Here is a 133,079-nt window from a genome sequence, read left to right as displayed (position 1 = left end):
AAGGTCACAGAGCTCACGAAAAAGACATAAAATGACATGTTTTCATTTCCTAAGTGTATAAAGTGTCCATTGTCTCTACTAGTAACATTTAATTCAGTGATGGAGTCATTTTTACTTAACCCTTTGAAACCTGAGCTGAGAAACGTGAAGCGGTTTCATTTCTCGCAAAAACACGAGAAGAATGAGCATCAAAAGAAGAAATGACCCAAAAATGAGCAAGAAATTAGTGAAAAAAAGTACAAGAAAATTACCTGAAGATTATTTAAAAGAAAACAAAAATAGCAACGCAACAAAATAAAATAAAATAAAATAAAATAAAATACAACTCAACAAAACTATAAACACCAAAAATAAATAAATACAGTTAATAACAAACAAAAAACAACAACAAACAAACAATGACCCTGAATTTCTTTTTGGATTCATTTCAATATTATTTTAAATATTAAATAATACATATTTTATAAAGTTTTTAAAAAATTATTTTCTAAATCTACCAATTTCTTGTAATTTGGGAACATTTCCAGACAAATCGCTCATTGCCTTTATGGGTTTCTAAAATGTAGTAGCATAAAATGGAAGTACAAAATACGTCAGTACTGCACTAACTGCACTTTAGTGCAGTATAATTGGGTTTATAGCTGAGGTTTAAGGCAAATATAAGATTCTAATATTTGTATTTACAACATTTCTACAAACATAAATGTGCCTATAAATTAAAAATGATTGTTTCAGTAATTTTCACAATATGAAGAATGTGTCTACGTATTTATTATGAGATATTTGAAGGAGACAGAAACGCTGCTTTGTGGTTTTGCCGACATGTAAACGATGTTTTCATTTTTAAAATTCAGACCTGGTCGGGGCGGAGAGTTAAAGGTTCCTCTCTCTCGTTAAAAGCTCACAGAGTGAGACGTCCGTCCTGACATCAAACCCGTCCCCTCCCTCTTTAAAAGACATTAAAGGATTTCTGAATGAAGCGTGACTTCTCTCTCCCTCTCTCCGCCTCTCTACACATCATCTCTATTGCGGTTGCCATGGCGACTGAGCGGCATCGATGACGCGTCGTCTCCCCCCTCTATATTTACTCTGTTGCTGTAGCGACGACCCAGACGTGCACTGAAGAAGAGGAAGATTAGAGAGGGAAGATGTCCTGCAGACGGACAGATGGACACCGTCGCGGTGTTTGTGTGTACCGATGTTATTGTTTTGTTTTTCAGCTCAGTGCACACCCTTCACCTCCTCTCTCCTCCGAATATTACGTGGCCAAAAGTATGTGGACATCTGATTATGACTGCTTTTCAAGAGTTTTCACCCTGTTGTTTGTTTTTTCCCTATTTTTCTGCATCACAACCTGTAATTCAAATTTATTTTTGGGTTGTTTCACAAAAGACCTTCACAAGGGATACTCAACTTAGGGCCACTTTTAACAGGAGGCTGGGGGCCCGTCGCAGCAGCCCTAATGAGGATGTTAGTACATTTCTAGGATTTTAAGGCATTTCTAGGACTTACGGACATTTATAGGATTTTAGGACATTCCTGGGATTTTTGGATGTTTCTAGGATTTTATGAAATTGATAGGATTTTGGGCATTTCTCAGCATGTTTCTAGGATTTAAGTAGGCCTGCGTTTCAAGGATTTTACATTTCTATGATTCTGGGACATTTCTTGGATTTTAGTACATTTCTAGGATTTTAAGGCATTTCTCAGACTTTTGGACATATCTAAGATTTTAGGACATTTCTAGGATTTTAGGACATCTATAGGATTTTTGGATGTTGCAAGGATTTTATGATATTGGTAGGATTTTTTCTCAGGATGTTTTAAGTGGGCCTGCGTTTCAAGGATTTTCATGCATTTCTATAATTCTAGTAAATTTCTAGGATTTTGGACATTTCAAGGATTTAAGGATCTTTCTATGACAGCTGTATTATGTATCCATGTGGTCATTTTTGTGTCTCATTGCTGTTATTTATGCGTCTTTATAGTCATTTTTCCCGTTTTTGTAGTCATGCTGTGTCTTTTTGCAGTTCTTTTGCATAGATGTGGTCCATGTGGTCATGTTGTCATTTTGCTGTGTCCATATATTTTTGTCCATGGTGGAGGTTTTGCAGAAGCTTAAACTGACCCCCCCACACACACGATTCTGCAGGATGTCAGCTGTGGTGTGTTCACCGTCAGCTGTTTATTAATGATGGTTTAAGACCTTCATTCACACACGCAGTGTCTTAATGGCGTGTTTGTGTCTCGCTGAATCTATTTCTGTTCAGCTCACGACTTCACGCAGCTGTGAAACAAAAACCAGCGAGTCTGAAACTCCTCTGACGCTCAACGGACAAAAATACAACAACATGTAATTCACCAGATCGCTGCTGCGCTGCCACTTTTATCTTTGCATGTTTTCGACGTTCAGATGTTTAACTTCTGATTCGACATAAAACGATGCAACCAGTTTAACGAGTTCAACATCATGCAGACGTGTTCTGTAACCAGTACGAATCAATGCATTACAAACATGGGATTTCCTTTTGCTATTTTTTACATACAGACAGCTACATACAGCTTCTTCTTTAGTGATCAGTATATACGTTAAAAATGGCTCTGTATTACAAAACTAAAACAGTGGTTGACTAGTATAATCAGAGTTTATACACATTGTTTTTCTACAAATACATTTCCATGACTTTGAGTTAAATTTTATAGACCATACACTCACTGAAATGACCATAGATAATCCTTACTGGTTCTTTTTCTTTATTAAATAAACAGCGTTTTAAAATACATATTTATATATATAAAAAAATCAGAACTGTTTTAGAAGTGAATGTTTGAATATAACGTAGGAGCTGCATTTTAATGATTTTACACACTGCGAAGTGTTTAAACTTTAATTATACATCATCATTCATTAGTTAATTTATAATTTTAAATAAATGAAACCTAAAAGGGATTAGTTTTGAAGTTTTTTAGTCACATTATGGGACTTTTGAGAATAAACAATCAATTTGTGCGATGTAGAGAAAAACTTGCTTGTCGATGTTGCAGTTTCCTACAGCGGCCACCAGGAGTTAAAGAGCCACTTTTTGCTGACATCACCTTTAAGTTTAACATGATGAAATAATAAAACAGTAAGTTTTTACCTTTGGGTTGAGGACCAGCTGCTGCTCGTCAAAGTGCAGCAGAGCCACCGAGTTGGACTCTGAGTTGTTGACGAAGATCTGCAGGCAGGGATAAAGAGACGTCCCCTTACAGTCCGCACCGCACGTAAACACACACTCGAACATCTCCTCCGGACGCAACACCGAGACCACCTGCAGCAACAGAGGAGGACATTTTTACTACAGTTAGTTTCTTTTCTATTATTTTAATACTGTTAAAAAAACACAGTGTCAATTTGTGCATTTATTTGGTAATCGATAAATTGCTTCAATATCAACGCAGCAACTGCTAACAAGACAAGTCAGTTACGAGAATGCTATTTGCCTTAAAAAATTAAAAACTTCACCTGTGAACCTATTTGTTTATCAGTGACTCAACCGGTTTTCAGTTGAATTCATGAGGAAAACTTTGTTTAACGAAGAATCAAAAACGGTGGAAATTCTTAATGAATAGAAGTAAACTGAGACATTTTAACAAACGCAAAACTATATAAACATTCTGTTTTCATTCAAACTTTTGAATTTTTTTTATTTATAACTTTTTGCCCTTAATTTTTTGCCCTGATTTTTTTTTTTAAAAAATGGCAATTTCCTTTTTCTTTAATGTTTTTGGGCCTTTTTTTTTTTTAATTGTTTGGAGATTTTTTAAATGTGGTTATTTCCTTTTTCATTAAAACTTTTTTTGTGTGATTTTTTTTTTGTTTTCTGTTAACATTTTGGTGATTTTTAAAGAAAACATGCCAAACTTTGAACCTGTAAAAAAAAACAAAAAACAGCCATATTACACGGTTTATCATAGAAAGAAACTCTAAAAACAGAAATTATTGTTGGATTGTCAAATTTACAAGGGCCCTTGAACACATCATATGGGACCAACACCTAATGATTTTGTGATATATGATAATACATCTGCCCTGTTATTGTTGTAAACTATAGTGAATAGTCAGTTTACTGGAAATGTTTGTTCATACATATAACTGTTATTAAAATGTTTATAGACACTGATGATCTTGGCTATTGGGTTGAATATGTGACTGATTGAGAATAAAATGAAGAGCGACGGCTGCTTCTCCTCTTCCTGCTCATTAAAGGACTGAAACAGCTGCAGGCAGGAAAATAAATATCGATACACAGTAAACAGACAATCAGTCTATGCAGATTTGATAAAAGTCAAAGTCTTTCTTCGTCACTTACGGGGTCAGAGGGCTGCAATAAAGTCCACAGTACGGTGATGTATGTTACATTAAGCTGTGGATTAGTGAATGACAGAGTGGACTCTCTCACCGCCTCATCATGAGTTTGTGATTTAAAGACGAAAAAAACAAAAGGCTTCCACTCTCTGTAATGCATGGACATTATTTCAGGACGATGCAATAAGCTAACAGCCAAATAAATCAAGCTGGCATGAATTCATCATCCGCGGTAAAAGAGCCAGGAGAGCTGGCAGTGGCTGTAATTCATGTCATGAAAACTCCCAACAGTTTTAAAACGCAGCACAAACAGATTTAATCATCCACAGTGGAAAGTGACGTAAGATGAATAAAAACAACCAAATGACCTGAAGGAGGACAAACCCACTTTATATCCACAATAAAAGAGATTACAATAATGAAAAAAGGCTTGAGCGATTTGACTTTTTGTCAAAACTATAGGTCATGTTTTTCTTCTGTTTTGTAGAAAAAGGACAAAACATGATTTCTAAAGTTAAAATGTTATTTCTTGAGCTGAACCTGGTTTAACTTAAAGTTGTGATATATTTCAAAACTACAAAATGTATTTACTTTAGTTTCAAAGATACAGAAACCTAATAATTAGCCTGAATTTGCATGTATTTTTGTTTAAAAATGCAGTTGGGATTGCATTTCTCATGCTGAAGTCCCAATTCTTCATACACCAATTTCATAAAGCTGTAGGTCAGTGTACAATGTTATATATTTGAATAGCTAAAAAAAAAAAAAGGATGTGGGCAACATTTCTTACACAAACCTTCTGTGAGCTTATGTGCAAGTAAAGAAACCCCCTGTGGGATTCTCAGATTTAGCGTCCTCCCAAAAATAGAACAAGGTGGTGAGGCTGCACTTTTACACTAATCAGATGTAAATACGACTTTGTAGTGTTGTTTTAACAAACAGGAATGTCAGCATGTTTTGGGCCGATGGATGAGAAGCAGAAACAGTCTGCAGCTGCATCACTACCTGAGCAGAAACTTTAACCTGCAGGTGGCATTAAATTAAAAATCGGGGTCACCGCACAGCCCCAACAGTCCCATAGAAAAGCTCAGTTAAGCTGACGCACTTTTGCCAAATAAACCAGTTCATCTTCATCCTTAAAGTCAATAACATGAACAACAGACCAAAAATATTCTGTCATATAAAACTGAGAAGAGCAGCAAATGCTACAGGGACCATTTGTGCCTGATAAATTAATTAATCATCAAAATAGTTTGTGATTAATAATCTGATGATTAATTGTTTCTGCTCTAATTAATACTTATTGCAATGCATCAAATAGGCCTAATAACCCTAATCAAAAAATAAAAATAAAAACACAATAGTAGGTCAGAACCTCTTAAACGTAATCCAACACTGATATTATTACTTAAAGGTGTATTACTGCTCTTACGATGTATACCGACAAAAACTAGTTGAATGGTAACAAAATTACCTCAACTTGTCTTCTCAAATTCAGTCAACTTCAAGTTTTAAAGTCAACTGAATTTGAGAAGACAAGTTGAATAATTGAAAAATCTCCTCGACATGTCTTCTTAAATTCAGTCAACTTAAATTTTTAAGGCATCCAGAAAACTAACTTTTTCGAGTTAAAACAAATAGTCTCTTTTTACAGTGTGTGTAACCCTTTCGTAAGTACCAACATTTTGAGTTGTTATTTTAGTTACTCTAACTGATTACAATTACATTTTTTGTCATTTAATTACTGTAGTTACTCCCCAACACTAAGTATATCAATATTAAAACACATTTAAAAAATAGCCTGCATGTATTAGTCCACAAGAACAAGTAACCCACTGTAAGAAGTTACTATGAAAAAGACGCTGAAAATAATAATAGTAAAAGTAATGAGCTCTTGTTTTAACTAATACTACCTCCACTAAACCTCCAACTACTATAACTACTAACGTTACTACTATAATCCTACTACACCGGCGGCTCCGGTGTGAGCGCATCAGCGGCGGCAGCTCGGAGCTCGTGGCCGGGCTCACCGTGCAGTTGGCCGGCTTGCTCTGCAGGCTCTGCAGGGTCGGGCTGAGCCAGCAGAAGCCCAGGATGAAGAGGCTGAGGATCCCGCAGGCGATCAGGAACAACCCCAGCCTGATGCTCTTGTCCTCGGCCTCGGAGTACTCGTACGACACCCGCATCTTCGCCATGGCAGCCACGCGGAGACCTCCGCCGGCATGGAGAGGAGGACCGGAGGAGGAGAGAGAGAGGAGGATGTATGGATGATGAAGGAGGAGGAGGAGGAGGAGGAGGCGGTGTTCGCCTGCTGCTGAGAAACTGTTGAGTTTAAACACCGTCTGCTTTCTGTCTCTGAATCTGTTTCACCTCCCTCCGGCTTCACGGATCCTCCTCCCTCCTTCTCTCTCTCTATTTTATTCTGTCTCTATTTATCATCTGTAGCTCCCTCCTTCTCGATTTGTCGTTTATCGTTTTGGTTATCCAATACCACCAATACAAGAAGTACCCTACTCTAAAAATAGATTTTACTTGAGTAAAAAGGGAATATAAAATACTCAGTATATATAAATATTTATCAATATTCCTGTGGTGAAAAGTAACTAAGAAGATTTACTCAAGTACTGTACTTAAGTAGCCTACAATTCTGAGGTACTCTTACTTAACTTGAATATTTCCATATATAGGTCCAGTGTTTGGATGTAGGGCAGTGATACTCAACTTATGGTCCACAGGCCAAATCTGGCACCCCAACCATTTTATAAGGTACCAGAGTGCAAAAAAGCATTCCCCCAACAGATGTCCTAGCTAAGACCCTAATGTCCCAAAATCCTAAAATCTTAAAAACGTCTCAAAATCTTAGAAAATCAGAGAAATTTGCTAAAATCCTAAAAATGTCCTAAAATCTTAGAAACGTCCAAAAACTCAAGAAACATCTTAAAATCCTTAAAATGTCATAAAATTCCAGAAATGTCCTCAAATCCTGGAAATGGCCTAAAATCCCAGAAATGTCCTAAAATCTTAGAAACGTCCTAAAATCCTAGAAATGTCCTAAAAATCTAGAAACATCTTAAAATGACCTAAAATCCCGGAAATGACCTCAAATCCTAGAAACGGCCTAAAAATGTCCTAAAATCTTAGCAACGTCCTAAGAGCTTAGAAACATCCTAAAATCATAGAAACGTCCTAAAATCTTAAAAACTTCTCAAATCTTAAGTGCTGACTTAATTTCAGGTTAAACACAGAAAGACAGAGTAGGGCTGAGTGGATCAATACGCTGCATACAGCTGTAGGCTATAATGAAATTAGTCAAATTTGCAGTAAAGTTGATGTGATTGGACAAATTTGTAAGGCCGTGCAGAATTCATGGGAGGATTTTTTAATATAAAAATTTTTTTTTTCTTTAGAAGTCAACTTTTTTTTTGAGATACTGGGTTTTCACGGGACAACAAAGTGCTGCTATTTATGAATGGGAGTAAATCTGTGCAGCCAGTGTTCAGGTGTCCACATATTTTTGGCCGTGCAGTGCTGCCTGCAGCTATCTACGATGTTTCTATGGTTTCATATTTCTCTTTCTGCAGGTTGAGTGATGCTCGGTCGCCTCGGTGGCCCGATGATTCAATCCAGATGTGTGTTTTATATTTCGCCGCTGGCTGCTTGTTCTGACTGTTACACGCTGGAAGAGATAAGCCTCTTAGCCGAGGGAGAGCACATCACTCTCTCTCAGGAACATCATCTGTTTCTCAGGGACAGAAAGATACTGGAGGTAATGAGATGAATGTCAAGGCTGTGATACAAATGTTTTGATTTTAAGGATTTAATTTCGTGAAATATGCGCACAGTTGCCAGAAGACAATGTTGGCATGGTACATTTCTGCAAACAAAGAATACGTCACATTTGTACATTTTGCACCATGATCAGGTTATCATTTTAATTTGTCCAATACTTTGGACAAATACTTTGGCTAAGCCCCTAATGTCCTAAAATCCTAGAAAAATTCCTAAATCCCTGAAGCATCCTAAAATCCTTGAAACTTCCCCAAAACCTATAAATGTCCTAAAATCTTAAAAATCTTAAAATCTGAGACATGTCGTAAAATTCTAGAAACACACTAAAACCTTAGATGTGCCCTAAAATCCCAGAAATGTCCTAAAATGTCCTAAAAATGTCCAATACTTAGGTTTATGACCAAAAACTATGGATGTATAAAGAGTGCTGGATTCCGTGTTGAAAGCGGGACTCTGTTTATTACTACGAAAGCTGCTCCATGGCTTATGAAGCCCAAAACAAAAACAAACAAACAACTTAAAACAAAAACAAAAAAACAGGTGTAAATTTACCCTTCTCTTGGTCATAAACGCATCAGACATTTCCGCCAGCTATCGGCTGACTTCTGGTTTAGCACTCTGCTAACTTGCGTAAAAATGACATGACTGTGTTGCTCCTCTAGACTTTCTACATTATATCGGATAGAATGAATTAACCCTTTGAAACTTGGGCAAATTGGCTCGATTTATTTTAAAACAGAGGGAGCGGGCAATGAACAAAAAAAGAAAAATGCTCAAGCCTAATCGTGTGTAACAAACTTTTTTTTCTGTTTATGTCCTTTTAAACATATTATCTATTTTATTTACTGTCTTAGAAACTTAATATGCTGTCGTCTTATCATCACCGTTCTCTCACATGGTCAGTTTTCTTTACTGTACTTCATTACTCACTGCTGTGATGACACCATTTCTCTTCACGGATCAATAAAGTTTCATTTTATCGCCTATGTGTGTGTGTGTGTGTGTGTGTGTGTGTGTGTGTGTGTGTGTGTGTGTGTGTGTGTGTGTGTGTGTGTGTGTGTGCTGGCAGACTCTGATCGCTCTTAAAGATCCAAAATGGCCTCGAAGGACTAAATGATCAATGAGCTGACTGAGACATATTGATTTGTCTAAACCTGCAGTGAGACACCTGTTGCAGATATTACTAAGTATATTTAATCAAGTACAAATTCAAGGCACATTTATTTCTTTCTGCTATTTTATACTTCTCCTCCAGTACATCTCAGAGGTATATATTGTACTTTTTACTACATAACAAACACTGGTTTGTTTGTTTTCGAGAAGATAATTTGGCTCCAGATTCAAACTTCCTAAACAATGAACACTGAAGTATTTCTGACAAAGTTTCAGCTGGCTGCAATCTGCAATCCTCACTGCTATATGCACCACTAAATCCCCTTAAATCTTACACACTGCTTCTTTAATCCTTTGAAACCTGAGCAAATTGGACTAATTTGGCAGAGAGTGTGGGAGATTACTCCAAAATTAGCAAGAAATTAGAAACACTACAAAAAAATTACCTGAAGATTAGCTAAATAAATAAATAAAATAAAATAAATAACCTAAAGAAATGTTCTTAAAAACAAGAATAATTCTGTAAAATAATTTCTGAATTTATAAAAATATAATTATAATAAATCTAGTTTCCTCAAAGTTTTCCCATCTGTTTAAAAATAATTTTCTAATAATATAATATAATGACTTTAATAAGGAAACCAGGTCCATGGTGTAAACATAAAAACACACACAAGTCTATCTACAAAACTGCAATATTTAATATAAAAAAATAAATAAATCTGCAACTCTGTATGAATAGAGAAACAAACAACAGACAAACTGGAGTGCCAGTGCCTCAAAAAATCCTATTTTTTTGTCAAGCCGGCTATTGCCTTTTACCATATTTCCAATGGAAATCCAACCAATTTTCTCAGATTTCAATAGTTTAAATGATTAGGAAGGGTGTCTGACCACAGCACAAGAACACTGATTTCGATCGAAGTTTCAAAGGGTTAAAAGAAAAACACTGGATTTTTGCTAGTGACAATTAGTCCATTAATTCACAAGATAATTGTCAGACTGATTGTTGAAAATAATCATTAATTGCAGCCCAACAGAGTACAATTTAAAGCAGAAAATATATTAAAAAAGTCCCCAAAGTACAAAGAAATTGCAAAAGGTTTGGTTCAAAATTGTGTAAGTGTTCAAAAAGCGTTTTTCACTCAGAAATTAAGTGAAAATAAACAATTAAATGGTCAAATAACGATATCTGAAGACATTAAATATCAGCAAAAGCATCACCTCCCAGAGTAAAAATGTTTAAATTACATCCTTTAACCTGCTGTAATAAATCTGCTCGTCTCGGCCCGTTGCATAAACATGAAGCCCCGAAAAGCTCCAGAATAAAGCCTCAGCATTACGCATTGGTAATCAGGGAGGCATGTGGCGGGATTATTATCATCTCTGCAGATCAAAAGATTACAAATGATAACGGACATCAGCATGGAGGAGCACGGGGGCCACGTGTCCCACACACACACACACACACACACACACACACACACACACCAGCATCACGACGAGAAAAACTGCGGAAATATCACAAGTCTGCTCACTGAGATTTAATTTTTCACTCCTGAGATTAAAACTCAGAGTGGGTGTTATAGAAATTTGAGATATTTCTAAATTAGAAAGACAAAATAATTTGGAGCGGCAGGCTGTGTTGACAGTTGGTATCCTCTGCGGGCCGGATTTGGGCTTTTCCGGAAGATAAAACAAATAAAACGGATAGAAAAGGGCATCGTCTGACTCAAACAAACATTCACATGATGCGATTAGGACGCACAATGTTTGCTCCCGCTGTCCTGAAAAAATAGTAGCTGCAGCAGAAGCAACATTTGGCTGAAAATCCCACCATCAGCAGTGAGCCTGGTAATGCCCCTCGTTATGGAGACGATTGCTGGTGGTGCTGAGAGCGCCGTGATGGAGAAATGCACCGCAGTGATACGGCAGCTCCGCTCTGATTTATCATTTTTAACTCTCCAAACAGTTTCACTGGTGCAAACACAACACGACAGGCTGCTCTCTTATTGTGAAAGTGCTGCTGGTAAAGTGTGACACATGCAGAGATTAAGACATATTTCTACTACATTTCAATATAAACATGATGTCTTTTACTCAGGTTTCTCTTAAAGTATGCTTTGTTGTTTTTTGTCTCCTAAATCAACTGTCAACTACAGTTTTCATGATTTATGTCCCTCTTTTTACTTCCTCTTCTCCCTCACCATTTGGAGAGCTGTAACTTTGTGTTACTGTTAAGTCCATAAAAATGTCATTAAAAAAATAATAATATTAAACAGAATAAAATAAGTAACAATTTTTTTTTTAAAGATTAACTTAAAAAAACATATTTTTTAAAGTTATTGGGTACATTTTTGTGAACACTATATCTATCATAATTATATATATTTATGTATTTCAAAATATGTTACAGATTTTGTCATAGTTTTTAAGAACTTTAACTTTCTTTTTTATTTTTGACTAATTTTTAGGTAATTTTCTTGTTTGTTTGTTTCTAATTTCTCACTACTTTTGGGGTAATCTTCCCCTTCTTGAAAGAAATTAAATCAGTGGCATCTAGAAGTGAAGACTGCAGATTGCAACCAGGTGAAACTCCTCCTGGCTAGAATTCCTTCATTATTTATTGTTATGGAAGTTTTTTTCGGGAGACGAATTATCGGCAGAGGTCTCTTCCTCTCCAAAACAAATGTACCAGGTGATTTAATCTGGTAAAAACACTGAACACAGCAGTTTCATGATAGAAATCGTTGTTTTTCCTATACAGTTTGGCATGTCACAGACGGGCTGCTCATCCCGCTCATGTATGCTCAACTTTTTCCCCCCGATAACTTCAGATCTTTGGTAGCAAAAAAACACAGTGATTCTTATTTTCAGGTGATTAAACACTGAAGAAAACATATTTATTATTCAGTATTTCATTTATGCCAAAATATCCCCCTAAATCCTACACAGTGGACCTTTATATAGCACAACTAATTCTGATAAGTTGTCCAGAAGTCCCAAAACCTTGACTGGATTTAATTCATATGACATTTTAAAACAAATATATAAAAGATCATACATACATTAAATATATAATAAATTAAAATGCAAAGTATAACACGATAAAGTTGAATGAATAAATTATATCCACTGTGGTCCTCAAACACCACAGGTTCACTATTCATTTATTTTAAGTTTTTATGCTTATATGATTACTTTGTCTAATTTATATTTTAATTAAGATGTGGAAATCCACATAAAATGTCAAAGGTATGAATCAATAACTGTTGTCTATATTATGCTCATGTTCCATGAAATAAAAAAGGAAGATATTAAAGATGTAAAACATCTGCATTAAAGGTCAAGGGAATTCAATTTTACAGTTAATTAATAAAAAAGGTTATTATTATTATTATTACTTCAGTTCAAATAATTACAGAAACTTAAACTTATCTTTTTTTACATGTTGACGCTTCCACTGAATACGTTTTAGTACATTGTGTTTAAAACACTGGACAAGAAAAAATAAATAAAAATAAAAAACTGTGTCTTCTTTTTTCTGCTTTAGAAAACATCACAACGAGCTAATTAATAAATGAAGTTTCAGTTTAATTTCGCACCTTCGCCCACTCGCTCTCACACTCTTTGTTACACTTTTCTTTGTAGATTAGTTCAGTCACTTATATAACTGTTGCTTAAACTTTATATTTAAAAAAAGCTAATTTAATTACAGGAGAGCTTCAACTAATGATGACTTTCATAATCAGTAAATGTGTTTATTATTTTCTCATTTAACTGTGAAGTCGATAAAATATCACAGAGTAGTTTAAAAAAGTCCCGTCCTGGTTTACAACAACACAAAGTAATTATTCAATTTCTCATTTTGTTCCATCAACAGTCCAAAATCTTAAGATATTAAATTTACCATCATATCTGACGAAAAAAATAAGCAAATCTCAACGTCTGAGAAGCTGGAAGTGAAAATATTTTGGCATTTTTTCTTGAAAAATGACTGAAAACTATTTAATTATTGAAAAAAGTCGCAGATTAATTGTTTCAACTATAGCCCCAAATATATAAACTCGTTGTATACTTTATGTAAAGGGGTCCAAAAAAGTTGCTCAAAACTACTTATAGGACATTTTGTTGTTAAAACTTCTGTACTTTTACTTCAGGAGGATGTTAAAATGCAGAATATTTACTTGTTCTTTTTCTTGTGTAAAGGATTTGAGTAGTTTTTCCACCACTGAGGAGAAAAATCAAACCCATCGACTTCTTATTATAACAAACGCTGTGCAAGTTAATGTTGGCATCTTTAAAGCTGTAACTGTCTGGACTCTATAAACGACTATAAATATGTTCAATTTATCCGTTTTCTCTCATCATGACTTGGACTAACTTCTTCAAATTTAATGCTCAAATTCATCCTCATAATAACAGACATGTGGACCACATTAATCTTCTTTTTACTAAAGGAAATGTGGCCGGTAGTCCCTCAGATATCAGTGTATATGCTCATTATCAAGAGCTCAGTATGTTTGAAAAACTATTAAAGGAAAACATTTAATTCATGATGTAATGCCTCCCTCCCTTTATATAAGCATTTTTGCTACTTTATTTACATGATTATTGTCTATTGATTTGATGAACTCTCTTGCTTCTTATTTATTATCTTTTTATTTAGCTAAATAACCAAATGTTTTACTTCCATTATCTGGTTTTATGCTGCTGTATATAAGAGCAAATACAACCAAACATTAAATTAATTATAATTTCTAACTCATATCATCGACTCTTTTTGTTTTTATCCCTGAACATGAGAATATAAATTCTTACTATAATTTTGGATGTTATTGTTTTGTCTTCTTCCACCTTTTTTTTATTGGTTGGTCACAGATTTAAAATCAAGACGAGTCACTTCCTCTCCTAAATTTAATAGACAGCTTCAGTCTCCACGGCGTCTCTTCTGCTGCAGTAAAATCTGCTCTGCTGCTGCTTTTATCACCACATTAAGTCTTTATTGCTCGCACCTTAATGGCACTCAGATAGACACTCTGAGTGTCTGTGTGTTGTCTTTTGTCTCCTTGTGTGTTTATAATACTGTGTGTGTGTGTGTGTTTACCTGCAGTCCTTGCTCTGCTGTCTCCATTAAACTTCATATTCTTTCATTTTATTCTTCTGTTGTCACTCAATCAGCAGCTGTGGTGTCGACGTGACTGTAATGAAAAATCAGCATGTGTTACTGGAGAAAAAAAAATCTGTTTCAGTTAAATATATATTTTTTCTGGCTGCAAAAATATTAAAATCATTGCTTCTTAATGTTCTTAATGTTTAACGTATATGGAGGATGAAAAATGGCATGTCAATAAAAAGTTAAATGTATAAATAAGTAAATAAATACAGGAAGATATAAATAAAAATGAAAAATATGAAGAATAGGATAGATAAATGCAAGAATAAATAAATATGTAAATAAATGCATAAATAAATATAGCATTAAATAAATAAATACAAAACAGTTTTAAAAATGTATAAATAAATATATTAATAAATATGGGAATATATAAATAACTGCAGGAATAAATAAATAAATAAATAAAATTAAAATACAGGGATCAATAAATATAGTAAAATCTATTTAAAAATGTGAGATACACACATAAATAAGTAAAAAGTAAATTGATGTTGAAAAAAATAGTAATGGATAGATTAATTTTTAAACAAATATCTTATATATATATTCACATTTTTAATGTATTTATACATTTTTAGGTATTATATTATTTTGTCATATTTATTTCAGCATTTATTTGTTATTTTCTTTATTTATTTCTGTATTTATTTATACATTTATTTTGACTCTGTCATAAACCTAAGTCATTTTAATAGCTTCAACTGTTAAAAAAAAGCAGATCTAGGAATGCACACTGTGGCTGGCATTATTGATAACTTATGGATTATGTGAGTGATGGTTTAATTTACCAATAATAACTTTATATACAAACTGACGACATGTCTTACATCAGTTTATCCTGTCGGTCTCTCTCTGACGTACGGCTCCCTCCTGTGGACAAAATACTGAAACACAGTTAACAAGTCAAACTCACCTGGAGGTCGATCCGGAGGTCGAGTTTGGCTCCTGAGCAGCTTCGAGATGAACTTTGTGGTGGAAAGATCGACCTTCAGTCTCGACCTTAAACCAATTATACCCAGATAGAAAAAAAAAATTGTATGGGAGAAAAAAAAAACAAAACAACAAAAAACCTACGAAGTTCTTTAAAAATGTTGAAAGGGTGTATAAGTTAAGCTTGACAGAGGTTTTGAAAGAAAAATTCAAAATAAATAAATAAGTTTGAACTCACCAGCATTTGAATTCATTGTCATTTCCTCTTGGCAAAGTCACTTAAAGGAGAATTTCAGTATTTTGTTGCAGAAAAAAATATTGTTGTGATGTTTTGGAACATAAAAAACCTGCAGACAAACATAAACTGAACCATTTAGTTAACACTTTTCCCGTGAAGAGGGAAGCAATTATACACCCAAGTACAAAGAAGTACAAATACAAATAAAAAACAAACACAACTTTATTGAACGTTTTAAAAAAAGATGTAGATCTTTTGCTAAAAACAAAGCTTTGAGACCGACTTGATATATCTATCTTCAATCAAAAAATACATTTAAAAAAACTACAGATGTGAGGATAAAATCCTGACCCTACATCAAATTTGTAACTTTTGCCTGTTATTGAAGACGCATTTGATTTTTCAAATATATATTAACTGTATTTTTGTCTTTTAGACATTTTAAAATGGTCTATTCAATGTGTCAACATCATGGGTTTTAAAGAAAAATTCATAATACAACAATCTGACAAAATATAAAAGCTAAATAGAACTATGGGAAATACTAAAAGAAAAAAAAACCACAAAAAATATACACAAGCTAGATCTGACATTGTGGGAAATCTTTAAAAAATAATCTGACTAAATATACGAACTGATTAAATAGTGGGAAATACTAAAAAAATCCACAAAATATACTAATACAAGCTAAACTGCAATATTAGATTGTGGGAAATATGAAAAAATTATAAAAGAAACCAACTAAATACACAAGATAAATCTGATTTTAAATTTTGGGAGGAAAAAAACAAAACAAAACAAAACAAAAAAACAAAACAGAAAATAATCTGACTAAATGTGCTAAAGCTTAATCCTAACCTTATATTAAGTTGTGGGAAATACTAAGAAAAAAAATAATTTGACTAAATATTCAAGCTAAACCTGATAGTAAATTGGGGGAAAATAATAATATTTAAAAAATCCATAATAATACACTGGATAAATCTGATATTGACAGGAAGTACTAAAATATCAGATTAAAGATGTGGGAAGAATTCAAAAATAAAAAATATAACACAAAAATAAACAAAAATAACTTTCCTCTATTTAAGAATACGGAGTTAAATGTGTGTTGTACCTTTGTTGAGGTGCAGTTGACGGGCGATCGTCTTCTTGAGGAGCGATGAGGACAAAACGAAGAAATCGGGAATCTTCAGTCCTGAAAAACAAAACTAGATTTCGCACAAAAACAAAAAAAAAATAACAACACCCGTGAGTCCTCCTTCAGTTTCATTACCAGAATATTTATTTTATTCTTTTTCCTATTAAAACACTAGCTGCCATATTTAATAAAACAGCCAAACTGGCCAAGTGCCTCAGTCCTCCAATCAAATCTTCTCCGAACAGGTCACATGGGTCTGTGGGCGTGTCCTTGGCTTTTTGCTGCTGCGGTGTGAACGAGCCGGGCCCTGGAGTCGTGATGATGTCACCGCGGTTACGTCATTGTTGCTAAAAGTTGGTTGGTGGTTGTCGGCGGAGTCGAGCGTGGTCCCCTGTAAAACCGTGGTAACGGAAAATGTCTAGTATTGCATCGTTTACTGGCGGCCAGCAGAAGGAGGGTCTCCTCGTTTCGAATTTTAATTTTCCCCCCTTTTTCTAAAAAATACTGCCTCGTCTGTATGTATATTTAATATATGTATATATAAATATACACAGACCTGTGCATTGGCGCCCCCTGGAGGAAAAGTAATAAAAAGCAAATAATCTGCGACAATTAGGCTAAAAATTCGTATTAATTTTTGGTTGATTTTGCCGTTTTGTTGAGTGACAATGGTATTTTAAAGGAAAAGTGCGGCATTTTGGGAAATATTACTTGCTTTCTTGCCGAAAAGTAGATGCTCAGACTGAAACCGCTCTCGTGTCTGTACGATAATTATAAAAGTCAGCAGCAGGCTAAGTTAGCTTAGCATAAAGACTTGAAACACAGGGAAACTGCTAGCGTAGTTCTGTCTTTAACCCTTTGAAACCTGGATCGTCATCAGTTTACTTGTGCTGCGTTCAGACGACTTTCACAAGCTTTTTGACACTTTGACATTAGTATGATGTTTTGGTTGTTTTTTTTAAACGCAGGGTAAGTAGGCAATACCCAACTTGGCAAGAAACACCCACAAACTGCAAGAAATCAGTAAAATGAGACAACGTAATTATCTAAAAAATGAGTTTTAAAAAAGAAGAGAGGATTTTTAGAAAATTATCCAAAGGAAAAAAGGGAAAATGTAATTTTATATTTAAAATTGTTTCCCCCCCAAAAATTTAAAATACATGAAATAAATAATTATTTTCATATTCAGCACTTTTTTTTAAGGTCATTTTCTGTTTCTTTTTATTTACTTTTACATTTTTTGTTTGTTTTTGCTAATTTTCAGTTATTTTTCTTGTAACTTTTTTTGGTTTTCTTTTATTGTTTTTACAAATTTCTTGCTAATTTTTGGGCCATGTCTTCAGTTGCTCATTGCCTACTTCCAATGGTTTTGCAAGAAATCAAACAAATTTGCTCCAGTTTCAAAATGATTTAAGGTCACAGAATCATCCAGCTTCTCTAAATTTAATTTACATGTTGCTGTTATTTGCTTAATTTGTATAAAAACTAAATTGTAAAATGTCTCCTCCTTGTTTAAAACATACACACGAGAGAGCGGCATCAACGTGAACATCGAACTTTGGAAATAAAATTAATTTTTCTAAAATGTGGAACTTTTCCGGTAATGATCCTGAGAGAGGTCGCTCCAGCCGTCTGATTGGTCTTAACTGTTGCCGGGCAGAATATAGACAATTAAAAACTGGAGGTGAGAGAAAAGTAGAAATTAAATATTAAAAGGTGAAGAAACGATGATCTCTGCTGGCAGAGGGAGGGAGCTGAAATGTTGGAATAAAAAAACACAAAACAAAAAGATGAAAAAGAATAAGGTGAAAACTGAGCTGCGTCAGTGTGAACGGGATGTGATGACATTTTTAAATTTTAGATTGCTACTTTAATAAAAAAAAGTGGCATAATGAGAAGATAATTAACGTGTTTCTTTCTGTTATCCTCATAATTTGTGGTTATCGTGTTTTGTTGCTGCGTTTAGTTTTTAGGAAAAAGTCATTCTGTTATTATTCTGTTTTGCTGTCGTTAAATCTCGTGCAGACTCAAACCAGCAGTGAATGTGTGTATCTGATTTATATAATTTATTTTAATCTCACATGCACCGTCCTGCTGACACAAATACTCACTAGAGCAGCAGTGTGTTTGTGTTTTCTTTAAAAAAAAAGTGAAAAATAACTTTTAAGTTAGAAAATACATTTACTTTTTCCCGATCTTCAATTATTTGTTTAAAATGATAATATTCAAAATTTGGTTTCATTCTTAATTCTAGAGCAGCCGTCTGAATATTTCTTGTTTTGAAACACAGACACTATTTTTTTCTCATGAAAAAAATAAAATAAAATAAAATAAATAAAAATATATCATACGGAAATTGTTAGATTTGAAATTTTGAGATCTGCACTTTGGATTTGATTTATTTAGGAAAATACAAAATAATGCTAAAACTTTCCTTTAAAAGGTGAATAAATAAGACATCCCCAAATAAACACTAACAAATAATTAAAAATGTCAAACACATCCCACTCAGTGACTTTTTTAGTGTTTCTGGCTGCTAATCTTCACCTCGTCAAATTAAAAACAGAAAAAAAGCTGCTGCTTCACGTCGCCACATAACATCAACAAACCAAAAAAAAAAAAGATATTTTTTCTTCTTTTATTATGAAATAGTGCTACAATGTACATTGCATTTCCTCTCCTGACTCTCCGCTGTCTGCTGATGTGTGTGTGTCGTTGCTGGAGAAACCTGGTAAAAATAAAGATAAATATTTTCCTGCCAAAGATCAGAGAGGTGTGACACCGTGCGAAATAATTATCCACCTGACGGGTGATTTTAATTCTGTGTTTAAAATCTGGTTCTTCTTAAAAGCTTCTCTAGACAAAAATAGTCGATTTTTTAAGACTGAATAGAAACATGGATCACTGGATCAGATGGACAGTTATTTACAGTGCGTGTGTCGCCGTGTGTGTGTGTGTGTGTGTGTGTGTGTGTGTGTGTGTGTGTGTGTGTTTTGTAACTGTGCTGTCTGTTGACTTTACGTCTGTGCTCCACATAACAGACCAACCAAATCAAACTCATGGAGGAAGGGTGGGAAATTAAAAAAAAAAAAAAAAAAAAATTAACAGAAAATGAGGTAAAGAACAAACAGAAATCAGAAGAGTTAAAATGAGAAAGTCTGTTCAGAGACGTGTTTTTTTGGGGGGGAGAGAGAGCAAGGACGTCCTCTCCCGTCCCGAGTCCTTATTGGCCAGATTCACTTTGAGTGTGTGGAGGTGGAAAAACCTAGAGGGGTGATGACTGACGAGCCAGGAGGGCCAATGGCAGGCAGGCAGGCAGGAGGAGGTAGAGCCAATCAGAAGGCCTGCTGGGCAGGATTGTAGTTGAATGTGGAGGGAACGTGAGGTCGCTCTTCTAGTTTGTCATACTCCAGATGAAACTCCTGAACACAAAAAAACACAGTCAGATTTACCTCTCTGTTTCATGAATATGAATAATAATAATAACAATAACAACAACAACAACAATGATAATAATATCACAACAACAATGACAATAATGACAATAATAATAATAAATAATAATAATAACGTTATTTTATATAGCACCTTTAAAAACAGTTTACAAAGTGCTTTGATGGGCAAGAACTCAGGGAATAATAAAAACAAAACCAAATCAATAAAATCCACAATCAAGCCAAATAGAGAAAGGTGTAGGAACGAAATACATATACAAAGGTCAACTAGTATTAAGCAAATTTTTAGAAAAAAAATGCAATAAAAGACAATAAAAATAATAATAGTTATATTATTCATTATTATTATTATTATTGCTGCTTGGTTTTTAGGGTTTTATTTAATGTTAGTTTATTTATAAGGTCTATTTTAGCTAATATTATTTATTCGGTACGCTGCTGAACCTGGGAAGCGAATTTTGTTCATGTTTTTAACACGTTCTGATGACAATAGATATATTGCAGCTGATGGGCTCAAAAATAGTTTTTTTTCAAGGATTAGAAAAAATATTGTGTTTTTAAATGGATCCAATGGAGGTTTCGTCACAAACTTTATTTAAAATACATTTAATTGGTTGAGAAAAGGTTAAACCCTGATAGACAGAGTGACTTCTTGTTTTTATGCTCTTATTTATGATTTTTAAATGTGCTTTTGTTTTGTTTGTTTTTTTAAGCTGATGATTTTATCTTGTAGCACTTTGAGATTTGTATCAAATCTAAAGTGTATTATAAATAAAATCTATTATTATTATTAGATGGGGACTTAACTTATGACACAAAACCCAACACAGAGGAAAAAAATCCTCTTTTTTTTATACTTTCCACTTTTTTTTTTTAATTATTTTTTTTAATATAAAAAACAAAATACACAACCAAATGATGACGGGACCTTTCACTTATGTTAAAAAGGAAAACAAATAAAAAAAATGACAGAATGAATAATTAAATAAATAAGTGAATTAACTGATGATTGTTTTTCATCATTTAGCAAAAAAAGTAAAACATAATGGTTGCAGCTTCAGAAATGTTAGATTTTGCTGCTTTTTCTTGTCTTGAAATGACAGTTCACAGAATATCTATGGATCTTTTTGACTGTTGGTCTGAAAAAAATAAAATATTAAAAGACATCTCCCACTGATTGTAGGACATTTTGACTGTTTTTAATGTTTTTTTAGTTGATGCAATTAAAGATTTAATTGCAATAATAGGCTGGAGATTAACCGACAATGAAAACATTTGTTATTTGCAGTTCTTCTAATAATCGCAGGAGTTTTGACGTCACATGATGTTAACAAAGGTGTATAAACAGGTATAAATAAAATCAGTGTTTACCTTTGCCACTTTCCTCCAGTTGAGGCAGTCGAAGAAGTAGTAGGTCCCTCTCTCGTAGGCGTTGGTCTTCAGCGTGGGCTCCATACCCGGAGCCCGGGTGATCCAAACCCGCTCCTCTTTATGATACCTCCAGTCCCTGTTAAACCTGGACACGCATGCACGCGCACGCGCACGCGCACGCACACGCACACACACACACACACACACACACAGTTAAAGGTCTGTGTCGGCAGTAACGGGAGGGCTGGGAGGTGACCTTATCGACCTCCTGCTGACATCAGGTGAAACTGAAATACCGAAGATGCTGCTTACGGTTTTGGCTTGATTGCAGCGATTTTTTTAACTGCAGTGCTGTACAAGAGATTTGAAAATGTGCAGTTGGTGTGCTTGCTTTATTATTATTAATTTAAAAAATATTTTAGCATGGCTTGTATTGTTTTTTTAATAACTATTTTAGGATGGTTTTTATTTTTATTTTTTAAAACTTTTTAATTGTTATTGGTGGATGCCTTTTATCATTTATTTTTTTTAGGATGCATTTTATTGTTTTTTATTATTATTTTAGGATGCTTTACATTGTATTTTATATATATATATATTTATATATACATATATATAAAGATGCCTTTTATTGTATTTCTTTATTATTTTAGAATGACTTTTAAATGCAGAAACCTTAGTTCTGCACACAATATGTTAAAAAATACAGTAAAAAATGTAATTATATTTTACATAACAGACCTCGGAGTCTTGCTCAGGTCATCATAGTTTGAGAATCTGGCTGAATCAAACTTTCAAATCAAAGCAGACACACATTTTTACACACAAAATGATTTTTTTGGAAAACTCACCTTTATATTGACATTATTAGTTGATAAGAATATATGTGATTATTTGTAATGTGAAAAAACACATTTGATGTGGAGCTCCTCTTTAAATGTCTTCTCTATTTATTTTACATGCAACTGTGTGTGTGTGTGTGTGTGTGTGTGTGTGTGTGTGTGTGTGTGTTCTTACAGTTCTACTGCAGCCAGGAGTTGTAGTAGGTCTCCTCCGTTCATATAGTAGAGATAAAACAGCAGATCTTCACCATATCGAGACAACTTGATAGCTGCTAACTGGAGTCATGAAAAAACGAAGGGAAACAGATCTGCACGTTATAAAGATTAGGGGTCGACCGTTATTTATATTTATTGGTTTTTCGGAGCTGATACGACACCAGTTATTAGTATTTAATGAGACCAATAACAGATATGCATTTACAAAAACAATGAAAATCTTTCTGTCAAAATTTTGAATTTGGGACGTCCAACATCATATACAGCAAGGTCCCAGCAACTTTTTAAAAAAAATAAAGTTCAGTGAAAATTTAAATAAAAGATGAATAAATAAAAATAGCTCCCTGAGGTTTTACAAAGTAAAAGCTCCTCCCATGCTGACACTTTGTTTGCATGTTTCGCAGACTGACTTCTCTGATGTTGGCTGAGTGTAATACGCACACTTTTTTATTTATTAATTTTATTGGTGATCATTTAAAAAGAAACACAGATATAAATAATTGGCAAAATGCTAAATACTGGCTCTGATAATTCCTAATGAAGATTTTACTGAAGTTTAAACATCCAACACTTGCTTAAAGACTCGTTAGAGTCGATCAAAGACAGAAGAGACGAAAAACAATGTGACTAATTAACTAAGATGCTCCGACATGAAACACGACAAAACTTTAACAAAAACACTCGGCTGTTTTTCGATTCTTTACCACTAAAATGATCCTTTTTTGAGGCACATACCTTGTCCCTTATGTGGATGTTGGTTAAATACTCTGAGGGGACGTGGAAGTCTGCAGGAAGAGGAGACAAAAACAGCTGAAAACACAATAAAACCTGCACATTTTCTTCTTCTACTGTCTTCTTTCTGTTGACCAGATGAATGTTTTTTAAAAAAAAAAACCTTTAAGACTTTAGAAAAAATGTTTACCTTTGCAAGAGATGTTCAATGTTCAATTGAAAATAAAATTTGTTTAATTCCCTGTCATATCCTGTGTTTATTTTCCAAAATATAGCTTTAACTGTTTTACTTTAAACAGTCAAAATAACGATTTAAAATATTTCTTGTAATATTCAAAAATAAATAACACCAATAAAGCTGAAGCTGTGTAAATTTTAATCACCAAATATTTCGAAAAATGATTAATTTGATTTTGAGTCACTTTCATATCAAAATGCCAAAAGGTGTGTATGAATCATAAAAATCTTCAATTGGATGATTTTATTAGACAAAATTGATTTTTATGAAATGGATTTACAAAACATTACATTCAAATTTGAAATTAATTATATTTTCTGTTAATATTTAGCAGGTGCCTGGAAAACGCCTCCCAAAAAACAAAAAAACCCACAAAAAGGCAAAACAAAATCCTCTGCATGAGCATCATAAAGATATTCGAGCAATATTTCCTCCATAATTATCTAGAAGAAGTTTAATATAAATCAAACGTTTGGCGTGCAGAGTTTAAACTCACCTATGTCCTGCGGTCGACACGGAGCCGACGCCCAGGGAGACGCAAACTTAGGATAAAGATTCCTGAGAGAGACAGAAAAGAGTGAGACGTCTGATTACAGGGGAAAAGGAGACAGTAATCATTAAAACTCAGCAGCTCATTGTTTCTGAAAGTTTCGGTCCATTTATTACAAATGCACATCTTTACACGACTGATGTTTGTAATTATGTTACTGTTTGTAATTAATAACAGAACTGAATCTAACACTTAATTCCTTTAAAATAATGTGAAAAACTTAATATTTATGAAGAATCAACTTAAAAATGTGTTCATAAATATGTAAATTAAATACTTAATTAACATAATTATGAACACAAATTTTTAAAATCTGATAAAAGTTAATTTGTTCCAACCAAGTTTTACACATTATCTAAAAGAAAAGTTTTCTGTTCTGAAATAACACATTTTTGAACACACATTTTAAGTTAATTACTAAAAACTAACTATAACTATAAAAATAAAGTTGTTCCAACATTTTGTTCACATTATTTTAAAGGAATTTTAAAGTATTAATATGCATTAGTGCTATTTCACAGCCTTTTGTTTAAAAATTATATTATTGCGTTTGTTTTGATTATATTAGCCTTTATAAAAGTGCAAGTCTTTGATTTAAGATTAAACTGAGACACAGAGATATTTGTATGACTGTAATCTTTTCAGCCAAATATTACTGACTTTGTGTTAAAATCAGTACTGCTAAATGTGTTTTGAAATATTAAACTGTGTGCTTTTATTTCACAAATGTGGTTCCTTATTGTGGATAACTGCCCTGCAGTGCCTTCAACTTCAGGAAATAAAGTGCAGATAAAATAAAAATGAGGAAAGAAAAGTGCGTAAAATGTGCCAAACAGACCCAAAGTGTTAAAAACTTTCACAAAATATCCTAAAATAAACAGCTTTTCTGTGCAATGTACTTTTTTATTGCTTTTCTACAAATACTATCATATACAGAAAAAATAACAACACCAAAAAAACATGCCAAGATCTCGTTGCTGTTCACTCTGTTGTTCCCAAAAAACTCTAGACTCTGTGTGTGTGTGTGTGTGTGCGCGCATACTCAGGTGAGTTGAGGTTGAGGCCGAGCGTAGTGAGGTCGGAGCCCAGCGCCAGGTGGACCATGCCGGGGTCCGTCTCTGCTGCCCGGATGAACGTCAGCAAGCCGATCATCCCAAACTGGTCCGTTACCATGCCGATTGGGATGTTGGTCACACGCCCTGAGACATAGAGGATGATTTAGACTGAAAACTGTTTTCCCCAAAACGTTTAATATTATTACTTCTGCGTGGATGTATCCTGAAATGAGGAGTCGTTTGTGTCTCACCGTCAGGAAGCACCTGGATCCCTTTCTTCTGCTGGTTGTTGTTGCTAGGCGCAGAGCTCTTGTCGCCGGGGAACTTTGGACCATCTGAGTTCGAGGTGGGCTTTCCTGATGTGTTCAGATTCTGATTGGACAAAAACGGAGGAAAAACAGTCTGAATAAACGGGACGAGTCTGGACGTGAGAGCGCACTGAACAACAGAACAAAAACATAAAATCAGGACAGTAAAAATTTAAAAAACAACAAAGAAACGGAGGTAAATCGACCGAGTGAGAAAGAAAGGAAGAAGAAACAGGAGGACAAGAAAATAAAGGGATCAAACCGTTTTGCTGTCTTCGTTGGTGCTGGTGGGGTCTTTTGTTTGGTAGTTAGGCCCTGGGAGAGCTGGGAAGTCTTCATTGTGGATGGAGAAGTCCTGCGACTGCTCACTGGACGGCTTGGTTACCATGCCAACTGGAAAAATGGAGGGGAGAGATGATTATAGCCCAAAAATGTGTGACAAAATCACATTAAAGGGGGACTTTGATGCTTTTTTTCTGTCCTAAATACAGCGACAGAGTGTCAAATGTTTATGTTGAATGCGGCCAAAAATTTAAATAAAAATAATAATAATATAAATAATACAATTTATTTAAAGAGCGCTTTTCAAGGAACTAAAAAAGAAATAACAATAAAAATACACACAACATGAATGTTTATATTAATGTTAAAGCCGTTTAAATGAGGTAATTGTTTTGTAAAAGTAAATAAAGTTGACGTCTGCTTGTAACAGCAGCAGACTGGGTATTTCCGCGAGCGGGTCTTAAAGAGACAGGTGCGTAAACGGAGCGTTTCAGACAGAGGATGAATACAGGTGTTCAGACAGACAGTATGAGGATGATTAAGCAGATTTTTATATGTTAAATCGTGTAAACGTGTTCAAGTAGAAACCCCAAATACAAGCATGAACCTGAAAATGAGCGTAATAGGTCCTCTTTAATATCAGTAAAACAAACCGGATTCATCGAGGTAAATTTTAGACCTTTAGGGCATAAAATGATTATTTTCACCATTCATTTTATTGCTTGGCTAATCATTTATCTTCAATCAACTGTTCTCAAACTAAAAACTGGCAGTTTTTTTTATCGCATAATAAAAGACAGGACTTCTCCATCCACAATGAAGACAATATTTTTCTCTTAAAAATGACAAGCAATTTGTCAATTATTAAAATGGTTGTTTAAATTTTTATCAACTAATAGATTAACTGATCGATAGTTTCAGTTCCAGTCATGCACTCTGCTTATTTACTCACAAAAAATATTGTGGCTATTACAAATTTTGCATTGATTGTAACTCGGACATCAAACAGCAACACTGACCGTAGAGCCACAAAACACATTATAAACACCAGTCACAATAACATCAATAAAACATCTAGAATTTAGTTTTTTGGGAGACAAAAATAAACTAAAACAAATAAATCATTAATAGAGATTGGTCGATATGATCTTTTTTGGTAGTTTAATAAACACCGTTTCTCTCACCGTAAGGAGCCCGACCGGCCAGCGGGTTGAGCAGTGGGGTTGGATTTGAACCTCCGTCTCTCCGACTCCTGTCTGCTAACGCCGGGAAGTCTGACAGATCCAACCCCGTCACATTCTCACTGCCGTCTGGAGGAAACACACACACACACACACACACACACACAAAAATTTATATATATATATATATATATATATATATATATATATATATATATATATATATATATATATATAACGTCCATGTTGCCCAGTCTTAATTTGAATAACGCCACACTTATTTATTTATTTTTTTTGTACCTGTGCCATTGAAGATGTTGTTGGATAGGGAGTTGTTCATGTTGTAGCCTGGATTCCTGTTCACACCAAACCCTGACATACTGACACACAAACAGAAACACATTGGCTGCATGAAATGCATACTATTTATAATAAGATATTCCAGCATATATTAACAATGAACACTTCTCCGGCACATATTTCCCACAATGCAATGTTGTAGTGATGACATCATTCGTAACAGCGGACTTTTGTTGTGAAATATAAGATGATTAACGATCTGTTTTTTGTGAGCGCTGCTTGTTAAAGATCACCTGTTGATAGTGAACGGCTGCCGTGCTTGCTGCTGTTTGGGCATGCCGATGATGCTTGGTGACGACCGGCTGGGACTCCCCATGCTGCTGCTCCGTCCTCCTCCCACGCCGCCACCTCCCCTCTCCACTCCCACTCCTCCCATCCCACCCGACTGCCCCGTCGGACCCCCCACCTGCTGGCTGTGGTTCAGCACGCTTCGGCTGCTCATTGGCAGGATCCCCCTGCAGAGACAGCGAGAAACAGAGAGGAAGACGGTGAAGGGTTAAAGACGGAGGAGGTGGTTTTGTGGTTCTGAGTTTGTAGAGAGAAAGAGGAACAGAGCAGCTGGATCTGAAACGGTGACGCTGAGGTTATGTGGTAAGAGTCTGTCTGAGCGTTCAGACTGAAAAAACACAAGAGGCTGCGTTAGCGGAGGCTTTAACTGGTGAGAGAACGAAATACTATCCAGGACGTCCAGTTTGAGTTAAATATCCACGAGTCAGGAGGCTCATCACAGGCCAAAACTCTGCATGGAGTTTTATATTACTCACAGCACAGACAGATTTTTTGTGTTTTGCATCTGTGGACAGCTGCAGACTTGTGATGGTCACACAAACGTGCAGGCAGATTCCCTCAGACTCAATAATCAAACATATTTATATCCAAGAAATTGGATATAAAAGTAAGACTATATAATTAATTAAAGCAATAAAATAAGAGTTTTCATTAAAACTGAGGAAACACTGCTATAAAGTGAGGAAACACCAGAGGCGGGCTAAAACCTACAGACAAAAACACTGAATTAAATAAATTAATTTAAAAAAAAAAAAAATAATAAAAATACTCTTAATAGCAGATAAAAAATAAAAGAAAGGTTAACAGCATAAAATATAATAATGGATGAAAATATTAAAAAAATGATATACCATCTAGTAAAGCAATAAAACAGACTCAAATGTATAAATTTGTGCACATTTTGCTGTGCCGACTTGGTGCCGATAATGCATGATGACATTGCCCCCCGCCATAAAATTAAAAAAGAAACACGTGTAATTAGGAAATAAAATGATGAAAGCGCCTGTGTTTTTTTTTTAATAACCAACAAGAAAAACACCAAGAGAGAAAATTTAATTTGCAGTGTCTTTAGTGAGAAAAGGACGGCAGACAAGGACGGGTGCGTGCAAAAGTTTGTGGGTAAATTTTGATCTGCACAGGGACCGATGAAAACATTTGTGTGTGTGTGTGTGTGTGTGTGTGTGTGTGTGTCGTACCTGCTCGGTGAGGGAGGCGTGTGCATCGTGCCAGTGTTTGGTGTACTGGCATGACTGGGGAGCTGGCTGCCAGACTGGTTCAACCCACTTCGACTTAACTGCGGCGCTGCGCTGCTGTTCATACCACGTATGGGAAACCCCAAAGCACCTGCAACCAGAGAGAGAGCAAAAACATGTTTACTCTCAAGAAACAGACACAACCAGAAGTGTGATTGTTAAGAGGAAAACAACATGAAGCAAGTTGAAAAATGACTCAGTTGTCTGCTGCATATTAGCAGCACAAATCTGAAAAGACATCACTGCAAACTGGGACTGACTCAAAATTATGTCAGTCGAATCAGATGCGGCAGTTCAATACAAATTTTCAACAATTTTTTTTTCCTATAAAGTTTTGAAGTTTGAGCGGGATGTTTAACTTGATGGCGGCATTAATGTAATATCGTAAACGAGTTAATGACACGAACAACAGATTGCAAATGTGCATCAACATCTTTACCAACACGAGATATCAAACTAAAGCCAGAGAATATAGTAATACGTTGCTGTGAGTTTACAGCAAGAGCACTCACTCCGCAGCAAAATCTGGGGAACCAAAACGTTCTTCAAAGTACACTGCACAGCACGAAAAACAAACAAAAATAACACTGCTACACTGCTATCGACTATCAATCGATTGAGGGGTCTCTGACTGATGATTTAAATCTCCGACTTTCAAGGGGCAGCCCGACTACAAACCTTCTGCTCCAAACCAGCCTCGCTCTCTATCACAGTGGATCATTTCTTCTACAACCATTATTTATTCAGGGAAAACTGACTGACCATTAAGCTCTTTTCCACCAAAACCCTGTATTCACACTCAGTGGGCTAAAAGGATATGTAACATATGATAGCCATAAATTCAATAAAAACAAATAACTAGCAGCGATAGCTGTCAAAGGTTATAAATAGCAATAAAATCAGTAAAAATTATGAAAAGGATTAAAAAGCAAACAATTCTGCAACTAGTGAAAAAATGCATAATAACACAACAGAAAATAAATAAAAATTTACGAAAACATAAAGATTCAGAAATGAAACAAAATGGACTGGTCCAGAGTTGCTTTACTTCTCAAAGTAAATAAAATAATGTAAACACAGTCACAGTGTGGAATACAATTAAAGAATAACACAACCTACACTTTATGATGCTTATAGCAAACAAGTGTGTGTGTGTGTGTGTGTGTGTGTGTGTGTGTGTGTGTGTGTGTGCTCTTACTCTGCGGGCCATATAAACTGGCCCCTAGCTGTGACAGTTGACCCGTTGAGGACGCAGAGGAAGACGCCAGCATCTGAAGAGAGAGGAAACACAAACACCTGCTTTAATTCTCCCGACAACATCATCTGTTATTAATCAAAAATAAAATGTAAAAAATAAACTTTAAAGACCCAATCTGCCAAAAATGATGAATCTCTGGAGAATCCTCTTGCTGTCATCACACCGAGATGGATATAATTTTAACATTTTCAATACCATTGTGAACAAATACCTTTGTTTCAGCACAAAAACTGTATTTCTATTCCTTACTTTACTGATTTCTTGCTCAATTTTTGGTCATTACTTCTGCCACTGTGCATTCTTCCCATGTTTTCGAAATAAGTCAAGCCAATATACTCTGTTAGGAAAGGCTTAAAGTGTGAAACTTAAATTACTATATTGAGCAGCAGGGGAACGTTTTAATAGACAACTTACGTCTTTGTCAGGGCGGTGTGGAGGGAACATGGACTGCTGGGTGTAGTAGAGGCTGGAGTCGTCCGCGTAGTCGCTCTCTACCCCTCCCTCCATAAACTTCTTCCGGTTAGCACCAAACATACCGCGTGTCACCTGTGAAACCAGACACAGGAAATGGTCAGATGGACATACAGACCCGGACTGCATTGGTGTGAATGTGCTCCTTCTAAACAACAAACAAGTCTAGAAAGTTTTCACCAGACTAATCAAAAATCATTAACCACCACAAAACTATACTGTTGATGATAACTGTCAAAGATTTTGTTTTTTTAACATATTCACAGATTATCTTTATGTGCAGCAGTGATACTCAACTTACAGCTAACAGGCCAAATCTGGCCCCTGTTCGAGTCAAATTAAGTGATTCACACTGGGAATTGATTCTGTAATTCTGGTCTACTTAAGGTTCCTAAATGCATAAAACAGCATCAACATGGAGCTTGTTTATTTAAAAAAAAAGGTGTAAATGGAGGATCCCCCACACCATCAACAGAGGTCCTAGCTAAGCCTTAATGTCCTAAAATCGTCTACATGTCCTAAAATCTTAGAAATGTCCTAACATTCTAGAAACATCCTAAAATCCTGAAAGTGTCCTAAAATCTTAAAAACATGCAAAAATCCTAAAAGCACGTTAAAATCCCAAATATGTCCAAAGATCCTAGATATATCCTTAAGTTCTCGTCATGTCATAAAATCTTAGAAACGTCCTAAAATCCCAAAACATCCAAAAATCCTATAAACGTCATAATGTCCTTAAAAAGTTCTAATATCCAAGGAATGTCCTAAAATCCTATAAGTATCCCAATATCCTCCTTATTTCCTAAAATCCTCGAAAAGTGCTAAAATCCTAAAAGTGTCTAAAGATCCTAGAAACGTGCTAAAATCCTAGAAACGTGCTAAAATCCTAGAAACATGCATGGTGCTGCTGCGACTGTCATTTTGCACAAGTGTCCCCCACGCAAAGCAAGTCGAGTATCCCTGATGTACAGATTGCTCATTTCAACATTTTAATGTGTGAACGAGCTTGCACATTGTAAACAACAGCACAAAAATATCATCTTACATCACAACACAAAGGACTAAGTTACCTGCTGGTGGTGTAAACATTAAGACCGACAGTGTGTGTTTGAACAGAGATCTCTGACTTACTTTTGTTTACTACAGCAGGTTAGCAGTAGCCCACGGTGTAGCATCGATACCTAATAAACAACGGCTACTTGTGCTTTTGCACGCTTTTATTGTAATGGAAATGTGCATTTATGTATGCAAACTGCATGTTTCAAGTTAGAAGCAATGTGCTACTGGCAGAGTACTCTACAAGCTTAGCTGTTCTTGATTCAAAGCGGCGTTAAATGTGCAGCACTGTCGCAAAAGGCTAGCTAATGTTAGCACTGCGAGCTAATGCTATCTGTCTGACTAATTCAACCATTAAAACAGCCAGCTGGGTTATTCACAGCACATATGAAAATGCTTATTCCGGTATGATTTATGTGTGTGGATCTTATGTAAATAATAGCTATAAGGTGGCGTTACCTTGTTAGCTGTAAAGTGTATCAGGAGCTACGTGCTAGCCCAATAGCACAGAAGCTAACAGCTAATTCAATAGGGATACAGTGGGACGCTAGCATGGGAGCTAATGTTAGCTACCAAGCGAGCTACTAGGCTAAAAACGCCACTGTAGGGACAATTGTAAGCGCTTATAACATCAACTAATGAACCGAAAACGTCGGTTTGAATACGTTTATGCGGACAGGGCACCACCAGAGAGGACACCGGCGGGCAGGTGTGTTTTTGTTCGGGTTTGGGCCTACTGTGCCTCCGTCCGTTAGTCCCCCAAACAACAACAAAAAGCAACGTAACCGGACTGCCGGGTTTAAAGTCGTATTTTCCACTTCCCTTCGCAACCTGGTTCACTGGCGACTCCCACCTGAGCGGCGTTTTTGTTTAAATGTGGTTCTGGGGAGTCCTGGCTGAGAAAATAAATTAAACGAATAAAAGAAGGAGCTTACCGCATCAATCTTTCTTCCCCGCTACAATCCAAGATGGCCGACATCTCTTCGCCAATCAGCGAGGATGCTGGGATGCCTTTCGCCTCTGACCTCTGAGCCTCCATCTCTCTACTTTACTCTACTCTACTTTACTCTACTCTACTTTATTCTACTCTGTTGCACGACAATGTACTCTACCACATTGTACTTTACTGTGATGTACTCTTGTTTACTCCACACTATACTCAGGTACTCAACTCTACTCCGACTTCTACTCTACTCTACTCTACTCTACTCTAACGTACCCTTATTCTCTCTACTCTGCAATTGTTCTCAACTTCAGTATACTGTGTTGTACTATACTCTATTTGGTAGTACACTATACTCTACTACATTGTCCTTTACTCATTATATTGTACTCAACTCTACTCTACTTTGTACCATGCGATGCTGGTTTCTACCGTACTGTACTTTACTCTACTCAGTTGTACTACACTGTACTTAAATACATTGTATTTTACTCTTTGTGCCAATACTGTACTCAGCACTTTACTATAATGTACCCTTCTTTATTCCTCTCTTTACTCTAGTACTCAACTCTGCTGTGCATTCTACTACACTGTACCCTGCTTTACTCCACTGTGTACTCACATACTCAATTCTACTCTACTCTTCTACACTCTACCGTCTTAATTCTGCAACCCGATTCCTCTACTTGACTCTACTATGTTGTACTTCACTCTAATGTACTTTACTGAACTGTACTATAACATGTCCTTCTCTACTCTTTTCTTTAAAATATTGTGCTCAAATCGAATGTACTATACTTTGTACTACGCTGTACTCATCCTTTCTGCATGTGTTTTGTTGAAAGGTGAAAGCTTGTGGCTGAGTCCTGTTGGAGGTACTGTGGGGATAAGGGGTACCAGGGTCCTTCAGAATCGGGTTTTATTGCCAAGCACATTTACATATGAGGAATTCAACTTGGTGTTTTAGTGCAAACAGTTAACATTAAGGAAAAATAAAAAAGTAAATCTAAATAGAATAAGACATATAAAAATATAGAAGCAATATAAAAATATAAAAAATGAAAAATAGATTAGAAAAGACACAAAATGTATATACAAAAGGTGCAATGCAAGGATTACACAGTTGTGCAGGCGTTGAAATTGCAGTGCAAGTATTTTTAGTCCACATAAATTAACCTACAGTATGCAGAGTAAAGAAATCCAGTCTAGTGGACATTAATGGTACACATAAAAACGGATTTAGTCTAAAATTGATATAATGTGTTCAGACTCTGAGTTACTGCACCACCCAAAGGATTTCATCTCAGGGTATCGCACACGAGTGAGGGTAAAATATAAGATGGACAGGCGGTGTTGTGCAGCGTCAGCAGTGATGTGAAATTCGAGTCCTGGGTGGATCGAGGACCTGCTGGAGGGATGATGCACCTCGTCTGCCCTGGAGACGCCTCTGGATCCCTCATGAGGGAAGAGGGATATCTGAAGTACCTTGCTCAGTCTGCTGCCTCTATTCTAGCTGTAAATTACAAAAATCTCACAGCTGCTGACACAAATCATTATTATATTATGTAGGATCAAATACCTCCATTATTATTGTATATAACTTTAATTAATAAATGTTTTCAAAAGAGATTAAGTTGATTTTAATTTCAAGAAAGATGGAAACATGTTTACTTATTTCTGTTAGCTGTATTTATTTCAGTCAATATTCTATTGTTTAGAAAGGTTTTATTGAGTCAGTTAAGGTTATTTACACAATAATGCTTCGGTAATCACTATGAGACATTTAGTCTCGCCACTTACAATCAACTGCCTTTATTAATCCTGTTAACATGAACAAGGATACAAGTTTGCACTTTATATTTTTTTATTAAGTTAATTTAGATAGAGGTCTGTTTATTTTTACTGTTGATGAGTGACAAATTACATTTGCTTTTCAACATCACATGAAACATAAAAATCAATAGGCTATAGTGGTGCAGTTTGTGTAGGAACAGTTCACCGTAGATTTAATTTGGAAAAAGAGATTTAAATTAATGATGATGAATATAAATCAAATGAACAGACAATAGTTGGACTGATATTCCCTTGAGTTTACAGCAATAATAATGAAAATAAAGGAAAATAAAAATAAAAAGTGCAGTTATTTATTTTTGCAAAAGAACTGATATAATGATGTCCTTACAAAAGAATAGATACCCAAGGAACATAAAATAACTACTTTTCAAAGTGACATTTATAATAAGAGAGGAGTTAATCTCTGAAAAGAAAACCACCTTTGTGTGACACATTTTAAATTGAAATATTATTAAGAATCATGGCACATCTCTGAGGTTAAAATCCACATAAAAACGCATCTTTTAAAACCTGACCATCTTCTTGAAGTTAATCTAAGCATGAAAAATAAAATCTTCAGAGTCGGCACGCACGTAAAAAAAATCTGACTATTTTCACTTTAGATTACTTTAATTGTTTGCTTTTCTTTATTTTGTAGGGTTTCGCGATGTCTTATTTTGGTAATCCTACAAAGACGAGGGCGGAAGCCGCGTGATCTCTACAGTAGCTTACACAGTCGTTTCTGATTGGACGATCACACTGACGCTCCATCTGACCAATGAACGACCAGCTCGATGCCGATAGTATCCATATACAGACAGACTCTGATGACTCACAGCATTCTGTTCTACCAAAACAGTTTATTATAACACTTAACATGTCAGGAAGAGGAAAATCTGGCGCCGGCAAAGTAAGGGCCAAGGCAAAGAGCCGCTCATCCCGCGCCGGACTTCAATTCCCAGTCGGGCGTGTTCACAGACTGTTGAGAAAAGGTAATTATGCTCAGCGTGTCGGTGCCGGAGCTCCGGTGTATCTGGCGGCGGTACTTGAGTATCTGACCGCTGAGATCTTGGAGCTGGCTGGAAACGCAGCCCGCGATAACAAAAAGACTAGAATTATCCCCCGTCACCTGCAGCTGGCTGTCCGTAACGACGAGGAGCTCAACAAACTGTTGGGCGGAGTGACCATCGCTCAGGGTGGTGTGCTGCCCAACATCCAGGCTGTCCTGCTGCCCAAGAAGACCGAGAAGGCCGGCAAGGCCAAGTAAATGTCCGCACTGCTACCGACAACTTAAAGGCTCTTTTAAGAGCCACCCACTTCTCCTGAAAGAGTAAATTCTTTGAACAAATAAGTAACGTATTTAAGATGCAGATTATAATTTTGACACTGAAGATTGCACTGCAAGAGACATTTCGTCACTTCTGTCTTCACCACGTGATTGGTACCAAACCCGGAGTCTCCATTAATAGATGAGACCATTAAAATGTTCTATAAAGTAATTATAGCATAGTATAAAACCAATGTCATTAGTTATAGTTAAACTAGGTAGCAATTTGATTTACATGACACACTGAGGTAGGCTTTTGGGCTGGGGAAAGGGAGTTTACAACAAAAACAATGGTATAGTAGATGCCAATCTTAAAGTTTTGATCATCTCTACTTTGGAATACTTCACATTACTATTGCAATGCGTGGTACCGAATAATGACTTATTCAATTCAACGTCGCACCCCAGTAAACACCATGGACATTTTTGCCAGATTACATCAAATAAAGTTAAACCACTACATCATGATATATATGTAGAAATCCCACTGCTGAGATTTTACCACTGTCATCTATACTATTTTTGTGAGGGAGTAATGAAGCTTCCTGAATCTTTTCATCACTGAGTTTCATCTCCGTTTTTGCAAAAAGACATTTTTGGGGCTCAACCCCAGTAAACAGTGACACCTGGTGGTGTGCATTGCTCAAGACAGCCCTTCCAGACTACAGCTGAAGCACCACAACGCCGTTTGACATAGTTGTGCAATAATAGTTAATAAAGTATTAAACAGTTAAAATTGTAAATATTAGAGAACGTTTATACAGAAGTGCTGCATAATATGTAGGAGGAATTGCAGAATCACCATAGCCGATGTTCCTGCTTTTATTTTGAAGGAATATATAGTTTTTTTCTTAAGCGGAAATACGGCGCTTACAATGTCAAAGAATAACAGGAAACTCGAGACGAGCAGAGCTGCCTTTCTTCAACGACGTCCGCAGAATGGATTTAAATACTGACGTTCTAACCATATGAGTCAACAGTTTTTCTTCGGAACAAACTTTAGCAAGCATGTCTGGTCGCGGTAAAGGAGGCAAGGGTCTCGGTAAAGGAGGCGCTAAGCGTCACCGTAAAGTACTCCGTGATAACATCCAGGGAATCACCAAACCGGCCATCCGTCGCCTGGCTCGTCGTGGCGGTGTGAAGCGTATCTCTGGACTCATCTATGAGGAGACACGCGGTGTGCTGAAGGTTTTCTTGGAGAACGTTATCCGTGATGCTGTCACCTACACCGAGCACGCTAAGAGGAAGACTGTGACCGCCATGGATGTGGTTTACGCTCTGAAGAGGCAGGGCCGCACTCTGTATGGCTTCGGAGGTTAAAAATCATCAGCCCATCTCATTAAAAAGTAACGGCTCTTTTAAGAGCCACCCAAATCATCAAAGAGAGCTAATTTTACCTGCTGTTATTGTCATACTTGGTTACATTCATAATAAAATAAGTGATCTGTTTCATGATGTGATATGTGCTATTGTGTAGGTAGTAGGTATTAAAGAAATGTTTAAACACTGCTCTGAAAAACAAATCTGGCTACAGGATAACTAAAAATAAGTAATAAAATAATAATAAAAAAAATAATAATAGTAATATGGTCGCTGTTATTCTAAACACTAGGTAACCAGCCAGTCAACCACCGTTAATCTTGCGTGCTGTGTAAAAATTAAACAATAAAAACGGAATTTTGCATATGTCACTTGATAATTAAAATATAAAGAATGAATAAGTTCTGAGTAGAAATTTAAATGTTATGTAACTAATATACATTGACACATGAACTCATGTTATTGTTACAATACTATTCGCGTAGATTAGTTTTTCCTCCTTCACGTGGTAACAGATAATTACACAAAAAGTAAATACTTAATTGGGACCATAACTCTTACAGAAAGTTATGTGGCTCTTAAAAGAGCCGTTGTGTTGTCTGTGGTCGGTGAGTTTAAGCTCTCTCTCCGCGGATCCTGCGGGCCAGCTGGATGTCTTTGGGCATGATGGTGACTCTCTTGGCGTGGATGGCGCACAGGTTGGTGTCCTCGAACAGACCCACCAGGTAAGCCTCACTGGCCTCCTGCAGAGCCATGACGGCGGAGCTCTGGAAGCGCAGGTCGGTCTTAAAGTCCTGAGCGATTTCCCTCACCAGGCGCTGGAAGGGCAGTTTGCGGATCAACAACTCGGTGGACTTTTGGTAGCGGCGAATCTCTCTCAGGGCCACGGTACCGGGCCTGTATCGGTGGGGTTTCTTCACTCCGCCGGTAGCCGGGGCGCTTTTACGGGCAGCCTTGGTGGCCAGCTGCTTTCTGGGGGCTTTGCCTCCAGTGGATTTACGGGCGGTCTGCTTGGTTCTTGCCATTTTTAGTTGGACTCTGCTTGCTTTCACTCAGGAAAAGTAGATGTTTCAGAGTGTCAGTGTCTGCTTTATAAAGCCACTGCCGTCGCACGAGCAAAACTTATTGGGCGAGTGTAAGCACGTGATCCACCGGCTCAGCCAATGGGACACAAGAAATCTGAAAATTCGAACCGACCCGCTCAATTTGCTATTTTTTTTTTTTTTTAAATTGTAGTTCTTTGAGGTACCATAAATAATAAATGGAATACCACAGAGAAACCAGCTTTATTAATAGTATACAACACATGACAAAAAAAGAAAAAAATCAAACTGTGGTACTTGATATTACTTAAGTAGTGGCGTAAAACACTATTAAATGTGTGTAAAAACTCACACTCTCACTGGCATCTCAAAGACAGAATTGAACAGGATACAGGAGTAAAAACTACAACAGGGGCTAGACTAAAGTTATGTTGCAGGGCTCTGTTTTAACTCACTTCATGAGTTGATGCTTCCATCTTTAAAATCGACATTTAATATTTATTTCAAAATGCACTAGAAAATTCATTAGGCTACATATGTCATTTGAGTGTTTCCTTAAATTAAGCTTTTTCTTCAATTTTCTGGCTCCATACTTCCATAAATTTACATGACACTGCAGAAGCCTTGATTTATTTAGATCTGGAAATGTGTTTGCCCACTGTGGATAGTCCTTTAACCTTTGCATACTGTTCTGGCTGATTTTACAAGCTTGTCTTTTTTCCCTTTTTTTGGCTTAATTTTGTCTGTGTTCATGCATATGGCATATATTTTGTTGTTTGCAAATAAACAAAACACAAAATAAAAAAACAAAACAAACAAAAATTGACACATGATTCATATTTCTTCCATCTTCCAAAATATTATTAATAATAATTATTATTAATAATTTGCTTTTTCAAGAAACTCAAAGATGTTGTACAATACATAAAATATTACAGAATACAATTACAAGAATAATAATCCATAGACATTCATCACATACATTAAGCATTAAAGGCAGTTTTGAACACAAAAAACTGAAAATAAACAAATAATTTATATCCATGATTGGGAATGATGCTGGTTAAAAAAAGAACTCAATGAAAGTACAAATAATATTTCAGTTCATGTCTGATAATTTTACAGTGCTGATATAATGCTCCAGGAATGAGTCAAAAAAACAGATAGGAGAGTTAAGTCCAGTGGTCCAGTATTTTTATTTTATTAACATAATACAGTCTTATTGTTTTAACAGAAGCTAAAGACATGTTCATATTTTTATTCTACAACATCAACTTTGTAACATTCTATTTGTATTTTTCATGACTGAAAAAGAGCAGGGAGAAGAAAAACATTTTACATACCCTTTTCATCATACATTATATATATGTATGTGTGAGTGTATGTAGAAATATATGATCTGTCAATTTTAACATGGCCTGTGTAAACCAGTACAGTATAAACCTGTACCAGTACAGATTTAAGTTCCCACTGTGCTTTATACTGACAAAATGATTTCCAGCTCATGAATGTAATGGTTGTTAACTCTAGTCACTATTAACTAGGCACTAGTTAATAATTTGCTGGATGAAACTACAAACCATCATCGTTTTGCTTTAGTCTTGTGATAACATGTCATGTGATCATAGTGCAGGCTGGTAGTTAAGCACAGGGGTAGGCAACATGCAGTTCTGGAGCCACACTTAGCTTTAGGCCCCTTTCCAGTGGCTTTTGTTTAACTGTTACAACAGCTACATTGCGTGACCAACGATCATAACAGAATATAATCTTTAGATGAAGTGGGTGGCTCTTAGAAGAGCCGTTGGTTTAGTTTTGAAAGTCAGCAGAACAGCTTACTTAGAGCTGGTGTACTTTGTGACGGCCTTGGTTCCCTCAGACACGGCGTGCTTGGCCAGCTCACCGGGTAGAAGCAGACGAACGGCGGTCTGGATCTCCCTGGAAGTGATGGTGGAGCGCTTATTATAGTGAGCCAGACGGGAGGCCTCGCCGGCGATGCGTTCAAAGATGTCGCTGACGAAGGAGTTCATGATGCCCATGGCCTTGGAGGAGATGCCGGTGTCGGGGTGGACTTGCTTCAGTACTTTGTACACATAGATGGCATAGCTCTCCTTCCTGGGCCTTTTCCTCCTCCTGTCCTTCTTGCCGGGGGTCTTGGTGATCGCCTTCTTGGATCCCTTCTTAGGGGCTTTCGGTGCTGCTGGTTCAGGCATGATTGTAATTCTGGTGTTAGCCGGAATTTGTGAAACATTGGAGACACTGTCTCTGAATATATACAGCATATGCAAATTCAGCTGTGCTGTCGCCACTCTGTCATTGGTTGAGTCTCAGCGTCATGCAGTAACTATGCGGAAATGACACTCTGCCTCATGCGCATGGTGATTGAACCAATTCAACACTGTGGTGACAAAAAACGTCCCAGAATCCAGAAAAGATAAATGAGCCTATTTTTGAGTGGCAGAGTGAAATTTTGTTTGATGAGGCAGTACAAAAAGGGCCATCTAGGAACGGGCACTGCAAATTAGCTTAGACTATAAATGCTGTAATAGTTCATGCTATAAACTTATCCCTATACAAATATACATGAAATAAATAAAGGAAAGAAATAATAATAATAATAATAATAATAATAATAATAATAATAATAATAATAATGTATAAACAGTAAGACAGCAAAGTGTAGTATAAGATACTACAAAAAGGACACCAGACTGTTAAAATAAGTAAGTTATAATATGTGTATTATGTGTTTGTCTATTGATATAGAATACTTAATTTTTTTATTCAGTAAATTTTATATTTTATTAATTCATTTCTTTTAACTTTTCAATTTCATGTACTTAGTCTTACAGTTGTCGAGAAATGTCCCTCAACAAAATAGAGCACACATAGTTTAAGCAATTTTAGAAACGACACTAACTGGTAAACATATCTTTGATTAACTGATGCTATGGGCTGGATTATCCCCTAATTCTGATAAAATATTAAATTACTAAAATAAATTGTATCATGCATTTCTAAACAACAAACTTCATTTTTTAAATGTCTCTTTTAGAGATCAGAAAACACTATTTTCTCCACACTTTATATCTGCTAGTGTACTATGAGAATTATTGTTTTTAGTTCATTGAGGTTTCAAGTTCATTTTACACACGCCACAGACTAAAACAACATCAACTTTTAAAAAATCTAAGCTCTATGATTTATGTTGGGGCAACACCATATACTTACAAGTAATAATATTCTGAGTATTATACATTAAAAAAGGAGCCTGCATGAGGTCATGACATGGCCTGGGTGATGTGGATAACATTTATAGTTGCAGCAGAATTATTCCATTCTACATAGCAGAAACAGCTCTCTGGATGATTTGGGTGGCTCTTAAAAGAGCCGTTATATTGCAGTGAGACAAGCCGGTGATTTAACCTCCGAAGCCGTACAGGGTGCGTCCCTGCCTCTTCAGAGCATAAACCACATCCATGGCGGTCACAGTCTTCCTCTTAGCGTGCTCGGTGTAGGTGACAGCATCACGGATAACGTTCTCCAAAAATACCTTCAGCACACCGCGGGTCTCTTCATAGATGAGACCAGAGATACGCTTGACTCCACCACGACGAGCCAGGCGGCGGATAGCGGGTTTGGTGATTCCCTGGATGTTATCACGGAGCACTTTACGGTGACGCTTAGCGCCTCCTTTGCCGAGTCCCTTTCCTCCTTTGCCACGTCCAGACATACTGTTTCGTCTAAGTAAGATAAAACTGATGCTCTAGCGATGAAAACGTCAGGATTTAAACTCATTCTGCGGACGTAGTTGAAGAAAAGCAGAACAACGGTCGAGTTTCCTTTTCCACTTTATGACTGTAACCCGCTGAATTTCCGGTTAAGAAAAAAAACGATCCTTCACAATAAAAGCGATAACATTTACTGTGGCATTTCTACTGCTCTCGGAATTCCTTTATTTATTATTATTTATTTCAAGAACTAAATGTAAGTCACGTCGAACGTTGGCTTAATTAATTAGAAAAAATAAGCTCCTATAATAATTATTACTACTACAGTTATATATTGCAAAACCCCATAGTATAATTAGTTGTAATAACCTTAGTACCATTTTATGATTCTGATTAACCAATGTTCATTGCAATATATGTGTATTGATCAAATTAAACAAAACAAAAGCAAAGTGCACAAACATCATCACACCACTGAAACATCAAAATGCCCCCCGTAGAGAATTAATGCTATCAGACACTTTGCAATGTAAGGACCCTCACAGTGACAGATGTGTATACATGCAACCAAACATATGTTATTGGGCATTTTATGATGGAAGAACAGTAAGCAGCTCCCTTAGAGCACGTGGACAATTTATAGATGTGTGGGGCTTGACAATGCATGTTACTTTTTAAGTGTATATACACTTGATAATGTGCTGTTGTTTATCAAGGACCAAAACAAGGTAATAATTACTGAATCAAATACATAACTTGTTTAACTAAAAGAATATTGTCTCTGGAAATAAGTGGGTGGCTCTTAAAAGAGCCTTTGGATCATTGAATGCTAAGCGGACGTTTATTTGCTCTTAGCGGGCTTATCGGTCTTCTTAGGCAGCAGGACAGCCTGGATGTTGGGCAGCACACCACCCTGAGCGATGGTCACTCCACCCAACAGTTTGTTGAGCTCCTCATCGTTGCGGACAGCCAGCTGCAGGTGTCGGGGGATGATCCTGGTCTTTTTGTTGTCGCGGGCTGCGTTTCCAGCCAACTCCAAGATCTCAGCTGTCAGGTACTCAAGCACGGCCGCCAAATAAACAGGAGCTCCAGCACCGACTCGCTCCGCGTAGTTTCCTTTACGGAGCAATCTATGAACACGGCCAACAGGAAACTGCAACCCAGCACGGGAAGAGCGAGTCTTGGCCTTCGCTCTAGTTTTTCCTGATTTACCTCTTCCAGACATTTTTAGTTGTGTATCTTGAAAGTACTAACTTCGAAATAACAATGCGTAATGGGCTTTTTGGCAGCCCACTATATATAGCTACCAAACTGGTGTCTCATTGGTCCGCTTCAGCAGAGTAGTAGCGTCCAATCAGAAAAGACTACAAACCCCGCGGTGAATACACGACTTCCGCTCTAAAGAACGTTGGACTTACAAAATAAGATATCACTGATAAAAAATAAAACACTGTGCCAATTCACCCATATTTCAGATTTTTGCAGATCCATTTGGGGAATAAAACAACGATAACAGCACTCCATTCTTTTTTAAAATGAAGAGTTGGCCTGATCTACTCAGTATAAAGGCCTGTCACCATATGTATAACTCATGTGCATCAGTGCTCAAGTCATTTTAAAAAATGGAGCCCCGATACCTCAATTCACAATGGCAACTGCTGAGATAAAGAAACCACACTACAGCAGCTGCAGAGAGAAAAATCGTAGCATACAGGTGAAAAAGTGGTGGATTGAATAAATGTTGATTTTCATTTAGGTGCAATCCCACATGGGGGAAGCAGCTAAAAATGAAATATAAAAACATCATTCATAAAGGTAAGGCATATTTTGCTCGACCATGATTGCAGGCCGACCTCACTTTGATTTTATTCATATTTGACGTTAAACAAAGTAAATATTCATTCAGTGGCTATTTCAACATGTAGTTATTTAAACCCCCAACGTGTTTTAACACACGTCCACTCGCCTAATATCCTGCTGAGTGAATTAACATTTGATATTGATATAAGGCTCACACCGTCAACACAAATATTAACTTGACTTATGGGACTGACTTACTATGATGATTGAATATTAGATTATGGTGCATACAAATATGGGGATGGTACTTTTATTTTGCTAACAGATATTTGATTATTGATTTTTTTTTAGTATACTGTCTTTTATTATATAGTGGTATTTTAACTTTTTGGATGCTTTTTGAATTAAAGTTATTATTGAAGTATTGCTTTATTTTATTGTTTTTAATATATTCATTTTATTCTGTTTTATCCATACTGGAGCCATTGATTTGTGGACTTAAATCTTGGTGTTGTGTATATGGTTAGGTTCACAGAGTCAGTTACCATGGTGATTGACTCAGCTTGACTTGACTCTCTTTCTGAAGCAGATAACAGTTTCCCTCATCTCAGGGTTAACATACTACATAGACTTGTCATATAACCTGCTTTCTGGAATACCCCTTTGCTAACTCTGACATATTTACAATTGTATTTGATTGTGAGATTCATCAATATGCTGTCCATCTACAATAATCAATAAACTTATTTTACCCTCTGAAACCTGCAGACACTCCTTTTCTTCTTTTACAAGCATTTAAACCTTTGAATCCTGAGCAAGTTGTTTTGATTTACCCTAAAAATGAAACACGCATCTTTGCAAGCAATGTCCCTCAGACTGCAAGAAATAAGAAAAAAACTGACAAGAAAATAAATTGAGAATAAGAGAAAAGTTTTGATAAAACAAACAGTTTTTAAAAATGGGGAAAAACAGGCAAAATATCCAGGAAACTAACTGGGTATAAATAAATATATAAAGTTTATTTCGTTTGTAATTTAGCATGTTTTCTTGGTAATTTCCTTTTTTGCAATAATTTGTGTTATTTTTTTATTTACCAATTACCTGTATTTGACAGCCAATTAATTCAGGTTTGAAGGTGTTAATTATAGCTGCTTTATCAATACATGTTTACTCAAAACACAAATATTCAACAGAAATATGCTCCTCTGAGGACTTGGATGGCTCTTACAAGAGCCTCTTAAATAGGTGAAGCAAAAATGATATATTCAATGGTATTATTGTTATTATTCAGCTCCACAGATTTCATGTGTTCCCACTAAGGCCTCCTCCTCTTCCTCTTCCTCTTTCTTTATAATCACTTCAATCATCTGGTCCCGTTTGTCCTCGGCTTTCTCAGACTCTTCCGTCTCACTGGACATTTCCGCTGAGGATTTACCCGTTTTGGCCTTTTCAACTTTCTTATTGACCTTATAAGACCCGGACGCTCCGGTTCCTCTCATCTGCACCAAAGACCCGTTTGCCAGCAACTGCTTCACGGACTTTTTGATGTACCGGACGTTGAGCTCCACGTCGTATCCCTGACCGGCTAATTCTTTTTTTAAGGGGACGAAAGACATACCTTTACGGTCTTTCGAGGCGCTCACCGCTCTGTAGACGAGGTCGGTGGCGCCCAGGACTCTGCATCTCGCCCGCTTTCTTTTCTTTTTAACGGGCTGCACCGTCATCCACTCACTGTGATCTGTCCACTGAGAGTCCCGGGGCAGCACAGCGAGACGGGTATTTATACAGCCGATGAGAACCGTGGAGACTCAGCCCAATCTCTCAGTCCTCTGCTGTGGCAGAAACACTGTGCAACTTGTGCTTTCTTCTCGCCAATAAACGTGTAAAATACTAATTTAGAGAACGCAATTAAGTCTATAATTAAATTGAACTGATGCAGAAGACGTTCCTCGTCATATATATGCCACATTAAGGCTTATACTCCATGAGAAGTCTTTAAACTTTGCTCATCTGCTGCTGAGTGAGATGCTGTTGCATGCATTTTCTGTAGAATTTCTATCCTAAATAATTAAAAACACATCAGAAGCTCCTTTAAAATATTTTGACAGTGAGGAGGGATGTTGTCTCAGCGACTCAATTTAAAAACAGTCAACTCTTGTGAATATTTTTCATTACATAGAAGTTGTTTCCGTGACTGCAAACACACTCAGATAGGGAGTGGCCACTGGCCGAAACACATCCTGAAACGTGTGTTATGACTATAAAACACAGTTTTTCATTTTTACTTGATCATGTAACCGTACTTAGGTCATAGTTTTTCAATCTGAAATATGCAAAACAACTCTGACACTGCAATGACACAAAGACAGGCAGATGAGGCAAAGCTCCAAAAAGCTGTCACCGCTTAACATCATGCATAAAGCTTTATTCTTTTTCACTTCCACTTTTTATTCATCTGAATTAATTGAGACTGACACCTAATTGAGATCTATCCACCTCACTACATACAGGGGTAAATAAACAATCCTTTGATGTCATACTATTACACATGAAACATCTATGCAATTATCAAATAAATAGGAGTTAAAGAAGGATAAATGTTTCACTTTGCAATTGCACACAACAAAAACTACATAAGCCATTTTCACTGTATGCTTAAAATGAATATTCCCTGAATGCACTGTAGGCAAACAATGTAAAATGACACCAATTTACATCAAACACATTTCTTATTCTGCATATACACACAGTTGTCAGTTTATGAGCCACAACATTTTACTAAACTGATAATTAGAACATTGATGAAGATAAGATTCTGTGTAATATATCAAATGAAATGTATTTATTTTGTAAACTACCTTCACAAAGGTTTAACTAATGAGCATGGCAAAAGGTCACATACTTTGAAGCTGTGTACTATATTTTATACATATGGAGAAGGTAAGAAGAAGTCCATACCTGAGTATTCATGAGTTAATTTCCCGGTTTTTTTTTTTTTAGAGATGGCAAATTCAGAACTTTAAAATGCTTCAGAACTGGTTTGCTCTACTTTGGTATCCACCTGTAGAAGCTTGCATTGCACTCATTTATCATTGATTTTGATGTAAACTCCCTTTTCCTCAGTCCAAAAGCCCACCTCAGTAGGTGTCATGCAAAGCAAATCAAACTGCTATTGATTTAGTTCTTGGAAGATATGGTGACTATTTAATATAAAATTTGCTATGTGAGCTAATGATATGCTCTAATGCTACAGTTAGCTTGTAGTTTGTTTGTAATTAAAGTTTTCATTCATTGACAGAGACTTAATCTCTCGGGGTTTGGTACCGATCACGTGACGTTTCGAAACCCGTCTACAGTTACGTGCCTTGGCCGGAAATGACAAAACGTTTCGAAACAGTTGGATCTTCGGTGTCGAAATTGCCATCTATGCCCCGACCCACCATTAAATTAAGAGATAAAGAAGACAACGAAACTGACATTTCTAGTTTTTTTTTTTTCTTTCATTGTGTTTTTTTGAGTCCCAGACTGGGTTGACTCTCAACGGTTCTCATGCAGCGTATAAGTACTTCTCTCTGCCGGAAATATCCGCTCAGTCACGACAGACCAGCACACTGAACGACCGTGAGAGTGCCATGGAAGAAGCGACGGAGATGCCAAATGTTTCAAGGGCAAACCCTCCTAAAAAAGCGACCAAAAAGAAGAAATCCGGGGCGACCATAAACGATCTCATCCTGACCGCAGTGTCCGCCACCAAGGACCGAGCGGGTATTTCCACACACGCTCTGAAAAAGGAGCTGGGCGCTCAGGGCTACGACGTGGCGAACAACAACGTCTACATTAAACGCGGGATCAAATGGTTGTTGTCTAAAGGAGCGATCGTGCACACGAAAGGAAGCGGGGCTGTAGGTTCCTTCAAGGCGGGTAAAAATGCTGCAGCGGTGGCTGCGGCGATAGAAGCGGCCGCTCGGAAGTCTGAGAGATACATGACGGAGAAGACGGCAGCCGAAGCCAAGAAGATTTATGTCAAGAATGCTTTAAGAGGATCCAAGAAAGGAGTTAAAAAAGGTGCAAAGAAGACTGCTACACCTAAAGCTGTCAAGAGTACTGCGAAAAAGTAAATGTACTACAGTTTACTTCACCCACTCCATAACAAGGCTCTTCTTTAGAGCCACCCAAATCCAATAAAGAGCATTCATCCTGAATCCGTTTTACATGAAAAGATTGTATATTCAAAAGTGTCACTGCATTATAAAAGTTATTATTCGTACTTTTAGAGATTTCATGGGAATGAAATGTGTGTAATCTCTTGATTAATCTAGTATGATTATAAATATTTCTGTAAAGTAGGGTATACAATTATGAAAGACTTGAAAATATTTACAATATCAATTTTACCACTGGTGGCCACTGGAAAGGTTCCCCTAAATTCAATTAAAGTGTATTTTTTTTTTTTTTACAAAAAAACATTTGACAAAATACCTTTGTAAATGACCGTTGTATTATGATATACCAATATCCAGTATGTATGACATCCAACTTATAACAACTAAATGAGCGTGTTTTCTGATGTTTTTTGTTTGTTTTTTGTTTTGTAAAATTGATGACATTTATTTTTTGTCATTTTTGGTGATTTTACGGAAATTATGTTTGTATTGAAATTGACTCTATAAAAAAGAATCCACACAAAACAACAGGGCCCTTGAAAGGTCATATATTTTTCTTAAAAAATTGTCTGACTACAGTGTGTGTTTTGCAACAACTGGAGAAGCAGCCCATCATTATAAAGTTCCTAAATATTAAGCAATGCACCAATCAGGGAAACAATAATAATCTGAATCTAAGAAATAAGTGCAATAGTGAAAATATGGGGAAAGAAATCTCTTTTAATAATCCATTTTTTTCTGTTGATCCCAATTTTGCACACAGTAAGTGGATAAATTAAATAAATATAGAAAGACACCCTATCTGATGCAAAAATTAGCAGTGTATAAACTAAGATATGTTAACTATTTTATAATGGCTTTTGGTTGTGTGTCGTAACTACGTAACTTGTAAATTTGTCTTTGATTATTATTACTTTTTTTTTAAAATGTAGCTGTATGTTGTAATTCTAATGAATTTTAATCATGCAATGTGATGTAAATATTAACCTTTTAGTCTTCTTTTTATCATCATGTTTTTGTATGCATGCGATTGCTTGTAAGCTTGATATCTTTTTCTCTTTCTTCACCAAAAGTCAGAAACTATCAATAGCTTTAATCTATATGGGATATTATGGGAGTAAAAATAAATACCAAATATCTGACCTAAGATAATTTCATATATAGTTACTTATATATAAATCCTTACATCTATTTATTGAAACTTCGGTTGGGAATAAGGGTTGGCAAAGAAGTTTACACTTAAAAATATAATTTAACCATATATATAGTTAAAGCATAACTGCATAATTATAATAGTCAGCATTTGCTCACCAGTATGGATTATGCAATAATTATTTAGGAATATTCTCCAATCAAAGGTTTTGTTAATAATTAATTAGAGATATAAACATTTGTAGTAAGTAAATGTGAATGTTTTTTGATTCCCACGATCTATACATTTGATATATTTATTATATATTAAAATGTATATTTGATATTTGTGATCAGTGAGAATATCTCTGTTATTAAGAGTTTAATGAACTACCCACAGTGCGTTTGTATTTTTTCTTTTCTTTTTTTGGCTGTATTGCTATGTCACGTGCTAACGCTGGACCAATCAGCGTTGCCAGCGCGCAGGCTCTGGCTTTATAAAGCAGCCACAGCTACCAAAGCAACACCTACTTTTGTAGAGACGTTAACGGACACTCACAAAAAATGGCAAGAACCAAGCAGACCGCCCGTAAATCCACTGGAGGCAAAGCCCCCAGAAAGCAGCTGGCTACTAAGGCTGCCCGTAAAAGCGCCCCGGCTACCGGCGGAGTGAAGAAGCCTCACCGTTATAGGCCCGGTACCGTGGCTCTGAGAGAGATCCGCCGTTACCAAAAGTCCACCGAGCTGTTGATCCGCAAACTGCCCTTCCAGCGCCTGGTGAGGGAGATCGCTCAGGACTTTAAGACCGACCTGCGCTTCCAGAGCTCCGCCGTCATGGCTCTGCAGGAGGCCAGCGAGGCCTATCTGGTGGGTCTGTTCGAGGACACCAACCTGTGCGCCATCCACGCCAAGAGAGTCACCATCATGCCCAAAGACATCCAGCTGGCCCGCAGGATCCGCGGAGAGAGAGCTTAAACTCACCGACCACAGACAACACAACGGCTCTTTTAAGAGCCACATAACCTTCTGTAAGAGCTACGATCCCAAAAGTAATCTACATATAACTAATAGTATTGTAGCAATATCATCATTAAAAATGTGTATCTGTGTATTTATAAACTATGAGCCTATAAACTAATTTCAGTCACTATGTGTCAAGTGAGAAGTGAGTGTTAAAACAGTAAATCATGAAACCGATCACTTTGGTTGTAAATAGTGTAACCAAGTATGACATTAACATCAGAGAACACAAGGGAGGTTTATTTCCTCTTTCCCACGATTTGCAATTATACCATAACCACAACGTAGGATGTTAGCTACTAATTTTGAACTTGTAATAAACATGATCTACACAAATATCTACAGAAAAGAGACGTTCGCAGATCGCTCTTAATATTTCGCTTGCAACACATATTACGCCAAACACCGTTCATGAAATATGTTTAACTTTTATTCTAGTTTAATCATTGTTAATTATTAATACATTGCAGAATAGCTCTCTGGATGATGTGGGTGGCTCTAAAAAGAGCCTTTGTGTTTCAGTAAGATGAGCCACTGATTTAACCTCCGAAGCCGTACAGAGTGCGGCCCTGCCTCTTCAGAGCATAAACCACATCCATGGCGGTCACAGTCTTCCTCTTAGCGTGCTCGGTGTAGGTGACAGCATCACGAATAACGTTCTCCAGAAATACCTTCAGCACACCGCGAGTCTCCTCATAGATGAGACCAGAGATACGCTTGACTCCGCCACGACGAGCCAGACGACGGATAGCGGGTTTGGTGATTCCCTGGATGTTATCACGGAGCACTTTACGGTGACGCTTAGCGCCTCCTTTACCAAGTCCTTTACCTCCTTTGCCGCGTCCAGACATTTCAATTTCAAAGGTTTGTTCAGAAGTAATGTGATGGCAGCCAGCGAGACCGTCGAAGTTTAAATCCTTTCTGCGGACGTAAGTGAAGAAAGACAGCTCGGCTTAGCGCAGCTCGAGTTTCCTCTGCCTCTTCAAACTAAAGCTCGTAAACCGTTGTATTTCCGTTTCAGTAATAAAAGACAATCCTTAAAAAATAAAACACTGACTGGGTGTAATTCTCCATTTGTGACATGACAGATAGCATTTTATATTTTAATGAATTCAGCTCAAGTAAATGTAAATTAAAGTCACCCACAAATTTGGCTGTTTTTTTTTGTTACCCAAACAATTCTACGTTGGCAGTAGCTCTGCCCTCCTATTTCTTACATGTCAACCAAGTATGTGCCTAGATGGTGTAAAATGTGATCATTCAGTATTCAAAATTCTATATTTTAAAGAGGGATAAGAAACAATTAAGACTAGAAATGGCAATTTTGAAACTTTGAAACGTTTCAATACTTTCAAACCTTTGCTTTGAAATGTTTGAAAACCTGTTGGCTCTGCATTGGCATCGATTGGTAGAAGCTTACAATGCACTATAACTGAGGTAAGATGTTACATTTATTTTTCCAGTAAGCAACTGGGTCCTCCGCTCTGTCGAGGTAGCTGTTGCACTACAGCATTTCTTTGTTGACTGCATCATTTGGTCAAAGGACCACTAGACTGTGCTAGGCTTCATTGCAAAATACAGAAATATCCATTTGAATGACACATTTCACACAAGACTTTAAAAAAGACCACATATAGGCCATTAAAAAGAAATAATAAACCAAAAAAAAAATTGAATGATGATTGATAATGTCTGGGATCCATGGGGTGGTATGACTGCTGCTGCTACTGCTGATCCTAAAAGCCTAACACACTGATAAATTGGGCCTCCTTAGCCTTATCCTGATTTGCAAAGATGATCATTTTAAATCTAGGGTCCAGGATCGATTCTGTCTGTAAAGAAGTTTATCTGATATATTCTTATGAGATTTGAGTATAGATACAAAACTGTGGGGGTGGGGGGTGTCATTAAGGGTCTTCACCAACTACCAGTTGAGTTATCAGGTATTTTTAAAAATCAGCGGGGATCATTTGGAATATTTCATCTATTAGATGTATACAAACGGTGCTTATCACTGGATTACTTACATTTTGCGAAGTAATCTTTCAATATCCAGTTACACTGAAATAGGCACATGAGAACTTAGCTCCTTAAAGATGGTGTGTGGCTCTTAAAAGAGCCTTTTTGGGGGCTGCTTTACAGCATCAGCGGGTCACCACATTTACTTCTTAGCGGCCTTCTCGGTCTTCTTGGGCAGCAGGACAGCCTGGATGTTGGGCAGCACACCACCCTGAGCGATGGTCACTCCGCCCAGCAGCTTGTTAAGCTCCTCGTCGTTGCGGACAGCCAGCTGCAGGTGACGGGGGATGATCCTGGTCTTCTTGTTGTCGCGGGCTGCGTTTCCAGCCAGCTCCAGGATCTCAGCGGTCAAATACTCAAGCACGGCCGCCAGGTACACCGGAGCTCCGGCTCCGACACGCTGAGCATAGTTGCCTTTGCGGAGATGCCTGTGAACACGGCCGACTGGGAACTGCAGACCGGCACGGGAAGAGCGGGTCTTTGCCTTTGCTCTTGCTTTGCCTCCGGTTTTTCCGCGTCCAGACATGATAACTGTTTTCCAGAGTTGAGACTCAGAGAAAATGTAGCAGTTGTCGCCGAGACCTCCTATTTATGTCCAAGGAGCGCGCGGGGCGGCTCAAGCCGGACCAACCAGAAAAGAGGTTTCAGGCAGAGCAGCAGAGGATGGGGTCTCCCCCTGCTTTAGCAGGGGATTTTTTTTCCCTATAAGGTATGACGTATTTTTGTAGGCCAACCATTAAGTAAGCAGCTGCTTCCCTCATCAAAAATCTGAAGGGATTTTTGATTATCGCCAAAATTAAGCTTTGTGACGAACAGAGATTTACACATTTTAATAATCTTCACAGATGAACACCACACACGCAGTCGCACGTATCGTCACCACTACGAACACTGTAAAAACACGTTCAAAAATGTTTTATAGACAGATAAATGTACACGTGGCAGGCAGATAAGTGGATTTAATAAATTTCTGTGTCGGCTGTGATGAGGTCTAATGTCCCTGATAAACCCGTTTAACCACTTTTTAAGGCGAGTAAAACCTTAAAAGTTCAGAAACCCCAGACCTTACTTAGGGCATTTTACCCAAAAACCCATTCACAAAACCATTGACTTTTGGACGAGAGAATCTAGAGACCTCTCAATAAACTGCGTAGACTCGGACATGAGTCGCTCCACACACACACACACACACACACACACACACACACACACACACACACACACACACACACACACACACACACACCCCTACTCCAAATGTTGAACAGACTCGTCGTATTGAGGACAAGTGGTGGATAATATATACGTGGCTGAGTGATTGATTGATTAATACTTCTATAAAGGCAGTATCTATGAGCTACTTTAATCATCATGATTGGAGTCAAATATGTTGATCTAATAAAACTGTATTAATATAATAAATATTTCATCCCTTTTTTTTTTATCCCGTTTGTTTGTTTGTTTTTTTGTAAGGAGGTCACAAATCAAAAGGTTAAACGAAATGTCTTTGAGTGACATCGGTGAATGATACCAGTTCTGTTTAGTTATTAGGGCACATTCAAGTACCAGGGTTCTGCTCTCCGGATGATTTGGGTGGCTCTTAAAAGAGCCGTTGTATTGCAGTGAGACAAGCCGGTGATTTAACCTCCGAAGCCGTACAGGGTGCGTCCCTGCCTCTTCAGAGCGTAAACCACATCCATGGCGGTCACAGTCTTCCTTTTAGCGTGCTCGGTGTAGGTGACAGCATCACGGATAACGTTCTCCAGGAAAACCTTCAGCACACCGCGGGTCTCCTCGTAGATGAGGCCGGAGATACGCTTGACTCCACCACGACGAGCCAGACGACGGATGGCGGGTTTGGTGATTCCCTGGATGTTATCACGGAGCACTTTGCGGTGACGCTTAGCGCCTCCTTTACCGAGTCCCTTACCTCCCTTTCCGCGACCAGACATTTTCAGTGTATTAGCTTAAACCAAGTAAAATTGATACTAGGTCAGGGAATAGCGTCGGTATTTAAATCCCTTCTGCGGACGTAGTTGAGCTCTGCTGGGCGCCCCCCCCTCGCTTCATCATTTGTCCGAGTATCCTTTTCACACCAATTTTGTCTCGTATTTGTACAAATTGATAAACAATAAATATACACCACTAATGGCGCTGGATGGAACAATCAGCTGATCCGCTGCCTAAAACAGGATTAATCTCTGTTGTCTATTTTTTATTGATAGAGATCTTTAGTTGGTTGAAATTAAATGTGAATTCCCTCTCATTATGCAAACACAGAACAACATTCGGTTGTGGAAAGTTTAGGGGAATGCTTGTTCGGGGACAGGTGAGAAGTGGTCCTGAATTTGGGGACATTAATGTTTTGCATGTGGTCATTTTAAAGTATGTTAAATACAAATACGCTGACCACACTGCATAGTTATTCATTGTTGTTCTCTGAACACTTGGATCATCAAACTGTTTAGGTTTTTGTGCAGTATGATACTCAATTGCATTATCTTTGAAATAAATCAAAATGGTGTGTTGACTGGATTGTTTAATTACATACAAATTTCAATTACATCATAAAAGCTCATTTTAATCACATTTACAGAAAACAAAAGAGGGTAGATTCGCTGCTGCACTAGTTCACACGTTATTTAAAATTCTCACTTCAGACAGCATTAAAAGCACTGCTTTTTAAAGCCATGTAATTCAACACAAAGGCTTACAGGCAAAGGCATTTGCTTGTAACAGATTTTTCCTGCAATGTCTGTTTAATTCCCTCTGTCTGGAAGTAATAAAAGTGTATGATGGCGTAAATGTTAATTTAGTCGGTTTTTATATTTATTTCGGTTTTTGATTGAATTTGTGGACATGAGTGTTTTGCATGCGGCCCTTTTATAGTATGTTAAGTACAAGTTATAACAAGCTGACCACACTGCATTGTTATTCAGTTGAATGTGTGAACAGAAAAAATTACTTGCATTTAAAGTATTTCATTCTCTGAACACTTCTCTGGACCATCAATCTATCTATTCAGATAGATGATCTTTTATCATACTCAGTTGCAATATGTGGTGGGATAATGACTGGTTTGTTTAATCACACACACACACACACACACACACACACACACACACACACACACACACACACACACCACAAAAGACAGATGTTATCAAATACGCAGAAACTAAGTAGATTCTCAGCTGTATTAGCTCACATTGGTATTGTATAAATCCCCATTTAGATTTTTTATTTCAGATAGCATCAAAATTGTAACTGTAAATAATTGCAACGTTTGTTGCTGTATGTTCTTAATACAAAACCTAACCTTCTGTTAACAAGCAGTTATTTTTTTTCTGTAATATCTTTTTGGAGGAAATCAAGTGTGGTGGTGACAATGATAATTCAGTCATATCTTTTAAAGCAATTTCGGCAAGGACAACGTCTTTAGATTTAGTGGGTGGCTCTTAGAAGAGCCGTTGGTGTATTGGGAGTCTTCAGGTCAGTTTACTTGGAGCTGGTGTACTTGGTGACGGCCTTGGTTCCCTCAGACACGGCGTGCTTGGCCAACTCCCCAGGGAGCAGCAGGCGGACCGCGGTCTGGATCTCCCTGGAGGTGATGGTGGAGCGCTTGTTGTAGTGAGCCAGACGGGAGGCCTCACCGGCGATACGCTCAAAGATGTCGCTAACGAAAGAGTTCATGATTCCCATGGCCTTAGAGGAAATACCGGTGTCGGGATGGACCTGCTTCAGCACCTTGTACACGTAGATGGCATAGCTCTCCTTCCTGGTTCTCCTCTTCTTCTTACCGGTCTTGCTGACGCTCTTAGAGACCGCTTTCTTGGAGCCCTTCTTGGGCGCTTTGACGGTTGTCTCAGGCATGTTGCGCTATGGACGTTTACCCCAAATCGGATGGATTCTATATGTCAGAGCGGTCATTATATATCCACCTGATGCTAATGAGGCTGTACTGTTGCTCGCACAGGATTGGCCACATTTTGAGGCTGGGGGACAATAGAGTGAGTGGGTGAGGGGAGACAGAGGAAAGAACAGAAAATGCATTTATTTATGTATCTCTAAGAGATCGGGTGAGGGGCATGGATGTATTAAGAGCGAGGGGAGCAAGAACAAAGAACCAAAATGTGTTATTTTGAAAGAAAGAAAAGAAAAAAAATCAATAAATTCTTTAAACATGCCATTGACACTGCTACCACATCTGTCTAAATACCGCACGACAGAAAATTATATGAAGGCTCCTGTAAAAAACTTTCTCTTTTTGATTTTTGTGAGCTACAGTTTTGTATCTTTATCCTTTTTATTCGAACTAGAATTGTCAGAATAGACACATCTTCTCAAATTTAATTGGTTCAGTAAATAACAGTACTTGTGATACTAGTGATTATTCTGATCATTTAAAGGTGAAGGCCTCTGTACTGTGTTTTATGTATTTTATAGTTTGAGGGTAAGATGATGATGATGGACATGATGTGAGCTTCACACAATGATGCATAAACAAACACACTGTTGGGAGATAAATAATAAGAGAAGGCATTTTGTTGTTATGTTACAAAAAAATGAAAATGAAAAAGGATGAATCAAGAGGCCCTCAAGCTGAAAAGGAGCTATCCAACTAAATAAAACGAATAAAAATGGAACAATTAATGTATTATTTAGAGCAGTATTTGTGTGCCCAATTCAGAGTGCAGGACAATGAGTTTTCACCTGATATATAATAAAGAAAGTATTGACTTTAAGAATATGAAAAACATCCGTTGCATTTGGGTGAAGTCGTACAGTCTACTATCTTTCATTTCTCTGTGTTAAAATGTTGATTTAACCAAACTCCATTATTATTATTATTATTATTATTATTATTATTATTATTATTATTATTATTATTATTATTATTATTTAGGTGAATATTTCACAGTTTTAGGCAACTCAAAATATAAGTATTGGAGGCAATAAGTCACTGAAAATGATAATTAGCCATTAAAGAAATCAGTTGACATGAAAAGTCAGTTGATGTCTGTACATTCATGAATGCTTAAATTACAGAAATGACAACCTTGAAATGTGTTTATTTATTAGGTCACAGATAATGATTTTCAGCAATTCACCAAGGGCTTTAAAACAACAACAACAACAACAACAACAACAACAGCTGTAAAAGTTATGGCAGGATGTCCAAGACACATTAGAACTGGTTTGGTGTAAATAAATTCAAAATTGAGCAAGCTTGAAAATCACACATTTTAATTGAAAATATTTAAATTAATAGGTGACAATTATGGAAAGGGATTTTCCCCCACAGCATCAGCTATGAAAGTTGTGACAGGATGTCACAAACATGGAAAGTCAATTGATGTCAATATGTTCATTAAAAAAGCAGGCTATTGAAATCAAATCTGACCAGGGCACAAAAGTAGAATTTAACATGAGAATTTGACAAACATAAAATTAACATAAATTAAGCTGTAAGGAATCAGATGCACAGGGGCATAGGTTTTTTTTAGATTAATTATTTGATGATGATAATAATAATAATAATAATAATAATAATAATAATAATAATAAGTATTATTATGTTATGTTATATTTTTTAATTATGCTTAGTGAATGGAAGGCATTGGCATAAATTCATCCTGCAGATGTAGTTGGGCTCTGGTCATCAGACACAATAGAAACTCTGTTCCCTGCTTTTTTGGTGATAGCAAGGGTTCAGTGGTGTAAGTGGAATTATAACTGACAACAAATGAACAGTGAATATACACTGAAGGGGCTCATATAGAGAATAGTCATCGTAGGTGTAATTAAGTTAACGATCGCCCTTACAATCTCAAGAGCTTTATTTATTTGGTGATGTTCTAAGGGGTTGACATTGCTGATGTAATAGGGAAAAGTCCGTTTTAATTAATATCATGACAACTTCGGAATCGATTTCGGGATATGGTCTTCAGATTTAGTGGGTGGCTCTTAGAAGAGCCGTTGGTTTAATGAAGAGATCTTAAGTCAGTTTACTTGGAGCTGGTGTACTTGGTGACGGCCTTTGTACCTTCAGACACGGCGTGCTTGGCCAGCTCACCGGGGAGCAGCAGGCGGACAGCGGTCTGAATCTCCCTGGAGGTGATGGTGGAGCGCTTGTTGTAGTGAGCCAGACGGGAGGCCTCACCGGCGATACGCTCAAAGATGTCGCTAACGAAAGAGTTCATGATTCCCATGGCCTTAGAGGAAATACCGGTATCGGGATGGACCTGCTTCAGCACCTTATACACGTAGATGGCGTAGCTCTCCTTCCTGGTTCTCCTCTTCTTCTTACCGGTCTTGCTGACGCTCTTAGAGACCGCTTTCTTGGAGCCCTTCTTGGGCGCTTTGACGGTTGTCTCAGGCATGTTGCGCTATGGACGTTTACCCCAAATCGGATGGATTCTGTATGTCAGAGAGGCCAATTTATATCCACCTGATGCAAAAGAGACTGTGCTGTCCCTCGTACACGATTGGTCAGTTTCTGAGGCAGGGGACAATAGAGAAAGTGGGTGAGGGGAGACAGGCGGAGGAACGGAGAAAACGGAGTTCCAAGTGTAAAAATAAGAGTCAATTTTGGGTTTATTTTTACAATGCGACAGTTTCAGCACTGACGCTGCCGAAATTTAAAGCTTTTAGGCTACTTTTTGGTAAACAGAATTAAAATGCCATTTCTCTAAGGCCTCGGTGTAAACATGAAAATTACAAATAGAGATATTAGGAAATTAAAAAAACTGTAATATGTTTCCTCCACCCAACAAAATTACAATGAAATTAAATAAAGCATGTAAAAATTGTTTGGAGTTTGGAGTACAACCATAGAAGTAACTCAAAGAGAACTAATGTCTCAAAGCAGTGAATAAGACGGGCAAAGGGCTGTGGATATGGATATTCCTTTAATCATTTCTTTTGTTAAAAATGTTGCTTCTGCCATCTCAAAAAAATGCTCTCTGGGATACATCTCCTTGTGGAGAAAGGAGAGGTAGAGCCTCACATGGTCCAAATTAAAGTGATATTTGCTGACTTTTGTAAAGAAAACCAATATTTAAACATTGACTGGTGTAAGTTCTCGAGCAAAACAATTTCATACAATAAAGTTTTAAGTATGGTCGCCTAATAAAACATCTAGTAACTAGTCATTAGCACAGAGGTGGTACACACATTTGTCTCTATTCATTTATTATGGTAACCCTAAACTTTATTAAATCAAGCTATGATGGAACACTTATCATATTAAATTTAAGCACACAACTATAACCACATCTAGTAATCAAAATAACCACAACGAACAATACCTAATTTTAATATGCAGTTAGATTACAAAAAAATATTGTGGAAGCAACACTCTGTTCTGAGCATATAGTATTTGCAATCCCAGCAGTTTCTTTATTAGTAATATATGGCTCAAGAAATAACTTAATTGTACAATTTCAGTGTTTTACACAAAGCTTAATTCTGGCCGGATTTCATAGTTTCAGTGAATATTATACTTTTTTTAAATCCCAATCATGTAATACATGGCGATAAATTATGTACAACAGTCTCTGATCAATAAATAAGTGTCAGTGACTAAGTCCTTAAATAAATAAATTGATAGTGAGCGGTGGAGAATGAAAACTTGCTTGTGCAACAGAGACAATTGTTATTTCGTGTGTGTGGAGATGAAGATGAATGTGTGGGATAACTGCACTTTTTGTTTTTTTGCTGATTTTAAGTGTTTGTTGACTCTGTTGACAGAAAAACAAAACATCCGAGCCGTTTTTACTATGACTTGCGATAAATCTATATACCTCTTAAATTTTTTTAAGCAAAATAAAGACCAGGTGCACTCTATTATATATTGAGTACACCAAAATTCACTGAAATTGTAATGTTTTGAAAGATATAAAGCACCATATATAAGATAAAATTTTTGTCAACTCATTGGTTGTGGCATTTATGACCTTGGACTTTTCATTTCATATCCAATGTGATCATGCATCCGTCATTTAAACTAAATAGAAACAGCAATTCAAAAGTGTGTCAATACTGTTGCTGCTTTGAAACATGTCAATTCATGATCAGTCAACACCCACTGGTAGAAGCTGTATTTTACCAATTTTTCATTTTTGATTTAAGCACCCACTTTCTCAGCCCAAAGACCTACTTCTTCAGCTGTTGTGCAAATTACACTGATCAGCAATTGCTTTAGGAAATGGTTACTACTTGGTAATAGATTTTTAATCTGGTGACATTGGTTTTATGTCTAACTACAGCTGGTTTGTGAAGAAAGTGATTTTTTCCATTGACAAAGACTTTATGTTCAGTTTCTACTCACATCAAGTTAATTAGTGGAAATTCTTTCTCCAAGAAATGATTATAGTAAACACTGTTAGGAATCAGCTCTCCTTGGGAGTTGGGTGGCTCTTAAAAGAGTCGTTGTAGTGCGATAGGGTGTTGCAGTGATTTAACCTCCGAAGCCGTACAGAGTGCGGCCCTGTCTCTTCAGAGCATAAACCACATCCATGGCGGTCACAGTCTTCCTCTTAGCGTGCTCGGTGTAGGTGACAGCATCACGGATGACGTTCTCCAGAAATACCTTCAGCACACCACGGGTCTCCTCGTAGATGAGACCAGAGATACGCTTGACTCCGCCACGACGAGCCAAACGACGGATGGCGGGTTTAGTGATTCCCTGGATGTTATCACGGAGAACTTTGCGGTGACGCTTAGCACCTCCTTTACCGAGACCTTTACCTCCCTTACCGCGACCAGACATTTTCAACAGTTCAATCTAACGAAAAAACTGATTGCCTGACGGAAAAGCATCGGCATATAAATCCATTCTGCGGACGTAGTTGAGCTCTGCTGGTAGGAGACATCTGTTCTAACAATTGAAACGTTGACACTGATGAACCTTTGAGGCGGGAAATTAATGCTTTCTCGATTTTAATTTATTTTTTATTTTTTTTAAATGCAGAGCGAGAGAGATGGATCTTGATTGAGTTACATATTTTAACATTAACAAGGTAAAACACCGTAGTGCATGAATACAAATCATATAAAAAGTCAAAATAGACTCAATTAATAAAGTGTTAAGGCTACATAAGCTATGTGATGACACAGTAGTTCCCAACTGGTGGGTCATGCTCCAAAAATGGGTCCTGGGATCAGAGTGAATGGAGTGGAAGTGACTTGCAAATAAGTTAATAAATAAGGGTATAAAATAAATAAGTGTAATATAGCACCATTATGAATAGACTGGGTGTCAGAGCTTTTACTTTGAAATGCTCATTCTCTCTGCAGAGTGAGATTTATTTACTATATATTATATCTACTAATTTATTAATTCATTCATTTTAGCCAATATAGGAACTATTTTATTCCCCTGTTTTGTTTTTTTTTGTTTTGTTTTTTTTTTTTTTTACATTTTAGCATTTTCGTCACTGGCCTTGGGGCCATAATAATGTGCACTCTTAATGCTGTGCTTTTATCATTTTCATTTTGTTATGCTCCCATGTGTTTAGATTTAATACAGTAAATTTTACAAGATAAAAATGGATATAATAGTTTATCTAATGCAGGGACCTTGTGTTGACTACAGAGAAATGTGTCCCCAGTGGCTGGACCACATGAGAACATGTGTCTGTCCTCACCAACAGTCCAGTGACAGAAGACACTAAAATCTAAAAAAAAAAAAAAGTTATAAATGAATCTTCTTTAAATCTCTTTAAATTCTCTTCTTGAAGTCTGACAGAACAGACAGTATTTTAACAGTCTCACTCAGCTTCACATAACAGGGAAGTGTTAATGCTTTCTGTAAAAGACCAAATTATGGTCACAATATGAATAACATATCAGATGTTTCAAATACTTTACATAGAATTTAAATAAGTAAAATAAGCCATTTTTCATTAATTTGCCTTTTTGTTTTTACAAATCTGCTTGTGTCAGTTTAGATAATTGGTATGATAATAATAATAATCAACATTATCAATTTTATTTTTAATTTATTTTATTTTTAATCCCATATTTACAAAGGTAGGTCCAACCATGTCTTTTTTCTGGCCCCCATTTGCAGGAAAATCATTTGTGCCTGACTATGAATAAAAAAATGATAACAACAACAACAACAATAATAATACTAATAGAAAATTAGAAAAATGCTCTCTGAAGATAAATTGGGTGGCTCTTAAAAGAGCCTTTTGTTAGACTGAGCTTTGTCAGCTCACTTTTTCTTGGCTGCAGTTTTCTTGACTTTAGGCTTGGTTTGCTTCTTCACAGGGGTTTTCTTGGCTGCAGGGGCTTTCTTTGCAGGCTTCTTGGGGCTCTTTGTAGCCTTCTTGGGGCTCTTAGCTGCTTTTTTGGCCGGCGTGGGTTTCTTGGCCTTCTTGGGGGATTTCTTCGCGACTGCTGATTTCTTGACCGCTGCTTTGGGCTTTTTGGCCGCTGTAGGTTTCTTGGCTGCGGGCTTTTTGGTTTTAGCAACGGATTTCTTAGCCGGCTTCTTAACCTTAGGAGCAGCAGCCGTCTTGCTCATCTTGAAGGAGCCGGAGGCCCCGATCCCCTTGGTCTGCACCAGAGTGCCCTTGGCCACCAGAGCCTTGATAGCGGTCTTGACGCGGGACTTGTTCTTCTCCACATCGTATCCGCCGGCAGCCAGGGCTTTTTTGAGGGCGGCAGCGGACACACCACTCCTCTCCTTGGATGCGGACACAGCTTTAACGATGAGCTCACCGATGCTGGGGCCGGCCCTCTTCGGCCTGGGGGCCTTCTTCTTGGCTGCTTTAGCCGGCGCTGTTGCTGGGGCTACTTCTGCCATCTTCCACTGAAGTTGATATTCTCACTCAGGCTTATGCGAGAGTCTGACTGGACTGTTGGAGAACTCCGAGCAGGAGGCTGTCCTTAAACACACCGTGAGAACCGTGGAGACTCAACGCGGCCCTGGACTCCTCCGTGCAGTCTGGATGCCGCGCGACTTGTGTTTTCTCCTCACTGATAAAAGACTAAAAACTAATTGTAGGAGAAGTGCTGCAGGCTGAGAGTGGAGGGACCGATAGCGGGCTTGTTTATCTCCATACTGAAGTCTTGTAAAGCTCTGATGATTTCTGCATTTTGTCTGTGGAGCCTCCAAACCTCACATATTCCCGCTATGGACAGCAATGCTCAGCAGCTTTTCCTGCTCATTTTTCTCCTAAAATGATCGAAAAAGCTTCACGGCTGCACCAAAACTCGTTTTCCAGCTGGTCCACATGTTTGTTCAGGGACTCGATGTCAAAACAACCATCTGCTGTGGATGAGTTTGTAATAAAGTGAAGTTTTTCTGGTGGCAGCAAACACGCTGTGGACGGCCGAGGCTCATGATGCCGTTTATTCAGACTTCCTTCAGAGCTGATCGCTGTGACTATTTTACATTAAAATTGTTAATTTAAATGTAACAGTTTCACTTTCCAGTGATTCTTGGATATTAGAAAACTTCATTAGGTGTGATACAACAGTTATTCGTTGTGTTCAAAGTGACAACTGGCCGAAAAATACAAACGTCCCAAATGAAAAAGGACTTTCAGACTCTGGGCCTGTTATATCAGTGTGCAAACCTGAATGCACGCTATTTCTGCTTCTTCTTCCTTCTAGATTTAATGATATTTGTAACATTATAATTCCTTGTAATCAGCAGTGTAGTGGTAGTTGATGAGGTGGTGTACTACTAAGTAGATGGTGGGTTACTGGGGAGGGTGGTAGGTTAACTCTTTAATTTTTCAGGGTTTTTTTTAGGCTGAATGTGCACTGTAAACGTGCTGAGTGGATTAAAAGAGACATGGAAGTGGAAACGTAAAGTTCACGTTATTTTAACTTAGATATGCTGTATGTAACAGAAGAAACGTATAAATTATTTTTAAAAACAAAAACAAAAACAAAAAAAAAAAACAACATTAGTGGCAGCATGAATGCCCCCTGTCATTGGCCTGAATAGCTCTGTAATCCTTCACATGTTCAACAAACCTTAAACTCTCTCCAGTTTAAAAAAAAAAAAAAGAAAAAAGAAAGAAATTGTCACCCTGAGTAGAAGTACAATCTGGCTTAAGGTGTGATCTCTCAGCAAAGCTAATCAATACAGTTGGCTTTAAAAAGATTGGTAACAATTAAAAGGAAACAAACAACAATAAGTGTATGATTATGGAGTCAGGTCATCAAGTGAGGTGGTGTTTCCTTTTCACCTGAGGAGTCTTGTCTCTGTCCGAGGTGCTGAACTGACACTGACGGAGCTGCCGTCTCTGTCCAGGGTGCTGAACCTGCAGATGCTCCTTTTGATTAATCTGACCTGCTGACCTGAAGACACATATTCCAGGTGTCAGAGGTCCTTTACTTCAACAAGTCTTAAAGAAATAATATGAACACTACCCTGCCATTCAAACAAAATAGGGAAGCATTACCAGTTAAATATATTCAAAGTATCCAAATTAAAATTTGTTTATCAACAAAAGGAAACAAATAAACTTTTGATAGACAAATCTTTTTTTGTCTATTTTCTGGACAATTCCCATTTTGTTGCCACTATTTGTAAAAAATTGTATAATTGTATCGTTTGGTGCCTAAGAAACTTATTCATATGATAGCTGACATCGAACCATCACGTCCATAAGTGAAATGGCTCTCACAGACCTTAATGTTAATAGAGCCTAAACTACACATTATTTCTTGCCTTTCGGTTACAAGCCAAGAACGTCTACAAGTTTAGTCTAATATTGCAACATCATAAGATATGTGGAAAATCTTATATGACTGGTGATGCAGAGCATCAGAAAGCATTATATGTTTGAATGCAGTCTTAAATGCATAATTTTTCATTATAAATGCCCTCATAACAATGACATGAAGGTATCGCCCATAACACTTTATTTTAATCTTCTGATCAGGCTGATAAATCATTTACAATAATCTCATGTGTCTGTTTGAATCAGTAACTAATCAGGATTTTTCTATCAAATAATACAAAATTACATATTGTCTAAATTGTTGTAACGTAAAGCAGAAATGTGCACTTTCACTAATTAGTTACATATTTTGTAAAGGGCACATGCACATGGCATGACATGTAGCTAACACTTTTTTTTTCTTTTTTCCCCCCTAAATAAATAAGCTTAAGTAAGTCCATGCGTATGGGTACAGTAATAAAAAAAAACAAGTCCATAGGTCAACCCTACCATATGTGTTAAGTTAAAAAAATAAAAGCATGAAATAAAAAACATGAATATTTACGGTTACAACAAAGTGTGTAAACTTACACCTTTTTTAGGCTAAAATGTGTATCAGTATTCTATTTTTCAGTTTCTGGGACATTGTCAAAGTACTTAAACACTAAATATGCAAAGTATTAGAAGTAGAACAAGTAGAATGACTCATTCCTTGGGCAACATAATCATTTTTTTCTCCATGAATGTCAATCTCCACCACTTGGTAGAGGCCTATAAAAGTTAATGTATCCACAGTTTTGTTTATTCTTTTCCCCACATTGATGAGTTAAAAGGGGGAATTTACTTGAAAAATGAAGCCTTTTAAATACAACGACTGTAGGATAAAGGATCTTCAATCTCATAATACTTTAAACAGTTTGACGACAAAGATGATTACATTGTTGTTGTTGTTGTTGTTGTTGTTGTTGTTGTTGTTGTTGTTGTTGTTGTTGGAATGAGCCTTCAGTTGATGATGCGTGGCTCTTAAAAGAGCCGTTGTGTTGTCTGTGGTCGGTGAGTTTAAGCTCTCTCTCCGCGGATCCTGCGGGCCAGCTGGATGTCTTTGGGCATGATGGTGACTCTCTTGGCGTGGATGGCGCACAGGTTGGTGTCCTCGAACAGACCCACCAGATAGGCCTCGCTGGCCTCCTGCAGAGCCATGACGGCGGAGCTCTGGAAGCGCAGGTCGGTCTTAAAGTCCTGAGCGATTTCTCTCACCAGGCGCTGGAAGGGCAGTTTGCGGATCAACAGCTCGGTGGACTTTTGGTAACGGCGGATCTCTCTCAGAGCCACGGTACCGGGCCTGTAACGGTGAGGCTTCTTCACTCCGCCGGTAGCCGGGGCGCTTTTACGAGCAGCCTTGGTGGCCAGCTGCTTTCTGGGGGCTTTGCCTCCGGTGGACTTACGAGCAGTCTGCTTGGTTCTTGCCATTTTTTGTGAACGTCTGCTAACTTCTCTACAAAAGTAGGTGGTGTTCTGGCTGCTGTGTCTGCTTTATAAAGCCAGCGCCGGCGCACTGGCAACGCTGATTGGTCCAATGTAAGCACGTGACATTACCGCTTAAAACTGGGGGGAAAAAATCACTGTCAGGAGTTTATTAAACTCCTTACATACCGATATTTTTTTCTCATCAGGAAACATATAGTATACATTTAAATGTATATCACTTAAAAATGTCGTATAATGATATACCCGAAATGCCTCTTGAAACGTTTAATATGTTCTGTATTTTATATGCATAATTGAAAAATTAAAGCATAAACCTCTTTATCAACCCTCATTCCTACTAGAAACCATCGTCTCAATACCGAGTTTTCAGGACTTATATATTAGTAACCATACATGTCTTTAATATTTAGTAATTTATTTATAGTTTTTTGTTTTGTTATTGAATAGGGACAATGCGAATTAACAGTACACGTTCAGCCTGTTACAAGCAAACTGTAGTAACTGATGTTTCACATATAGATTATAATTATAGATAGTTTCCAACTCCTGTCACTAGTGATACTTTAAGTAAAGCAGAAGAAAAAAGGAGGAAAATATCGAGGCTACATATACAATCGCGTGCATTTAAGAGTGGTAAAAAGAAGAAGAAAATGAAAATATTTACATCAAGATTATATAGATTTACAACATAATCATCACTTAATCTAATGAACGAGAACAATGGAGACCCGCGCTCTGCTGCTCTGCCTGAAACCTCTTTTCTGGTTGGTCCGGCTCGAGCCTCCCGCGCGCTCCTTGGACATAAATAGGAGGTCTCGGCGGCAGCAGCCACATTTTCTCTGAGTCTCAACTCTCTAAAATACCTATCATGTCTGGACGCGGAAAAACCGGAGGCAAAGCTAGAGCAAAGGCAAAGACCCGCTCATCTCGTGCCGGTCTGCAGTTCCCGGTCGGCCGTGTTCACAGGATTCTCCGTAAAGGCAACTATGCTCAGCGTGTCGGTGCCGGAGCTCCGGTGTACCTGGCGGCCGTGCTTGAGTATTTGACCGCTGAGATCCTGGAGTTGGCTGGAAACGCAGCCCGCGACAACAAGAAGACCAGGATCATCCCCCGTCACCTGCAGCTGGCTGTTCGCAACGACGAGGAGCTTAACAAGCTGTTGGGCGGAGTGACCATCGCTCAGGGTGGTGTGCTGCCCAACATCCAGGCTGTCCTGCTGCCCAAGAAGACCGAGAAGGCCGCTAAGAAGTAAATGTGGTGACCCGCTGATGCTGTAAAGCAGCCCCCAAAAAGGCTCTTTTAAGAGCCACACACCGTCTTTAAGGAGCTATGTTTCTCGTGTTTCTAGTCTTTTGTTGAAGTGAGTGAAAGAAAAAAATAAATAAATAAGCATTAGGACAAGTTTTTTTTTTTTTTGTTTGTTTTGTTTTTTCTACAGGAGAGAAGTAAAAAGCCAAGGAGTATTTTAGCTCTTTTGTTCTCTCAGTCAGTTATTTCAACCAAGCTCTGAGCTCAAAGAGGTGCTACAAGAAAAATACAAGTGAATTTACAAAATTATCCATCCCAAGTGCCATCACTAAAATGAGCTTAAAACCACAGGCAGTACCATGATTTAATGTGTTATTTATATTGACCTGTCTGTTCACCTTTGTGTTCCCTTCTGTGTTTGGTGGGCCAAAAACTCTGGTAGACCAATGTATCTTACTAGATATCACATTGGAAGTATTAATTGGCTTATTAACCATAATTTCAATGTAGTCACCCATTGATACTCAAGCAATTGGAGGAGGAAAATTTCTCTGCAATCAGACTGCACTAAAATTACACATAAACCTCACTTGAAAGAGCACCATTAATATAAATGGGACAAATTAATGTAATGAGATAAAATTATTTTAAAAGTATATCGGCAGATCTGTGAAACATCTTACAAACTAAAGTTTAACACTGTGGTGACAGGGGATTTATGAATTAATTTCATGTTATGAATTCCTCAATGGAATGAAAATTTCCTTTAAAACACGAATAGTGTTTGCGGCTTTGCCCCACACATATTCAAGTGAGGTGCAACGCTGATTAAGTTCCACAGTAAAACAATAAAAGTAGGGTTTCGAGCAGTCCATTTTCATTTGTGGATGTGAAACTTTCCAAGAATTATGAGGAATTGATAAAAACTGAATGTATAACATAATATGGAGAGTAAAAACCCAGATTATGTCCATTAGATGGTCACTGTTAAAATCACTGTATTTGGACTTTGGCATTTACTTTTAATGTGTGTTTATGACCTAGAAGGTTTCGCGTTATGACTTAATTTCAGATTTATTCAACTCAATAAAAGAAAGTAAGCCAGAGATTAATCCTGTTTAAGGCAACATATCAGGTGTGTTTTGTTTTGTTTTGTTTTGTTTTGTTTTGTTCATAACCAGGAGTTAGTCCAAAAACAAATATACAAATTAAAATTAGTTTTCAGAGAACAGTGCTTTTCCATGACTAAACTCAATTTATTTATTTTTAAAAAATTATTTTATATATAGCACCCTGCATACAAGCATGCCCAAAATTGCTTCTCACGGCACAAAATTTTGCAAGACTAAGAAAATTACAATTAAGAAAATATAAAAAGCTAACACAACAGAAAGACAATTTTAAGTGTATAGAACAAATTTAAATAAATGATAAACAGCAGAGATTAAACAAGGCAAAACCAGTAATTAACACAATGAGTGGAAAATACAACTTTCCACTCAGTTACACTAAGGATCCCGAGGCCTCTCCTCACCACCACATACAGGGCCGAGGCTTTCCACACTAAATGACCAGAATTACTGACAACTGACACACAGGGATCAAATTTGAGTGAGTTCTAGTTTTAAAAGGGTGAGGTAAATGCTGTGATGATTTAGAACGCTGTGCAGATCAAAGAGGTTTGTTTTCACGTGAAACAGAGAAAGAACTAGTAGAAAGAAATGTCGTTTTCCCTCTTCTTTTTTTCTGTCTCCCCTCACCCACTTTCTCTATTGTCCCCTGCCTCAGAAACTGACCAATCCTGTTCGAGGGACAGCACAGTCTCTTTAGCATCAGGTGGATATATAATGACCGCCCTAACATATAGAATCCATACGATTTGGGGTAAACGTTCATAGCGCAATATGCCTGAGACAACCGTCAAAGCGCCCAAGAAGGGCTCTAAGAAAGCGGTCTCTAAGAGCGTCAGCAAGACCGGTAAGAAGAAGAGGAGAACCAGGAAGGAGAGCTACGCCATCTACGTGTACAAGGTGCTGAAGCAGGTCCATCCCGACACCGGTATTTCCTCTAAGGCTATGGGAATCATGAACTCCTTCGTCAGCGACATCTTTGAGCGTATCGCCGGTGAGGCCTCCCGTCTGGCTCACTACAACAAGCGCTCCACCATCACCTCCAGGGAGATCCAGACCGCTGTCCGCCTGCTGCTCCCCGGTGAGCTGGCCAAGCACGCCGTGTCTGAGGGAACCAAGGCCGTCACCAAGTACACCAGCTCCAAGTAAACTGACCTGAAGACTCCCAATACACCAACGGCTCTTCTAAGAGCCACCCACTAAATCTAAAGACGTTGTCCTTGCCGAAATCGTTTTAAAAGATATGACTAAATTATCATTTTCGCCATCCAAAAAGATAATACAGGAAAAAATAACTACTTGTTAGTGTTACAAGCAGAAAGTTTTGTATTAATAACATACAGCTTTTAAAAACAAACGTTACAATTATTTACAGTTACAATTTTGATGCTATCTGAAATAAAAAAAAATCTAAATCGGGATTTATACAATACCATGTGAGCTACTACAGCTGAGAATCTACTTAGTTTCTGCGTATTTGATAACATCTGTCTTTTGTGGTTTTGTGTGTGTGTGTGTGTGTGTGTGTGTGTGTGTGTGTGTGTGTGTGTGTAATTAAATAAACCAGTCATTATCCCACCACATGTTGCAACTGAGTATGATAAAAGATTATCTGCATAAATATCTGAATAGGCAGATTGATGGTCCAAGTGTTCAGAGAATTAAATACTTTAAATGCAAATCATTTTTTCTGTTCACACATTCAACTGAATAACAATGCAGTGTGGTCAGCTTGTTATAACTTGTACTTAACATACTATAAAAGGGCCGCGTGAAAAACACTCATGTCCACAAATTCAGGACCACTTCTCACCTGTTCCTGAACAAGCATTCCCCGAAACTTTCCACAACCAAGTGTGTTTTGTGTTTGCATAATAAGAGGGAATTCACATGTAAATTTCAACCCAATAAAGATCTCAGGCATAAAAAAATAGACAATAGAGATTAATCCTGTTTTAGGCAGCAGATCAGCTGATCCAGCGCCATTAGTGGTGTATATTTATTGTTAATCAATTTGTACAAATACGAGACAAAATTGGTGTTGATTGATACTCTGACGCTGATGAAGCGGGGGGAGGGGGCAGAGACCGCCCAGCAGTGCTCAACTACGTCCGCAGAATGGATTTAAGTACCGACTCTATTGCGTGACTGAGCGTCAGTTTTTCTCGGGATAAACTTATACGCTCAAAATGTCTGGTCGTGGTAAAGGAGGCAAAGGACTCGGTAAAGGAGGCGCTAAGCGTCACCGTAAAGTTCTCCGTGACAACATCCAGGGAATCACCAAACCCGCCATTCGTCGTCTGGCTCGTCGTGGTGGAGTCAAACGTATCTCCGGTCTCATCTACGAGGAGACCCGCGGTGTGCTGAAGGTATTTCTGGAGAACGTCATCCGTGATGCTGTCACCTACACCGAGCACGCTAAGAGGAAGACTGTGACCGCCATGGATGTGGTTTATGCTCTGAAGAGGCAGGGCCGCACCCTGTACGGCTTCGGAGGTTAAATCACCGGCTTGACTCACTGCAATACAACGGTTCTTTTAAGAGCCACCCAAATCATCCAGAGAGCAGAATCCTGACACTGAACATAAATATTTGATTAAAAATTCACCATGGCAAATTTGACCAAATATGGTAGAATTGACCGTTTTTCACACAAATTGGCAGAAACAGAAATTGGCCTAATCTATCATATCAACCAGCAAATTAAAATCTGAGCCTCTGCCCTGTCACCCCACGAGCCATTTTTTTCCCCAAGGTTGAAGTCTAAATCTCCTTCCTTTCTACTCTCCACCCAGCATAGCTGAAGTCTCACAGTTTGACTGGTACTAAATCATGTATTTGTTACCAGTCAACATCCAAATCCCCACAATTTGCCATCAAAAAAATCTACACACTGCATTTCTGATAAGAAGAATGGTCATCTCCAACCCTGTCAAGCCCAATGTGTCATCTTCATCACTTACAGTACAATAACATCACTTTCACCCTCCACCATCAGCAAAGAAGCAACTTTCCATGGGCCAAACACTTCAACCTGGAGCAGAAAGTGGACACCCAACTAAACCACCTCTGCAGAAAGCAAGGCACATCACCCTCTACAATAATCAAAGTCTATCTTTCCACTATTCAAGTTCTCTGTCCCTGCCTAGATCACCATATCAGACCCCCCGTCATTCATCCTGAAACTGACCACCAACCAAAGTCTCTTCCTCACCACTGCTGCATGTACACACACACACACACACACACACACACACACACACCCTTGTATATATTATCCTGTATAGGTATATTTATATTTATTTTATGATTTTTTAAAAATTATTTTCATAATTTTATCCTTTATCTTAATTTAGTGCCTTGGTGCCCCCTTGGTCTCCTCCTGCTGCTTCCTTTCTTTTGGCCTAACTGCCAACCATGGACAGAAAAGGGAAAAAGACCTGAACTATCCACCAGGTTCAAAGTCTGAGCATTCACCTATTAAAAAGTTTGTATCAATAGGCTACTTTCATCTCATTTCTTAGCAGTTTTGGTTCTAACTGTAACAATTGAGTACACATTTTTTTACTTTATTTCTATTAAGAATAATATTTACATGTTTATCATTACTAAGTAGCTAGATCATATCAGGAAATAATGCTCTGTAAAAACCATGTGGGTGGCTCTTAAAAGAGCCTTTGGTAGGTGGGAGGTGTGCAGCTGCTGCCAGCTCACTTCTTGGCTGCAGCCTTCTTTGCTTTGGGCTTAGTTTGCTTCTTAACGGGCGTTTTCTTGGCTACAGGGGCCTTCTTTGCAGCCTTCTTAGGACTCTTCGCAGTCTTCTTTGGACCCTTTGCAGCCTTCTTGGGACTCTTTGGCGTGACCTTCTTGTTGCTCTTCGCGGCCTTCTTGGGGCTCTTGGTTGGTTTCTTGGCATTCTTGGGGGCTTTCTTCGCAGCTACTGGCTTCTTAACCGCTGCTTTGGGCTTTTTGGCCGCCGTAGATTTCTTGGCTGCGGGCTTCTTTGCTTTCGCGGCGGCTTTCTTTACCGGTTTCTTCTCCTTGGGAGCTGCGGCAGTCTTACTCATCTTAAAGGAGCCAGAGGCCCCGATTCCCTTGACCTGAACCAGAGTTCCCTTGGCGACCAGAGATTTGATTGCAGTCTTGACGCGGGCCTTATTTTTCTCCACATCGTAACCGCCGGCAACCAAAGCCTTCTTAAGGGCGGCAGCGGACGTGCCTCCTCTCTCCTTGGATGCGGACACAGTTTTAACGATGAGATCACCGAGGCTGGGGCCGGACCTCTTCGGTCTGGGGGTCTTCTTCTTGGCGGCTTTAGCCGGCGCTGGTGCTGCAGCTGGGGCCGGAGCTGGAGCTACTTCTGCCATCTTCTCTATTAGTTGTTATTCTCTCTCAGAACACTACGGCTGTCTGACTGGACTGTTGGAGAGCTCCGAGCTGGAGGCTGTCCTTAAACACACCATGAGAACCGTGGAGACTCAACCCAGCCCGGGGCTCCTCTGTGCAGTCTGGATGCCGCGCAACTTGTGTTTTCTCCTCACTGATAAAAGACTAAAAACTAATTGTAGGAGAAGTGCTGCAGGCTGAGAGTTGAGGGACCGATGGCGAACTTGTTCGTCTTCATATTGAAATAATGTAAAGCTCTGATGCTTTCTGCATTTTGTCTGTGGAGCCTCCAAACCTCATCTATTCCCGCCGCGGACAGCACTGCTCAGCGACTTTTCCTGCTCATTTCTCTCCTAAAATGATCGAAAAAGCATCACAGCTGCATCAAAACTCGTTTTCCAGCTGGTCCACATGTTTGTTCAGGGACTTGATGTCAAAACAACCATCTGCTGTGGATGAGTTTGTAATAAAGTGAAGTTTTTCTGGTCGCAGCAAACACGCCGCTGATGGCCGAGGCTCATGATGCAGATGAATCAGACTTCCTTCAGAGCTGCTCGCTGTGACAACTTAACATTTAAATAGTTAATATTTCTACTATTATGTGTTGAAGTTGAGCCCAAATACATGTCATCTGTCTGTGGAAGCAGCAAGTAGCCCTGCTCTAAATGTTATTCACACGGTTTCACTGATACAGAGATCATTTCTGAATATTAGAAAACTGCTTTAAGTGTCACACAAGTTATTCTGTTTATTCTACTGAGGTTAAAAGTGACGACTGACTGACATTTATTGACACTAAACGTGATTTTAAAGGACTAATCTCTAAACTCTGGACGTATTGTGTCACTTCTGCCCTGGATTTTAGTATTTTGTGTCACAGTAATTAATACAACAGCTTACATCAAACATTTAAAAAAGGGTATTTGAATGGATTTTAATGAAAATGTATGTGTTAAATTATTTCCCCTTTGCTAAACATGCCCTATACTGGAAGAAGAAACAAAATGTTTTGTAATATATTATCTAAATAAATGTTAGTGGTAGCAGGGATGCCGCAGTGTGCACAGGCATCCTGGACGGCTCCCAAACCTTCAAACCTTTTCCATTTCTCAATTAGGCTACTGGATATGTTCACGTCTTCAGGCCTCTATATAAATTAATTAATGAAGAAAAGGAAAATCATCGCTTTTGATTTAACTCAAGTGGTGGTGACGGGTCACAGGATTTTGTATTTAATGTGTTATTTCAGTGTGAAATTTAAAACAAGCAGGTTAAAGCAGACTATTATAATGTGTCTTCTAGTGACACCAGCACATTATCCTAACTCCTGCTCCTCTAATACACTGACATTATCTGTTACAGTTGCATTCATTTATCATTGTGTAACGGCTTTTCGTAAAAAAAAAAAAAAAAAAAACATGGGGAAAAGGGAATGAGTAATTAAAGAACTGAAACAAAAAATTGCAAGAAATTAGTAAAAAAAAGTATGAGAAAATTACCTAAATTATAACAATAAATGTTAGAATGGCCAAAAAGTGCTTTAAAAAGTGCTTTTCTAGCTTTTTTATAGACATTTTTTAAAATAACTTTTTAAGATAAAATTTAAAAAATTAAATTAAAAAAAATAATTCTCTAATAAACTTGTTGAAAAAAATCTAATTTATTACTAAAGTGCTCATTGCCTTTACTTTCTTATTTTGAAATCCCATCAATTTGCATAGGGTTCAAAGGTTTCTACACTTATGAATGAAAGGCAAGCAGCACAAAAAAGGTGATGTCACTCCAGGTTTCAAAGGGTTAAGCTTCTAAACTTTAGTTCAGAAAGTTTGAATTAATTAATTGAATCTCTTGTGACATCCAGAAGCTTTATTCAAATACCAGATAGAAACACCTTTGTCATTCTTAAACTCAAGAGCATCTGCATTAGCAGCTTTTTGCCCAAATTTTAAGATCAGTCTGATCATTTGCACCACTATAGTGTGTGTGTGTGTGTGTGTGTGTGTGTGTGTGTGTGTGTGTGTGTGTGTGTGTGTGTGTGTGTGTGTGTGTGTGTGTGTGTGTGTGTGTGTGTGTGTGTGTGTGTGCGTAATTTTAGTTTTAACCTGAACGTCTTGTTCTGCAGGAGGCTGTTATGTCACAATCTAGTTTATTGTGTTAGATATCAATAAATGGACATCCAAATATCTGTCCATGCTTTGCAGAAAATGTCTCCATCAAGTGGATGACAAATGAAATGCAACCAGACAACATGAGTTTGTTTCAGTTTTATTTCATAATTCTTCTGCATATATTATTAACAATTTAACAAACAGGATTCTTTTGTTAAAAACACAATGTAACATTAACGGGATGAGGTTTAACATGTGATACACTTAAACCACTTATACACAGAGAACGTCAGAGACTTTTGGCTTATTCAGACCAATTTGGCAGCGTTGTTTTGGGGGAATGGTGTCGGTCGAAAAGGTACGTGATGGACGGAGGCAGCTTCACGGATGATTCACACTCACAGGCAGCAAAGTCTACAGACTCCACACAGAAAGGAAACTACCTCCACTACTGTTGGCAGAACACAACAACCCTGGGTGGATATGAATGTCGGGCTGTGTTTGATCAAAACCATGCAATTATTTAAGAAATAAACACTTTGCGGGTATGCCCACAAAACAGTCACTTTTCAAGAGATAATTTAAAAATGCTGCAAAATGTTTGATTTGATAGAAATAAGTTTGTGGACCATGAGCTACAGTTTGTGCCTCTGATGGGATTTTTACATAAACTTCTGTTCAGTTTAAACAGCAGGGTTTAATCCAAAACGGCAGTCAGAGCGCAGACCTCCGCCAAGGCCACATGCATGTCCTCGCTGCCCTCTGATTCAGATCTGCTCAAAACTGTAATGGCTTCTTCCTTGATCCAAACTCCTTTCTTATGCCAAGTTTCATGAAAACCGGACCAGAAGTTTTTCTGTAATCCTGCAGTCAGACAGACAAACCAAACTGAAAACATTATGTCCTTGGTGGAGGTTATGAACTTGAAAACTTTGAAAAACCGGCAGGTTTCTGTAAAGACCTGGTCATAACAGAAACATGCGGCCTGATACGCCCCTGATAATATATTTTGGAGGGAATGGGTTGGAAAATAGTGGCATAAAAACGGCAAAAAAAATCTTTAAAATTTTGCCTAAATTCTAATTCATCCTTTATTCTTTGTGACTTTTTGAATGAATGATCTTCAGGTGTGGGTGTACTCGAATCATTGTCACACCAATGTACAATAAAAAAAATAAGAACAGGACAGATAATGTACAGATAATTGTTACCTGGCACCTGCAGAGACTTTATGGACATGAAATCTCTGCAGACAACATGTCCAACCATCACATACCAGTGTCCACATGTATTTAGATACTGTGTCTCCACTATAATTGTTGTCATATTAGTTTGGTAAAAATAAAAAAAAATACTAGAGTGAAGTCAGGTACTTTTAAAAAAGACACCTAAAATGTAATTCTACCTTGAGTGTTACTTTTAGCTCTTGTTATGGTTATCTGCTTTATTTCTATGAAGAAAATATGTCATTAAATAAAATTTAGAAACTATGGACCTTTAAACATTTAACGTTTTTGTTTATACTCACCGCTCTGTAGAGGAACGCCTTTACGCGCACGCACGTGCTGTTCTTCTGTGGTGTGTCAAAGTTACACCGCCAACTAGCCTGGCATGCAAACTACAGTGTTTTTGGTTGTTTTTGTGGATCCATGTACACGAGGATCGTTTTCACAACGTTATCATATGAACGCAGATTTTTTATAAACTCAAAGAAAAGACTTTTCCTATGTTAATATTTATTTTTCACTCAATATTTTTAAGTGACAAATACTAACAATGTCTGGACTGTGACTTAAGTCATGATTTTATGGCACCTGGTAGCCTAAAAACAAGCTGATTTCTCTGTAGAAAAATGTCTCATTATTATTAATTTTTTGTCCCATTTTTTCAGAATGCATTAAGTACTCACTCAAAACTCTTTCCCATGTAAAATAAAGAGTGTTGTGAAAAAATATTTTAATTGTAACAGTAAATTTAAAAAAGCTGTAGTAGTCGATTACCAACATGAGAAAATCAACATGCCACATAGCTTTTCTTACAAATTCTGGGCCGAGTGGATTTTCAACTCTTTTCTCTGTCTGTACTAATTATCTCAAACCAATAAATACGAGTTTCATGTGAAACACATTTGTATCAACAACTCAAGAACATGTTTGATGACTAGCTGCTAATATTTAAAGAGCCCAAAATGTAAAACCTAATTTTTCCTATTTTACCTGACTTCACCCAGCCACGTTAAAAGAGTCTTTCTGGATGAAAACACAGTTCTCAAACGTGAAAATGACGATTCCCCGAGAGGCACAAACTGAAGCAATGATGCATTTAATTGAGTTCATGATGTGAGCGTGTCAGTGTGTTAGTATGTGAGGTATATGGAGAGCTAATGGAGGATTTTGGCAGGACTTCAGGGATAAGGCTGGACATCTCCGATCTACACAGTACAGGGATAGCAGCTTCGAGGATACACATAAGAATACATTTCACCAACTGCAGAAAACAGGATCGAAACAGTAGAACAGGAAATACTGTAAATTCTCAAACTGTGGCCCCAGTCTTTTTGTAAAAATAAAAAAAAGTAAACAATTTCGAATAAATCCTCCCATTTTAAAAAGCACATTTGATCAGATTTTGGTCAGAAGCATCTTCGTTTCCTTATCTGTGTTCACTTCCTCTTTTTTTTTGTTTCACATTAAAAGCCTGAACGTTTCCATTCTTTTTTCAAGTGTTTGCGAATGACAGCAAATGTACACCAGATCTATCAATAGCCAAACTACTAAATAACCTAACACTCATTAACAAGGCACAAATCAACACAAAACCATTACAGCGGCCAGTACTGCTTTATAATTGATATGTGGATAAGAGACTGTAATCGAGGGGACATCTTTCAACTCCACATGGTTGTTTGATTGCAGAATTTGGTGTTTGAGGGTTAAAATGTAAAGTTAGGCACTGTATCAATTATATTTGGATTTAATTACCTTAAACAATAGAATTTGGCTGACATGAGGATTTCATATTTGTTTGCCAAAACTACATGTTGGATATATCAGAGCTTTCTGAGTCAAATTTGACCTTTTCTTACTCCTCTCGCCAAGATTAGCAATTTGTAACCTTTAATTTAAGTATTGTGGAAATCTTCAAAAGGTATTTGATAGCTATGGTTTTCTCAAAGTTTCCACTTGCCTTTACAAAGTTAGTCTTTAGACAAGCACATTTAAAGAGTAACTAGACCCCCAACTTTCAGCTCGGGTGCCTTACATCCATTGTAGAAATAGATTAAAAAATGGGCAGGGCTGGGAGTGGGGGGAAGACACACCCAATCACCGGTCGTGCTGCCTCTTGATCCACGGCCCCTCCCTGCTCCCCCGCACACACAATAAAATCAGTCCAAACTGTAGATTGTCCTAGACACTTGAATAACTGCAGTGCTTTAAGAAAACATTTCTCCACATCCACGCTGTTGCTTAAGTGTTTCATGAGTGTGTTTGTTTTTTTTCCCAATTTTATTTTTACAAAATGATTAAGTATAAAATAATAGACCCTCTCTGTAACCTTTCTGGTCTTGTCACTGTGTAAGAAATTTCTCCATCCCTTAAAGAGAGGTGTCTGTTGCTTTGGTGCAGCCTGAGTTATCTAAAGTGTTCGGTCGGTTGCTGAATTGTAATAGTCAGGTTTCAGCCTTTAGACATCAGTCACTATACATATTTATAACACAATATGTAGAATTGTAATACTTTGCACTCAAGTGTCAAGAGTTGGACCTAAGTCAAAAAACAACACTACTAAGTACCCATTTGTATTGCGTTTTAACTAAAAAAGTGGTTTGGGGGTTTAGTTACTCTTTAACAAAGCAATCAGCAACCAACAAACTGGTCTACTCTTGATCTTTGAGGAAATGATATGAAGAAAATGTGTGCACACGAATGCCTTGATGTGATTGAAAGACAGAGTCGGTTATAAATAATGCTTCAGCCCCCTGTGATTGTTCTTGTAAAAAGTGGAAACTCGTAAAACCATCACGACTTGGATATTCAAAGCTCAGAAACTGATAATCAGTGGTGGAGTGGAGGGTATATCCAGATGTACGTCTTTATTGGTCTATTTTACACCCACCTATCAGCCAAAGAGTCATTGTCGTGTATTTTTTATTCTTACTTTTTTCTCTGCAACTTTACCTCTACCATTACACCGAGGCCGATAATTACAGTAAGATGTGGCTGACCCAACAACAGCGAATAAATGGCAAATTTCTGAGGTATCTTAATTCAACTTTTTCATCAGCCCATTCTCATCCTGGAGAAGTCAAATACTGCTTCTCTGTCAGCAATTTTCACCGTAAGATACCGACACCAAAAGCAAACGTTCACGGACGTATGATAAACTGCAGGGAAGCTTCAGTTTGTCATGTCATTATGTCTTGAGGAAATGCAGAATTTTGGTAATCAGCCTTTTTGGTCCAGATACCAACATCTCACTAACCAATCAAATTGGCTCTTCAATGTTTATACTTTATTTCATCTATTTTTTGTCTTCCTTCATTATGCCCTAACTTTCAAAGGAGAACTGGCCTTTATTCACCTCTTATTTGAGAATTCACAGCATTTCACCTCCCACTCTGGCGACACACTCACTCATTGTTCTCACTGACACACATACTCATGCCACTTATAGTTGCTTGATTGATATGTAGGAGGAAGTACAAAATAACAGCAAGAAGAACAGGCCACACAAAGGTAGAGAAATACTAAATACTTCAGATTCAAGCCCCTGAACAAACAGTAGAAACCAAAACATCGCTCAAAAAATTCCAACAGCTAAGATGATCCTACAAGAGGAGCCCGTGGTGTTGGCCCCAAACTGGGAGACCCTGAATGCATCTTGCTGTTAGGGACACTGGTGTGTTGTTGTCTGAGATAGGCTATGGCTTTGGCTCTTGTCAGAGCAGGAGGGGGTGCAGTCAAGGAAAACTAAACTTTGACAAATTCAGCGACAACCAAAACGTCCTCTCTCTTAAAATGTGTTTGGATATTTTTTTTTCTCCTCGGCTTATCTGTCTTTCCACCATCTTCATTTTAGAAAAATATAAATCAGGAAAACATCGTTACAAAAATAAACCAAAAAGTTCGTCCAAAGTCTACATCCACATGACAACTTCACATAAATATGGACTGATATTGCACAGCGAGGGATTTCTTCCGATATGAAGTAAATCACTGACACAATTTGTAGAAAAAACAAACAAACAAACAAAAAAAAGAACACGCTAGGACGTTAAAATGATCAAAAGTTGCATGTCCTCGGTAGGTTTGCTTTTTTCTTGAACTCCAGAGAGACAAAGCGTTACAGCAGCAGCACGATCCCGGGCCCTCCTACATCAGGCAGGTTAATCCTCTGAGTCTTGCTCCAAAGAAAAAACAAAAAGCTTCTGAAGTATCACTGGTGAATTTTGGTTGAAGGCACAGATTTCCAAAAAAGGGTGGTAGATGCTGTTCCTTGAAGTGCAGCAGCAGTTTTTGTGTGTCCTGGTGGAGGGGGTTCCTGTGGGCGGATCGACTCTCCTGATGATCGGAGGGCAGGGCATCAACTCTCTGGAGACACAAACAGGAAAAGATTTTACTTTATTGTCTTGTTTCAAAAGCCAGAGTGAAACTGAACATTTATGTTTCAGGTTTGAAACAATCTGTATAGTATTTGTGACTCTGTGGACATTGCGACATCTGCTTTTTTGCAATTGTTGTACAACATAGAAATAAAGGACATAAACTTATGCATTCAACTTGCTTTGTTTCGGGGCCACTTTTGCAAAATTCTAGTCTCAGCAGCCCCATACGTGTTTTTCAGATTCGAGGACATTAGGGTCTTAGTGAGGACTTCTGTCAGGACTAAAGGGGTCCTCCACTGGCACTTTTTTTGATCAACAAGCTCTATTTTGATGCCGCTTTATGCACTCTGGTACTTATGTATACCAAAAGTACAAAAATAATTCCCAGTGTGAATCATTTATTGTAACTGAATTATAAAATGGTTGGGGGCCACCCAGCACCCTATCAGAGGCCACATTTAGCCCGTGGGCCTCAGGTTCAGTATCACTGTCTGAGGAATGTGGTCTCCTTAGCAAGGAACGAATGATGCGACTATACGCTGATGACACAGCATTTTTTCTCTCTGATCCAAAATGACACGTCTTAATTCATAACCTATTCTGATATTCACTGCTTGCATGAATGGTTGAAATTTAATCATCAACATTAACTATAAATGTCAAGAACTTTACTAAATCACTTTAGAAACATACAAATGTCACATTCATGGTTTGCAGAAACCTACAACGGCAACATTTTCTTCCAGTAAAACCTGAATTTGTTTCACAAACTGAACCTGTGAGATGTAATCAGCACAATGTTTTGTTTTCTGGTGGTCGACAGCTCTGGGTCTACATGAGTCCTCCCACCCCCACCTTTCAACATCTTCCTCAAAGTTAATCCCCCCCGCAGCAGCAGATGGTGCGGGGAGCATCCACGGCTGCGCCCTCGACGGCTCCTGTAGTTATGAATGATTGGTTGGTCTTTAGGCATTAAGTTGGATCAGTGTAATCCACCGCAGCATATGCAGCAGCCCGCAGGGCCAAATCCAGCAGAACTTTTCCCTACTTCCCTTTCCCCTCGCCAAATGCTCTCTGAGGAGGCCACAAGGTGTCAACAGGACCTCCAACATCCAACAGCTAAAAGAGAGGCCCTGAGACGTTATGACTACACACAAAAACTTGAGGTTTTATTCTGTAGATCACATATTCTGATCAGAATCAAAAAAGTTTAACCGCATTTTGCTCACCTGAAATTCAAACCAGAGGTGAGACAATCACGATAAAACTAAAGATGCACTAGTCTTGTTCTATATCTCCACAGCTGTCAGTGCTGCAGAAAGATCTAGAAGCGCACGTTATCAGTCTGCTACAGAAAATAAAATGCTGACTTGTTTTGTGAGTGAAAACTAAGTGCGAGACTTTCTGATAATTTTACTTCTGCGTCATTTTTAATTATGATCCAAATGTCGTAGCACTTTATATGATATTATCCTAGATTGCTTAAAGCTCCTCTATACTATACAGAAGAAATTTTTGTTTTTAACTTTTTCATAACTTTATCATTAATCACCTCAGAATGATATGTCATTTTGCTTTCCGCCACGATTTAGTTCAAGGTTGTTGAATATGGTGCGCCACGTCTCTGGAAGTGAACCTTTTTTTTTTTTTGTTGTTTTTTTTTGGGGGGGGGGTTTGTTTGTTTCGTTTTCCTCAGTCATACTTGCTTATGATCTCATTGAGGACTTCTAGTGACTGAAATATATACACATATACATAAAAATTATACACCTCAACTGTCCCATTTTACCTGTATTAAACCTATTTCTTTAAACTGATCACAATCATCTCGTGCGGCACTAAAACCACGATGTAATGATGGTGCTCCTGCAAAATAGTGTCAAAGTGAAGTTGTTTTGGTGGAACATTTGCACGTGGGAAGGTAAATACTGTCATTAAAATAGCTCTGTAAAATCTGCAAATACAACTAAACTAAAAATAAAAATAAACTGTAATTGAATCGGTTCATCACTGAAACTGAGGGATCTGATGCCAGTATATTCTCTATTTATGCACCTTGGTTACCGTACATCACCAAAAGTTTCTCGAAACGGTCTGAAATTAAAAAGCCTTTCAAATGGAGGAATATTGTGATAACACTGAGTAAAACATAGTGACCACACAGTAACTGTCTGTTACTTTTTCTGTATGACATTAAAAACATCCAGCAGCAGTCTGCCTCATCTACAATCACTGCTCAGTTCTTTGTGAGCTCTGTGACACAAGAGAAATTTTTTTTTAAAAAAAATGAATACATCATGTTATGTCATTTCAGGTGTGAAGGAGCTCTAAATAAGGCCTCTTATCCTTGCATATATCTTTTTTTTCTTTTTCTTGATTTTCAACTTTACGTGTTGTTTGATAAACATTGTATTTTTGTCTCTTTTACTCTCATCTCCATTTGTTCACTCTGTAAGCACTGAAACGTTTTAGAAAGTGCTACATGCAATAAAAAATGTTTGGGGAGTCGCGCTTCCTGTACTTTAGTTGAGTTTGAGGGGCTCTGTGGGTGAAACTCCTCTGAATTATCTTCATGAAAAACTAAAATGCCTTCGCTGTTATGGCACGGTCACGTTAGACCTAAAATCAAGCTGAAGTGTGTGTCAGAGACTGAAACAGATCTCAGAGCACAGAGGCTGTCTTATACAGGTGATCCACCAATAGGAATCCTTCTTTTCGGCAGGGGGCGTGGCCTGCAGCTGCAGATCGAATTGTTTGGCCACAAAATCCCAAAACAAACAAATGTTTACAACAAAGCAATAAATGTGGGACTTCAGACGGGCCTGCAGGATTTATTGCAGCTTACTTTCTTTAAAGTTATTCAGCACAAAGTCAAATAAATCTGCTTCCTTGAACTTTGTATGCTGAGCGTTTCCAGCTGCGCTTCAATCAGCTCAGTCACACAGGTGTTTTCAATCAGCAGCTCCTAACGCTGTCACAGAGAGTACCACAAAAAGCATGCACATTAAAGCCTAAATGCTGAATCTAAAAAATGCACAACCTTTTTAAAATGTGAAACTGAATTCTGCAGATATTTCCCCCTTTGTAACATTTCTAATTCACCAATCTAGGCGTCAGAGATTTACTTGCAGCTTACTTTCTTCAAAAGTTATTCAGCACAAAGTCAAATAAATCTTCTTTGGACTTTGTGTGTCTCCACACTTCAATCAGCGAAGTCACTCAGGTGTTTCTCATCAGCACCTTCCTAAGCCGTCACAGATAGTACCACCGTACGAAAAAAACAAGCACATTTAAGCCTAAAGGTTGAATTTAAAAATGTACATGTCAATTTTTAAAACAAGGTCACAAAGTGCTTTTAGCAGGAAAGCAGCAGGTTAAAAACAAGGCAGCAATTAAAGAATAAAATAAAATGCAAACAACATAGTTATAAATACTGGGGAATAAAAAAAATAAAATAAAAAAGACCTACTTGGTAACTTTATCAACAGGGAAATACTGTTTTTTATTTATTTATTTTTTTCATAAACAATAAGGGACACAATACATAAAGACTGTATTTGTATTGTATTTATTTTTTTTAATGTTTGGTGTCCCCTGACATGTTTTTAATTTTTGCTTTTCTTGTTAATTTTGTAAAATGGTAAAAACAGAATCTTCCAGTTTATCTGAAAAAGCAAGTAACTTTCAACACGTCCGTGTGACTTTTCATTTAAAGAAGAAAAATTTGGGGTAAATAAATCTTCCTCAGACTTTGTTTGTCTCCTGCTGCGCTTCACACTTCGATCAGTGAAGCCGCTCAGGTGTTTTTCATCAGCAGCAGCCACAAAAAAAGTATTGGGGATAAAAATCTGAGGGATAATCAGCAATTGGTCGGGGAAAAAAAACACATTTTAGGACTAAGAGGCGGCAAATGAACAAATAAATATATAATAAAATATAACATTTAGGAGCAAAAAGCTGGAAAAAAGTCATGGGTTGCTAAAATAAATAAATAAATAAATAAATAATACAACAGTTCAAATTCCCCTTAAGTAGCCCAAAACCATTTTTAATTACCTTATTTATTTATTTATAAATGTTGTGCATCAAAAAGTAAGTTGAGTAAAATGAAGTGGAAATATTCAAGTAAACTACAAGTACGTGAAAATGTACCTTGAGTGCAGTACTAATTATACTTTCCAGCACCGCACTGACCTCCTCTCACATTCATTCATAACATGAAAAAATCCCATAACCTCTCAGTGACCTCGCAGTGAGGATTTCTCTGAATGGCTTAATGATCGATTATCCCGCGATCAGCCTGTAATCAGCGTGACGTCTCGACCCGTCCTCTCCCGCAGATTGATGATTACTCATCTATTGTTCAGTGTGTCAACCTCAAACTGGGAATCATGGCCACTTAAAAAAAAATAAACACAAATGTTTAAAACAAAAACAACATATAGTTACAGGCTGTTTTAGCAGACTTTTTTAATTAAGTAAATATTTGTTGTTGTTTTTTCGTGTCTTCAGAGACTGACATAAAAATTGTTGACTTTGGTCTTTTTTATGGGATTTATTAAACTGAAAAATGTAAAATATCTTCAACCTCAGGATGATTTTTCTTCTCTTTCTTTTTTTTTTTTTTAAATTCCTGTTATATCTATTTTGCTTATTTATTTTCCTCAGCTCGGTTCCTTTGCTTTGCTTGTGTCTTCTCACCTCGGGGCTGCAGACCTTGATTGAGTGCAATCAGCATCATGAGACACACCTGGACTCAGCGCGCCTCGTGCACGTAGAAGCAGCAGTCTGGTGTGAGACCGTCTAACCCTTTTTTTTTTTTTAACTGCACACTTCCAGGTGGTTTTATAGATTTTTCAGATTTATTTAGCACTTTTTTTCAGTACCTTTTTAGTTGATAAATCATTTTATTTCTTGCCCCTTTGAAACCTAAATAAGCTTGATTTCTTTCCAAAACACTGGAAGAACACAGTAAACAACCAAAGAAGAAATGGCCCAAAAATGTGTCCAAAGTGAAAAGAAAACATATAAGAAAATTACCTAAAAATAAAATAATATAAATAAATAAATAAATAAATTTTAAATATATATATTTATTTATTTTCATATTCCATCTAAAATGACACAAAACACGCTAAATTTCACTATATTTAATATGAAATAAACATTTTGTAGTATCTTCAGATACTCAGGTCAGTCTCGTTTTTGTCCACTGGGTGGTGCTGCAGTATTTCTCCAGTATTTCTGTTTGTTTTGGGGGTTTCAGAGGAGAGATGCTGCTCTGATTTGTTTACCTCATCTGTTGTAGTCTCCTAAAAATGTTTGTTTAATGACTTTTTTTGTTTTAATCTCTAGGAACCAATAAAACCTCAAGGCTAAATTTGCCTTATTTTGAAGGAAACCCTTTAAAACGCATTAGATTTAAGGAGTGATGCTGTTTGTTTTTTCCCAGTTTGACCTCTGCAGATGTAATTTTACATTAAGATGAAAACAGTGACATTTGGGCGCTCTCTCTCGCTCCAGCAGTCTTATTCCCCTCTGGACTATTTTCAGCATAAATGTGTCGTGCGATCCGGGATGCAAAGCAGATTAAATGTAGAGATCTTTGCACGTATGGATGTTGGTTTCAGTGGAGGAATCACCACTGGAGATGAAGACATGTCCTGCATGTCTGGCACTCACACAGTGGGAATATATGCACGTGTGTGTGTGTGTGTGTGTGCGTGTGTGTGTGTGTGTGTGTGTGTGTGTGTGTGTGTGTGTGTGTGTGTGTGTGTGTGTGTGTGTGTGTGTGTGTGATTTGATGATTCACTGCTCGGGTTGTGAAACATCACGCTAACCTGGAGGGTGTTTCTTTCTTTTTTTTTCACTTTTTTTTTTCTGCTGTCAGCTTAGAAAGTAGGAGAGGTTTTATGATGCAGGTTTTATGATGCACCACAAAATTTGGATGTATTTTTGGTTGCCACAGTTACCATTTTCCCTACTAACAAAAAATCAGAGTTTCAATAATCTTTTCTGACCTTGACTCTCTTTTTCAACTGACACTGATTTATTGTCATAATAATAAAAATAAATGGCATCTGAAGGTCATTTGGCATCAATTTTCCACACTATATGGATTATTAAGTAATACTGATGTTCAGCTTTTATTAAATTTGAAGCGACAGACAGGTGAACGGAGTCCAAGTCGTGACAAATGTCACTGATAGCCTTTCTGATAAGACAAGTGTATCTGGAAATATTTTAAAAATGCTTAATGATGTGAAATAAATATATGATGATGATATTGATAATAAGAACAATAATAAATTCTTTACTTGAGATCAATAAATTAAATCACAATCTTTTATCAAGCACCCAATTAATGTATTTTATTGTACAGAATGTTGTTTTGTTGATGGTTTTTAATTATTTTCATATCTTTAAAAAAAAATAATAAAAACAAATAAAACACACAAGAAATGACCTAAAAATGGGTTAAAAATTATAATTCTATAAAACAATTAAAAAGTAAGATTTTGCCAAATTATAAGTATAGTCCTCCAGACATTTTCTTCCAATAAAAATAAATAAATAAATAAAAATGACAAATTTTACTGTCATTTGCAGGATGTTGCACATAGCCCCCCATCTTTTTAAAAGAAATCAAACCTATTTGCTCAAGGTCCAAAGGTTAAATTACTTGTGAAACCCATGTGAATGCAGCACAAGAAAGCAGAGGGTTAATTCACTCAATTCATTATTTATTCACTATACGTTTTACTTGTGTTTGTTGCTTTTAAGACTCCATACACCTACGACCATTACAGTAGTTTTATCAGCATTTAACGGCTTTAATATTCAGACTGTTTGGTTTTAATTATATTTTAGAAAAATGAAATCTAGCACAGTTGTGGCCAGCGAAGAGCTTAGTACAGGACAAGAAGTGACAATTTTTTTACTTTGATAATTTCTCCTGTCTGCGCTCTAATACAAAAATATCAGTATTAGTGTTAAAAATACATGGAAATAGATGCTATTGAAGAGGTGTGGATCTGTTTTTTTTTCACCAAAGACCCTCTCTGACCTCTGGCTGTGAAGATGGCCGGCGGATCACAGAGCGTGCTCGGCATTATGTACTTAATAACAGACACTGCAAATCCCGACCGGACGGGTCCAGGCATCAGTCGGCGCAGCGCCTGCAGGACTTAACTTGAGCCAAAGTGTTTTTGCAACCATTACACAAACACGACGGCAGTTTTAAAAGGATCTGTGCACATTTCAGACCTCAGCAGGAGAGAGAGAAAATAAAAGACACACATTTAAAATCTGAATCTAAATTGACCGTATTTAAATCTGTTTTCACACCCAACCTACATAATGCGGGGACGGTCTGGCTGTGTTTTGCATGGACGGGACTCTGACAGTGACAGGCACTCAAACGGAGGCAGCCGTTACAGTACATGTGTGCAGAAATACCAGTGCGGGCTTTAACCCTTTGAAACCGGGATCGACATCACTCTCCCTGTGCTGTATTTAGACATCTTTACAAGTATATAAAACCTTTGAACCATAAGCAAGTTGGTTTGATTTCTTTCAAAAAGGTGGGAAAAAAGGGAATGAGCAATTTGATTAGATTTATATATATATATATATATATATATATATATATATATATATATATATATATATATATATATATATATATATATATATATATAGATTTATATATATATGTGTGTGTTTAAAGCTAAATTATATTTCTCATTACCATTATTCTATTTAATAATTCTACTGAATAATTATAAGTTTTAAGAAGTTTTTTAGGTCATTTCCCTGTTTTTTGTTTACTTTTCTTGTATTTATTTATTTCCATTTATTTATTTATTTTATACTAATGTCTTGGTAATTTCTGGGGCATTTTTTCTTAATTTGCCCATTGCCCTTTTCCTGCATTTTTGAACAGAATCAGGCCATTTTTTGTGTTAAAGATGCATGTTAATGGAGCCCTGAAACAGACCGAAATGTTTAAAAATTTGTCAGTTTTTCACCAAAGACTTATCCTTATGGAACGCCATCTCTGAAGTAGTTGCCCAAAAACAGGAGAGAAAACTTAGTATCTCTTGTTTTGGCCTACAAATAGTACATTTACCCTTTCGTGTAAGTAATAAAGCACAGTAAACTGAATTTTGAGCAGATTTTTCTGTGAAAATGATAAATGTAGTCGATCTGTGCATCGCGTTATGTTTTAGCACCATAAACGATAAGCAAATGTTCTGGTTGATAAAGGTCCTAAAATGCAGAAATTCATAAGCATTTCGGCATTTCCAGTGCTCCCGCTTCTGAGTCAATTAATTTTTAAGAGACTTTCACATTTTGTTCTACAACATAAAACATCCAAGTAAATACCCCACTGTAAACTTTGAAGCTTAAATGAGACTACAGACCATCATACACTAAACTCAGCTTTTCAGCCTCGTTGTTATGGCAACATTAAGTTATATGACCATACTGTCTTTCATTTATAGCCTAATGAAGATAAAGCAACTGTTAAGTGTAAGGAAGACACAAAATGACCACAAAGAGATGCAACAGAACAATTGAAGCCTCAGTTACACTGCACCAAAACAAAAGAAAACAAGCTCGATGCACACCCGGATCAAATGACTCTGCAGTAGTCACGGGTTTTTATCGCCTCCAGCTCCAACACCTGGGTTTAACGCTCTAATTTTTAGCTCCTTAACCGGCAAGATGCAATGACGTGCCACCACTAATTACCATCCATCTCCCACTACACAGCACTTAAATATCGATCCAAATTAGTTTGCACTGAGTTTGAAACAAACTGAAAAAAATAAGAGACGGAAAAAAAAGTAACCTCCACATTGTTTTCGCAGACCTGTCCATGCTGCTGTCTACAGTTTACCTGTTCTCCAGCCTGTCCCTGATGTCGAGCGGACACCAAAAATAAATAAATAAATGAATCACACACGCAAAAAGGCATACTCATCTGTTGTGGAGCCATGTACACAGCTCTGCTCTACTGGCAATGGAAAAGCTGTCTATTGCCTATTTTTTAGAGGGCAAACCCATGTCTGAAAAACCTGCCTGCACATGCTAATTTTGATAGAAAAGAGGTGAAAGAGACAAAAAATAACCATAAAAAGGGCAAAGAACCCCCACAAAAAACATAGAAATAACTTAAATAGATAGAAAATGACTGCAAAGAAAACCACAAAGATGTGCTACTACAAAGAGATACAGAACTAACAGAAAACAAGACAAAGCGATTAAAGTCAATATTTCCTACACTGGAGAGATGGGGGAGACCAACCCTAGTCTTCCCTAAACAGAGCAAAAAATAAATCAATAAATAAAAAGTAGCTATATCTTCCCAAAAAACAAACAGAAAATATACGGCTACCAAAAGCACAAGTTCCTAAAAATAAAACTGTTGCTAAATGTCCTGATAAACATAGAAAATCCACATTTAGGTGCAAATGTCTACCCGCTAACATATTCACAACACTTCAGAAGACATAGGAACGTGTCAGCACATACTGTATGAATGCAGTACGTCTGTCACTGAGGTATTTACTTCTTTTTCACAAAGAAAATTATCTTCCAACAGGTGAGCACCAGCTCCCAGGAGGTTTGATAAACACTCTCCTGTCTGCTTCAGCTCCTTCTCTGGTTTTCTGGGATGAATGAGGGAACATTCAGCGCCGAAACAAGCCCACGACTTCACACCCTCGTCCTCGCTGAGAGGGAGGTGTGATGGAGCTGCAGAGAGACTGTCTGCTTACAGGAGATGTTCAGCGGAGTCACAGAGGAGACGGGAACTGATTTTTATCCAGCGACACGCTGCTGAAGTTTCTGCAGGGGTTTCTGCAGCAGTTACATCACAAAAATGACCAAATCACAGAGTCATGCCTCCATAACTGCGTCCCAGATTAGGTAACACTTCACATGCAAGCGGAAGCATGAAAGGAGGGAAGATCATTTTGATGTTTATTCAGTTTGTTTACATGATGTTAAAAAAAGTGGAATTATAAAACTGGACTTTTTAAATATGTGTTAGTCTGACTGAAATTGAATTATCGGACCTACACACCCAAATAATGGGATTGGAAGTCAAGGTTTTCCTCTTTTATTTTGCAAAGTTTCTCATTGACTTTTTACCCGTGTTTTTCCTAAAGAAGCAAACCAATTTGCTCTGGTTCCAAAGGGTTAAATAGGTTATGAAAGTCATCTGAACACAGCACAAGAAAACTGACACCAGTTTCAAATGGTGAATCTCGAGGCTGGTAAAGATGGAGCTCATTTTAATGACTTCACATAATGCGGAGTACTTTAATCCATTAAAATAATAAAGCATTTATTAGACAAACATGTATTTTGCATTGATGCAAGAACTTATTCAATAAATGTAGTGAAGTAAAAAGTACAATATTTGAGATATAGTGGAGCAGAGGTGCAAAGTAGTAGAAAATGAAAATACTTATTAAAGTATCTCATAATTGCACTAAAGCATTGTAGTTGAGTAAATATACCCAGTTACACTCCAGCTCCACAAACACAGCGTCACGTCTGCATCAGAGTTGACACACATCTGTGACCAGCACCAACAGCAGTTCGCCCGAAGCTTTATTGGAAGTCGTGTCGTTAACAGTGGCCAACCGATGAAATTCAATCAAGCGAGACTCACTGTGATTGGCCCGCTGGGAGCACGTGACCCCGCCTCCTCCGTGTGTGTGTGTGTTTGTGAGCTCGCTGTGCTGACACCAACAGCAGCTCCGCTCTGATTACTACAAACACACACACACACTCCACATATTGTCTATTTATATCTGTGGATGGTGAATATTATCACTGAGCAATCAAATCTGTGTGTTCATGCATGACTGATGTGGCACATGGAGGCGAACGTGCCGCTGTAGCCTGTCACCCGAAAAAAAATTAAAAAACAAAAAAAAAAAAACATTTATATGACGCAGTTGTGCCACCTCGTCTGTGGATAATGAAACAGGATTTTCCCTCTTTAAGCTCCTAAAAATAGCTCCTAAATTCAGGGATGGGGGGAGAGGGGGGGTCTATTATTTTCCATCCTTTCAGCCAAATGGAGGTTCAGACCGACAGCTATTGAACCAGGTCTCAGTGCTCCACAGCATATTATATCTGTGCAGTGGTGTAAGTTATGATGGGCTCTAGTTCACGCTATTGTGCACATATCGTTTAGTCACGTGATCAAATAATGACTTGACATTGGACAACACCAACATGCAAATTGTCCAGCAATCATCATTACTTATCTGTATGACAAAATACCATACAAAATAAGAAAATGATCTGTTTAATTCCATTGTCTGTTTGTATTATTTATGTAGAATAAGCATAATTTTTTGTTATGGATTTCTTCTGACTATTTCCCCCTAGGGCTAGGTGATAAAGCGATAATAATATAAATTGTGAAATAATTTTTCCTCGATTGAAATATGAGACGTAGTCGATAGAATGTTGCTAGAACACATTCCAGCCATGTTTTGACAGACAACACGAACAGCCAACGATAATAAGAATAGCGCCGCAGCGAACCGAATGCAGAGAACGACTTTGACTGTAGAACAGCTGAGTGTTTGACAGCCACAGCCTTGAAACAGCCACATTTGCAGAGGTGGAAAGGGACTTCTTTAGACTTCTACAGACTACTCTGTGTTAGTTTCAGGTTTAAACAGACTTATATAGAAACAGCAGGATGCATCGCTCCATGTCTCATCCAGAGGCTCTTGCTGAGCTCTCATTATTATTACCGGGGCAGATGTAATGTTTTGGGGGCCAATACAGATCTGTCCGACAGCCTGCTCCAGCGTCCAGCACGTATGTCCGACAGCCTGCTACAGGTCCGACCTGTCCCACAGCTCCAACGCGGATATGTCCAACAGCCTGCTCCAGCACACACATGTCCGACAGCCCTCTCCAGCACGAACATGTGCGACTGCCTGCTACAGCGCAGACATGTCCGACAGCCCGCTCCAGCACGGACATGTCCAACAGCCAGCTCCAGCGCAAACATGTGCAACAGCCTACTCCAGCACGGGCAGCCAAATTTGCAGAGGTGGAAAGTGACTTCTTTTGACTTCTACAGACTACTTTGTGTTAGTAACACCAGGATGCATCCAGCCGCCCCAGCTCTCATTATCATTACCAGTGGCAGATGTTATGTTTTGCGGGTTTGGGACCCTTTCTCTAACTGGGAATCTGGGAATGTTGGCAGACTGTTGGCAGGTATAGGAGAGGTAGGCCTTCTCAAATGTTGTTGTTGCTCTTTTTTTTTGTTTTTTTTCCTGAGTAAAATGATTACTAGCACAGAAGTTTCACAAAAGATTCACAGAAGTTCAAGTCAGAGTCCTGCAGTCAGGAGAGGTTGGCCTATTATCAGCACAATGTGAATTTACCTGAAGCTTGTTTGAGATAGAGATTTTAATTTTTATATAATGCTGGAAAGTTTAATAAATAATAACAAATCATATTTTTATTACACTCCAACACACCATGGTCAAATTAAACTCCGTCAGTGAACTATGACAAAAAAACAGCAAAAAGCAAAATAATCGTTCTTTAATCGTAATCAAAATAAAATGTTCTATTAATGGTGATATTGATTTTAGGTTTGAGGTTCAGAAATTTTAGTAACTGAACTTTTTGAATTTTAGTACAATTGGTGGTGATGCTATATAAATATTTAAACCAAAATTAACCTTATCTTCATATCTCACTTAGGAGTAAGCTTGACATAAATACTGATTAAATGTATAAAGTGATATATATCGATATCGACTGATATAACAAAAAAATATCATGATAAGACTTTATTCCATATTGTCTGAAAAAAAATATGTATTTCATTTTTTTTTTTGTAACTGAATTTAAATATAAAATTACTTTGATTATATATTTAGTTTATTTAACTCATTTTTTCCCTTTATGTTACTTCCCTCAAGCCAGGGTCGTAACATTTTTGGGTTCTGGAGTCCTCCTCGCTGTTTCTGCCCCATATGATGAGTACGAGTCTTTGAGTGCATTTTGTCTTGAGTGGTAAGGAGTTAACCCTGATGAGGTATTCAAAGAGTGGGCCAGCTAAACTGTCTCAGCTTCTCCATCGGCCCACTACTGTATTATTTTGCCTTTTTTGTTTTGAGGTAATCCTGGGCGGAGACTGCGGTCTTTGGTGGGGGTACGCTTTTCAGGACATTCGGTCTCCATTTGAGGCAGACTGTTTTTGAGGTTCAACGTTCAAAGTCACCCTGAGCTCGGCACGCCTCACAGAAGATGGTCAGGCTCAGTCAGTTTTCTGCAGGCAGGGGTAGGAACCAGGGTTGGTCAAAATGCTGTTTAAGTTTAGGGTGGCAATCAAACTCGTATCACCGTGCTCGGAGGTGGAAGGAGGGAGGACTTTGCATTGTTTTGGCAGTGAGAAACTTTAGTTTGACGGACTTTAAAAGGTGTCTTCAGGCCCTTTTTTTTTCTTTTTAAGTGCTAGAGTTGATGTTTTTTGTCTGAGTCTGGCTGCACCCGGCTCTGAATTATGCCACTCGAATCAGATCAGCAATTCAATATGAATATTAAAAGATTCGTTTTTTGTTTGTTTCCCACATAAAAAGTTTGGAACAGCGTGACATTGAGTGTGACAGCTGCATTCATATAATACAGTAAACATGTCTGGCCTGTCTACTCTATAGACGGATTTGAAATGGCCCTCAGTTTGTCTTTCAGAAAACACAATGTGGCCTGACACACAATTTTGGTCAATTAACAAGCTCACTTTGCATTTTTTCCGTTCACTTCATGATGGTGTAACTATCATACAGTTTGTACATGCACGTATGACCTACGCCTGCAGAACTAGTGTTTTTGTGAACAGACGTAAAAAATCAAACCAAGAACCATACTTTTTTCCCGAAACAAGCTACAGGTGCCAACGACAGATCACAAATGCACAACAACATTTTTTGCTGACTCTAGATATCAAATAAAAATCTGACCGTATTGTGTTAAGTTGCTGTGAGCTGTAAATCCCTCTGTGCCGCTTCTTGTACTAAAGAGTAGTGTGAAAGCCAAAAGTGCTCAATCTGCAGCAAAATCTGGGGACCAAAACATCCCTAAAAGTGCACTGCAAAGCACACTGACTCGCTGAACAAAGAAAAACCTTTTAGGGACATTGATTTACTCTTGGAAACACGCTTGAGGCCATTAAGGGAACTTCTATTTTCGGCACCTCCGCATTGGCTTCATTTTTTAGCCCTGGAGGTTTCTACTTGGTCGTAAAGAGCCTGTTGCACAGACGACCTAAAATGTAAATTCTGGAGGGTACTTTTTTAAAAAAAAAACATTGTGATGACATAATTCAGATGTCATTAATGTCAGAATGGAGTAGAAGTAATGAAATGACTTGAGTGTCTACGAATGTTTTCTGCCCACATAAATGGAGAAACATTGACTGACATCTGGGTGACCTCCATAGGCTAGAAAATATGAAACACATTTTTCACTTATGGATTCTAATTTTTTTTTTTTTTTTTAAAGTGTAAATTAAAGATCAGATCTGTATGATGTATCAAAAGGACAATGAGCAACAAAAAAAGAAATGACCAAAAATTAGTGAGAATTTAGTAAAAACTACACGAAAATTACTTAAAAGCAAAGAAGATTTGGAAAAGTGCAAGTTACTTATTGCCCTTTTCTCACACATTTTTTAAAGAAATTGCACCAATTTGCTCAGAAGATCATGATGTATCAGTCTAAAATCAGTGAAGACTGCAGCTGTTACTTTTCTATCAGCTCCCCCAGAGATGTGATGTTACACAAGACGAGAAAGACGAAGCGCTTCACGTCTGATCTGAGACATTTGACACTCATGAGGACAGACTGTGAGCTGGAAAAGATCCGCCTCAGTTTGACCTTTGGTCAAAGTGAATTCATTACGCTGCCCAGCAGACCGCCGCACGTCCATAAACCGCAAATGAGGGTGGACGGCGGCGCCCTGCGGGGGGGCTCACACAGGCCTCAGGGCCGGCGTCATGTGTCCGTCATCTCTGCAGCGCGGTGGTCTGAGGAGAAGCTCGGCCTCAGTGCTCGTCTCCGGCTCAGGGGGACAAACTTCTGATGTTTCTGATTGAAAGTTTTATTTATAACCATCTTATCTCGTCTCATTGTTCTGTGTGACGCACCGATTCTGAGCTCCAAGTCGATTAACGTGCGCCAACATCAATTTTCTAATGAATAATTCAACCTTCAGATCAACCCTGCTCAGAAGTAAGCTCCTATTTCACACAACTTACAGGACGTGTGTGTGTGTGTGTGCGTTATTCTACATTTTTTCTCATAGTCAGCAAATCCCATGAAAAGACCAAAACCAACAATGCGATCATACGTCAATACTTTCTCACTTACTGTCGCTCAGCTCCAAACTAGAAGTTGACCTTTAAAAACAGAGTTTCATTCTTTTGAAAGCAGTTTCTAAAACAGCTGCTCACTGTGGTTTTTATAAAACAAACTGGGAATTAGTGCATTTTTTGGACTATTTTCTGTGGTGGATTAATCCACATTAAGTGCTCTTGTGGGAGCTGTTCTCAAACTGTTTGTGCATTTTCCAAATTTGTAGATATCCCACATAATCATGAGGCAGTAAGTTGTGCATAACCCATGTATTTTGGAAGGCTGTGATCACATGATCTGCGCACTGAGAGGAGGCTTTGATGTTGTTGGACTGTACTTTATTAAACAGAGGAGGGGGACAGCTGGGATGCAACTTTTTTTTATTATTTAAAACTAATATAAAATGCTACCTTTCAAGATTACGTCCTTCACCTAAGCCAAAATTAAAAACACGAGTTCACAACTATAGGCCCCTGGTCTCAATCTCATCCAGCAACCAAAATCTTTTGTGATGGAGTTTCCTGAAGCGAAATATCAAATTGGGGTCCTTGACCCGATGTGTATAAATTAAGGGGTCCTGACAGGCAAAAGATTAAACTATTAATGTAGTAGGTTTATGTGTCAGCAACACTGTGGTCATATTTGGTTATAGTTAGGAAAAGATCATGTTTTGGATTAAAATATCCAATTTTGGGAGCACAACTGTCACTGTGAAGCAGCAAAATATCTGTTACTGTTACACTATCTCCACCAACGGTTCACTATAAAACAACCAGATTTGGGGGCTAAAAAGCAGCTGGAAACAGTGCAACGACTGAGCTTTGAGTAACTTAAACATAACCATAAAAATGCTAATAATGCAAATGAAATATGTTTGCAGATATGTTCCAAACGAATATTTCATTAATTTGTGCCTACAACATTTTTTTAATGAAAACTTCGTCTATATGAGCATATTTTGTAGATGACGGGGTTGTTTTTGGTGTTAGAAGTGCTGCATGTGGGCTGTTGGTCAGAGCTTTTAATGAGAGTGAAACAGCAAAGAGCAACAACAGCTCATCACCAAAAATAGTGCCAGAAAAAAGAGATTCTCACTTTAATAAACACATAAAAAAAAACATATCTTGTTAGAATCTGACCTCCGAAAAGTCTTGCGTCCAGTCTGACCCTTTTTCGTATAATTCATCAGCTTTAAACGTATTTTTCATACAGTTTTTGTCTTGTTTTGACAGTTGAATTTTTCAACTGTCTGTTCAGATAAACTAACGTGCGTTTTTGACTGATAGTCTCCCACTGCTCTGTCTCTTTTATTTTTATTTTTTCATGCCCACGTATTATTTAACCGTCCACACTGACCTCTGATCTGTCAGACAGACTGTCTGCAGCTCGATGCTCGGCTGGCGGACATGTTTCTGCAGAGTGAAGCCATGCACGCCGACAGTTCCCTCGGCCTCCTGCATTATGTAAACACGTCACGTTTACATGTTGCTTTCAGCACCAAAACATCTCCATGCAAACACGAGGCAGAGCTCGGTTTGATCAGAAACACATGCAGGATGATTTTTATGCTAAATTTTAACCACACTGGCCAGGTCCAGTAATAAAAGCTCAGTTTAATCAATTTACAAAAACAATATTCTGGTATCTATGGGGATATTTTGGTTTTACAAGACAATGAAGCAAATTTAATTTTTGATGCTAACAACCTTTGACCTCTAACTCCTGAGGGAAAAATATCACTTCAGCTGCTAAATGTGCCACTTTGTTCACAAACAAGTCTGTTTGTGTCTGTGTGCTGTTTTCTGATAAGCTATAGAGTACAGTGGCTCTGTTTTTAAGTGATTCGACCGCGGGCTAGCTGGCCCCCGATAGAATGACGTGTGGCCCCCCCAACCATTTTCTAATCCAAAACAAAAATTAATTATTCACACTGGGGATTGACTTTGTAATTTTGCATCAAAATAGAGATTGTTCATCAAAAAGTGTCAGCGGAGGATCCCCCCATTTTTCGACAGACCTTCTAGCTAAGACCTAATGTCCTAAAATCAAAGACACATCCTGGAAATGTGCAAAAATCCTGGAAACTTCCTACAATCCCAGACACCTCTTACAATCCTGAAACATGTTTAGGGCTGCTGCAACTGGCCCCTGGCCTCCTGTCATTTTGCAAAAGTGGCCCCCAAAGAAAGCACGTTTAGTATCCCTAATAGAGTGAACAAACACAAGTGTAAAGTGAAACTCACTAAAGCTCTGAGAGGAGCTGCTGATTCAGCTGATCATTCTCTGCAGGGTCAACAGACACCTTTCATATAATGGCAACAACAAAAAAATATTGATTTGAAGCATGTCCATGATGCAGCATGAAACAGAAATAAAGTAAAAGCAGTTTAAAATTTTATTGACGTAGGCTACGATATTTGGGTAAATGCCATCACTGGCCTCATATGCATCTCTGCAGGATCCAAAAAGTAACACAACAAACAAGATGTGTTTCCTGCAGGTTTGATATGTGATTGGCTGTAAGCAGCAGCAGTCTGAGGTGTCACTATCATCATCATCATCATAATCATCACCATCATCATCATCGTAGGTGCTGTGCAGCCCTGTGGCAGACAGTTACGGTGCTGCACTTAAAGCAGATGATGCAGAAATGATGGCAGCAGCCGCTCATGTGGAAACGTTGCATTCAGTCAGTCTGGTTAGATAACGTTCCACTGATGCCTCTTTGTTTGCTTGTTTTCTGCTTATTCTAGTTTTTTGTTGTTTTTTTTTCTCTCTGCTTGCAGAAGCAACACGCTCAGTGGTGATCCGAACTGCTGAAATGCATCTGATACTAAAATATCATCTGCACCGGAAATATTCAGGGGGCTTTAAAAAAAAAAAAAAAAACCTGCATGTTTCTGTGTTAAATCATTTACAGGATGTCGTCATTAACCTTTGTCACTGCTGAGCATTTAGATTAGTGAGGTTTTAGATGCAGAAAATGTAAAATCTGTAGGCAAACATTATCTTCTAAATGAGAAAATGGCTCGCATGAATCTTAAGTTTATTAATTTGGCGATTGGCATAAAGTCGCATTACCTCCACCCATTTTTTTCTAAATTGATGTTTCCATTTGGCTTATTTTATATTCGCAATTTCAATTTGCACAATTTGAGGGTTATTAAAAACCCACCTAATGACTGATGCTCTGGTGGCCCCTGGTAAAAGACCATAATGGCGGTCTCTCTCCCTCGCATCACTTCCTGTCATCTCTTGACTGTGTGACAGATCATCTACCTGGTTTCTTCACTGTTTGAGCTTTCTCACCTCGGGGCTGCAGACTTTGATTGAGTGCAATCAGCCTCATGAGACACACCTGGACCAGTTCTGCCTCATGCACATCTAAGGGGCCGTTACCACAGTGTGTCAAACTTTTGTTGCGTTCATATGACAACGTGGTTTTGGGGGCCTGAAAACACAAACTTTACAAACCGAGTGCAATCTTTTGAAACGCCACCCCTTCTGTCGCCGTGTAAACTGGCGATCCTGTGAGAACGGTGACCTCCAACTGCTGGCCTGGCATGCATACTACAGCGTTTTGATTGTTGTTGTGAATCCATATACACGAAATCATTCTCACAATGTTATCATATGAACATGGATTTTTTTATAAGCGCAAAGGAAGACTTTTTTTTTTATTTCATTTTTTTACTAGGGCTTTTCTAGTCTAAACATGTCCTAGGACAGACCTCTTCACTATATTTTGTCCGTAAACACAACCAAAAGTTGTTGGAAAATCAGGAGCGGGTCAGTGAATACATGCGTTCATTGTTTAAAACTCCCCATAAAAAGCTGTGTAAGATCAGTAAAAACACCGGGTTTGGAGTGTGTATTTTCAAAGAAACATGACTTTCAAGGAATGCACGCGTATTTTTGGGATAGCAAGCTGTCGTAAAAATGACCCTCCGACGTTTTCGTACTAATGGGGCTTCAAAATTTTGCCATACTTCGCCAATAAAGCTCTGATTCTTGTAAAGATCTTATTGTCAAATACTCATATCTTCTGTCTGTATGTGTCTGAGCATAATTAGGAGTCTGTTTATTTGCATCTCAAACCTGCATTAATCATAGAGACGTTTGTCAGGATAAGTCGACGTGGTATCAAAGTGGAGGTGATGCTAGAGTGTGTGTGTGTGTGTGTGTGTGTGTGTGTGTGTGTGTGTGTGTGTGTGTGTGTGTGTGTGTGTGTGTGTGTGTGTGCGCGCGCATGTGCGTGTACGTATTTGTGTGTGTAGAGCACAATTAGCAGTCGACCTCCCCCTCTGCTTGATCACAGTGAAGGAAGTGGCAGCAGAAGGAGCTGGCAGCGAAGGGCGGGAACAGCGAGAGGGATTAATTAGCATTCTCAGCAGAGTTTACATATATTTGATTAATTCGGGCCTCACAATGCTTTCCATTTTAAAGATAACTGCTCTTCTCCCAGGCTAAACAATTAGGTTACGTAAGCCCATCCAGTCTTACATTTCCATGTCACAGACCTCGAGCCAGCTGAGCAGCTCGGCTGAAAACCCTTAATTATCGCACGCCGATGAGGCAATCATTTTCTATCTGCTCGTGCGCTCACAGCTCCAGTTAATGACCCAGTGACGCCCAGGTTTAAAATAAACTACGTGAGGATGTAGTGAACGTCACACTGCTGTTTTCATATAGATAAATGTGGCGTTCATGAGGTTTATTTAATGTTCAGTTTGGTGCTCAGGATGTGTTTAAGGCCCTAAACTTTAATTTTTGTATTAATAAAAAATAAGTTTTTGGAATAGGTTACATTTTCTGGCTTTTAGCAACCATAAAGAGACTTTAGAAAGTTGTTTCAGAAAGAAACAGAACACATTTGCAAAAACACGTTCGCACAGTATCTTTTCAGACAGGTCACTTTCAACAAGTCAGACATTAATAGTTTGCCAACACATTCCCATCCCCAGTCGTCATGTTGCCAGTTTGCAGTGGTTTTACATGTCAACATATTACGCTCTAGGTATCCTTCTGCGTCTGCCGTTAATGATGCAGCTACATGTGATGTCGACACAAGCACACGATGGGATTATGCTGCACATTGTTGTGTTTAGACAACAAAATCACATGGCAACGTTGAGACGTCAACAAACGCACATGCCGGCACGGATGGCTAGGTTCAGGTAAGACAGACACGTGGCAAGCCGTAGAAAAAAACAGCACATTCAGACAGGAAGCGCACCTGACTCCCACATGAAAGTTCGGGGCTTGTTTGACCAATCCACTGCCCCTCCCACCTCCCCTATTGGGACCTTTGTGCTCCTTATACTACCGCCAGCAATTCAACCTGACGCTGTCCAGCTGTGTATAGTGCAGACGCAACAGGTTTCGCTTAGGCGTGTTCTCAACTGACGCCATCTGCGTATCATGCTGCCGTTGCAGGTGCTTTTCAGTGGTCTGGCGTATAATAACACCATGAATGGTTCTGTCCAGCCATTGTCAGCTGACGCCGTCCAGTGGCATATCATGCAGACGCCAAAGGTGGCTTTTGGCATCAGGATCTTATGTCAAAATCACTGCAAAAGCATTAGTATTTACGACTTTGGAATAAGAACGGGCTGGAGAATACACTGACAACCTACCACAGTTTATTCAGAGTTGATAAAAATATAGATACAAACATTATTTCAAGTAAAACTAGACATTGGACACCCTGATAAGCTATTCAAAGCTTATAAATCAGGGCCCAGGTATTAAATGACATACAAGTTTACAAATATAAATTTCCTCCTGCAGCTTAACTCTAATCTTAAACTTCAAAAGCATTCAAAATGACTCTAAGATCCTAAAAGTGTGGTTGCATGTATTTGATCGGCCAACTTCAATCGCCTTTAGCGTTTAAGTACAAACTGAAACTTCAATAACCTACAGAAATTAGACTGGACACTAAAAATTAACTTATTTCTTTTCAGCACTTTAACTAAAACCCCCAATCCATATTTATATGATTAAGAACTCACTTTTAATTTTATCTTATCTTAACTTATTTTGCATTTAATAGTGGCGTGTGAACGTTCTGATAAGAAAAGCATGACTTTAAATCCTAAATATTTTATTGCATATGAGATGCAGTTGTTTCAGGTAAAGTCGAACGGTACCCGCAGACCTTAGCGGGTGACTCTACCTGTGCTCTTCCATACAAAGGATTGATTCTTATGCAACTGGAGGCTTAAATCCTGCAGCAGATTACAGAGTAAATGTGGGGGGAGAGCTGACGGATGGAAGAGCCTGAATCTGAGGAGGAGAAAAGATTTCTCTGAAGCATACATTAATGATTCACTCACAGTTTAGCTCATAACCACAGTGAGTAAAAAATATGATTTGTACTAATTTACAAGGACTCACTGAACCTCCAGTGTCATATAAAACAATATATTTCCATCTAGTTTTCTGTGTTTTCACTCCTCTAGTTGAGTGTTTGCTCTCAACTCTCCAGTGAAGCTTCATGACTCAGCTGTTGTTCATCAGACTGGTTGTGATTTTCTCAAGAGAAACACCTGAATGTGTCAGATCTCTCTGCAAAGTTTGCCCGTGAATCATTGTGGGCTTTTGAGCCCAAAAAAAAAAGTTAATTTCAGTGTTAAAAAATATTATTGAAGCATAAAAGGAAAAGTAGATTTTATTCTCAATTTGCAATATAAATGCTCAGTTTAATCACTGAACAGATTTTAGGTCTTCACAGCACAGAAAGAGAAGCAAGTTGTGTTTTGCATTTTAAATTAATGTCAGTCTCAGTTATCGCTGGAGTTTGGAAGACATCCCTGATTTTCAGACGCTGCAATATTATACACTTGTTTGTTTGCAGTAAAACTCCAGTTGGAGAAAGTAAACAAAAAATTAAAATGAACAGATGTGTTGAGCCACAACTTCACCAGCCGGCCTTTATGATTACAACAACTGGTCTGAACAAGTGGCAACCACCGAGGCTAAAAAATGAAGCACAAGTGCTAAAAACTGCAGTTCCTCTAAAGTCCACTTGAGGCTGTCAAAAAACAACCTCCACCAAGATAACAAAGCAGCATATATGTGGCAAAATCTGCACACAAATCGTTCATTACATCATTATTAAGTGAAGGAGACTCACGTGAGCTTATCAACATTTTGATCAGCTCAGGGTGTGTCATACAGTTGGTGCTTGGACAATCGGAGGACTTTGTTTCGAAGTCTTGAAAGTTCCCCACATCTCTGCTGGTAATAACAATCTTTGGTGCAGAAAGAAAACACTCATATATAGAGAAGCAGAAAAAGATTTTGACTATTATCTGTATTTTAAATGCTTTGATTAACACGACAGAGCTGTACAGAAGGACATTTCAATCCAACCTCAAGTGCTAATTGATGCATGCATGATGAGTAACCCTGTGTTAGTGTGCAGGTGCACCTCGTCAATCATCAGGGCCGCATCGAGCACAGGCCAGGCCAGGTTACAAACACAAACAAACGGCATCACAGCATTGACTCATTATTAGAACCCTTTCACACATTAGACCACCGTTTACATCCTGTTTCTGGTGATTTGACACCCAGAAATAATATAATACATGTTTTAATGCTTAGATGTCCGTGGGATCAAAATTTACAGTTTGAATGGGTTTCAATGGACCAAAATGTATGCATGAAGACAGGGACCTGACCTGCTATAGAAGTAAAGTGTCATAAGATAACTTCTGACGAGAATTGGCGCGACATAAACAAGGGATGAGGGATAAAAGCAAACATCGTCAGCATATGGCTGCACGTTCATTGTGCTGATTAAACTATGTTGGCCCTCTATTGGCCCACAGTTTAACCTAATGACTGACCTCTGCCCTCGAGGGAAGATCATGAGAAAACACTCAAATGGAAATCAATGTCCTTATTTTGTCATTGAGTTTGGAGGACCTGTTGGACAATGTCAAGCTTCAGAAAGCATATGACACCGGAGACCATCATCTGCAACCCACCTCCTTTCAACAATCAGCAACCACTACCACTGTTTTTATCCAGCCTTTACTGCAGTTTCTGCAGTTTTAGAAACAGACTGTTCATTGTAATTTAAAATATATTGGCACATATTGTGCAAAAAAATCTCCTGGAAACGGAAAACACCGTTTCCTCTGGAGTCATCGCCGTCATTCAGCCCCATCTTTGCTCTCTCACTTCATCCTCACTTTTTATGAGCAGCAGCGGAGGTTGCAGCTGAGGACTGCCTGTGTGTGTGTGTGTGTGTGTGTGTGTGTGTGTGTGTGTTACGTAACTTCCTCTTTGCATTGTCTCTCCTGCTCGCAGCGCTTTCCCAGCCGAGCGCGGGTTATAGGAGTCAGGAGGGCTGCAGAGAGGAGCTCACGCTAATCACCTCACCCTCAGAAATCACAGGAAGCGCTCGGCAGCCTCGTCTCTGCCTCGGTGTCGGAGCGCTGCAGCCGGTATTAGCTTCAGTTATCTGTCTCCAGCTGAGCTACAGTGTCACATATTAATATTTCATGTTTTAATAGCACTAATCACGGTTGATGGGTTTGTGTGGTAGCAGCGGTGTAATTAGTTGTGCCACAGCAGCTCCTCAGTAATACTTCTTGTGTGTCACGCGAAGCTTTAGACGCCCCCGGATTAAAATGCATTCATGAGAGTAAAAATAGAAGCCTGATAATGCATCACATGTAAATACTGTACTTCTTATGTGTGTTTATTTATACGACAGAGGTCGGGATTAGTCATGGAGACGTTTTCCACCATCTCTCAGAGCTCAGTAAAATGAGATGTCAATCAACCTGACAGCTGTGACTGGATGTTTCTGTCAGCGAGCAAAAGTTTTCTAATCTCTGCCAAGTTTTTAAGGACGTGGCTTCAAAGTTCAGGCTCAAATCCTGGCGCCACGAGGCGTTTAAGGACGGACAACAAATGATGGAAAAATCATGTGGCAAGAAAAACCTGAAGTGTACTTACAAAGGCAGCTATGAAGGAGGAACAGATACACAACGAATTATGTTTCATTACCTTATACTAAGCTGGCTCCTGGCCTCTGAATCAAAGTCTCAGATTTGTTTTCAATCATATCTCTCTAAATTAAGAATGCAGACTTTTTATTCCAGTGCTAGAGCAAAAAAAGTGGTGTCGGGGAAAATTCCCATTAAAATGGCAACAAACTTGGGTGAGATTGATGAAAGTGCACAGGCTGTTGTAAATCAACGGACATATTTCTGAACATGAATACCTCATCAGCTGACTGACCAGTACAGAATAAAGAAGTCAAAAATAAATGACAATTAAATCTTATGATCAGGCCACAATTGGGGAAATATGTTAGAGATCCATGAGAGTTTCTGCATGTTTTGGGGGGAAAAAAACCCAACACAAACCTCAGTAACACTCATTTAATACTAACTTTTCACCCTTTGAAACCCAATGGCATGGCGTGGGGATTTTTTTGAGGGAGCCAAGTGAGACAAAACCTCTAATATATTTTCTTTTTGGGGGGTGAGGGACAGAAGAGTATGTTGCAACTTGTATGTAGCTATTTCATGTAACTGAATAACCTATTAGAGTGCCCAGTATTAGTTTACCAGGACTTACACACCTGTTATTTAACTAACACTTTGAACACCGACACACACTCTCACTCTCTGTCAGTCACTCTCTCTCACACACACACACACACATACATTGTCTTCATGACTTGACTTAAACATCTTATTAAGTTACTCAACAGGCAGCTTATGGCACAGTACAGATTTGACAGTGATAAAAATAGCATTCATTCATAAACGTTATCACAAGACGTTAAGTTTTAAGTCCACGTCATACACGACTTGCAGGCTGTGTGCTTGACATACACACTTTCCACATGTCATTATCGTTTAATAGCCCAAATGTTCATTATACTGCATGACCCAGAAAGACAGCAACGAAACAACCAGTGCCAATGACTACAAACAGCGCACCTGACAGGCGCATCCCTGATGCTAATCTTCAACCGCAATAAACAATAACTTCAGCGGAGTGATATGTGCAGCTTAACGAGGCAAGCAAGACACAAGGGAAATATAACCACATCAAAAAATAACACGCATAGCTAAAAAGTCAGTTCAGTAACAAGTAAAGCAGAGAAAATATGTGCATTTTACTCACCCTATTTGAAGAGGAACGCCATTCTCCTGTATTCATGGTGGTAAAGTGGTCAATAACCGTGTCTCAGGTCCTCCACAACAACAGAGTCAGTGGATATCTTGGCTAAGTCCTGTCCACACTATGTTTTTATCCTTTTAAGACATTAAAATGAGCGCTCTGCTGCTGTGCAGGTGGCCGGTATCGTGAGCACAAGCTGCCGCAGTTTGTAGACCTCGGAGAAGGTCCGGAATCCGTATCAAAAAGAAAAACCGGGACAGCAAAAAAACCGTTAACGTTTAGCTAACAGCTAACCGCTCGGTGCGGACCTAATTCTCCTCGTTGATAAAAAAACATTTCCTCCTCTCTGTCCGCAGCTCTAGTGTCGGCCTGCTGTCAGGTTTTATCTCAAATTGTTGCTGTAGACAGTTTAGTAAAACTGTTTTTTACTAAATACTCCAAACATCCATCCCAACTACACTTGCTAATTTAGCTAACGAGATGTCAACCATGACGTCAACACAGACTTGCTAATCTCACGTTATTTCATTCAGTGACGTAATGATGACGATGCTATGATTTCATTGGTGGCTTCAATCACAGGCGATGGTGATTGGTTAATCATCCCTTTTTGCGCGATATCGTATTTCACCACTGTAACATTTAGAGGGGCTGTTTTACACATGATAAAAGCTCAATAATGAGAGAAATAAGGAAGAGACGACAGTGACACAACACACAAGAATAACCTAATCTGTTGATGGGAGTGTTTTTTATTTGACGCTAAGCGAATTGGCTTGAAATCTTTCAAAAACACGGGGAAAAGGCAACAAGCAAATAACAAAACGTGGCCCAAAACTTAGCAAAATTGGTTAAAATAAATTAAAAAAGAAAAAAAAAGTCCAAAAAGCACTGATAAAAAAAATATATCTGTATGTGTGTGTGTGTGTGTGTGTGTGTGTGTGTGTGTGTGTGTGTGTGTGTGTGTGTGCGTATGTGTATATTTACATATTTGTATACTGTTATATATTTTTTTCTGTAACAAAATTTTAAATATAATATTATTCTAATTATTAATAGAATAATTTTTATTAATAATAATTTTCTGGACATTTTCCTCTATTTCTTGGATATATTTTTTTTTACCTTTTACTAATTTCTTCAATCAATTTGTGTGACACTTCTGGCCAAGATGGTCATAGTTCTTTTTTTGCCCCCATGTTTTAGAAAGAAATCAAAGCTTGTGAAAGGCATCTTAACAGAGCACAAGAAAGCAGATGTTTGTACATGCACTGAAATTACTATAAAAAACGAAGCGCTGCTAACTGGATCATATTCTCAAACCAAAATGCACCAAATCTGGCAACATGTAAATAAGACAACTTTAGAGTTGTAGAAAGGTTATTCTCTGTTAATGGAGTTTGGCTAGCAGGAGCTACAGAAGACTGAAGTTGCAAAGTTTTGTTTACATGTAAAATGAGTTGCTAACAAAGAAATGTCACAAAGAAAGTTATGTTTGTTCAATTTACCGATCCGACAGTCGATGCCAATTACTTTAGTTACTGTTGTTGCCTCAGAGTCCCGAGGTGAATCACCTGATGTACCCTTTACCCTTGGGGATCCAGGCTGTCATCATATCTTTTCATCTGCAGATGGCTCATGGGGATTTCCTAAAATGTTGGACTTTACTCCAACCTAATTGCCACAAAAATATTGGCATTGTACATTTCATCAATGTTACATTTTATGCATTATTTTGTAGCAGATATGTTGAAACTCTATGAATCAACAATGCTGTGGTTAACATGTTTTGGAAAAGATCATGTTTTGGCTTAAAACGCAGATGTTTGGTGGCACAAAAGCCACTGGAAATGCTGCAAAAGGCCAAAAAACAACTGCTCTTGTTGTTTGATGGCCAGGTATCTCGACATCCACACTTTTTGATGTTAAAGTCAGCTAATCAACTACGTCACTTTAAAAACATCGATATAAAACATACAAACAGAATATATCTATCAATGGTTAAATACTAGAAGTTAAACTCCTGTTATCAAAATGTTACTTAATGTACAGACATTTCTCAGCAAAATCATCACAATCACGACCTAATGTTTTGCACATGTCCAAGTCAGTGTTTTTACTGTTGTTTTGAATGTTTTACTTAATATTTTGTACTGTAATGTCTTTCCCTTTATCCAAGACAATATTCTCTCAGGAGAGACAAAGTAACCTTGAATATTGAAAATGAAGTATCAATGTAAAAGTACTTACTATGCAATACTGTCTACTTTTACAGTGTTTTATTATTACTGAATATTATATTATTCCATTTGTGCTACTAATTAATACAAAAAAGTGCATTTTAATGTTGTAGTTCATCAATGTGGAGCCAATTTTAGATACTGTATACTTATGTATACTGCTGGGTAGATTTTTTTTGTGTGTAGTACTGCATTATGTTTTGTTTACTGTAACTGGTACATAAGTGCCAGATAAATGCAAAACAATAAAAGTGCAATATTTGCCACTGAAAATTTCTGGAGTGGAAGTACAGAGTGGCATAAAATGAATATACTAAAAGTACAAGTACATCAAAACTGTGATTAGTTCAAAGCTAGAGGAAGTTTTTTTTGCTAATTCCAGTCAATGTTAGTCCGTATGTGTTTATTAGTACTATAACTAACTCCAAGTAACAACATATTTATTTCCAAAATATCACTGTTATAACTGGTCCTTCAACAAGTACTTGAAGTGTAGGTAAATCCTGTGTTGAGTTACAGCCTCTCATTGACTAATAAAAGATGAAAATCTGAAGCACTATCAGATTTTGCAGGTTGTTTTCGTGTATCTGTGGATGACACTGATCCCTCTCAGTGCTGGTCGAGCTGCAGCAGACGGCTTCCCCTAATTGGGATCTGCGTCGGGCGGCCAGTTCACCAGATTACACAGCAGCTTCGGCTCTGCCAGAATTTGTTTATGAGAGTTGGATGGCGTCCCGGAGCTCGTGGATAGTCCTGATATATCCGGCTAATTGATGCGTCCAGCAGATAACAAGGGCTGTAGAGCAGTTTAGTCTAATGAAAACCAAACAGCAGGGGATAGGTGGGGATGTGATAGCACTGTGGTTGCACTACATGGCCAAAAGTATGTGGACTGCATGTCTTTAATAGCAATTTTGGCATCAGAAATGACAAATAGGCACTGAAACAGAAATTTAAAGATCTACGTACAACTCTGTGACGACTGGGCAAACTCCATCAATGAAAGGTGGAATCACATCACTCAAGTACTGTATTGATGCACAATTATGATGTAGTTTAAACAACCCAGCTCCAGAATAAATGTTGGTATTGTATGTTTCTGCAAACCACGGATACGTTTGTCTGCTATTTTGTAGTGGATATGCTGAGACTGAAAAGACAGCAATGACTCTATAAACCCAGACACTACGCACTTATAGTACATCCAAGTCTGTTAAAACATGGGTACTTCACACAGAGAAAAGCTATTCACTTAGCACAGTTTCAAAGTTATGGCCAAAAACGTGTTTTGAGATCACCATGACTTTGACCTTTTGACCTTTAACCACCAATCATCCAAGACGATTGTGCCAAATTTGAGGACACACCCTCCGGGCCATCTTAAGATATTGCGTTCACGAAAATGAGATGGATACAGAGCCACCATGACCTTGATCTTTAAACACCAAATCAGCTCACTGTTAAATCCAAGTTAAAGTTTGTTTCAAATTTTAAGAAATTCCCTCTGGGTGTTCTTGAGATATCGCTCTCACAAGAATGAGACAAATACATTGTCACTGTGACCTTGACCTTTAACCACCAAAATTTAATCAGTTCATCCTTGAACCCATGTAAGAAAGGCTACGTCCTCACCGCAGCGGCTGCAGGTTCAATTCCAATCACAGCCCTCTGCTGCATGTCATCCCCTCTCTCTACCCCTGTCACGCTATAACTGTCCTGTCAAAATAAAGGCTAAAAAGCCACCTCAAAAAGACTTAAACGTGGGAAACAAATTGCTTAAATAATTATTCTCAAAAAAGAATTTCAAATATATTATGATGATTATTAAATATAGTTGTTAGCCAATTAGTTTAAAAATCTACTGTTTTATATAATTTGCAAAGCATTGCCATTGTTCCATGTTTTCAAAAGAAAGCAAACCAACTTGCTGAGGGTTACAAAGTTGAAATACATCTGAAGGCGCCCGAGAATTTTCAATCCAGGTTTCAGAGGGTTATAGCATTATTAGAGCTTTTAAAAATCACTTAATAATAACATTTTATTAAACGTATTTGTTTTTAAGGAAGTGAGTCAAGTTGCACCTCTGAAATTACATTTTTAAAAAAGAAAATACTATGAAATATATTGACCTCAGCTATAAATACGCTCATGTGCTGAGAGGTTTGTGAATTTTTAAAAGGTTTGCAACATTATGAGAAGTGCAGTCCCGATACACACAAGCCTTTTTTTTCTTTTCACTTCATATCTGAGGGTTGTAATTGTGAACATTTGGCTTTGTTGACTCTCATATTGCCTTCAGCCACTATTAACATACATACACTATCTGCCACAGATTCTGTTCAGGAAAAAAAACAGAATTAAAAAAAAGGGGGGGAAATAGGGACATTTTTCACTTGTGTTTACAGATATTATAATCTCCACTGCAGCTCGTTTTTTGTTTCAGCAGACAAACAAACAAAAGTCTGGCTTTAAACAAGCAACCAGGAGCATGCACGACGCTCCAGCAGCGACACAAACAAGAGTTGATGGTGATGGAGACTGTAATTACCGAGTGAAATCAGATGAGAGTAATAAAAGATGCAGGCTAACATGTACATTGGCTTCTGGCTGACTGCGTCCAGATGCTGCACTGCTGGCGGTGTGTCAGCGTAGGTGAGGCCATGTGGATCTGCAGGACAGATTTTTGTCCTGCAGCTCTCCGCTCACTCACACAAGCTCAACACTACAGAGATGATGCTAAATCACTTGTTTTCTTCATGCAAAAAAGCAACTGTTGTCATGGCTATAAAGTGCACGTACTGTAGCGGGCAGAGAAAAAAAAAAGAATAAACAAAATGTTACGTAATCTAACTGGATTCGGGCAGCGAGGAGACCTGGATCGCTCACGAAAATCAACAGAAGAGCCCCTAAAATGATTAAAGGCAGGAGAGCTGATGGATGATGAGGTCAGCACAAGTCGAACCAAGATGATTTAGCAAAAAAAAAAAAAATTCTCAATATATTTCTCATTTTAAAATACCTCCATGAAGGAGATCAACTGAGTCAGAGCGTTTTACTATATGGCCAAAAATATATAGACACCCGCTGTCCACATCAGTGCACATTTGCTGCGGCAGATTTTTATGGAAGAGTTTGACCTTATTTAAAAAAAAACAAAAAAAAACAAATTGCTCATTTTTGTGCCAGTTTGCCTGTTTGGCAAATATCTTTCTTTCCCTTATGACTCTCATTACAGACTTTCTGTCCGAATCTGGCCCTCCAACCATTTTATTCTTCACAATAAAAATAAAGTGATTTATACTGGGAATTATTTTTGTGCTTTTAGTATACATGAGGTGTCAGAGTGCGTAAAACAGCATCAAAATGAGCTTGTTTATCAAAAATGTGCCAGTGGAGGATCCCTGCACCCTGACAGAGGTCCTAGCTAAGTCACTAATATACTAAATTTCTAAAAAAAAAATGTCCCAAACTCCTAGAAATGTCCCAAAAACCTGGAAACTTCCTGAAATCTGAGAAATGTCCTGAAATCCTAAAAATTGCCTATAATCCTATAAATGCACTAAAATCCTGGAAACATCCTAAAATCGTATAATGTCCTGAAATCTGAGAAACTTCCTAAATTTGTAGAAACATGTATGTGGCTGCTGCGACTGGCCCCTGGCCTCCTGTCATTTGCAAAAGTGGCCCCTAAGCAAAGCGATTCGAATGTTCCTGCATCACAGCGTACTTTGTAAAATCTCCCACGTTGGCTTGATCATCAGCACTAAACCAAACACAGACTCTGGTTTGGTCTTTCACGACACCCCCCGTCCCACCTCCGAGGTGTTCGGGGTCTCTCAGGACAAAAGTGCAGGGAGCCTCCAGCTGCTTCAGAGATAACACCCAGTGAGGCAGCTGAGAGGCCGACACGCCCGCAGACTCCATCTGTCCACTGCAGTTTTTAACCCAAACTAAAAATAAAAATAAAATCTCACATCCAACCTCCACAGTGTGAGGAGGTGAGAGGCCTGCAGGGACGTCTCAGTCCTACTGAACCACAGAGACACATGGACGACTCCTCTGTATTCAGTAACTGTTTATGTTATGTCTACATTCAGAATATTTTAAATCCCAAGTTATATGTGAAAAAGTTTTGTTAATATTTGGTATTTAGTCATTAGTTTTGTGCTGGAATAAAGGTTCACATATATGTTTATGATTAATGACTGGTAAGACTGTTTCGTATGTGCAATAATCCATAAAGTCAGGTACCTCCATGATCTTAAAAAGTGTCTGACGACACCGGACTTTCACCCAGGAGCGCGGAGTGAACCTAACCATTTGTTGCACAAGGAAATAAACATATACAAGGTTTTTTACTGACATTTTCCTTAGATTTTGAGAAAGACTGCATGCATCTAACGAGCAGAAACTGTACCTTTCCTGTAAAAATGGGAGTTTATTTTGAAAAAACGAGCTGAGACGGCACTCCAGAACATCAGAGACAGACGAAGGGGGACACGTAGCACGTCATGTGTTTTGTTTAAAAAAGCATAATAAAAAAAAAGCAGGGTTCAGGTTGAAAAATACCAAAGTTTCTCTTTAATACTGAGACTAATTCACCAACTGACAAACATCAGTACCACGTTTAAAGCAGTGGGTTGTGGGAGACAAAAATGTCTTAAAAACTGAGCTGTTGTTTTTGCAACCGCTGTTGGAAACATCCGATATTGAAGGTAATGATGCAGGAAACTGGAATTTAAATGAAAGCAAAAACCACTAGACTAGACTTGCATTCATGGAGCGCTAATTCGTAGAATATCATACGATTATGAGGATATGTTGATGTGGTCATATGGATTGAAGGACTTGTTGTAATATACACCAATAACTTGGTAAATCAAGGTTCTGACTTTTCCATCTTTAAATTTATACTTTTGTTTTTGTGCAGTAAGTCAAATTATTGACTTGTTTTTGGGGGATAACATGTTAATCAAACACGGCTTGCAAGGTGCATATGAAACAATGTTGTTCTGTTTATGCATTGGAGGAAAATACTATTCCCAATCCCCACTGCTCTGCAGACACACAAACACACACACTCTGTAACGGTACGCAGGAAAGCCCATTATAATCTGCTTTGAAAGATTTCCAACTTGTCATGCAGTCAAACGGGTCAAACACAAACTCGGCGTTCATCCTGCCGGCCGGCTGCTCGCTCAGTCTGTGAGAACAATGTGAGGTCGTAGGACAGTTTACTGTATGTATAACCTAAAAAACAAAATCACCATGTGGGGGATTAATGTTTAGCTTGAGGACTGTAAACTAATCCATGATAGTCATGTCAGGCTGTGGGCTGGAAGAAAATTAATCAAAAATCTTCCCACAGGGACAAAATCTGAGGTTCATAGTTGGTGGTTATTTACGGGACAATGTCAAGATGTTCTGACCTTCAAAACTGAAGTGTCTTTAGTCGAAATAAACAACCCTGTCCTCGAGAAATTATATTGATATATACAACTCATGTGCAGGACATTGACACTGGAGAGTTCACATCCGGCGTTCTCCAAGAGGTTAAGTCAAAAAACACTTTTGGTTAACCCTTTGAAACCTGAGCAAATTGGCTGATTTCTGTCAAAAAATTGGGGTGAAGGCAACAAGCAACTTAAAACCAAAGTACTCAAAATTAGCAATAAAGTTGTTAAGACAAAAAAAGAGACAAGAAAATGGCCTGAAAATAAGCTAAATAAAGAAAAGAAAATAACCTGAAAATTAGCCAAAAAATTTTTTTTAATACATTTTAAAAAATATAGGAAATTAACTAAAAAAAAACAACAAAAAGTGCTAATACACAATTGCAAATAAAAATTTCTGGAAATTTTCACCTATTTTTCAAAAGAAAATTCTAATTAATTTCTCTCCTAAATTAATTTTCAGGTCATTTTCTATTCACTATTTCCTTATTTCTCACAAAATTAGGAAATCAACCTTTCTCGAGAGGCATCTCTTGCTATTTTTTTTTTTTTTTTTTTCCAAGTTTAAAAAACCAAACAAGAAAACTGATGTCAATCCAGGTCTAAAAGGGTTAAGGGGATCTATTATCGTTTTCCTTATTATTATTATTATTTTTTTTGCTATATACATGGCTAATGTTAAAATGTATGCTGTTCATATTGCACAAAGTTTCAGATAAAGAGGTAAACACATGTGAAAGTAATCCCTGAAACTGATTTTTAGTGCTTTTAAGACAAAATGATCTCAGCATATGACGGATTTACCGCATGTGTTTACAAACACTGCTACATGTAGCTACATGCTAACAGCAGTGAAACATGTATTCTTGGTTACAAAAGTTGTTAATTTCACCCCGTTTTCAGATCAGATTCCTGCTGGAACTTGTCTGGTTGTGTTTAGAGGCATTTATTTGTGATTTATTTCACAGTAGAAATCATTCATTCAGTCATTTTGCAGCTGCAGTGATGGTGCAGAGATGCCAAGAGCACATGTAAGGATGTCCCAGAAACATGGGCCAATGAGGCCAAACTTTGCAGGGACAATTGTATTCACCCTCTATCTTGAAAGCTGATTTTTAGCGCTCTTTTCTTTAAGAAACCCTTCCAAAAAAGATAATACGAGGAAACTAACTTCTTTTTTTTTTTTTTCAAAAACATAGGGAGAAGGCATCTTTACATGAAATTAGTAAAAATTAGCCAAAAAACAACAAGAAAATGACCTTGAAAATAAAGTACTAATATACACTACTATATGCATATTTCTCAAACATTCTTGTAAATTTTCCCTGAATTTTCAAAATAATACATTTCTAATAATTTTATCTCTCTCCTTAACTAATTTAAGGGTCATTTTCTTGTCACTGTTTCCTAATTTCTTGCAAAATTAGGAAACAAACTTCAATTTCTTGTAAGACAGCTGTTGCTTGTGTCTTTTTTTTCTCCCCCAACTTTTAAAAGAAACCAAACAAGAAAAAATATTTCAATTCAGGTTTCAAGGGGTTAACATATCTTAGCCACATTTGTCTAAATATCACTTTTAGGGATCATAATCAAAAATGCCTTTTTATTTTGTGTGTTATGTATATATAACCATTGTATTGATAGATCTCTGCGATATCAGTATTGGCACTAATGTTCCTCCATACACAGGAGCTGTTCTTTCAGCACCAGCTCTTCACTGTTCAGAGTAACATTAGTGACAAAATCTGCACAAAGATGCAAATTCCAATCAACTAAAATCACATTTTTAACATGTAGATCCTATTTGGCACTAACCTGGTGTCTGTGTTGCTCGATCTCTCCAGATGGTCTCTGCTCTGTCCTCTTTTCTTGGCTGTCATTCCCTCAGTTTACTTCCATAAAATGTCCTTTAAAAAAGAAAAAAAAATCAAAAATGTTCTTACAAGGCTAAAAATCTTCTCTGTAGGTCCTCTGAGAGTGAATCAGCTCTCATTTAGAAAAAAAGGGGAAAGTATCTCACTTCTCTGTCAGAACCTGAGTGGAGGAAATCAGGTGTCTGCATCTCAAAAATATACTGATGTTTTTTCTCCAAATCTACAATAACACCATAATTCATAAAGATTAGGCTTGTGGGAAATATTTACACAGCGTAAACATAAAATGTAGGGTAGGTACGAAAAATAAAATTTGGCTTTTTTTTCTGTTGTTGCACTACTGAATATGGACTGTTTCCTACATTATGTACAAGAGTCTGTCTAGTCGTGTTAATCCTCTCGCCATGTCAAGTAATTATTCCAAGTCCTGCTTATCCTTGATTATCTGCAGCCTGTTTTAATTGATCCATGAGTTTTAATGTCATTTAGGTGTGTCTGCTTTAAAGGGCCGCTGTGTTGCATCACATGCACTGTTAAAAAAAAACAGTTTTTTCCACTGACGGATCACCAGATGAGGGGGATTAAAATGTGCTTTTTATAAATCAACCCCGTCGCTCTTAAAACTTTTCAGGATTGCAATGTGTTGATCCTCCAACTGCTATGTGCAAAGACTTAAGAGCCCATTAATGGGGGTTTATTCTAAACAACTATGGGCTTTAATAGTTTTTTCTTTTTTAATAAAATGAGGGCTGCAGGACTACAGGTCTGTCTCCCGGGTGTCCAAGCAAAACGCGTAAAGGGATCTCTTGAAGTCCATGCTGCTGTTCGCTTTGATATTTGCTTTCTCCACTGATGCGCCCGCGTCGTTGTTTTCTGCGTCCTGCTGCGACTTTGCGGATGATTTACTCCCTTTGCGCTTCAGCTCGGGGCTCGCGCGCATGCTGTTGGGCTCGTCCTTGAGGGAGGACTGGTCCTGGTCTGTCTCTCTGTGGTAGAAGTAGTTAAAGTTGGACACGATGACTGGCACCGGCAGCGCAATGGTGAGCACGCCGGCGATTGCGCACAGAGATCCAACGATCTTCCCCCCGACCGTCACCGGCCTCATGTCGCCATAACCGACTGTTGTCATGGTGACCACGGCCCACCAGAAGGCATCCGGGATGCTGGAGAAGTGCGACTCCGGCTCGTCCGCCTCTGCGAAGTACACAGCGCTGGAGAAGAGGATGACTCCGATGAAGAGGAAGAAGATGAGCAACCCCAGCTCCCGCATGCTCGCTTTGAGGGTTTGCCCCAAAATCTGGAGCCCCTTGGAGTGTCTGGAGAGCTTGAAGATCCTGAAGACGCGCACCAGGCGGATGACCCTCAGGATGGCCAGAGACATGGCCTGCTGCCCGTTCTGGTGCTCCTGGCCCTGCTGCTCCGCCAGCTCCGTGCCCACTGTGATGAAGTAAGGCATGATGGACATGATGTCGATGATGTTCATGACGGTCTTGGAGAACTCGGACTTGCTTGGGCACGCGAAGAAGCGCACAAAGAGCTCGAAGGTGAACCATATGACGCACGTGGTCTCGATGATGAAGAAGGGGTCGGTGAAGGTGAGGGACGGCCGGGGCGCGGTGCTGTTGTCCAGCCGGCTGGTCACCGGGAGCTCCCGCTCATCCCTGAACTCTGGCAGCGTCTCCAGGCAGAAGGTGATGATGGATATGGTGATGACGATCACGGACACGATGGCGATGCCCCGAGCCGGACTGGAGCTCTCCGGGTACTCAAAGATGAGCCAAACCTGCTTCTGGAACTCATTCTGAGGCAGCGGCTTCTCCTCCTCTTTTATAAACCCCTCATCCTCGCGGAACCTCTCCATGGCCTCCTCCCCCAGCTGATAAAACCTAATCTCATCCGCGAACACATCTATTGACACATTGACAGGTCTTCTGATCTTCCCTCCTGACTGATAAAAATACAAAATCCCGTCAAAACTCGGTCTGTTGCGGTCGAAAAAGTACTCGTTCCGGAGGGGGTCGAAGTATTTTATCCTCTTTGCGGGGTCTCCCAGTAAAGTGTCGGGAAACTGGTTCAGAGTGCCGAGCTGGGTTTCGTACCTGAGTCCTGCTATGTTGATGAGCACCCTCTCGTTGCTCTCCGTGTCCATGTCCATGTCCAGCAAGTCCTCGTCGAAGAGATGGGGACTGTGGTCCGCGCGTAAAAGCGCATCCATGGCGTTCTCGCTGCAGCTGAAAGTGTTGTTCATGTCGTTGATTTTCCAGGAGGTCTGCTGCTGATGGTGGTGATGATGAGGATGATGCTGCTGCTGAGGGCTCCCCCGGGTATTCAGCTCTTTACTGTAGTCCTCTCCGAGTCCAGTTTGAACGAAGCCCGATTGAGGGACATCCAGCGCGTTCCGGCAGCTCTCCTCGGCATTGCTGCCTCCTCCTCCTCCACCACCACCGCTCCCTTTTGCGCCGCCGTTCTCAAAACTCACCAAGGCTATCTCCATTCCGCAGCCATCCACAGTTACTGCGTGAAAAATAAAAGGGACTTGTTGAACGCAAACATCCTCTCCGATATCTCAGGGAAGAAACAAAAAAGTTGCAAAATGTAAAAACCAGATGGAGATGGAGCTGTTTGGATCACGGCCGCTGCTCCTCCAGCCGCTGCTCCTCTTTGCTTGTATGCATATGTGTTTTCTGTCGTTAAGGCTCTAAGCTGCTGCTGCTGCTGCTGCTGCTGCTGGATGAAGTAAATATTAAAACCACAAGAGGAGAGAGGAGAGCGAGAGGACCCGGATGAGAGAGTAGGCTGTAATGATTATTCCTGACGTCAAAAGTGCTGTTCAGACCGTTTAGCTGCCTCCGAAAATGTCTGTGGATGTGAGACAAGCTGTCATCCTCCCTCTCTCTCTCTCTCTCTCTCTCTCTCTCTCTGGGGGCGGGCACGCGCTCTGTTCATTTTCTGGGTTTATGTCAACAAAGTGCGCGCGCTGGCCAGACTCACTTTTAATTTTGTTGGGTTTTTTTTGTTGTAAGAAAAGATGCAAAAAAGCAAATATAACATGATGTGTGCTTCATTTAAATCTTTGAAACCTGAGCAAATTCGTTTGAGCAACGGACGAAGAAATATCGCGAAAAATAGCAAGAAATTAGTGGGGGGGGAAAAACTAATAATAAAAGGTTGTTTTTTTGTTTTTTTTTTTAAAAAAAAGACATTTTTAAAAAGAACAAAAAATAAAGTTGAGGGGGAAAAAACACAAGAAAAATGACCTGGGGAAAGTTCTTAAAAACATAATTTTGTAGCCTAATTTCAAATATGTAACTATGAAAATTATATATATATATATATATATATATATATATATATATATATATATATATATATATATATATATATATATATAGTTTTACCCCTTTTTGTTGTAACAAAAGATGCAGCAGAAGACAAGTAACATGATGTGTGCATCATTTAAACCTTTGACATTTGAGTAAATTGGCATGAAGTGGAATGAAAGAACAAATGGCCCCAAAAATGAACAAATAAAAATAAAACCAAAATTAATAAAGTAAATTACTAGAAAATTAGTAAATAAATATATAACACAAAAAGAGTAATGAAAAAAACCTTTTAAAATGAACAAAAAAGACTAAAAAAAACAAAATGACAAAAAAAACACAAAAAAACCCCCAAAAAACATTGACAAAAAACAAAACAAAAAACACAAGGATGTGACCTGGGCAAGTTTTTAAAGTAATTATAACAATTTTGTAAGTGTTTTTTGCTACTGAGAATATGTATTTTTGAATTGGGGGTGAACTGTGCCTTTAAATATAATATGTTGTTATTGTTCTGGGAAAAGTAACAAAATTATTGTGAGTTTTGTCTCAATTTTTGTACTTTATTTTACAGCCTTAATCATAATTAATGTGTCTCATACTTTAGTGTTCTTCATATACTGTTGATTAGATCCATATACTGTCTGTCTTCCACTGTTGCTTTGAGTTTCTCCTGTTTTTATGCTTCATGTTCTCTCACTGACTCTTATATAACATCAGAGCTTCTCTTCAGACGTCCATAATGCACATGAATCCATTTCATACAGGCGCAGCACAAAGACCTGCTTCCACATGATGACATCCATGGACTCTTTCACTTCTTCTGTCTTTGTTGTCTTTGTGTCCGAGTTCCTCTACTCCTCTGTGGATGGAGGGTCGGGCCCCGGGGCCACACTCTGCACTCTGCGCTGTTTATCCGGATGTTTCCTCGTCCTGCTGCCTTTGAAGAGAGATGGACGGCTCCTTTCTTTACCTCCACAAACACACACACACACACACACACACACACACACACACACACACACACACACACATGTTCCTCTTATAAAGACCTCAGTCATTCGCTGTTCTCTGGTCCTGCTCACCAACACATTAACTCTCCGAAATCATGCTTTGTATTTTTTTATCATAACTTTTCACTCATAACACAAAGAAACAAGCAAAGGAAACCAAATGATGAATTCAGTCAGTGTACAATCTCAAAAATATCTGCATTTGGGTAGACGGGGTCTTTATCAAACGTTTAAAAACAAACAAAACAAAAAAACGTGAAGGCTTTTATTCACACAACGCTCATGCAAATCTTGAGTATGTAAATACTGATAATTCATCACATGTTGCCGCCTTGCACTGGACTTCTGCGTCTATATATTACACTCTATCCCTCTGTGTCTGCTGTTGACCATCTGGGAAGCTGCAACCGTGATGTCAACACAAGCACATGGTGGGATGACGTGACAAAAGCACATACCAGACTCCCTTATGAAAGTCTGGGGTCTGTTAGATACATCCACTGCTGCTTCATCACCCTGCAGGGACCTTTGTGCTCTTTATATCATGTTGTTACCTGCAACATTTTAACCTGACACTGTCCAGCGGTGTATTATGAGGACACGACAGGTTTCTCAACTGCCATCGCTCGTCCATCTATCATGCTGCCATGGCGGGTGCCAAGTTCTGTCCGGCAGGGTTCTCAGCGTATCATACAGCCGCGAAAGGTGGCTTTTGAAAATTATTTCAAAAGTGGTGATATTTGTTCTGATATTTGTTTGGGCCAGAGCCATAGATGGCATAAATGATGGATGTAGCTACCTTGATGTCATCCATTGGATTGGGGACACCCATTTTGAAGCCTTGACTCTGGCATTTTGGCATCTTGGTTTTTTGGAGCCAGAAGTGTTGATATTTGGCCCTGAGGACAGAGCTGACTGGAAGTCAAGGACACTGTCTGTAGACAGTCTGTCACTCCAACGGTTCTGCCCTTAAACATACGTAATTTTGGTCCTCAATAAAATGTAACCGATGAGTGATAAAAATTCACTCTCTATACAGTTGTCATAAGATGTTGAAATTAGCAATAGATCCTGTGTTTCAATCATCCATTATACTTTGATACCTGAGCGAATTGGATTAAACCCTTTTAAAAACATAGGAGCAAATTAACAATAAATGGCCCAAAAAATAGCAAGTGGAAAGTTACAAGAAAATAACCTGACAATAAGTACAATACATCTTATTTTCAAAACATTTCCTTTTCACCTTTAACTTTTTTTTTCTTTCCCCACTTTGCAGAACATTACTTGCCAAATTGCTCATTATGGATTTTTTTCTGTGTTTTGGAAAGAATTCAAACCAATTACGTCTGGTTTCAGGTGTTTCAGTGCTCATTATATTGATCCAGATGTGAAGGGTTAAAAAAAAACTGCAAGGTGGAAATTCATACTTTTTCAGATTTTTTTAAAATTCTTTTTGAATTTTTTTATGATTTGAGTGAACTGACCCTTTAACTGAGGAAAGTCCAAAATGCAGGCGCTCTGAACATCCAAAACTCAAACTGGCTCGCACAAAGGACAACACAAGCACATGTATACACACAGACACACACACACATAAACACACAGAGCCCGAGTGCGTTGGTTTCTAAAAGCAGAGAAGGTGACCTATTTAAAAGGTTAGTTTCTTAGCCCCGTGGGTGGATTAGGAAAACAAAGCACGAGCACTATATTTATCCTTTTCCTTATCTAATGCTCCAGCCTCATCATGATAAGAACTATGTGCATCTCCCCGCCCCTGGATTAGTGCACTGTCCTCAGACCGCAGCCATGAATAATAACTCACCAACATCCATCTCACTGTGTGACTGGCCACTGGCAACGCTGCGATTTCACGCACTGGATACAGCCATTAGGATGCTTTTACAATAAACGTTATAATATTTGTCATGCAGTCGACGGCGGCTTTAAAGAACGTGAAACTGCAGCTGGAAAACAGGGAGGAGCAGAAAAGAGCAAAATGTTCTTGTGGTTCAGAGATGGAGAGATTATTTATCATATCATATGTGTGTGTGTGTGTGTCTGTGCACACATCATGGATGTTTCTGGATACAAATATGGTATTTCAAATCACTTTACAACAGTCAGTCCATATGCATAGATCTTATGAGACTCACAGCTGATTCATGATGTGTTTGTGTGCTGTGAAAAGCTCTGAATTCAGACATATGTGTGTTCAACTCTGCATGTTATAAATTATGTTCATTTCCAAATAGATTTCTGACGTTGGTAAATAAAGTTGAGAAAAAACGGTCACATTTAGGAGCCATGTCCACCAAAATGTTTTTTCCAGCCGGGTGCTCCTCAGGATATGCCCAGCTGAAAGTGTTTGAGAGCGTTTTGGAGACGCAGCATTTTTTTCACCTGAGAAGCTTTGATTGTGTTTGGTTGCTATGATACGTAATATCTGCAGAAGTAAACATGTCGGCACAAGGTAGAGTACCTGCTTCTGATGAGGGGAAGGCTGAAGTCAGCAGGTAGAGAGTCCAGACCCGCCAGTCTATGTAGGTTCATGAGATGAAACATAATGTATAAATATTTATATGTACACCGACACGCTCTCACTCCGAATTTGTCACATGGTGCTGCTCTGTCAGGACCTTCTGGGTCCATTACCGTTACATTTAAGGTATCCTTGTGCATCAGCTCTTTACACTCCAGGACGCTGTTACGGTGATGTCAACAAATGCACGTGGTTTGAAGAAGCAGCATGACCCTTATGTTCACACGACGGCGCGGACTCTCACTATGGTTATATTTAGGCAAAAGAGGCACATGGTGAGGTGTAGAAAAACAAAAACACACAAAACCACAAGCAAGCTCCGATTTCCCACACCAAAGTCATTGTTTGAGGAACCCATAAACCTCCCCACCCATCCACCCAATGAGCGCACCCACACTCTTTATGTTACCTGGTTACCAGCAATTTTATTACCTGACGCTGTCCATAAGCATTGCAGTATTTTCAGGACGTCTCATCATGTTTTGTTCTTTGTTTTTGAAAGAAATCAAGCCAATTTTCTGAGGTTTCAGAGGTTTATCTACCAGTGAAAGGTGTCTGAATCCAGCACAAAAATATTGACGTCTATCCAGGTGTAAAAGGGTTAAATGTTGACCTGATGAAAAGTCAGGGTGTAGCTGCCATCAGAGTCAGATGATTTAATTCATAAGTTCATAACTTGAGTTCATTCAAATTCATTAATAATTTGTGTTTTTAAAAAACACGAATAAGTTAAAGTTAAAAATATTAAAAATGTTTTGCTGTTTGGCATAAATATAAATAAAACGTGCAGCCGTCTAAAACTCTGTGAAATTATTCACAGCGGAACTAATGTTAAGGAGCTTCAGGGAGGGGCGGGTCGTTGTTGCTAGTCGCACACTCTGTTTACATGCGTCAGGAAGCATATGTCCAGAGGAGGAGGATGTTAAGCTAAGATGCTGATGCTAATTGTCCTGAAGACCTGGAAAGCCTGAAGTTTACTGTTTTCTCCCCTTGAGTTAATGCGGCCAGTGAGGTATGTGCTGTGTTTGTTTGATGCCGCGTTGTTTTGATGAATGTCGGTATAATTAATAATTAATTAGTATCGCGAGTGTGCGCAAACAAATGACGCTTCAGTTATCATTTCTTGGTTTAAAGGTATATATATTTTGAAGTATGAATTATAAAGCTGTGTTATGTTTGTGAGATTTTGTAATATCGGTTCTCCATGAGAATAATTTTGATTTAGAGTTTATCAAACTCACTTTTATGATTTCTGTATTTTGGTAGTTTTCAGGGCATGCTCCTCTGATGGGAATAAATGCCTGTAGACAAAGAACATCTTGTGTCCGTGAACTCAACTGAGGGGAGCTACACAGGGGATCACCAGAGCTATTACAGTTCATCCTGAGAGGAAAATTATTGATGTACCACATGCATTTCATTAAAATCCATCCAGCTGTGGTGAGATATTTCAGAGTCTTACTGCTAAAAGGTCACTTGAAGCACACGACAGACGTGTTTTCTAAATTTAACCAAAACCAGCATCTTCCCAAAATTAGCTGAGTGTTTTACTACCTTAAACCAAATGCAGGTTCTTGCATTACTGTGAAGGCAAGTTTGAGTTAAACACATTTAAGTGACCCCCCCTCCACAGTCTCATCAGGCAGCTGGCTGACAGGTGAGGCCTGTTACCTGGATTCAGCTCACCTGGGTCCTCCAAGGTTATAAAAGCTGCTCATGCGTCCACACTGCATCAGTGTGTTTCACACTTTCAGCACCTCCACGTGTAGCTTTCACTATGACTTTGCTGATTTTGATTTGATCTTTATTTTGATCCCTTTTGAAATTAAAAGCGCTTCACAAGAGAGGAGGTTAAAAAAATCAATGAAAAGTAAAAATAAAACAGCTGAAAGACCACATGGAGTGCATTAGATCAACCGAAGGAACATGGGAAAGTAGAGTGCATTTAATGAGCTAAAAGAAAGCATCAGACAACATTTGAGTTTTGATGTGAAGGTGCAATAGTTGGAGCAACTTTGATACAATCAGGGAGTTTGTTGAGCAGCTAAAAGCTGCGTCATTATCTTATAGGAGGAATTAGCAGCAGCACATAGAAGTCATTTCTGTGACTAAACCAGACGCCAGTGTTTGGACCAAAGTATTGGAGTAATGTGTTCAGTTTGAACTAGCTGCTGGATTTTGCTGAAGCTGTTTGATGGTGTTTTTTTATGAAGAACTGTGAATAGACCAGTACATCTGTCAATCCTGCTGGAAATAAAAGCATGAGCAAGTTTTGCTAAATCATGTTTCGACATAAGCCAATTTAGTTTGGCAGTGTTTTTGAGATGATAAAGAGTTGTTTTAATCATGGTTTTAAGGCTGAGATCACAACCAGATCTTGAGTCTCCTTATTTTTCCCAAATAAGATTAAGATGTCCTGCACCTGCCTGCACACCTGTTTCCATTTACCTCATCAGCTCTGCAGCAGCCTGTCATCCCCGATTACATTGTGTTTCTTGTAAAGTAAATGCTTTTGCTTCATTATGTTGCTCTCTGGGTCGAGCTTCAGAGCCTTTACAACCTTTATATATGATTGTTTTACAGCAATTGTTTGTTGTTTCCTGTTTGCTCACGGGTAACCTCGTTCTCCAAAAAATAAGACAGGAAAGAAAAATTCCTTTCATGCACACTGTTTAAAAAAAAAATCTCCTTTCAAATACAAACAGTAACAAAAAACACAACTGAGGTGCTGTCAAAATTTAAAAATTAAAAATTAAAAACTTTAAAAATAAAAAATAACACAAAAAAGTAAACATGAACTGACACAAACTACCTAAAGTTGGGGGCAAAACACAGAAATATAAAGAAACTTAACTGAACTAAAAGGTGATGGGATGTGGGCTGAAGCGAAAGCCACCACAATAACAACAACACGCTCTTAGCACCGAGGACACAAATTAGAGGATTTCCACTTCATGATAATAACGGTGAATCTGTACGCTCATTATTCACTGTTGTCTCTTGTCGGACCGATTCTCCCTCGGTGCCCTGACCTCCAGTGTGACGGAGGTGAGCTGCAGCGGCGGTGATACGTGGCTGCTGTTATGTTTTTCGAGGAGCCTGTTGTTATCAGCGGCAGCAGCAGCTCTGAACTGTGCCTCTGTAATTAGAGAGCTAATTTGTGAGCTGCAGTCGTTACGGATGCTGGTTGTTAGTGGTTACCTGTTGTTATGGTTACCGTTTCCCTCTGTAACTGGCAACAAGACCTCAAGTACCATTGAGTGGGACTCGGCTCAGCTCCCTGTCTCCCACACACACACACACACACACACACACACACACACACACACACACACACACACTCTGCGTGGCATAATAATATGTGAAGCTAACCCAAGTTAACTTGTACTACTTTTTGGACCCTTTGGAACTTTTTGGGTAAAACTGACTCGGGACATTATCGGGGTTTTAAAAATACAACAGAAATAAAATAAAAATACCTAAAACTCCTTTACATATATTGTCTTTATAATTCCAAACAATTTAGAAAACATTTGCAATTAATGTTTGCAATCAATCGTTGCTAGATCACAGTTAACAATTAAGGTGTCATTCTTTTTTTGTGATAAATTGATAATGTGTGTAACAAAATATGCTGTAATTAAGACTGTGATGGTCTGCAAAAAAACTGAAATGAGTTATGTTCAACTTTAAGGAACTGAAATAACGTTGCCATATCAAATTGACTCGGTGCATGTTAACTATCTGAAAGTACGTTTTCTCCATAAACATCTAAGTCTTTAGCTCAGTTATTATGTGAAATATTACAGAGTGGAGCTTTACTGAACTTATAATATTGCTAAAATCCCACAGTCTGTAGGAGAAAAAATTGGGGAAAAAGGCCTTATTTGGAACATTTAACCAGAATATGCTGCTCACACAACATGCATCAAATTCAAAATATTGTCATATTTTGAATACTTGGGGAATATTAATGTGCATGTAACTGTAGCTGATGGTTATGTAGGTTATGTGCTGCTGCAGGACTGATGAGGGAACTAAAAACAGGTGTGCACGCAGGTGGAGGAAATCAGAGATGTTTGAGGTTTGGAGGCAGGATCAGAGGTTTCATCATTAAATGAAGTGAAAAATCTGACATTTTGGAAAAAAAAATCCTCCAGAGAGTTAGATGAGAGGACCTGAAGTCATTAAACAAAACTGTATTTTGCAGCACGTTCTCACTCCAAACTTGTCACATGGTGCCGCTCTGTCAGGACCTTTAGCGTCAACCTGTGATGTTTTAGGTATCCTTGTGCTTCGGCTGTTTACGCTCCAGGATGCTGTTACCATGATGTCAACAAATGCACGTGGTGGGATAAGGTTGCACAGTGCCGATGTTTATACGACAGAGCAGACTGCCCCAATGTTTGGGATTTGGCAACAAAGTCACAAATAGTTAGGTTTGGGCAAAGGAGGCACATGGTAAGGTGTAGAAAAAAAAACACATTCACATGGGAGGTGGACTTCAAACCCCTGCACAAAAGCTGGTCGTTTGTGGGATATTACATGGTTACCAGCAGTGTTATCACCTGACATTGTCCTTTAGGGTTTGATGCAAACACGACTGGTTTCATCCGGCTGCGTTCGTTGTCAAGTGACGCCACCCGTGCACGTTGCATGTGGATGCACCCGCTGCCACCCAGCTGTATAACAGTGTATAACAACGCTTCAGCGTCTGAAGCGTCCGTGCACAATGCATGTGGATGCAGAAGGTGGTTTTTGGCGTCACATTCGCACACTGAAAGCACAGACAGAACAGCGTTATTTGACGAGTTCGAAATGAAAACAGGTTGGGATTTTGTTAGTATCAGACTGAGCCAGGCTAGCTGTTTCCAGTCTTTATGCTAAGCTAAGCTAACCGGCTGCTGGCTGTAGTTTCATGTTTCTCGCACAGTCATGAGTGAGGGATCAATCTAACGAGCGTTTTTCCCAAAATGTCAGTAAACGAGACTTTGTTGAAATAAAACGGCGTGTTCCTTTAATGCACCTGTCAGACATCATAACAGAGGAAGCAGAGATTTGTTCCCGAGCGTGTTGTTGTGTGTATGTGTGTGTGTTGTTACAGTAAAACGTCAGATTTGGTGCATGTGAGGAGACGAGCGGCGCTGCGGGGCTGACAGTAGGCCTGAGTCAGACTCTCCAACACCTGAGGGAGCTTCACTAACCTCCCATCATCATAGATCTGTGTGTGTGTGTGTGTGTGTGTGTGTGTGTGTGTGTGTGTGTGTGTGTGTGTGTGTGTGCACATTTTCACACTGTGCGTCCTCATCCACTCTACATGCACTCGTCTGTGTGTTAAATGTGTGTGTGTGTGTGTGTGTGTGTGTGTGTGTGTGTGTGTGTGTGTGTGTGTGTGTTTATGGGCTCAGGGCGGCTGCATGGAGAGAGTGGCGTGGAGGGGAGAGCGGGAGGAACGCTGCGATGAGTTTAAGAAGTCTTGACAGCAGATGCCTGCATAATAACACACAGAGAGGACATGTGCAAGCAGGAAAATCAAGGACACCACGTCATGCGTGCCAGTCATTTAAAGTAACAGTTTCCTCCCGCAGCTTAAAACATGCACACAGATTATGTGCAGAAAAGGCTGCAGATGCTGCTAAATGGATTTGTAAATCAGTGCTGTGAAATATAGCCGAGGACGGATTTAAAACACCATCTATGTATTTTGATGAGGTCGAGGCAGCGTTGCCGGGGAGAGGATCTGTTTTTTTTTTTTTTTTTTAAAGTGTGATTGGTGGCTGCAGTGAGATTTGTCAGCGTTTGAACAGATGCTAATGTGTAGGAGGAGGAGGAGGCCAAGTTCAGTTCAAACAAGCCAAACATTCACACAATCCAATGTTTGGGCTCGTTAAATATTCACATTCAGAGCCCAAACACCCCAACAACGTGTTCGGCTCCTGATTGTTGCAAAATGATCCACAGACACATTTTCAGTCACATTGGTGAGGGCGGCCCCATCGACGCGGTGTCACATCGTGCCCTCGCTTGTCGTCCTGATTGTGCGGCCGTCGTCGTGCGGGAAACGATCTGAGCGTGCTCACATTCTGCTTTGGAGAATTGGCCATCAGTGTCAAGATGGCAGCGGTTTAAAATGGGCTCCAATCTATCTGCCTCCTCCTCCACACCGTGTGTGTGTTCGTCTATCTCTGTGAGGACCAGTCTGTGTTTGAAAGGACATTTTGGCTGGTCCTAAAGTGTTGTTTGGAGGTTTAAGGGGCATTACACTCAAATTACAAAAACATATTGATTCACTTACCTTAGGATTTTGCCTTTGATAATTATCTGTTAATATAGATTGTAATAGTGGGGAGAGAGGGTCCAGAAATACACCAAAGGTCCCAGACTTAAACCACATTATGTGCTGTTTGCCATTAGTGCAACACACTTTGTATATAAGATAAGATAATCCTTTATTAGTTCCACAGTGGGGAAAGTTGCATTATTACAGCTGCAAAGGTATATCAAAGCAAGGTATGCACAAGATAAATAAAGCAAAAAGAACAATATAAATAGTGTAAACAAGATGCAAAACACAACAGTTAAAAAAAATTGCACATTGTGATAAATTGCATGATATGATAATAAAATTACATGTTGATGACGTGATGATATGTTGAGTGTCACATTTAGGCTTGGGCGGTATGTAATATTTCATAAATTCCTACCTTCCTGAAATTCTACCGGGGTATACAGTAAATGACGATATAACTGCTGGTGTACTACTTACTTTCAGCTCTTCAGACTGATAAATACACAAAAGATACCCACAAAATGTTAAGAAAAGTCACTTGTGGTTTCGTCATTAAAAAGAGAAATGCACCTTTTGAATTCAACTTTCTCTCAGTCGCAGAAGACTGACGAGTCTTGATTGTTGTTAACTCATCATCAACTCTTCCAAACCGTTTTGGTTAATCTTGCTAGTAATCTAGTTAGTAAGTCTGTTGTTCCAATAATCACCCACTCCAGTTTGGTCGAATTTGGTGAATCCTTAATTCACCAAGTTGAATGTAAAAAAAAACCCCAAAACTATTAAACTTTAATTCCCATTGCTGGCCGCCAGCTGTTTACAGTCCTGTAACTTCTCCCTGGACCACTAGGTGTTACGGCTTCTTTCAGCTTAGTTCCACCAGTACAGACTGAGGTCTGACGGTGCGTGCTGTGCACTCCAATGAGTTTAATATAGAAGTGCCTGTATTATTGACACTATTGAAAAATATACCTTTAGGGTTTCTAAATACCCTGCTATACCATAAAAATGATGATACCACCCAAGCCAAGTTACATTACTTGATGCATGTTATGTGAACTGTTGATGACACATTCATTGCTGGGTAACAGAAAAAAGGTGCATCCTAAAAACTAAAACATGCAGGCACCATGTTAGTGAAAGTGGTTGCATTGCTCTTTCTTTTATACTTTTATCTATAATGTTTGTTTCTTTTCTCTTCTAAACTGATGTTTGACACTCGTGTTCACACAAGTTGACATTTAGAGGGTATTTTATTTATGTACCCTAAAACCATATGACACAACTTTCCCTCAGAGGGCCCTAGAAAGTGTGCAACATATGACACAATCACCCTTAAAGCTGTTTTATAGATGTGTGTTGGCTTTACGCAGAGACCGACACCAGAGTCTACACAAGTGACTTACCTGGTCCAGTCTCAGGGTCCAGTTTTCTCTTCAGTCAATAGTTCATGGTCCACACATTAATACATTATCACATATTAGATTTTATTTCACAAAATGTAAACAACATGTTGGCTTAGAACACAAAGAAGTAAAACATAATGCAAAAAAATAAACAGAAACTTCAAAATAAAAGCTCTATGATGCTCAGCCCTTTAAGGTTGTAGATTTGAGTTTAGTAAAAGAAACAAGGGGATGCATTATGCCAATGAAAGTCCTCACAAATATAGAAGTACATACGTGTGTGTGCGCGCGCGCGTGTGTGTGTGTGTCTGTGTGTGTGTGTGTGTGTGTGTGTGAGTGTGAGTGTGAGTGTGTGTGCACTGAATGAGCACTGAACTGGAAAATAACTGCGACTGGAGGAACCGTGGGCCAATCATCAGCCTCCACTGGTCACGAATCACACCTCCAGCTTTAACATGCAGCCTGGGTACCCCCCCTCCTAACACACACACACACATACACACACATGCTGAGGTGGGTAGGATGGAGGAGGGGAAGCCCTACACAGGCCTGTGTGTGTTTGTGTGTGTGTGTGTGTGTGTGTGTGTGTGTGTGTGTGTGTGTGTGTGTGTGTGTGTGTGTGTGTGTGTGTGTGTGTGTGTGTGTGTGTTGAAAAGCCCTCAGGAACCCAGATCACCAGATACAAAAAGAAAATCTCTGCTTGTTCACAGCAGCCTACAGAGGATATTAACAACGCACGCACGCACACACACATGCACACACCACACACACACTGTCATGCACATGCACATGCACAGCCAAAGCTACAACAACTCAACAGAGACTGTCGGGGGGGAAGTGAGGGGATTACAGCCTCAGAGAAATAATAACAGCCTCAGATCTGCACTCAACACACACACTTCAATATGCATCTTATACAAACACACACATGCATTATCAGACCCACGAGGGAGGTGGAGGTGTAGGAGTGCGAGGCATGGAGGGGGGGGTGGTATACAGGGGGACACGGTCAGTGATGTGTGCTGCAGGAGTGCCGTTGAGCAGAGGGATGTCGGTCTGATGAGAGGTGGATTGTGTCGAGGGATTTTAATTGACAGCTGTCCAAATCCCCAGACAGATCCTCTCTCTCTCTCTCTGTGAGTAAGTGTATGTCGCACGCCCGCCCTCTCTGCCTCTCTCTCAGACGAGGGTATTAAGAGTGAAAAGCATTAGGAAAAGCGAGGTATTAAGAGTCTTCTGCTCTCTCTCACTCATACACACACACACACACACACACACACACACACACACACACACACACATTGCACATCTATATGTGTCTCCATATGCATATTGTGCATACATGCATGCACATATTGATATGTGTAAAACACTGTGTAAAAATTACATGTAAAAGTACTGCATTCAAAATCTTACTTAAGCCCTTTTTATACAGAGGTTGCAATACAGTTGCTAAAAAGCCCCTTCTTTATGCCACTTTTGCATTTTTACACAGAACCACACAGCAGACACATTTTGCACATGTGCATGGTGTTCATATGATAACATTGTGAAAATGATCTGCGTGTGCACAGATCCACAATTAAAAATGCTGCAGTATGCAGTCCAGGCCAGTAGTTGGCGGTGCAACTCTGTAATGACACACCATAGAAGAGCACCACGCACGTGTGCAAAATGCGTCCATGACGTCACCGTTCTCATCTGTACACAGTTTACGCAGCAACAGAAGGGGTTTCATTTTCAAAAGATTACACTCTGGAACCTGGTTTCAAAAGTTTGTGTTTTCAGGTCCCCAAAATGCCTTTGTCGTGTGATCATGCGAGAACTGTTGCCGTGTAAACAGCCCCTTAGACAGCATGCCGGCGTCGCGTTAGTAAACGAGGCATGATGACTTGTAAAACAACAGTATCAAACTCTGGTTTTATTGAAATAAGTTCTTAATTAGATGTGAAAACATGCTGGATCTATACACACTAGAGTTACTGTTTACTATAATGGAGCCTGGCAGGTTTGGCGATGGGAATTTCAGGGCTAGTTCACCTTAAATTAAAGAAAAGGATCTTACTCTTTAACAGAAAAGTCTGTCCCTGTTGGGATCCTTTTCATAATGTTGTCAGACACTTATGATAACAATCTGTTTCCATTGCAGATTTGTATTAAACTTAAGTGATAATTCAAAATGAAAAAAAAAAACACGATTGCAAGGTGACTGTTTCCATTTAGTGATGTTCTGCGACTTCTACTCTGACAATAACATTACAGTAACCATGGCGATGGATGTTCAAAACATTAGCAGCTTTACTTCTACTGCAGCCACCGCACTGGCCGCCATTATTTCTAATCAAAGGTGTGATAGGCGTGTTATGCAAGCGATAACGGAAAGGCAAGCCCCTTAAACGTGGGAGCGGCCTCGTGTGAGGGATTTCTGGGAGGTGATAGTCCAAAACTTCACAGAGAAATTGTGGATTCAAAACATCCAGATGACCTGCTCAACTTTTGAAGTTATGTGATACAGTAACAGCTATTCGAGGGTTAATGGAAACCTGCCTTTTGTCTTCTGTGTAAAACCCTGTTTTACGAGATGCGTTTTCGTTGAAAAACTAAAAATACTGCGAGAGAATCTCAATTCTTAGGGTGAAAAATTGTGATTCACATTTTAGCATGAATCGTGCAGCCCTAATCTGAGCCTGCCAGTGGCAAAAACAAACACTTTTAGTGTTGTTCCCTTTAGTCACGAA

At 38.4% G+C, this 133,079-nt stretch overlaps 22 protein-coding genes and 2 pseudogenes across 23 annotated transcripts in view; 7 read left to right on the top strand and 17 right to left on the bottom strand.

Annotated features, from left to right (window-relative positions):
* LOC121940889 (calcium-activated potassium channel subunit beta-4-like) overlaps nt 1-7,008 on the bottom strand; it is a 29,160-nt gene extending 22,152 nt beyond the window's left edge. Inside the window, exons 1-2 of the mRNA XM_088072863.1 lie at nt 6,379-7,008; nt 3,141-3,311 (exon numbers count right to left, since the gene is read on the bottom strand). Coding sequence (XP_087928989.1) covers nt 3,141-3,311; nt 6,379-6,543 — 336 coding nt within the window. The 5' untranslated portion in view covers nt 6,544-7,008. The remainder of the gene's footprint in view (nt 1-3,140; nt 3,312-6,378) is intronic.
* Nucleotides 7,009-16,859: 9,851 nt separating this feature from the next.
* On the bottom strand, nt 16,860-32,704 carry LOC121937970 (CCR4-NOT transcription complex subunit 2-like). Its single transcript, XM_088072459.1, has 15 exons — nt 32,590-32,704; nt 30,542-30,673; nt 30,068-30,140; nt 28,813-28,960; nt 27,562-27,783; nt 27,269-27,348; nt 26,972-27,097; nt 25,768-25,898; nt 25,449-25,569; nt 25,185-25,341; nt 24,089-24,150; nt 23,358-23,407; nt 22,582-22,682; nt 21,565-21,709; nt 16,860-20,160 (listed from the first exon to the last, which is right to left on the bottom strand). Exons 2-15 carry the CDS (start codon nt 30,659-30,661, stop codon nt 20,074-20,076), a joined length of 1,623 nt encoding a protein of 540 aa, XP_087928585.1. The 5' UTR covers nt 30,662-30,673; nt 32,590-32,704; the 3' UTR covers nt 16,860-20,073.
* A 1,741-nt stretch (nt 32,705-34,445) lies between these two features.
* Nucleotides 34,446-35,746, top strand: LOC121964523 (histone H2A-like). The gene has a single exon (XM_088072460.1). It carries the CDS (start codon nt 35,209-35,211, stop codon nt 35,695-35,697), a length of 489 nt encoding a protein of 162 aa, XP_087928586.1. The 5' UTR covers nt 34,446-35,208; the 3' UTR covers nt 35,698-35,746.
* Nucleotides 35,747-35,889: 143 nt separating this feature from the next.
* Nucleotides 35,890-37,285, top strand: LOC121964524 (histone H4). Its single transcript, XM_042514730.2, has one exon. The coding sequence runs from the start codon at nt 36,766-36,768 to the stop codon at nt 37,075-37,077; it is 312 nt and encodes a 103-aa protein (XP_042370664.1). The 5' UTR covers nt 35,890-36,765; the 3' UTR covers nt 37,078-37,285.
* Nucleotides 37,286-37,381: 96 nt separating this feature from the next.
* LOC148185840 (histone H3) lies at nt 37,382-39,162 on the bottom strand. Its single transcript, XM_088072461.1, has one exon. The coding sequence runs from the start codon at nt 38,100-38,102 to the stop codon at nt 37,692-37,694; it is 411 nt and encodes a 136-aa protein (XP_087928587.1). The 5' UTR covers nt 38,103-39,162; the 3' UTR covers nt 37,382-37,691.
* Nucleotides 39,163-39,453: 291 nt separating this feature from the next.
* Nucleotides 39,454-40,569, bottom strand: LOC121940445 (histone H2B 1/2-like). The gene has a single exon (XM_042483222.2). The coding sequence runs from the start codon at nt 40,397-40,399 to the stop codon at nt 39,953-39,955; it is 447 nt and encodes a 148-aa protein (XP_042339156.1). The 5' UTR covers nt 40,400-40,569; the 3' UTR covers nt 39,454-39,952.
* A 605-nt stretch (nt 40,570-41,174) lies between these two features.
* Nucleotides 41,175-42,491, bottom strand: LOC148185839 (histone H4). Its single transcript, XM_088072462.1, has one exon. The coding sequence runs from the start codon at nt 41,848-41,850 to the stop codon at nt 41,539-41,541; it is 312 nt and encodes a 103-aa protein (XP_087928588.1). The 5' UTR covers nt 41,851-42,491; the 3' UTR covers nt 41,175-41,538.
* A 151-nt stretch (nt 42,492-42,642) lies between these two features.
* LOC121964151 (histone H2A-like) lies at nt 42,643-43,129 on the bottom strand. Its single transcript, XM_042514369.2, has one exon. The coding sequence runs from the start codon at nt 43,071-43,073 to the stop codon at nt 42,690-42,692; it is 384 nt and encodes a 127-aa protein (XP_042370303.1). The 5' UTR covers nt 43,074-43,129; the 3' UTR covers nt 42,643-42,689.
* Nucleotides 43,130-44,579: 1,450 nt separating this feature from the next.
* On the bottom strand, nt 44,580-45,420 carry LOC121964150 (histone H1.5-like). The gene has a single exon (XM_042514368.2). The coding sequence runs from the start codon at nt 45,370-45,372 to the stop codon at nt 44,932-44,934; it is 441 nt and encodes a 146-aa protein (XP_042370302.2). The 5' UTR covers nt 45,373-45,420; the 3' UTR covers nt 44,580-44,931.
* A 1,600-nt stretch (nt 45,421-47,020) lies between these two features.
* LOC121964148 (histone H1-like) lies at nt 47,021-48,100 on the top strand. The gene has a single exon (XM_042514367.2). The coding sequence runs from the start codon at nt 47,281-47,283 to the stop codon at nt 47,764-47,766; it is 486 nt and encodes a 161-aa protein (XP_042370301.1). The 5' UTR covers nt 47,021-47,280; the 3' UTR covers nt 47,767-48,100.
* Nucleotides 48,101-49,318: 1,218 nt separating this feature from the next.
* LOC148185838 (histone H3) lies at nt 49,319-50,198 on the top strand. Its single transcript, XM_088072896.1, has one exon. The coding sequence runs from the start codon at nt 49,507-49,509 to the stop codon at nt 49,915-49,917; it is 411 nt and encodes a 136-aa protein (XP_087929022.1). The 5' UTR covers nt 49,319-49,506; the 3' UTR covers nt 49,918-50,198.
* Nucleotides 50,199-50,453: 255 nt separating this feature from the next.
* Nucleotides 50,454-51,067, bottom strand: LOC121964241 (histone H4). Its single transcript, XM_042514455.2, has one exon. It carries the CDS (start codon nt 50,811-50,813, stop codon nt 50,502-50,504), a length of 312 nt encoding a protein of 103 aa, XP_042370389.1. The 5' UTR covers nt 50,814-51,067; the 3' UTR covers nt 50,454-50,501.
* Nucleotides 51,068-52,065: 998 nt separating this feature from the next.
* Nucleotides 52,066-52,530, bottom strand: LOC121965749 (histone H2A-like). Its single transcript, XM_042515874.2, has one exon. The coding sequence runs from the start codon at nt 52,505-52,507 to the stop codon at nt 52,124-52,126; it is 384 nt and encodes a 127-aa protein (XP_042371808.2). The 5' UTR covers nt 52,508-52,530; the 3' UTR covers nt 52,066-52,123.
* Nucleotides 52,531-53,568: 1,038 nt separating this feature from the next.
* LOC121965635 (histone H4) lies at nt 53,569-53,948 on the bottom strand. The gene has a single exon (XM_042515768.2). It carries the CDS (start codon nt 53,931-53,933, stop codon nt 53,622-53,624), a length of 312 nt encoding a protein of 103 aa, XP_042371702.1. The 5' UTR covers nt 53,934-53,948; the 3' UTR covers nt 53,569-53,621.
* A 1,483-nt stretch (nt 53,949-55,431) lies between these two features.
* On the bottom strand, nt 55,432-55,875 carry LOC148185837 (histone H2B 1/2). The gene has a single exon (XM_088072541.1). The coding sequence runs from the start codon at nt 55,852-55,854 to the stop codon at nt 55,480-55,482; it is 375 nt and encodes a 124-aa protein (XP_087928667.1). The 5' UTR covers nt 55,855-55,875; the 3' UTR covers nt 55,432-55,479.
* Nucleotides 55,876-57,933: 2,058 nt separating this feature from the next.
* On the bottom strand, nt 57,934-58,380 carry LOC148185836 (histone H2B 1/2). The gene has a single exon (XM_088072539.1). It carries the CDS (start codon nt 58,362-58,364, stop codon nt 57,990-57,992), a length of 375 nt encoding a protein of 124 aa, XP_087928665.1. The 5' UTR covers nt 58,365-58,380; the 3' UTR covers nt 57,934-57,989.
* Nucleotides 58,381-60,391: 2,011 nt separating this feature from the next.
* On the bottom strand, nt 60,392-60,823 carry LOC148185835 (histone H4). The gene has a single exon (XM_088072661.1). It carries the CDS (start codon nt 60,752-60,754, stop codon nt 60,443-60,445), a length of 312 nt encoding a protein of 103 aa, XP_087928787.1. The 5' UTR covers nt 60,755-60,823; the 3' UTR covers nt 60,392-60,442.
* Nucleotides 60,824-62,015: 1,192 nt separating this feature from the next.
* On the bottom strand, nt 62,016-63,427 carry LOC121937973 (histone H1 pseudogene; annotated as a pseudogene).
* A 2,232-nt stretch (nt 63,428-65,659) lies between these two features.
* LOC148185834 (histone H3) lies at nt 65,660-66,185 on the bottom strand. Its single transcript, XM_088072797.1, has one exon. It carries the CDS (start codon nt 66,138-66,140, stop codon nt 65,730-65,732), a length of 411 nt encoding a protein of 136 aa, XP_087928923.1. The 5' UTR covers nt 66,141-66,185; the 3' UTR covers nt 65,660-65,729.
* Nucleotides 66,186-67,004: 819 nt separating this feature from the next.
* On the top strand, nt 67,005-67,468 carry LOC121964811 (histone H2A-like). Its single transcript, XM_042514998.2, has one exon. The coding sequence runs from the start codon at nt 67,027-67,029 to the stop codon at nt 67,408-67,410; it is 384 nt and encodes a 127-aa protein (XP_042370932.2). The 5' UTR covers nt 67,005-67,026; the 3' UTR covers nt 67,411-67,468.
* Nucleotides 67,469-69,009: 1,541 nt separating this feature from the next.
* Nucleotides 69,010-69,733, top strand: LOC121937976 (histone H2B 1/2). The gene has a single exon (XM_042481269.2). It carries the CDS (start codon nt 69,311-69,313, stop codon nt 69,683-69,685), a length of 375 nt encoding a protein of 124 aa, XP_042337203.1. The 5' UTR covers nt 69,010-69,310; the 3' UTR covers nt 69,686-69,733.
* Nucleotides 69,734-70,700: 967 nt separating this feature from the next.
* Nucleotides 70,701-71,089, top strand: LOC121937975 (histone H4). The gene has a single exon (XM_042481268.2). The coding sequence runs from the start codon at nt 70,726-70,728 to the stop codon at nt 71,035-71,037; it is 312 nt and encodes a 103-aa protein (XP_042337202.2). The 5' UTR covers nt 70,701-70,725; the 3' UTR covers nt 71,038-71,089.
* Nucleotides 71,090-71,180: 91 nt separating this feature from the next.
* Nucleotides 71,181-74,243, bottom strand: LOC121939523 (histone H1 pseudogene; annotated as a pseudogene).
* Nucleotides 74,244-75,171: 928 nt separating this feature from the next.
* On the bottom strand, nt 75,172-118,596 carry LOC121961441 (potassium voltage-gated channel subfamily A member 5). 2 transcript variants are annotated; one of them, XR_015775517.1, is made up of 2 exons: nt 106,208-106,722; nt 75,172-80,621 (listed from the first exon to the last, which is right to left on the bottom strand). XR_015775517.1 is itself a non-coding variant. In XM_088072684.1 (2 exons), the coding sequence occupies exon 1, from the start codon at nt 118,263-118,265 to the stop codon at nt 116,529-116,531; it is 1,737 nt and encodes a 578-aa protein (XP_087928810.1). In that variant the 5' UTR covers nt 118,266-118,596; the 3' UTR covers nt 75,172-80,621; nt 115,713-116,528. The 2 variants fall into 2 exon arrangements, 1 of the variants encoding a protein (XP_087928810.1); XM_088072684.1 differs by lacking the exon at nt 106,208-106,722 and adding an exon at nt 115,713-118,596.
* Between the last annotated feature and the right edge of the window lie 14,483 nt (nt 118,597-133,079).

This window comes from Plectropomus leopardus, chromosome 22, assembly GCF_026936395.1.
Source record: "Plectropomus leopardus strain MGB_pleo_1.0 chromosome 22, ASM2693639v1, whole genome shotgun sequence".
Taxonomy (NCBI): Eukaryota; Metazoa; Chordata; class Actinopteri; order Perciformes; family Serranidae; genus Plectropomus; species Plectropomus leopardus.
The sequence above is the reverse complement of the archived record's forward strand: the minus strand, read 5'-3'. Positions and strand labels throughout refer to the sequence as shown.

What these genes read in the sequence shown, in the direction of transcription:
- LOC121964148 (XM_042514367.2), top strand. Translation starts at nt 47,281, where the DNA reads ATGGAAGAAGCGACGGAGATGCCAAATGTTTCAAGGGCAAACCCTCCT.
- LOC121964524 (XM_042514730.2), top strand. Translation starts at nt 36,766, where the DNA reads ATGTCTGGTCGCGGTAAAGGAGGCAAGGGTCTCGGTAAAGGAGGCGCT.
- LOC148185835 (XM_088072661.1), bottom strand. Translation starts at nt 60,754, where the DNA reads ATGTCTGGTCGCGGTAAGGGAGGTAAAGGTCTCGGTAAAGGAGGTGCT.
- LOC121964523 (XM_088072460.1), top strand. Translation starts at nt 35,209, where the DNA reads ATGAACGACCAGCTCGATGCCGATAGTATCCATATACAGACAGACTCT.
- LOC121937970 (XM_088072459.1), bottom strand. Translation starts at nt 30,661, where the DNA reads ATGTTTGGTGCTAACCGGAAGAAGTTTATGGAGGGAGGGGTAGAGAGC. An exon ending in CAACATCTTCAATGGCACAG is followed by an intron (nt 27,098 to 27,268) that starts GTACAAAAAAAA and finishes TGTTTCCTCCAG; the next exon opens with ACGGCAGTGAGAATGTGACG. An exon ending in GGCCGGTCGGGCTCCTTACG is followed by an intron (nt 25,899 to 26,971) that starts GTGAGAGAAACG and finishes CCATTTTTCCAG; the next exon opens with TTGGCATGGTAACCAAGCCG.
- LOC121965635 (XM_042515768.2), bottom strand. Translation starts at nt 53,933, where the DNA reads ATGTCTGGTCGCGGAAAGGGAGGTAAGGGACTCGGTAAAGGAGGCGCT.
- LOC148185834 (XM_088072797.1), bottom strand. Translation starts at nt 66,140, where the DNA reads ATGGCAAGAACCAAGCAGACTGCTCGTAAGTCCACCGGAGGCAAAGCC.
- LOC121937976 (XM_042481269.2), top strand. Translation starts at nt 69,311, where the DNA reads ATGCCTGAGACAACCGTCAAAGCGCCCAAGAAGGGCTCTAAGAAAGCG.
- LOC121964241 (XM_042514455.2), bottom strand. Translation starts at nt 50,813, where the DNA reads ATGTCTGGACGCGGCAAAGGAGGTAAAGGACTTGGTAAAGGAGGCGCT.
- LOC148185836 (XM_088072539.1), bottom strand. Translation starts at nt 58,364, where the DNA reads ATGCCTGAGACAACCGTCAAAGCGCCCAAGAAGGGCTCCAAGAAAGCG.
- LOC148185837 (XM_088072541.1), bottom strand. Translation starts at nt 55,854, where the DNA reads ATGCCTGAGACAACCGTCAAAGCGCCCAAGAAGGGCTCCAAGAAAGCG.
- LOC121964811 (XM_042514998.2), top strand. Translation starts at nt 67,027, where the DNA reads ATGTCTGGACGCGGAAAAACCGGAGGCAAAGCTAGAGCAAAGGCAAAG.
- LOC121965749 (XM_042515874.2), bottom strand. Translation starts at nt 52,507, where the DNA reads ATGTCTGGACGCGGAAAAACCGGAGGCAAAGCAAGAGCAAAGGCAAAG.
- LOC121961441 (XM_088072684.1), bottom strand. Translation starts at nt 118,265, where the DNA reads ATGGAGATAGCCTTGGTGAGTTTTGAGAACGGCGGCGCAAAAGGGAGC.
- LOC121937975 (XM_042481268.2), top strand. Translation starts at nt 70,726, where the DNA reads ATGTCTGGTCGTGGTAAAGGAGGCAAAGGACTCGGTAAAGGAGGCGCT.
- LOC121964150 (XM_042514368.2), bottom strand. Translation starts at nt 45,372, where the DNA reads ATGACGGTGCAGCCCGTTAAAAAGAAAAGAAAGCGGGCGAGATGCAGA.
- LOC121940445 (XM_042483222.2), bottom strand. Translation starts at nt 40,399, where the DNA reads ATGCTGTATATATTCAGAGACAGTGTCTCCAATGTTTCACAAATTCCG.
- LOC148185840 (XM_088072461.1), bottom strand. Translation starts at nt 38,102, where the DNA reads ATGGCAAGAACCAAGCAGACCGCCCGTAAATCCACTGGAGGCAAAGCC.
- LOC121964151 (XM_042514369.2), bottom strand. Translation starts at nt 43,073, where the DNA reads ATGTCTGGAAGAGGTAAATCAGGAAAAACTAGAGCGAAGGCCAAGACT.
- LOC148185839 (XM_088072462.1), bottom strand. Translation starts at nt 41,850, where the DNA reads ATGTCTGGACGTGGCAAAGGAGGAAAGGGACTCGGCAAAGGAGGCGCT.
- LOC148185838 (XM_088072896.1), top strand. Translation starts at nt 49,507, where the DNA reads ATGGCAAGAACCAAGCAGACCGCCCGTAAATCCACTGGAGGCAAAGCC.